This window comes from Lissotriton vulgaris, chromosome 2_1, assembly GCF_964263255.1.
Source record: "Lissotriton vulgaris chromosome 2_1, aLisVul1.2, whole genome shotgun sequence".
Classification (NCBI taxonomy): Eukaryota; Metazoa; Chordata; class Amphibia; order Caudata; family Salamandridae; genus Lissotriton; species Lissotriton vulgaris.
In genome coordinates, this window is record NC_141687.1 from 501,100,179 (window position 1) to 501,244,357 (window position 144,179).

Below are 144,179 nucleotides of genomic sequence, written 5' to 3' on the forward strand. Positions count from 1 at the left end.
AGGGCATGTATTTCTGTCACATGGCACAGGTGTAAATGCACATATTTGCATTTACACAGGAATTCCTTATTTACCACCAACCAATAGTTGGTGGTAAATAATGAATCCTTAAAGCACAAAAGCACTCTTTATATTGCTTCCTACATCTCATTTACCGATTCGGTAAATATACCACCTACATAGGAAAAGCCTATTACAGGTCCGTAACGGACGATTTCGGCCATTACCGACCGGTAATAGCCTACCTACATCTGGCCCTAGATCTTTTTAAGTTCTGGAATATTTTTTTGTTGATTGTAAACTCCTCAACAAAGATTACGGCAGCAGTCAGTAAAAGCAGTACAGACCTTTTCATAAGTGTGTGCACTCAACAATTCTTCATAACATGGTGATAAATGTAGTCCATACTTTATTCTTTTCATTTTCCTGTATGCACTCAAGCAATTATTGCTGACAGGGGCGGATTCTAATACAGATTTTCTTTTACCTAATCTCTATCATCCCTGGTCGGACGAATCGTTTTCTTTGGCTGCTAAGAAGTGTAAAGGGAAGAACACCAAAGACCATAACTTCATTAACTAAATCAATTTCAATTAAAGGACCATTGACTACAAAGCAAAGTTCAAAGATTTATTACAGAGTCAAAAATAACTCAACATACAAACACCTCAGCAAAAGGTTAAGTAAGTAAACAGGCACTAATACAGACATAATCCTACGCAAGAGTCTCAGACGACTCAATATAAAGATTAGCGTAAGTTCCAAAAGCATCAGGCAAACAATGACAGTCCCTGCTTGAAGCCTTGACTGCAGTTACCCAAAAAGGAAAGAAAAGTCAGTCTATCCCTACACTAACTCTAAGGTGACATCCCTACTTAGCATTCCCACCCGAGCAATAGGAAAAGAGGTGTCAGCAGTGAAGATTCCCTAAGAAGTACACTCACTTCCATGGGTAAGTAGCTTAAGCTACGGAGCTCATTTTAAGATGCTCCTTCTTGCTTCCCATCTGCTCCAAGACTACCCTAAGACTGTTCCCCACCCCCTGGGTAATGCCCTAATACAAAATCCCCAAAAAAGTAAACACGCCCCAAACACAACTCCTCAGGCAGGTCCTCCCTCCTGGGTTTCTCCATCAAAACATCAGCTTCATCCACAAACCGTTGGTGTGTCCTTGGGTCCCAGGCACCTTCTCAGCCAAATGTATCATTCCACATTCTTCTCACTCCCATTATTCTCGGCTCTACCATCCTAACTCCTAAAACAAAGAGTTATTCTACCTAACGAGGCATGTATCCTCGCACCTACAACAGAAAGCTTGTGAGAAAGTAACCTTGCACGCACACAAATCTGTAATTCAAACTTAGCTGAGAAAAGAAGCCTTACCAAGGAAAAATAAATTTCAGGCCTATAATATGCAGTCAGGCTAAGAAATCACGGTTAGGCCTCTACTGGCGTTCGACATTTCCAGGCCTTACACATTTAAATGAATTTCTATCCCTACACTATATGGCTGAGATACCCGCCACCCCCTCTCAACACAATCCCCAAGGATGGGAAACCGGAAACAGTTCTGAAGTCTTTGGAAGACGGGAGGGAGTAACCCTCCCGGCCGTATTTATTAAAATATGAAACAAAATTAAAACATTAAATAAACAGTTTCATATTATGTACAATTTCATTACCACAGTGCGATGTTTGGCTAACCTTAACAGATTCTCTAATACAAAGGTTCTCCTAGCCGAACTAACATCCTACAAAACATTTACTTGAAATTTTGAAATTGTACATCCTAACGTTTAAGGGCCAACGGCAAGGTCGTAACCGGTGTCAAGATCCCTAACCCAGAAATATCGCCCTCACTTGTGAGGGGCGGCCCAGAGGCGTACCTCAAGTGCAATTACCAATTTCCCTTGACTTGACGGGGGCCCCAATAAAACTCGACGCCACTTAGAGGTCGTACGAGGACTCGTGTGAGGTATCTAGAAGGTAGCGTAGACCCCCCCCAAACCCCACACAACTTACCACATCTGCCGTCGCAGACGTCCTGGCCCCGGGAAATTCCCCAGGAGGGGGCTGTAACCCCTCCTACCCAGGAAGGGGCCTTGACCGCCTTTCCTTTTCTTTCGGCGACCCATCCTTAGAAGGGACCGCCTCCCCGTTGAGGGGCCAATGGCCACCTCCCCCGAGCGCTCCCATCCGTGCTGGGTGACGCCCACTCATAGGGATCTTCCAATTAGTGCTCACCGATCATGACCTTACCGCCCGACCAAAATAAATACGACAATGCTAACTAAATGACTAAACTAAAAAGACAGTAGCAACTACACTTTTATTAAAAGCATGCTTACCAATGAACACTAAAGCAGAATTTCTTTATTTGCAAAACGTAACACAAATTGACCATTCTTTATTACATACTCAAAATCATCACGATAATACCACAACCTGTAAACGAAAATCAGCGTTATCCATCAAATTTATTCAAAAACCACTTGCTGTCCTCAGGGGCTGGTGGGTGGGTCAAAATTGGCTCTTCGTTCCGTCTCGAGCTCACGTGCAGCGAGGAGGTGCAGCTTCAGAGCACAGGAACAAGAGGATGCCTTCGGATCTTGCTTCTCCTTTTATCCGTCTTCAGGGCGGGCGTAAACCCGCCCCTGCCTGCCCCTAGGGCGTGGCCAGCCGCGTCAGTGTCTAGGCCAACCCACTCTAGGGCGGGAAAAGGCGCGCCCCGGCTACGCCGCTTTGGGCATACCAGCCGAGACTCGCCTCCCGCCCAAGATGGCTTCCCGGGGGGATCGTGGTACTCCGCCATACGTTCGGGGGGACCGAGTGGTCGCCCCTTTCCATATGGCTGAGATACCCGCCACCCCCTCTCAACACAATCCCCAAGGATGGGAAACCGGAAACAGTTCTGAAGTCTTTGGAAGACGGGAGGGAGTAACCCTCCCGGCCGTATTTATTAAAATATGAAACAAAATTAAAACATTAAATAAACAGTTTCATATTATGTACAATTTCATTACCACAGTGCGATGTTTGGCTAACCTTAACAGATTCTCTAATACAAAGGTTCTCCTAGCCGAACTAACATCCTACAAAACATTTACTTGAAATTTTGAAATTGTACATCCTAACGTTTAAGGGCCAACGGCAAGGTCGTAACCGGTGTCAAGATCCCTAACCCAGAAATATCGCCCTCACTTGTGAGGGGCGGCCCAGAGGCGTACCTCAAGTGCAATTACCAATTTCCCTTGACTTGACGGGGGCCCCAATAAAACTCGACGCCACTTAGAGGTCGTACGAGGACTCGTGTGAGGTATCTAGAAGGTAGCGTAGACCCCCCCCCAAACCCCACACAACTTACCACATCTGCCGTCGCAGACGTCCTGGCCCCGGGAAATTCCCCAGGAGGGGGCTGTAACCCCTCCTACCCAGGAAGGGGCCTTGACCGCCTTTCCTTTTCTTTCGGCGACCCATCCTTAGAAGGGACCGCCTCCCCGTTGAGGGGCCAATGGCCACCTCCCCCGAGCGCTCCCATCCGTGCTGGGTGACGCCCACTCATAGGGATCTTCCAATTAGTGCTCACCGATCATGACCTTACCGCCACAGGCCGGATAGTTGACCGGCTATCCGGACCCCCCACAACACTCCTACCTAAAGGTCATGGTGTAACGTTTTTAGGCATGCTAAGAAGTCTCCTATGAGTAACTCATTCCCCACCCGAGACAAATGCACTCCATCCCCCAAATACATACTGTCATCATTAATACACCCATGTGAAATAGAATGCAGTGTCTTGGAACGGAACAACCTACTCACTTTATTATTAAGCTTTCTGACAGAATGATTTAAAGCAGGAACCGAAATAGCCCCCCGCCACACTTTTCGTGGGATCATATGGGACCATGCAATTGTGCACCCTGGAACTCTCCTCGCTAACCAACTTACAGTGGAAAGCATCGCCTCAAGAAGAAGTCGTCTACCAGTGGTGACCAAATCATTACCCCCAAGATGTACTATGACTACAGACGGCGGTGACCTCGTCCGCCCTAGCAAACCCTCAAAAAATGACTGAAACTGGTCAATACAGAGACCGCCTCTTCCGTAGAAGGACACACTGTACCCGTATTCCCCAGCTACGTGAATCATATCACCTGCCTTGAATACGTCTGCGGCACGTCTCACGTATGAGTGGCCCACGACCCACACCTCCTTTTTCACAGCCGGTGATGTCTGACCGCTGGCCCGGTGTTGGGTCGACTGCAAAGTCCGCCCCGCCTCGTAGGCTTGCGCAACTGAAAAACCAAACAAAAACAAGAAGCGTGAGTACATTGTTACAGCTTCACAACATGTGCAACCGCACATACCTTTTATAACAATTGGAGGACCAACGCCCCACTCGTTAAACTTGTTCAACATCCAGACCCCTGGCTGTAGCTTCTGTAGCAGCCCCTATCCGAAAGGAATGGGTCCCAAACTCGCCCGGGTTCAAGCTCGCAGCGGCAATCGACATCGCAAGCACCCGCTGAAACTGAAACTTTGTCAGTGGGGTGGCGTCAGCGTGTCTCAACAAGGTCCCCCCCCATGATGCCACCCTTCATGCTAAATAATCTTCTAGACACCTTACCGGGCACATGGAGGACCCGGGAATCCTGCGTATGATTACGCAGTCACCCATCCCACTTTGATCGGTCTTGGACCTGATAAATGAGACCGTCATCGTCTCCCCTCTGATCTGGACGTGCTCCTGGCACAATCCTCCTGTCACATCCTGCTTGTTCCTCGCCACTAATTCGCTTACCCGCATAGCCCCATGGAATGCCAGCGTAAAAGCGGCTCGGAATAACACTGTCTCAAACTGAGATGAACACGTAGCAGGGAGTCTGGATAATAACTGGGCCAGCCTATCCAAACCTATCGGGCGCCTCTCGTCTACTCTGCGACCCTCAAGGCGTTGCCACCCCCGTAGCGCTTTCTGTACGACGAAAGACGCTGTTGGGTCATGGATCCCATGAGCCCTAGCAACAAAGGAAATGGCAGCCCGATGCCTCTGAGCCGTGGCCACCGATTTCCCGACCAGATGTAAGGACATCAGAAAATTCACCACCCACTCCTCCTGGCCCCAAAGCTCCTCTCTATCAGTCCCCAAAAAGGCCAAATAGGACCGGAACGCCCCTTCATATGCCTTCCTCGTCCTGGGTGCTAAACTCTCTCCCACGAGGTTACGAAGTTCGGGGCACCGAGAGACCAGAGAGCTTCGGGAAAGGGTGCCGGCTCCGGGTCCGCTGTGGGAAGGAAACCCCAGAAAGCCTGCATACGAAAACGAGACAGTGCATCAGCCGCCTGGTTCATCACCCCTGGGACATGTCTTGCTCTGAATAGCACATTCAATTGCATACACAGTAAAACAATTTCCTTGAGCAGTCTCAAAATCCATTTGCATCGTGCTGCCTGACTATTGATACACTCGACCACGGTCATATTGTCAGACCAAAATACCACAGAGTGATCTTTGAACCCTTCTGGCCAAGTTCTCAGGGCCACTAAAATGGGGAAAAGTTCCAGGAAAGCAATGTTACTTGTCAGTCCACTGTCATGCCACCATGTCGGCCACTTTTGTGCAGACCATCTTGTGCCGAGGATGGCACCGAAACCTTTGCTCCCTGCCGAATCTGTCCACAGCCCCAGCTCCTCAGAGGACACGGCCGGTTTGTTCCAGACGACTCGACCATTGAAATCCGCCAGAAATGCCAACCAAATGCGCATGTCCTGGCGGACCTCTGCCGAGAGCCTTGTGCGATGATGGCACTCCTTCAGGCCGACCATGGCTTGAGCAATCGAACGGGAAAAGGGGCGGGCCATCGGTATAACCCTCAGGGCAAAATTCAACTGGCCAACTAACTGCTGTAATTGATGCAGCTTAACCTTAGGTCCACTTATACACATTTGCAAGGATGTCCTGAACTTGGACACTTTGTCAGCTGGCAAACGAAAACAACCTTCCGCGGAGTCTAACTCGATCCCCAGAAACTCGAGGCAAGTGGAAGGCCCCACAGTCTTACCTGGTGCCAATGGCACGCCAAACTGGTTCATCAAAACACAAAACTGCGCCAAAGCCTGCCCACATTCCGGATCCCCGGCTGCCCCCAGGAACAAAAAATCATCAAGGTAATGCATCACATTTTGGAAACCCGTCTTCCTTGTGAAGACCCATTGTAGAAAACTACTGAATTTTTCGAAATAGGCACAAGATATAGAGCACCCCATCGGCATACACCTATCCATGTAATAATGACCCTGAAACATGAAACCTAAGAGACGCTGATCGTCTGGATGTACCGGGAGCAACCGGAACGCTGACTCGATATCAGATTTTGCCATCAGCGCCCCGGGCCCCGGGCCCCAGGCGATTCAAAATGGCTACGGCCTCATCGAAGGATGCGTACCGCACCGAACACACTTCCGGGTCTATCGCTTCGTTTACGGAAAGACCACGTGGGACTGATAAATTATGTATCAACCGAAACTCACCCGGGTCCTTCTTTGGGACCACACCTAAAGGGGAACAAACAAAGTTAGGAACCGGTGGTACACTAAACGGACCGGCGACTCGACCTCGAGTGACCTCCTTCCTGATCTTATCCTGTACCACGGTCGTATGCTGAAAGACCGATAGCTGGTTTTTACATTCCGCTGTACCTTGAAAGTCCCCCACTGGGATGCGGAAACCATAAGAAAACCCGTTCCGCAACACCCCAGCAGAAGTACGATCCGGGTATTCACTGAGCCAAGGAATCATTGCCAAGGTATCAATCGGGGTAGGTAAAGGCGCCCCTCGGACTATGTTAGACCTGTTTGGCGCCTCCTCTACCCCCGTTATCACCCGTTTTGGCTCTGCACGTGGACTCAGGATGGGATGATTGCCCACACCCACTACATTCGTGCCTAAATTTGCACGATCCATGGGGCCTAGTACATTTACCCCTGTTGAAGTTCCAACAAACCCCCCTTTTTCCTGTATTGCCGGCAGGCTTCGAGTAATTGTCGGTACCCGCACCTGACCGAAAGGGCGTCCCCGCATACTGGCGGGAGGATTCGCCAACGATACTCCCTACTAATGGCAATTTTAACATACCAGTCTCCTTCATTTTGGACCATGACACAGAATCATAACAATCCCACGTTAAGTTTTTATCATGTTCTTTAGCCTTTCTAAACAGGTTATCATAGCAGAACCAATGATTACCCTCGTGTGATACCGAGTACCCCATGATTCGTGACTGATAAATCGGTAATTCGGGTAACAGATCGGGCCTTCGTTCCCCCAAGATCGATGTAAAAACCCCCCACGCTTGGCCCCAATTGCCAATGCTTTCATTTACCTTAAAGGCGGCCATTTTTGCGCGCCAAACACTCGGATGCATGAGCTCCTTCTGGCCCTTAACATGCTCCATCTCATAGTGATCAGTAAGCAACGAGAAGATGTTTACGTACTCCCCTGCCCATATTTTCTCTTTAATAGCCAAAGGAACACGCTGACCCAACTTTTCCCTACGAGAGGGTGCTGACTCATCCCTCGCAATCGGCAATGGCCGCTTACCTGCACCGGACGTTGCCTCTGCTACTGCACCCGTCCCCTGTGGCTTCTCTACAGCGGCAGCCGGCGTGGACACCTTCGCTGCTTCCCGTGACTCACGCAGTTGCTTCATTAGCTCCTGTGCGTCGACAGCCGTGGCGCCCTCGCTACCTTTTCCCAACCACGCTGCTAATTGTGCTGCCAGCTCGGGCGGCATATCTTCCCCGGACACTGGGGTGACCACAACGGGAATCGGATTCCCTTCCTCCGGCACGGGAGTTGGTGCCTCGAGCGGGGTACTGGGACCCGGGTTGTCTCCCCCAGCTGCTCCCCTCCTGGGCCTCTTGTTTTTCCCTCCCGGGGCTGCTCCCGCCAAAGGACGTTTCGGCCCCCCTTCCTCGTCTTTATCCATTCGCCTCTTTAGGTCGGTCACCTCCTTCATGAGAACGCGCAGCATCTGGTCAGTAGTCATGCGCTTTCCCGCCTTCTTCGGCATTCTCCAACAGAGTATCTGAAAAACAAACAAGAACGATTACAACGCTCAAAATTGGCTCTTCGTTCCGTCTCGAGCTCACGTGCAGCGAGGAGGTGCAGCTTCAGAGCACAGGAACAAGAGGATGCCTTCGGATCTTGCTTCTCCTTTTATCCGTCTTCAGGGCGGGCGTAAACCCGCCCCTGCCTGCCCCTAGGGCGTGGCCAGCCGCGTCAGTGTCTAGGCCAACCCACTCTAGGGCGGGAAAAGGCGCGCCCCGGCTACGCCGCTTTGGGCATACCAGCCGAGACTCGCCTCCCGCCCAAGATGGCTTCCCGGGGGGATCGTGGTACTCCGCCATACGTTCGGGGGGACCGAGTGGTCGCCCCTTTCCATAAGCATCACATTCAAAGTAATTCTAAAAGCAACCTACACGTGCTACCTTTAACATGGTGCACATTTAATCCTAGTGCACTATTTCAACGTGAAAGGTCATGAATTGCATTACATAAGGCATATTCTCGGTTAAACTCTACATTAGTCTGCAATTGGTATGAAAACTCCTAAATATTGTAACATACATTGATTAATCACTACATTTCTTTAATCACACATCAATACGGTCCTCTAAATATGGGGGTGCTGACTACCCATGATTATAATGCACCCCTACAATTTTTCAGAATAACATGGTGCTCTATCAGTCCCCCGCTTTGATGACCTGTGTCATGACCCACTACACCATCCTTGGGGAAAGAACCGATTTAAACAGAGCTTGTTGCCATTCTTCCTCGCCTAAACATCTCCAGGTTTCTAATATTCCATTATTGACTGTCCTGCAGTCTTTCCATTCGTCTCTCTTGCTCTCTCGATGACCTTTCAATCATGCTGGACTTATACCACTTGTAAGCCCTAAGCAAACCCCACAATCCGATCACACAAGCCATGGCTATAACAAGAGGTTTCAACACATAGCCAAGGAATCATTTTTCCAAGCTCGCAAACCAACCTCCCACTTTACCAAATCCTTTACCAACCTTCTCCCAAACACCGTCCTTAGTCAGATCCTCAATCTCATGATGAATTATAGTGATGTTACTTATATATTTCTCCAGATCTTTGCTGTTATCTGGTATATAAGTGCACCACTCTTGGACTGTCCCTCTTTTGCCAAAAGGACATCCAAAGCCAGACGATTTTGCAAAACATTTGTCCTTATCAACAACATCTCTCCTTCAACCAACACCAACGACTTAGCATTGACAATACATCAACAAGAGTCGCCAACCTTCTAATCTACACATTGTTCAGAATTACTCCCAAACTTGGTATCATTGATCCAAAAATATCTCCAACCACTGCTGCTGCACTTGCACCTCTTCTTACTCTTGCATGCTGTCCTCTTTCCAAAACCTCTAGGTCTGCTGCACGATAAATCCTAGGGAAAATTATTGCCCAATAGCATGTGTCATACCATTTCGCAGGCAATCTCACATAGACATTCCTCCCACAGACATAATACACAGTTGGTATCATTTGCGCCACACCTTGCAAAAAGTATTTCGCCAAATCTTCTATAGTGAAGACATGATCATATTGTGGTCTGTCCCACATTCTCATAATACGTCTGAGGAAGCCTTATGCATAACTTCCCCTTCTGCTGCTGAGCCAGTGCTATTGGACCATAACTCCCTTTCGATTTGTGCAACTTCTCTTCATCTGTCCAATATACTCTGCCTTCACCTGAATCACGTAACTGTTTCTATTTTATGTATCTATCTTCTACTTGTTCTGTGACCCTTTTCTCTACTTCTGACAGATAATTAGTCAGATTATGTAGATGTGCATAAGCTGTGACTAACTCTAAAGAAGGTATGAAGTGCTTTCTAAGTCTATCATCTGTTTTATAGTAAACATACTTGTTCAAATGTTTATAAGCTGGTACTTCAGGAAGCACTGTATCATAATTGGAAAATAAATACTCAAAATGGTTTCGTCCATAGAAAATGCTAAGCAACAAACTACATGTAATACCATACGTCAGTGGAAGGTGGTGATATCTAATATCCTCGTCCACTGAGGCAGGCAACTGCATACACACATAACAATCTTTCGTATTCATTGCATCAATGTATTCATACAACAACTTGACTTACGCTTTAAGCTTCTAGAAAGATCTATGTGAAGCCTACAACTCTCTTCTAGTAGCAAATCTCTTTTTCTCCTATTTTGATCTATTTCTTACTAGGAGTGGTAGGAGTAGATGTTCCCTGTACCTCCACTGCCTGCTCATGTCGGGCCAATTATGAAGCTATAACTGCTAGAATTATGAAAACTATCACTCCACCTACAAGTGTACCTACGATATGCCTAGACCTACAATTTAGAACTACAGCCTCCATGGTCTCAGGGATGTTTTCAATATCCTTTTTTCAGCAACAATGTTCAAGAGTCTCTTTTCTCCTCTTTCTGCTGCTTGCAAATCAACTTGAACAACACCACGGAAAGCTGGAAGTCCCCTGATTAGATTTCAGTTCCTTATTTACACCACACAAAAGGTTCCCTTAACCCTTCTCCAAAATCTACGGAAAGCCCCTAAATTTCTTCTTCTTCCACTCGGACCTAGGTAAATTTATTTACAACAAAAGTCTCTTTGGTCCAAAATGAGATTTTCTCCAACTGCTTCTAGAACATACTGCAAAAGTTGAAGACAAAGAACAATAGTTTCATGTGAGGGTACTACAATTGCAAATGTAGGAACTATCAGTCTATTCTGAATATGATCACAAATTTTGCTCAATATCTGAGGATTTGGAACTGTGATGGTCAGCACTCCTCCAAATTCAAGTCCTGGCACCAACAACCCCACATCCAATTTCACGTTAGGGCTGTTACTGACTACTGTCACCACCCTCACCCTTCCGGATCTCAGCACTCCTGGCATCAGTCACAACGTATGACCACTCTGGAGTTGCGTGTCTCTGGCAAGGCACTCTCGTTCGTCTTGACCTTCACAAACCTCCACAAGCTTGTCCTTCTTTGCTTTCATCTGATTCAGAATCTTCAGACACTGGAGTAGAATCCCGTTTGGGGACCAAACTCAGATTCAACTGCCTATGTCTCTCGGGCCACTGTTCCTCTGCTCTGCTGGTTCTCTTGCTCTCACTTTGCACACCCTGCTCACAACTTCCTTCTGCTGAGTCTGACTCTGTACCACTTTCACTGCAACTTCCCTTTTCTGATGCAGTTTCGGTGTCGCTGCTGTTGTGACCCTCCTCAGCTTGGTTTGGTGGGCAACTAGCTTCGTCAGCCACCCTCACAGCTTGGTTTGTCCCCTCCTGTGGGTCTGTTACCACAGCTGGATTTTCATTCAGGAGAGGAGCTGTTTCTGCCAAGGGTGCTGAAACTCGACGGGTGTGAGAAGCATGCACCCAGTTTGGCAGTCCTCCACACTTCACTGCAGAATTTGTCACCAAGATAATTTGGTAAGGGCCCCTCCAGCGAACATCCAAACAGCTTTTTCTCATGAGTTTCCAAACCAGCACCCAATCTCCAGGACTTAATTCGTGACAGAGATTACTTGAAGCTGAAACCACAGCAGTATGCACCTGCTGAGACAAAGAACGGATTACGTCAGCGGTCCCTTGCAATAATCATGGATCGGAACACCTGTGATGTTTATTAAGGCTGTGGATGGTTCTGCTGGTAGTCTCATAGCCCTTCCCATCAACACTTCATGAGGTGAAAGACCTGTTCTCCTATTTGGAGTACTACGAATACTCATCAACACCAAGGGCAGTGCGTCAGGCCATTTCAGAGATGTAGACGAACACAACTTCGCTATTCGAGATTTCAAAGTCCCATTTATCTGCTCCACTATCCCAGAAGCCTCTGTGCGGTAACTACAATTGAGTCTCTGGTAAAAATTCAGTGCTGTGCAAATCATCTTTATGATTTCACTGTGAAAGTGCGTTCCTCTATCTGATTCCAAAGAGGTCGGAATTCCAAACCTAGGAATAAGTTCCCTTAACAGTAACTTAGCTACAGTGGGTGTGTCACACTGTTGTGTCCGGTAAGCCTCTACCCACCTTGAGAACACACACACCACAACCAAATTGTACCTTAGGTTGTTACACATAGGCATCTCAATGAAGTCCAACTGCATCCTATTGAAATGTCCTCCTGACCTCCCAATATGACTCATCGTAACCACAGTCTTTTTCCCAACATTCATTTGTTGACAGGTAACACACCTCCGGCACACAGCCTCCGCCACTGCACAAAAGCTCGGATTGTACCACGTTTGCCTGAACACTCGCGCCATTGCATCTCTTCCCAGATGCACTTCACCATGAATTTGCCTTGCCATTGGGGTTTAACAACTCATCTGGTAGCACTGCTCTCCAATCACTTGAAACCCAAATGTCAACATCTCCTTTCACACATCCTGACTTGATCTACACACTTTTCTCCTGCTCTGAAACATGTTCCTGCAGGCACTTGAGTTCATCTCAAGTATCGGCCATTGCCAACATCATGTTGAACTCAGTTCTTTCTTGGCTCCCTTCTATGTGTCTCTAAGTAAAATTGCAACCTTGCCTGGCACAGAAACGTGCACCTTCATCAGCGTATCTGTTTCCAAGTGAGACAAAATCAGTTCCCTTTCCATGAGCTGGTCACTTGACAACAGCAACCTCCTTAGGCCGCTGCAAGGCTTCTAAAAGTAGCCTCATGAACTCCACATTTCTAATGGCCGATCCTGATGATGTCATATAACCTCTCTGTGACCATAGCTGTCCAAAGTCATGAACCCCACCAAACCTGTACTGGCTGTCAATATAAATGGTAATTCGAATTTGGTCAGCTGCCAATCAGGCACGGGTCAAAGCAATGATTTCAGCTACTTGGGCAGAGTATACTCCTTCCAGGCAAGCATCTTCAACCACCCCTGTGATGGTACATACAGCAAATGCTGCTCTCAACTGACCAACACTGTCTCCTATGCATGAACCATCAACAAAGAAAATTTCATCAGGGTCAGACAATGGTTCATCAACAATGTCAGGTCTCGGCTTGGTGCAAAGTTCAGTCACATCAAGACAGTTGTGATCTGCACAATCTTCATCAAGTGTGTTTGGTAACGGCATCAGAGTAGTAGGATTCAAAACAGAACACCTTGTAAGGGTCACATTCTCCGCAGCAAGAATAACTTGCTCGTAGCGCGTGAGCCTACTGTTGGTTAGGTGCTTTTGTCCTGGTCATCAACAACTCAACAGAATGCAGAACATACACAAACAGAGAATGACCCATGACAATACTTTCACATCTTTCAATGCTGACACCTGTTGCAGGAACGGATTTGAGACATCCAGGCAATGCAAAAGCTACTGGATCTAAAGTAGCTGAGAAATAGGCAACTGGTCTACGGACACCTCTTTGATCTTGAGTTAAGACTGATAATGCACAACCTTCTCGTTCACAACAGAAAAAGAAAATAGATCTGTTGTAGTCAGGCATCCCCAGTGCCGGAGCACGACAAAGGTCCTCTTGCAACTCCAGGAAGGCCTTCATACAATCATTGTCCCATGGTAGTGGATCACTCACATCCTTGTAAGTCAGTTTCTGTAAAGGCTTTGCCTTCAACGAGGAGTTGGGAATCCACTGGCGACAGTAACCAACCATCCCAAGGGACATCCTGACTCCCCTCTGAGCGTAGGGCACGGTCATATTCATGATTGCCATAATCTATAAGGTGACACCTCCCTTTTGCCTTTTTCTATCAGATGACCCAAATACTGCACCTCATTAAAGCAATATTGCAATTTATTTGGGGACACCTTGTGTCCGTTCTCTGCCAGGTGATTCAAAAAGGTGATGGTGTCAACCCTTCACGCATCTTCAGTTCTTGACGCAACAAGGAAATCGTCTATGTACTGCACCAGAACAGAGTTCTGTGTCATTACCAGACTCTCAAGGTTCTCTTTCAAGATGTGATTAAAGATTGATGGACTCTCTGTGTACCCCTGAGGAATACGACACCATGTTAACACACAGTTTTCCAATTTGAACGCAAAAAGATATTGGCTCTCTTCATGTAAAGGTATCGAAAATAATACTTGGCAAAGGTCAATCACAGTGAACCATTCTGCCTCACATGGGATCTGAAACAATATCACTGATGGATTCGGCACCACTGGACAACAAAGAACAACTATATTGTTTATTTTGCAAAGGTCTTGGACGATCCTAAATTTCCCACTCGGTTTCTGCAATCCCATAATAGGCGAGTTTCATGGACTGCCCATTATCTCTATCAGGATTGCCTGCTTAATCAAAGAGTCAATCACAGGTTTTATCCCTGCAATCGTTTCTGGTGTCAAGTTATACCTGGGTGTTCTGGGGAATTCAACATTTTCCTTGTCCTGAATTCTGACTTGCTCCACTCCCTTGATCAATCCAATGTTTTCCTCTGAAAAGTCCCACACCGTCTGTGCGACTGAAACTCTCAAATCCAGTGGAAGCTCTTCCACTGTCACCGCAGGATACAATTCAATGCACAATTGCTGATTTGCAACCTTAAAAGTAGCATCGTCGTCATTGGCTTAAAACTCCACTCCCTGAGGGGTGGAATAGATGGTACAATTGAGCTTGCACATAAGATCTCTTCCTAGCAAACAGACGGAACTAGAACCACACACTACAAATTGATGTCTATCCCTGAAGGTCCCTACCTTCACAGGGATCGGTTAAGTCAACGGATTTGTCATCTTCCTATTTGCAACACCTACAACTTTGATTGATTTTCCTGAGAGGGGTAGGTTGGGAGCTACTGCAGAACTCACAGTAGAATGGGTGCACCAGTGTCAACCAAAAAGGTGGTAGGGTGACCATCAATGTCAGCTTCTACAAAAGGTCCCATCTGGTCTACCTCCAAGACTGCCCCAAGAGTGCAGGCTTCCTCCCCCCTAAGGCACCGTCATGCCAACGGGTCCAGATAACATTCATCTCAACCTTCGAAAAGAGGAATCTTTTGATACGTCAGAGTCCCTTGCAAGATCCTCGGAGGCTGGTGAACCTGTACCTGTGGAGGTAGAGCCCCCTCCTTCCCCCTTTCATCGATCTTGGCTTAATCACAGTGTACTACTTCGGCACCTGTACTACTTCTCCTTTGGCTCCTGAACCATCCGATTTATCTTTACCCAATCAATATCCTGTGGGGATATCTTGGATTTCAGCCAGGTAATCACTTGCTCATATTTTTTCATTACAATCGGTGAAGGACCATTTGTGATAGCATCCCTGTCAAGTTCCGAAGTAGGCCACTCAATCACAACTTTACAAGCTGCCCACAGATCACTTGGAACCACAATGTCAAACAATGTATTCAGATCAATCCACAACACCTTCGAAATCTTCACAAACTGCTCAACCTGCTTGTACAATTCAACTGGGCTCTCCCTCAATTTAGGGAAGTCATTTGTAATTGCTGCCAAATCACCTCTACTCCAATGCACATGTACATACCCTCCACTAGACATCTCTCGTAAAGGGTAATTCCCTATTTCTGATGTTCCCCCTCCCGGAGGAGGTAACTCTGTCACACTCCTCTTGATGCTCTTTTTCTCTGACCATCTTTCTTCCCACTTGTCAAGTCTTTTCCATGCCCGTATCCTATAATCAGTTCTCGAATGTGAATCTTTAGCCCAATGACCCTCTTTTTGTCCAAATCTTGGTCAGTATACTGTAATCTGTGGTTACCTTGTCACATCTTCGATTTAGCCAGATCCACCTCATATCGGTTTGCCAATTCAGTTAGTTTCTCATGTGCCGACCTTGCTTTGCGAGTCACATCCTTTGCCACAAACAATAATTCTTCTGGGTCATAAAGTTCCACCCTCTCCAATGGTAAGTTTCCCTCAACAATCTCATCCACCTCTGCTTTTAACCGCATTACATCTAACCTCTTTGCCTTTATCACTGCTTTCAGTGTACCTCAGCTGGATGTGCCACTCGACTCCCTACAGTCGCTGTCCTGTTCTCGGCACCTATTCTGTTCAGATGTATCTCTAAAACTCATCCTGTTCTCAGCACTACCATGGTCCCAATCTTCCCTTGCCCTGTCACTCTGATTCCCTCCAGGTGAATCCCTAAGTCTGATCTTAACTCAGCAAAGGATTTCGGTCTCGGTCCTCTCAGATCGATAGGTCCCCTAGATGAGTCTGCTGTAGCTGCCAATGGCGTACTTGACTCCACGGGTCTCGGCATGTGAACCAATCCGCTCACCATACCACTCCCTCCCAGATTAGATCTCCCTGCTGTTCCTGACTGTTATGGGCCTCTACTTCTTGCCTGTTCTAGATCGTACACTGACACTATGGAACCAAGGGTAATAGGAACTGTAAGAGCGTCTGGTAGCCTCCGGGAGTCTACATTCTCTGGATTCAGTGCCACCATCCCTCCTGTCGAGAACTTCCCCACTACTCCTGCACTCGGTGAAATCTGAGATTCTCTGGCTTCCTCTGGGAAGGCTGATCTTTCCCTCTCTGACACTGGGTTGTATGGATGCGGTCTCTCAGACAGCAGTCTTTCTATCAAGATTTCATCTGTATCACTGTCGTCCTCCTCTTCTATTTTCCTCTGGGTATTCCCTTCCTTGACTAACAGTGGGTACAACTTATCCCCCTCAATCGTCTGTACTCTCCATCTTTTCTCCAATGCATCCCACCTCACATCTTTGAATACCCTAACCGATCTTTTCACTCTTTCCTGTCTCCTGTCTCTGTTCCTTTTGTGTACCGTCGTAATCCATGCATGCAATGCCTCAAACTGTGTGGGTCTAGGTAGAGGTCGCAAAGAAGCCATAATCGATTTCAACTGATATAGCACTTCCAATCTAAAAGTTTCATACCGGGGAAAGGTCAACTCCTCATTTCCTTCTGTCATTTTACACCAATTCTCAAGCCATAGTGTAGTGTGCAAACCCACATTTGTAGCCATATAATGAGCTGGTGTGTCCTTGGGTGGAGCCTCTTCTCCCCCATGGGTAGCCACGTTCTTCTCTCTTCTAAACAGATCTCGCAAACATTTAAAACATTTCATGATGAAACCAGCTTTCGCAGAGCTCTTCGCTTCCTGATGACAATCCACCAATACCAGTGCGGCTTCACACAAACCGTCCTTTCGCATTGTGGCACCTTCTGACATCACTTTCCTCCACTCGCAGCAGTTCCTCTCCTTTACAATTCGCCTCTCACCCACTCACGCGTCCCATTCATACACTAAAATAACTACTTTTGCGTCCAAGCAATTACTTCTTTGACTGTATGACCACAGTCTTGTGTAATTGTCTACCTCAACTGGCAATTGCCTGTCCATGAAACGACCGGACAATTACCTCAACTGATAGGTTACAATCGCTCGATGTTCCACATACAGCAACCCACGACCAGCGTCAGTTACTACTCACTCTCTCACACATTCGCTCCCCCTATCTCAGTCTAGGCAGGTGATGGTACCTCACAACTCCCTAAACAATCGTCGACTATTACTCTGGGTGTCTGCTACACCCCAACCGCTTAAGCTACTCGTTGAGCCTTAGACTTTCCCGGGCTGCGCGTGCTCATAGCCTGATCTCTGAAACACACAACAATCATTCCAACTCTGCAAGACATCACAACATCAAACACCGCAATCTAACAACACATAACCCTATTCATACTCACTCTCCCACGTACTGCTGCTTTCATCACCGTCACTCTCTGTCGGTTTCCATAAAATGTCGTCTTCTGCTAGCACTTGGCTGGACAATCATCACCTAAATTCTATGGGGCTCGGGAATTCTTATCCTAATCTAGATCTCCGGATTTTCTAAAGACAGTCTCCCCTTACTCTAGAGACAATCATCCTCTGCAGCTACAGACTGACAGGGTTGGATTCTAATACAGATTTTCTCTTACCAAATCGCTAGAATACCTGGTCGGATGAATCGTTTCTTTGTCTGCTAAGAAGTGTAAAGGGGAGAACACCCAAGACCATAACTTCATTAACTAAATCAATTTCAGTTAAAGGACCACTGACTATGAAACAAAGTTCAAAGATTTATTGCAGAGCCAAAAATAACTTGCATACAAACACCTCAGCAAGAGGTTAAGAAAGTAAACGAGCACTAATACAAAAATACTCCTACGCAAGAGTCTCAGACGACTCAATATGAAGATTAGCGTAAGTTCCAAAAGCATCAGGCAAACAATGACAGTTCCTGCTTGAAGCCTTGACTGCATTTACCCAAAAAGGAGAGAAAAGTTAGTCTGTCCCTACACTAACTCTAAGGTGACATCCCTACTTAGCATTCCCACCGAGCAAGAGGAAAAGAGGTGCCAACAGTGAAGACTTTCTAAGAAGTACACTTACTTCCATGGGTAGGTAGCCTAAGCTAGAGAGCTCGTTCTAAGATGCTCCTTCTTGCTTCCCATCTGCTCAAAGACTACCCTAAGACTGTTCTCCACCCCCGGGTACTGTCCCTAATACAAAATCCCCAAAACAGTAAACACGGCCCAAGCACATCCCTTCAGGCAGGTCCTCTCTCCTGGGTTTTTCCATCGAAACTTCAGCTTCATCCAAAAACCATTGGTGTGTCCTTGGGTCCAAGGCACCTTGTCCGCCAAATGAATCATTCCACATTCTTCTCACTCCACGATTCTCAACTTTACCATCCTAACTCCTAAAACAAAGAGTTATTCTACCTAACGAGGCATGTGTCCTTGCACCTGCAACAGAAACTTGTGAGAAAGTAACCTTGCACGCACACAAATCTGTAATTCAAACTTAGCTGAGAAAAGGAGCTTTCCCAAGGAAAAATACATTTCAGGCCTACAATATGCAGTCAAGCTAAGAAATCACGGTTAAGCCTCTACTGGCGTTTCACATTTCGAGGCCTTACACATTTAAATGCATTTCTATCCCTACACCATAAGCATCACATTCGAAGTCATTCTAAAAGCATTACATTCATTTCACTCTAAGCAATCTACACAGGCAACCTTTCACATGGTGCACATTTATTCCTAGTGCACTATTTCAACATGAAGCGTCATGAATTGCATTACATAAGGCATATTCTCGGTTAAACCCTACACTGGTCTGCAAACGATATGAAAACTCCTAAACATTGTAACACACATTGATTAATCACTAAATTTCTAATAATCACACATTAACACGGCCATCTAAATATGCGGGTGCTGACTACCCATGATTATAATGCACCCTGCCCGCTGGGGCACCTTCGGCCTACCTTAGGGGTAACTAATATGTAGAAAAGGCAAGGTTTAGGTCCTGTCAAGAGTGTGCACTTGCCAAGTCGACATGGCAGTCCCAGAGTGCACACAGGCTCTTCAGTGGCAGACCAGAGTTACATATTACAGGATGCTTCTGTGGGTAGCACAATCAATGCTCCAGCCCACAAGTAGCATTTGATTTTCAGGCCCTGGGCACACAAAGTGCACTACACTAGGGTTTTGCTTATGTTTCTGGCAGCGGGTAGTGCTGCTATGATCCAGAAGTTGACAATGACACAAACAAAAAGCCTCAGGATGCTGCAGCTGCACACTGGTAAGAGTCTAAATCAGAAAGAAGGAAAGACAAACTGCACAATGAGCAACATAGGAAACTGAGAAAGGAAGAGAAACTACAACTGTGGAGTGTTAGTCCTGGCACCATTGGTGTGGGTCTCCCTTCCATTATTTGCTGGTGTCTCCTGTGTTTTTGTTGTGTATTTGACTCCGTTTTGCTGGTCTAGATGCTTTGGGCACTTTGCTACTACTGTTCAGTGTCAAAGTGCAAGTGCTCCTTTTGTAAATTGTTGTTATGGATTAGTGATTCCATGATTGGCATATTTGATTTACTTGTCAGACCCTAGTATAGTACACTGTGTGTGCCCAGGGCCTGAAAATCAAATACTACTTGTGGGCTGGAGCATTGATTGTGCTACCCACAGAAGCATCCTGTAATATGTAACTCTGGTCTGCCACTGAAGAGCCTGTGTGCACTCTGGGACTGCCCTGTCGACTTGGCAAGTGCACACTCTTGACAGGACCTAAACCTTGCCTTTTCTACATATTAGTCACCCCTAAGGTAAGCCCAAGGTGCCCCAGCGGGCAGGGTGCATTGTATGTTAAAGGTAGGACATGTCCTGATATGTTTGGCATGTCCTGATAGTGAAATACTGCCAATTTAGTTTTTCACTATTGCAGGGCTACCTGTTCCTATAGGACAGAATGGGGAGTTTGACACAGCAGGTGGGGTTTTTAGAGTTTCAGAAAGGCTGGGCGCACTACCTAGTGTGAACGTTGTAGTGATAAAATTAAACTAGAATTGGGTAGTGATGCGTACAGGCGGGCGGAAAAGACCCCTTAACCGCTCAAATGTAGGTTAGAAATCCAACCTACAAGACAATAAAATGCTGCAATGCCCTCACAATACAGTAGGCAAAGTTTACAAAAACATTCTATGTGCAGAGCCAAACAGACTATTGCAATACAGTACAGTATCCATGGGAAATAGATGTAGATTTTATTGATTCCACAACCAGCCGACACGTGTTTCGTTGCATTGGAACAAATCGCTGTGACTTATCAGGGCTTAAGACGCGACCAAGCGTTCTAAAAGGTCAAGATCAATGTGTCTTTGTGGTCTGATTATGTATGAGTACAGGAATAGGTTTAGGTTCTCTAGGGTACTGGTGTTGCAGAAGTATAAGGAAGAAACGTTTCCATGCTGTAGGGAGGTTCCAGGTGTGTTAGTTCCTGCCTAAGGAAGATGTAAAAACACAGGGACCGTAGCTTGGAGTGGCAAAAAGAAGTACGTAGTCGTTTGTCTTGGAGAGGTGAGTGTCACATCAGATCTGTTATTCCGCACACTGTGGTAACCACAGTTAAGGCTGATGCTAATAGCCTGTGTGTCGGATACAGGGACCAGGTTTGTATTGACACTCTGACTCTGACTCTCGTTGTAGCCACGCCTTGCCCTGCTAAGCCTTGCCGAGTAGAATCGCGCAGGATTCTCGGAGGATTTTCGGAGGTGCGAGGAGTGATTCCCGGAGCCGCTGGGAGCCGTACGCAGCCCAGATAGCTGAACGCTGCACGTGGAGGACGCGGAGGACGCGTGCTGACAAACAAACAGCTCGGACCGGGCCGACCCGGGAAAGGGAACATCTAACGCATTAAACGCCGGACGCCGCGGATTGCACAACTTAAGAAGGAATATCGAAGGAAAAAGCTGATTAAGGCTTGCACGAGCCACTCGTGCGGTGAAGCCGGAAACGGCATGGAGAAGCAGTGGGTGAGTGGATTCAACCCACACTCACACCCCCGCGCCTCCTGCCGGTATAAGGACCGCGCCGCCTGTTAAAGCCCCAAAGTGCCCCAGGTTGGGGCTGAAAGTAAAAGTTAAAGTCACAGGGAGACTGAGAGGGGTGTGCACAGCGGCTTGACGCGACCCCAAGGGGGCGTCATGAGCAGGAACCCGAGTGCCCTAACAAGCCCGAGGGGGGCAGCCGGAAGGGAGCAGCCGATTTTGGGTGAGCACCAAATAGCAAATTGAACGGCTAATATTTAACTTAGCCCCCACAAAGAACATCAGGATACCCCCGCTCAGGGGCAAAAGCCGGAAAAGACAGCCAGAGGAGAAAAGAGAACATCATTCAACCCTCAGCAAGGCAGGCTGGCGGAAGCGCACAACAGAGGTAAGTGAGTAGGTGTGTGGAGAAGTGTATGCGTAAAGTTGAAGCATTCAAGTACTAGCTGGGTATCACTCACTCATATTGGAAAGCAAGAAGAATCCAGGTAACCCAGAAGGGATAAAGCAAATAACCCCCTTAGTATAATCCCAAAAAAGGATATGGGCCCCAAACTTAGGCAGAAAGCACGGAAGGAAACGCATGATAATAGCCCGGAGACGAGTGAGGTACCGGCAGGATCCAGGTCATGGGAAGAGAGCCAAGAGAGTCTGATTTCCCATGGGAACACTTCTGAAGGGAGACGTAAGAAAGGGAAATGCAAAAAAGGAGCAAAAAAAGCCCGCAAGCAAAAAAGGGGTGCACATTAACATCTACTAAAAAAATGATCACTGCGCCCACTAACCCCGTAAATGACTTTAGAGGTAAACATTATAAAGCCCAAAACCCAACTGCAATTAACGTGGACTCTGAAGAGGAGTCCTGTTCAGAGACAACAAATAGAGAAACTGAAGATGTGTTTCAAGTGGACCAAAGCAAGAGGGGAGCACTAGAAAAAGAACATGAAGATGAGCTAGAGGACCCTCTGTTAATAAATTTATCAGCCCACAGCCAGAACTCAAAATTTGATGGAACCACAGCTCTCTTCATCCCCAAAACTGTTTTCTCTCCAAACATCGGGGAATGAAGAGCATGTGAGAAGAGAAAGACTCGAGACTAGCTTTGTTTGGGGGGCAACCTCCAACCAAGTGATATTGAGTCAAGAAAGCAGAAACAACTCAAACCGGCAGAACCCTGGAAGAACCGTAAGCCAAGTAAACCCAGAGAGAAACAGCCTACAAGATCCTGACCTTTCAGCAGCCCCTACTACTTCAATGATGGACCTACTGCTAATGCTACAGAAAACACTGCAGGGAATTCTTGAAGTATCACTATTGAACAATTGGGTCTTGAATGCTCAAAAGCAATTCCTAAAGAAGATAGAAGCTGAGCTGACGGGAATTAAAGGACAGATGTCCAGCTTGTTAAGACCAGCAGAAACTGCCAATATTAGTGATCAAAGTTTAGGAAGTGAATTGGTAGAGCCTTCAGATGATGTGTATATATCTAGGCCTCCAATGCTGGTAAGAAGGAGGTGCGAACATGTAAGAGCCCGCACCAAGGGTAGGGCAGGTAAAAAACATGCCCCACAGGTAGCGCCAAGGGAAAAGAAGATGAAAAAGCAATCTGGAGGTACACTAAATGCCACGGCTCAGCCCTTTGTACCAACCAGACTCTTGGCAATAGAAGCCATAAGGAAGGCACAAAACATACAAACGAAGAGTCAGAACAGCAAGGACCCAAAAGAGAGAGTACAAATGAATAAACCCATAAAGCAGGGAATAACCTCATCATTAAAAAGCAAAATGCAGACCCTCCAGAAGAATCATATTTTGGAGGTAACCCAAGAGTCAGAAATGAGATCAATAGAGAGGAGAGAGTCAAGACAGATAATCATAGCGCCCCCAGAGAAAGGATATGAGCAGGGAACAACAAATGGGTCTACTTAGAACCAGCTGAAGAAGGCCAAAGGGGTAATAAATCAAGAAAAATAAAACCCTTAAATAGATCACAAATTCTGACGATTTTCTTTAAATGTACAAGCCTGAGTGGGATTGACACAAAAGATCTAAGACAGGTGGGCTTCATAGATAGCACGCCAGGTAGGGAAATAACAAAAGTATTGTTATACTCAGACCTGGTAAAAAGGGCAATTATGGGAGCAGCTAGCGAGATTCTCCAAGAGGGAGTAAGGGTGATAACTGAAAAAGATCTAAGGGGCAATGCTCTACAAGGAAGGAACTTCCTAAACTCCCATGCAGGACTAAGGAAGAGACAGGTGAGACTACACAAGGGTAACGAGGAAGGGGTCAGCCGACTGAAGGTAGTGATAAACAATACTGTGAAAGAGGATTGGTGGGGTAACTGGAGTCAATGCAGTTATCTAGGTGATTCAATTGAGTGCGATCTGGATGGAAGCGGGGTAGCTGGTGGTCTAAGCGAGATAGAATAGGAGAAAGGGGTGCCGCCTGTCCTAAGTCTCTTACCGTGGAATGTAAATGGGCTAGGCAATGATCTAAAAAAAGAACTTATAAAGAACTGTGTAAATGAAGTAGAAATTGCCTGCCTACAAGAGACATGGGCATGCGGCACAACCCCAATTTTCGAGGGCTACTACCAGTTAAATAGACTGGCGATGAGGCAAAGATTTGGTTGCCCCTCGGGGGGAATAATGACACTTATCTCAACGAGAATATTAAGAAATGTAACATTGCTAAAAGTAAAGTGTAAGTGGTTATTGGTTTGCAGGATAAATCATCTGTCCCAGGATAATACATGTGAAAAGTGAATTGTTATAAATGTATACATGCAGTGGGAAAATTTGGGTGACTATGCAATTGAGATGAAGAACTTCAAACAGGATATAGATGATATTCATGAAATGTATACCTCAGACATATTGATAATTTTAGGTGATTTTAACCATAAGTTACATCCAATGAAGGCCGACTGCTGGTATACTGAATTATTGGACACATATGGAATAAGATATGCTAGCTTCCCAATATGCGTTCCTTCGAAGCTGGACCGGGAACTGGTCAATTATTTGGGAGAAAAGTGCCTTTTTTGCTTAAACTACAGGTTTAAAACAGATTGCCCAGCAAAGAAGACCTTTAAAAAAGGATTACAAAACTCTCCAATTGACTATGTCTTTATGCCAGCTTCGAACTTCCCCTTAGTGCAGGATTTTAAAGTACTTCATAGTGAGGGTAGTGACCATAACCAGCACGCCGTGAGGTTAAGAGGGGGAAGGATGGAACCAAGGGAAAAGGTGATTCAACAAGAAATGGACTACCCAAAACGGGTAACAACAAGATTAACCGAAGAGTATTTGGAAAAAAAATCGTTCCAACATAAGACAGAATTAATAAATTACGAGAGATTAAATTTGGAATGGTACGAGGAGAAAATAGCCCAATTAGTCCAATGCCTCCAGATAGAACTAAAAAAGGATAAAAGAAAAGGGACAATAAACCGCGTTAGCCGACCGAAATGGTTCTCAATGGACTGCCAAATTAAAAAGGGAGATAAGGGTAGAAGCTAGAAAACAAAAGAGAAAATTCAACCAAGATAGGAAAAAACATATTATCTCTCTGAAAGTACAGTTTAAAAAAATGGTCCTCGATACAAAAAGGGAGTATAAAGAGAAATGCTGGGGCAAGCGGCTACAATCAATTGAAGATAAGAACTTGAGACAATTTTGGAAATTGATAAAATCAGCATCGTCTCCCCCAGCTGGAGATATGATTTGCGTAGTAAGTGAGGTAGCCTGGGACAAATAATTAAGGGAACTATATGAAGCCAGGTTACCTGTAGGAGCTAGAGTGTCCCCATGTTGGCAGGAAATTTCAGATGAATTTAAATTAAACTTTACAGAAGACTTGGTTGAAGGAATAATTAAGAAGCTGAATCTAACCAGGGCTGCAGGGCCGGATAATCTCCTAGCGATAATTCTTAAGTCCCAAATAAAATGGTAGGCAAAGTTATTTTCCCACCTCTTTCAATTAATATTAACAGAGGGAAAAGTACCATTAAACTGGAAGGGTGCAATAATTAGATCTATCCACAAAAAGGGTAGCCCCGGTGACCCGCTAAATTACAGACTGATAAACCTCCTTGATATAGGGGAAAGGTCTTCTCAAAACTAGTCCTAAATAGACTAAATGACTGGGTTGAGGAGAACTCAATAATACCTATTGAACAGGGAGGATTCAGAGAGGGACATTCAACGATAGATCACTGCTTCGCATTATGGGCAATGGCAAGGAAGTCGACGGAGCAGAATGGTAAACTCTGTTGCTGCTTCGTGGATTTCCGAGCCGCATTCGACTCTGTGGATAGGGACTGCCTCTGGGAAATATTAACAAAGAAAAATATTCCGCGAGACCTGCTGACGGTATTAAAAGAATTGCACCGGGACAACTGGGCTCAAGTGATTAAGGATACTGAGGGGTTATTGACGCCAAAAATTCCCATCGAAAATGGATTAAGACAAGGCTGCGTTCTGGCCCCCCAGCTATTCTCCATATTTTTATCAAAATTACCAGAATGTCTTGAAGTGAAGGGTAGTGCCAGCCCAAGAATGAATGGCAAAAAGGTGCTGTGTCTGTTATAAGCAGATGATCTCGTAATTGTAGATCAAACAGAAATTGTCCTTCAAAGGAAATTGAACTCTTTTATTGAATATTGTAAAAAGTTATTTTTAAAGGTAAATCTAGACAAGACGAAAATCCTGTGTTTTGGGAAAAAAGTGATCAAGTTTAATTGGTTTTTAGGGGATCTTAAATTAGAAACTGTAAATGAATACAGATATCTAGGTGTGTGGTTTGACAAAAGATTAAATTGGCAAACACACCTTGAAGCCCAAAAAGCGAAGGCCCACACCTCAATTGCTGGTCTAAAAATGTTCAACCGGGACTATGGGGATAAATCTCATCGACCAATATTAAAAGCTTTCAATGCAATGATCCCACCACAAGTACTCTATGGAGCAGAAATTCTTTATTTGAGCGGTAAGGGAGTCTGGGACCTAGAGGAAGGAAAATGCTTGAAAAATCTCTTATCCCTCCCCCCATCAGCAATGGTGCAAGCCATAAGAACTGAGATAGGGGCAACAGCTTGGGGGGTTCACGCACAAAGTGCAGTAATTAGATTTTGTAAAACGCCTTAAAAACGACCAAAAAGTTGCACATTGGTGTCGGAAAGAAATACAATACAGTAACTTAAAATGGGCAAAAATGTGTAGGAAGAAAATGATTCAGGCCTGCGAAAATATAAAAGTGGATATATGCCGTGATTCCCTAACAATAGAGTGCTCAAAATATGACCTAAAAATTAATGGACAAGTCGCTACCAGAAGCATGGATAGGGAATATCTTGGTAAGAAAAGATCAGTGGCATTTATGATGAATGCATGGGCAAAAGAAACCTGGTTCCCATACTTAGATCTCTAGCCAAACCTGTGGTTTAGACAAGAGATCTTAAGGCTACGCATTGAGATTAACCCATGGATATCAAATAAAGAAGTAAAAAACAAAATGTTAGACCTTAATGGACATTGTAAATGCAGGCTGGGTACAAAAGGAGATACCGTGCACGTTTTGTTGGATTGTATAAATATCTTAGATCAACGTAAACTTTGGCTGCGTCCAATCTTTATAAAATATGATATAAGAACTAGGAGACAAGCACTTGAGCTACTTACAGAACTCCCAAATATTGATATTGCAATTGCACTTGGAAAATTTATAAAGATTGTACAGAGTTTTATAATAAGTCAGAAATTGATTTTAGTGTTTTAAACAGAATCTTGTCTAGAGATAATTGTTTTTATTAATTTTAATAGGATAAACAATCATTTGGAGGAACCAATTATATGTGCACCCAGTTTTAAATGTCATATCTTGGGGAAGTACATTTATATTTATTAACTAAACAAAAGGAATGAGATTTTATCTACAAATTTGTATGAATTGCTGTTGTTGGGAAACATTTTAACTCAATTAAGTGTGATGTATTGGTTTAAAGATTACGATCTAAATAAACTTATCCTTTTGACTTGACTTGACTTGAAATCCATTGGTTAGTGCACAGGATATATCTAGAACCTCCACCTCCTCAAAACATTCCTGGCCCTGAAGAGCCTCCATCTGAAAAAGAAAGCCTTGCTGGATAAAGAATCCTGACTTCTGACTCCTGCCGGGAGTACAGGGCTTTCACAAGGACTCAAGTCCCCTGAAAGGGACAGAAACTGCTGTCAAAGAGTCAAGTGGTAGGCCATTTTTACTTCCTTCAGGAACACTAAAAGCAGAAGGACACCATAAGTGCACATGACTGTTTGGTCGGCTTTTCGGTCGGCTGTTTTAGGACGGCCAAATTGTCATGCGTGCTTAGGTGGAGAACAGTCCCCTGCTCCCAGGCAGTTTGAGCGGCAAACCACGCCACTCAGACCAACCACGAACTCTTTAGTCCTGCATCCGATTCACTTGGTGATTTTGGTTGGTTCAACAGCACATGTGCCCAGATGAAGTATGCGGGCCTTGACATTTTTAACAGGGCGGTCAACTGATTTTCCCATTAAATATAATGAGCAACTCATAACGAGGCAACTCGTAATGAGTCCCATATTTTTCTGTCTGAGCAGATCCCTGGAAAATGTGCCTAGCCATCAGCCTCTAGGCTTAGGTCACTGCAGCACGTTTTGGGGAGATGACCTTCCCAAATTCATTTCAGAGGAGACTCAACCTCCCTGACTGGCTGATCCCTTGAAATTATTAGGATCACTATAGCATGCATGGCAGTGAAGATCTCTTGAACTGCCTCGTATAGTGAATATTCTGGACATACCATACAGCTCATTGAACATCATTTGGACCTGCATGGACCGTTCTTCTGATGAAGGTACTTTATTCTCCATAGGACTTAACTTGAAGGTCCGGCTGAAGCTCGGCAGGCCAGCCATGCTACCGCTTCTACCATTGGTTGCATGTAAGCCCACAAACTGCCCAAGTAGATACGAGATCATGCCCAGTGTCGTTAAGTCTGCTGCACCCCTTGATGTAAGATTAGAGACAGGCTTCTAAAGAAACATCCTTTACCACTGTTAGTTTTCTGAATGACAACTGAAGCTCTCTACAGAGCTGGAGACTGACTGCTGAGCTATTGATTGCTACAATGTGAAGGTGAGACTGATGGTGACCCTGCCTAGTGAGAATACCCCTCACTGTGCCAACTTTAATACTTTTCATTTTGCTCCCTTCATCTTTCTGTGTCCAGTGGTCAAATGCCATGATTGACTATCTAGCTAGTCAAATAAAGATAAACTACTGGTGTTATGTGAACACTGTACACTTGGACTTGCTGCCCGGTTCTCACTACTTTCACTCTAAGGTTGGTGCGCATCACTGGGATCCATAAGGAACACCCATACAAAGATACCCACAAAAATTAACGTCAAGACACTATCCACCTATAACTGCTGTTTGTACGTTTTCTGTATTTGTACAGCTCTGTCTGGCATTCTGGGGTTCTGTGCTTTTTTCTTTGTTTGCGTGGTCGTAGCTTTACAAACTTTAGAACATTACTAACGCTATAGTAAGTGGTTAGACAGGGGCCTTAGTTTTATTGCTGTATAATGGTGTACGGCATATAGTACAAGTTTCTATAACAGATTTCCATGTTCATAGTGAGAAGGCCTGTTTCATTGTGTGGTCACCTTACAATTGTGTAGTGTGATTTATGTACTTTCTATTTGCTGAATTTCTGATCACAGTAGCAGTGATCAGAAACTGCAATTTTCTGAACTTTTTGCTTTAAGGCATAATATACTACTAGCATTATAATAAGTGTGGCAATTAAAAGTATAAACAAATACAATAAAACAATGGTGGGAAGAAGATAGGGGACTGTAGAAAGCATTCAATGCACTTAAGGAATGAGATGAGCTCATTCTGATGAGGCCATCAGAATCATTACTGTTTATACTACAAGTACATTTAATAGATGACATAATAATATTATTGACACACATCCTATATTGCTTTTGTGATAATTATGTTGACCTGGAATCACCCCCATTGAGTTAGACCTTGATTTCATGTCCAGACCTACCCAGAGTGGCAAGGAAGCCTTAGGTCTACTCTCCAATGCAAATCTTGTTTTTGGAGTATAGTGTAGAAAACTTTGAATAGTGCAAGAATACAAAAGTTATAAGATTTATTGTTGAGAGACACAGTACAGAAACTGCTCAGCTAAGAAAGCTTCACCATCTGTTACATGGAACTTAAAACTAGGCAAACCATAGCAACAGATCTGAATACAGAGTTCAAAGATAAACCTTTGCTAAACATACTTTAAAGTGACAGTATAATATAAGTTAATACAGGAATGCAACACATCTTATCCCTAAAACAAATAAATAAAATAACAAACAAAGGAAAATGTTTATTTCTTAAATCTAGCTGGAGTATTTATAACTCTTTAACTAGCTTTCACTCTTGAAGCTACGGTGTCTTTGTTAGACAAAATTTTGAGATGAAATGTTCCATCTCCTCTTGGAAATATGACAGGTTCAGGAACATTTTGACACTTAACAACTCGTCTAACATGCCATACCTTTCCATCATTAGTAACAATACTATTAAGATTGACCCTCCAACTTTCCGTATGGGTCCATATTTTGAAGAACCTTTAGCCAAAAACCCAGGCTTACGTAACTTGAAAAAATCCCCAACCAGGCCCGGACTGGCCGTTGAGGGCACCGGGCAATTCCCCGGTGGGCCGCATGGTTGGGGGCCGGTTTTGGGCCCCTGGGGCCGTTTTTGTTACAGGGCCGTTATGCTGCAAAAACGGCCCTGTAACAAAAACGGCCGAAAACCGGCCCTGTCACAGAGCGCGGTCGCACCTCTCCCCCTCCCCTCTCCTCCCGGAGGGGGCGAGGGGGGCCGGCCGAGCACTTTGCCAGGGCCGGTTCTGGTTCCCAGTCCGGCCCTGTCCCCAACCATAACATTTTGAATCTTCACATTTTGTCTCGCCTCATGATACATCTTCATTTTGGGGGGGGCGTGGCTTGGCACCGATGTAAGCAGCTGCAGACCTTGGGGTCCTCCGCAGCCTCCCTTCCTTATAACTGATCCTGACACACCCTAAGGGCCCTTGGCACCACAAACAGAAGCGGAATATGGCATGCCCACACAGGAGAAGTCTCAGGGTGTGAGTGCGCAGTACAACCGAGATTTATGCAATTTGGTCTACCGGAGTCTTCCCACCGGCGCCTGACGTAAAATGGCGGCGGAGCGGAGTGACTGAGGCGGCAACTGATGTGAGGCGAGAGCAGCGCTGGGGATCTGCGCTTTGTGTTTTTAATATTCTCCTGGTTTGCCATATTTACGTTATCTTTCTTTATTTATCCCCTGCTTTTAGCCGGTCTAGGTTGGGCATCCCCCCTCCCTCTCACCGCATATAATTGAGATTACATCACCGCCGCTTTGGTGGGTCCGGGTCCCGAGGGTGGTCCTGCTTGGGCGCCATCTTGCTTTGTGCTCTGCCCATTCCGGCAGGCGCCATCTTAGAGCGTCCTTGCGCTTGCACTGTTGATCGGAGCGCCTATTTAAGGTGGACTCGCAAGCTGCTTGTTGCCTGAACAGGTACTTGCATTGCTGCGCTCGCGCTGCTGCTGGCGCTTTGTGTTTTTAACATTCTCCTGGTTTGCCATATTTACGTTATCTTTCTTTATTTATCCCCTGCTTTTAGCCGGTCTAGGCTGGGCATCCCCCCTCCCTCTCACCGCATATAATTGAGATTACATCACCGCCGCTTTGGTGGGTCCGGGTCCCGAGGGTGGTCCTGCTTGGGCGCCATCTTGCTTTGGGCTCTGCCCATCCCGGCGGGCGCCATCTTAGAGCGTCCTTGTGCTCGCACTGTTGATTGGAGCGCCTATATAAGGCGGACTCGCAAGCTGCTTGTTGCCTGAACAGGTACTTGCATTGCTGCGCTCGCGCTGCTGCTGGCGCTTTGTGTTTTTAATATTTTCCTGGTTTGCCATATTTACGTTATCTTTCTTTATTTATCCCCTGCTTTTAGCCGGTCTAGGTTGGGCATCCCCCCTCCCTCTCACCGCATATAATTGAGATTACATCACCACCGCTTTGGTGGGACCGGGTCCCGAGGGTGGTCCTGCTTGGGCGCCATCTTGCTTTGGGCTCTGCCCATCCCGGCGGGCGCCATCTTAGAGCGTCCTTGCGTTCGCACTGTTGATCGGAGCGCCTATTTAAAGTCGTCCTCTCCCGCGCATACGGGACGCGCAGTCGGGGCACCCTCGCGTAGCCTGAGTCGTGCCAGAGTCCTGCCCGTCTGCGCCCGTCAGCGACAAGGAAGCGCGAGTTGCAGCAGGGCTCTGGTCACAAAGCTCGATTACCAGCATGCAGGCATTGCCGATACTCAGGTATTCTCGGGTTGAGCTGTTGTCCATTGGTGGTAGGGTCGATGTTTGTCAGTGTCATCCGGTGGACCCCTTTTCCGGCCCATATATCTGTGCCTGTAAAGGTTGGTCCCTAGACAAGCCGGACAGGATTCGATCTTTGGAAGAGAGTGTCCCGACCGCGCGCAATAACACTGCGGGTCGTGTGCTTCGGATTTGGAACCTGAATGTGAGGTCATTGGTCAAGCATCACCAATCTGTACATGACCTCATTGAAAAGGATTCGCCCGACCTACTCTTCCTCACCGAAACATGGCTACAGGACTCGGATGCCGCTATCCTCAATCTTACCTTTTCATCGGAATATACGGTGTTTACACTGAATAGTTCCACGAGGGGAGGTGGCATCGCCATGGCAGTAAAATCGTGCTTCCCCTCGGAATGGAAATCTCTTGGTCTGCCAGCCTGTGAGAGTGCCCTTTTTAAAGTGGCCTTTAGTCATCATTTCACGCTTAGCGGTATCCTCATCTACCGCCCTCCAGGCAACGACACAGTTTTTAAGGCCGCTCTTGCCGACATGGTAAGTTCTCTTGCGCCTAGTTGTGCGAATTTTAACATCACGGGCGACCTCAATATTCATTTTGATTGTAGGGCGTCCACGGCCATAGACACACTGCTCGCGGACCTTGAAGCACTGCATCTTGTTCAACTCGTTACACTTCCCACTCATGCGGGGGGACATATCCTTGACCCCTTTTTCACCACCCTTGAGAGGGCGAAGGTGTCCAACCCGATTCCGGTGGGCTGGTCTGACCATCTGCTGGTGGAAGTTTTCCGTCCCATTGATGATTTGCCATTCAAAACGGTGGATAGGCTGATTTTTAAAAGGCAGTGGCACAAGCTTAAATTAGAGGAGTTTTACAGGTTACTGGAGAAGGAACCCCTGAGCTCTATTCTGAATGTGGAGCAAGGTTACAAACTGTTTTGCAAATGGATTTCGGGTGCCCTTGACTCCCTCATACCAATGCGCTGGTCAAAAGGTCATACTAAAGTTCTGAGCCCGTGGTATAACGACTCTCTTGCCGAGCTTAAAAAAACCTGCCGGAAAGCTGAGAGAGAATGGAGGAAGTCTTACGATCTTGGTCTGAAGTCCTCCTATTTTGCCAAACTTAAGACCTATCACAGGGCAATTTGCAGAACTCGTGCCGCATTCTACGCCCAGGAATTCCAAACCAGTACCAACCCCTCAAAACTAATTTTTGAGGTCCTCAAAGACCTTCTGAATAAAAGGGCCACTTCGGCAGAAATCTGCACCGACGCCCATTGTGAAAGTCTGGCATCCTTTTTCTTAGAGAAAGTGCAGACTATCTACCGAGGATTTGACCTGTCTCTGTTCGTTCCTGAGCCAGTTGGCTCTAGCTCCCTGGCTTGTGAGACTCTGACCTCCTTGCCGGACATGTCTACGGAGGCTTTTGACATGTTGAGCCTCAGGATTAAATCTGGCTCTCCTCTGGATCCGCTGAAGCCTGATCAAATCAGGTTACTCTCCCCCTGGTGTCGTGCTCCAATACTTTCCTTGGTTAACTTGTCGTTATCTTCTGGAACGGTCCCCTCCTCGTGGAAGCAGGCGGTAGTCACCCCTGTTCTGAAGAAGGCAAATTCAGACCCGCTCCTGCCTGAGAACTACCGCCCCATATCCCTTCTTCCCTGGATCGCCAAAGTCACTGAGGCTTATGTTAATTCCATCTTATCCGACCATCTTTCTCGTAACCATATTCTGGACCCGAGTCAGAATGGCTTCCGGTCGGGACACAGTACCGAGAACGCTTTGCTCTATATGAGCGAGCACCTACGTGGGGTGCTCGACTCTGGGCGAACGGCGGCGCTCCTTTTATTAGATCTGAGCGCCGCATTCAATACTGTGTCCCACCGTGTTTTAATTCGGTGCCTAGAGGAAGCTGGAATAGCGGGGACTGCTCTACAGTGGTTCTGCTCTTTCCTCTCCGGTCGGTCCTTTAAAGTGGCTATACCACCTGGCCAGTCCACCTTCCATCCTTTGGATCTGGGGGTTCCTCAGGGCTCCTCGTTGAGCCCGACCTTGTTCAACCTCTACGTGAAACCGCTAGCTGCGATCGTCAAACAATGGGGTTTGACAATGACCTCATATGCTGACGATACACAGCTGGCGGTGACACTGAGTGGAGACCCTGAGGTGGAGGCCCCCAGATTCCGAGCAGGACTTGTGGCAGTAGCAAATTGGTTAAGAACCAATTGCTTACAACTGAACGCCAAAAAAACAGAAGTTATGGTGTTGGGGAAACATGCAGAGCTTTGGGGTGATCAGTGGTTGGCCTCCCGAACTGGGCGTCACTCCCGTTCCAGTTTCTGAAGTAAAAAACTTAGGAGTTTGGCTGGATCCGGCACTTACTTTTACGAGCCATACGAAGAAGGTCGCAGCCACCTGCTACGGTATTTTGCGAGGCTTAAGACCGGTCCTTAAGTTTTTTGATCCCTCCACTCGGCAGCTCGTGGTCCAAGCCACGGTTTTATCCCGGCTGGATTACGGCAGCGCGCTGCTGTTGGGGATAAACCAGGCCGAGGCATCTAGGCTTCAAAGAGTACAAAATGCTGCGGCGCGGGCCATTGTTGGCTTTCTTAGACATTGTTCTGTGTCCAGCACTATTTCTGCCCTTCATTGGCTGCCGGTCAGGCAAAGAATTAAGTTCAAGTCGCTTTGCCTGGCCTTTAAAATCATGAAGCTTTCCTCGCCGCCTGCACTTGCTAACTTGCTTATCCCCTACATCCTTTCGAGGTCTTTGAGATCGGAGGCTCTTCATCTTGCGGTCTGCCCCCGCTTTAAACTCAGCAGAATGGGTGGCCGCTCCTACCGAGTGCTTGCCGCTGGTCTGTGGAATTCTCTCCCGGTGCACATCCGTGCTCTGAATAATCTGATCGTTTTTAGACGTGCTATTAAAACTTTTTTGTTTTCTGTACTTGATTAGTTGTTCTTTTCCTTTTTCTTCATGTTATGTTTCAGTACCTGTTCAAGCGCCAGGACGCCCCTTCGCTGGGGCAGCTGTGCGCTTTATAAAAATCAATAACATAACATAACATAACATAACATCTCCTGGTACACCCGGTGGAGACGGGAGGCGGTCTGCGACCTGGCGGAGCTGCACCTCGAGCGGAGCAGTGTAGGGGTAGGCAGAGGTGGCCGAGTATATTCCAGTGATCCGGCCCCTCCAGCCTGACTCTAAGATGGTGGCTTAAGTGATGAGAACCAGGCTGGGACGAGGCTGCTGGCACCTGAACTGCTTTCGCGCCGCTGGACATCCGTAGGTGAGGGCTGGCGGTTTCCTTGCGTCTGCCTGTGTACCCGAGAATGGATCCGAGCTGGGTGTCTGCCTGGCGTAAGGTGCTGGAGGTGAGAGGCTTTGTGACTCTGAGGGCGGGCGGACAACGGTGCCTGCCGAAGATTGATTGGGCATTGCAGGACCCTGTGGCGGAACAAAGCTGTTTGTGGCTCCCTGACGGCCAGCGGTGGTGATTCTTTGCACGGCACCCAGCGGCCCTGCGGATTGAGACTGATCGGGGAATACGGAGGGGCGCCTGACAGGAGGAGGCTGAGCTACATCTGGGCGTGAGGATGACCCCGGGGAGCAGGCCTCAGGAGGGCAACAAGGTCCCTGTGGTTGGTTGAACTTGCTGCAGGTGCAGTGGTGCAGGCTCAGGGAGAGCTGGAAGGCGGGGGCGAGAGGGGGTGAAGACGTCTAGTCCCCCCGGGAACACAAGGCACTGTTCTTAACAAGCACCCATCGGATCTGGGAGTGGCCGGAGACTGCTGTCTGGATGAGGGGCACTCGCCCCTGACCCAGTTGCCAAAGAGGTCCACACTAATAACGCTACAAACACAAAGTCCCGCGCACACAGATTCAGTATAAGAAGTAGAGTGCTACTATATATAATTAACAAAGACAAATGTCCAACGTTGGTTCCTGGAGATTTGATGTATATTTCCTTTTATTAAATCATCACACCAATGGTAATTTACAGCCAGCCGACACGTGTTTCGTTATAGGTCTGTACATACACAGATGCTATAACTCTTCAGTTCTCAATGGCTGGATCCTTATTTGTTAGGAACCTAGTCCGGTGATAATTCCAACCCGGCAGGGTGACCTATTAGTTAGGAGGTGACGATGTATTGATTCCGATATTTTTGAATCACAACGTTTGTAGATGACGCCAGTATTCCGCACCTCTGTGCCACAAGTATTTAAAGGTCCAAATCCCAATTCCTTCACAGAACACCACATGGATACGTGTGGTGTATGGGCTCCAGGGTCGAATCACCCTCGCTACACTGGCGTCCCGGACCCGGACTTCATTATTGGCCCCTACGCTATTACCTGATGCACACATAGACTCCTGAGGCCCTAGGGGCATTGGCCTGACTCACGCGCGATCTGGAACTTGATTGGCCCACATACTTCTTGTGGAAGCTCGCGCACAACAGGAGACTAGCGACATCGTGTCCCAGGGTGTGGGACCGCTGGCCCCATGGACCTGAGTGCCGCCTCACTTGCACACACTGATTATCCACCCTGACTCTGGCCTGTGAGCTGACAAGGGTACCTAGGAAGTCGGAGTGTGGTTCCCAGCGTCTTACCGTTCCTCTGTGGGGTGCTGCTGCGCACCCTTGGTTCCGTGCCGGCCTGAGTGGGCGCTTGTGGTGGAGACCCGTGGAGCAGCTCAAGAGGGACAACGGTGTCCTACTGGGGGTGTGTGGGCCTGCGGTCTTCCCCGTTACTGCTACTTTGGACTGCACCTATTCACTGAAATGGGCCGTGTGTCAGAGAAAAATAAGGGCTTTGAGGTGCTGTGGCTGGACGCGCCAGATCAACACACGAAGGATGAAGATGGCGAGGAGATAGGATGGAGAGCAGGACGGCCTGGGGACCCTACCCTGGGTGAAATCATGCAGGCCATTATGGCCTCCCGGGAAGCGCTTGAGAAACGGATGGAGACTATCCGTTCAGACCTTACCCTGCTGAAGGACGATCACCGGAAGCTCAAAGAGCGAGTGACGACACATGAAACCACCATGAAGAACGTTCCCGGAGAGGTGGCGGAGTTCCGTCACTCCCTAAATGAGGTAACCGACAGAGTCAAAATCCTTGAGATGCGAGCGGAAGACAGTGAAGGACGCTCCCGCCGCAACAATCTCCGCCTCGTGGGGGTTCCGGAACGCGAAGAGGGAGAGGTCGCGGTCCGGTTTTTGGAGGACTGGTTGCGGTCGGAGGTGGCGCTGGAGTGCCTTTCCCCCTTTTACTCGCTGGAGCGAGCGCATATGGTCCCGACTCGCCCACCAAAACCTGGAGCCCCCCACGCCCAATGGTGGTGAGACTCTTGCATTACCGCGACCGAGACTTCATCCTGCAGAGAGCCCAGGAACAACAGAACCTGCAGATCGGCAACAGTAAAGTGATGATATTCCCAGACTACACCAGGGAGGTACAGCGTCAACGGTCCTCCTTTCTAGCTGTCAAGAGGAAGCTACACCAGCTCAGCCTCCCGTATGCTATTCTGTTCCCGGCACGTCTGCGGGTGACAGCGGATGAAGAGACTCATTTCTTTCTCACCCCGCAAGCGACGTGGGACTGGTTGGAGAAGCGCAGGGCCACGGCTGGGAATGCCTCGCAGGCGGCTTCCCCTTGAGACCGACAGGCGGCTACCCCACCGAGGGGGCAGCCCACTTACCCGATGGTGCAGCAACTTGAGCGAGACAAGGCGGTGAGAGCGGTGGCAACCATCTCCAGAGGGGTACCTAGCCCGGCGAGTACAGACACTGATGCGGAGCAGAGTGGAACGGGGAGCCCGGGTTCTGGAAGTGCCCTGGGACTCTCCGACATGGTGTTGCCAAAAGTCACGCCACAGACAGCGGATGGGATGTTTGGCTGAGGGGGCCAGTGAAGATAAGTGGAGCGTTTGCTGCCAAGGCTGTTAAGAGGGCTGGTATTGAGGGCCGATTTGAGGTGGGGTAGTGCGTGGGATACTGATGATCCCTGGTTGCTGGGGCCCTTGCGAGATGGGTGGGGTCTTCTTTTGCTTTAGGAGGGGAGCCTGGGGGGAGCTGTAGGAGCATTGTGCGTGACGCTACGAGTTACCTCCTGGTTATGGTTTTAGATATGCTTAATTTGGTTTGGATGGGAACTGGTTTTGTGTGCCTGTCCTGGTGTGCGGTAGTTGGGGGAAGTTTGTGAGTTGGGTGGGAGCGGGGTGGGTCAGACATGTCGCTAGGGGGAGGCTAGGTAAGTGCTTGTATGAATGGATTCCATGGGTACCTCCATAGGTCTGAAAGTCATGACTTGGAACATCAGGGGGATGCATGTCATGTATCAGCGACACAAAATACACGCTTATTTAATCCGCAGGGGAGTGCAGATTGCACTTCTTCAGGAAACTCACTTGACAAAGGCGGAGGGGGTGGCCTTACAATGCCACTGGAGAGGGCAGGTCTTTCACACCGCCTACTCAGCTTATGCATGGGGGACCCTGATCTGGGTGCGGGCGGGTTTACCATTTCAGTTCGTGAGGGTAGATATACGGTGGTCACGGGGCGACTGGACGGGCGAGATATTACCCTAGGAAGCATATATGCCTCTAATACTGAACTGTCCACTTTCCTCACTCAGCTCTCACAGACACTGGCGGGGGTGCTGACGGGCCCTGTTCTACTAGGGGGTGACTTTAATTCTGTGATAGATGTGGACCTAGACCGTTCCCACCCTCCTCTCCTAGAAGCCCCTACTCGCAGGCTAGCGGAGACTAGATGGGACTGGCAGAGACGCTGGGGACTTACAGATTCTTGGAGGGCCCACCACCCTGGGGAGCGAGACTACTCTTTTTTCTCCGCGGTCCATGAATTACACGTCAGGCTGGAAGTGGTGTTGGGCTCCCCAGATGTCCACATACTGCTCACGCTGAGTGAATATTTGGCTAGGATGACGTCCGACCATAATCCCCTGTTGGTGACTCTGAACTGAGTTCGCATTAGAACGGCAATCCCCAGCTGGCGACTCTGCCCGGAGGTCTTGGAGGATCAGGTCTTCCGAACCACCATAGGTACTGCCATGGAGGACTATTTCCGGAGTAATGCGGGCAGTACATCCAGTCTGCACAATGAGTGGGACACATTCAACGCAGTAATAAGAGGGAGGTGCATTGGAGAGGTGGTGGGGGTGCGTAAGTCCCTGTTAAATGAAGTTCAGCAGGCAGAACAACGACTCTGGGAGAAAGAAAGGGAGAGACCGGGCTGGGATGAAATTCAGGAGGTGCTCTTGAAGGCAAAGAAGAGCTTGCAACCCAAATGGAACGGCTGCAGTGTTTTGATCACAGGGCCTACTTGGTGCGGGCGCACGAAGAGCGCGATAAATCCGGGGAACTCCTGGCATGGCTAGCGAATCCGGTGCGCAGGGGCACGCCGATCCTTGAACTCCGTGAGGAGGGGGGGATGACCCATTATGGGCAGAAGGCCATTATTGGGCAATTCCTGGATTACTACACCACCCTATACCGTAGCACAGTAGATCCCATGGAACTAGAAGAAGGAGACTTCCTTGATGTAGAATTACCACAGCTCGCTGCTGCGGAGGCGGAGAGCATGGGTCGGCCGATAGAACTGAGTGAGGTCAGGGGAGCCCTCAAACGCATGGCCAAAAAGAAAACCCCAGGTACGGATGGACTCCCCTCGGAGTTCTATGTCACCTACCTTGACGTGCTGGTACCACAGCTGGTGTCGCTATATAACTGATCACGACAGGTGGGCTCCTTACCCGCTTCGACTAGGGAGGCTATGATTATAACGCTCCTTAAACCGGGTAAGCTGGAGTGGGACAGAACCGTGTATCGTCCTCTGGCGATGTTGAACATCGATTATAAAATACTGAGTGGTATCTTAGCCAGTTGCTTGGTGGTAAACATGACGACCATGGTCCACAGAGACCAAGCTGGGCTCATCCCCACTCGAAACACGGCCTTGAACATCCGGAGGCTTTGTCAGTTATTGCATGAGGCGGGGGAAGGAAACAACAAGGCCTGTGTACTATCTAGAGACATCGAAAAGGCTTTTGATAGTCTAGAATGGCCATACCTGTTCCGAGTGCTGAGGGCCTTAGGCGTCGGGGAGGGGTTCGTGGCATGGACGAAGATTCTCTACTTTCGTTCGACGGCCAGAGTCTGATCGAGGGGTGTGATCTCGGCTGCTTGCGACATGGGCAAGGAAACGAGGCAGGGATGCCCTCTGTCTCCCCTCCTGTTTACTCTGGCAATTGAACCGCTGGCGGTTCGTGCACAGGCAGGGGGGCATTATAGAGGGCTAGAGGGGTTGGGCCGGATCCACCACATATCCCTATATGCCGGCGATTTACTGATGTTCCTCTCAAATGCCACTGATGAGCTTCGGGGGCCCGGGAGTTGTTGGCGAAGTTGGGATGAGTGGCGGGGCTTAAAGTCAACTGGTTCAAGACCTGTTTATTTCCGCTGCAGGTCGGGCGTGGTGATCCTCCCGAAGAGGTTGATGTTCGATGGGAGGGTAGGTTCCTACAGTATCTAGGGGTTTGAATTTACCATGAGCCAGAGGATTTATTTGATCGCAATATAGGGCGAGCCCTTCATGACACAAAGCGTAGCTTTGACTTCTGGGCTTCTCTGCCTTTATCGGTTGCGGGACTCGTGGCTTTGCTAAAGATGATCACCCTTCCTTGTTTACTTTATTACTTTGTCACATTACCACTCTGGATACCTAGAAAGTGCGTGCCCAACTCAACTCCATGGTTTCAAGTTTCTTGTGGGGAACGGGGAGACGGAGAGTTGCTCTGCCGACCATGATGCGCCCGCGTCGGGAGGGGGCTTCGCGGCGCCCGACTTTGAGGCCTATGACCACGCGGCTCAATTCCAATGGTTCACACAACGATTGGCAGGGAAGCTGGGATTGGAGGTAGACCAGAGAGGAGGAGACCTGGAGCTTCGCCGCTTGAGACGGATTTTGCTACAACTCCCGGTACGGGAAAATGAGGTGTCCAGGGACTTGTGGGTTTTAAGGCAATGTTGGTGTAGGGCTCTACGACTCAATAAGGGGGGCCTGCCATATGCCCCAGAGATCCCAATATGGTTCTGTGTGGAGCTCCCACACGGTGGGGACTGGCAGCGCCTTTATGACTGGGAGGAACTGGGGATCTCCACCATAGGAGATCTATACAAATATGGGGCGCTCCTACCAATCCACGATCTCATGCAGAGGCATGAATTACTGGTGCAGGACTTCCTCTTGCCCGCGGGTGTGGCGTCCCCTGTGCGCAGACACTGGAAGCATGGGTTGGAGGAACCACGGACCTTCCTCCCCTGCCACTATGTTGTCACCTCTGTCGGCAGAATCAAGGCGGTGACGTGTTTGTACAGGAGGCTGACGCAGGGCTTGAGGACTCCACTAGAGGCACTGCGCATTAAATGGGAAACCGACTTGGGAACGCCAATTGAGGAAAAACCCTGGGAATTGCTCATGGAACGGGCCTGGAAGTGCTCCCGAAATGCGAGATTCCAACTTACCCAATTCTATGTGTTTCACCGGGCATATCTTACACCGCACAAAATTAATGAGTTCTTTGGATCACACGCTGCCTGCCCACGGTGCAGACTGGAAGGGGCGGCTTTCATGCATTTGTTCTGGGACTGCCCATCCCTCCGGGGGTATTGGGGGGAGGCATTGGCCAAGTTGACAGAGGTGACGGAGAGGGATCTGCAGACTACCCCAGGGGTGTGCCTCCTACACCGGTTTCCCCACACTTCCTGCAACAAAATCACCAGTTGTCAGGTCCCAGATTCTTCGCAGAGGCAGAACTGATGCTGGCTCCCAATGCCCTATCCCCAGTGACGCCGCTTCACGAGCAACGGCACCAGAGACAGGGAAAGGGGAAGTGGACAGAAAAGAGAGACACTCCAACGACAACTGGCACCCACTAGTCCTTCTATATTCTATTGGTGATTAGGACTGCACTTGGGTTCCTAATGCACAGAGGAAAGAGAGAAAGACAATGCAGAAACTCCAACTACGCTTCCAGGACATATAATACTCAAATCCAGTTTATCCTACCAGTTGTCTTTAGAGCCTTGCCCCTCTCTGTATGTGGTTGCGAGTGGTTACCATGAAGGAGTGGACAATACTGAAAAAAGGAGAACACCCCGTTAGAACTAAATTGAGGAAATGTTCCCTGACACTAAACCCAGTATTCCCTCGCCTACCTTCTTCAATGATAACGTTGCTTTCAAAGTGGGAGTCTGTTCACAAGTACTTGGAATGAATCATGCAGTTCATGGAGACAGTCTTGAACACTTGGAAGATGCGCGCAAAAAGGAACCAGGATGGAGAGAGAGGGAGGGAAGAAAAGGGGCAGCGCAATGGGGGAGCTCTGGGGAAACTAGAATGTCTTCCAAGGAGATTGCAAAGGTCTTACTTGATCCTCCGGTGGAAGCCGGCTTGCTGTAACCGACGTTCGCAGCCTTGTCTACTCTGAAGAGATGGAACTGCCAAGTTGAGGATAATTCTCCTCAGGAAAATTCCAGAAAGTCTTTCTCACACAAGAACTCCTCAGACTCTTGCTAGAATTGCTGTCAAAGCGCAACCAGCTCTCGACGGTCTTTTCTTCAATGAAACGTCGAAAGACGAGAACCTTTCACAGTCTTGGTTCTCAAAGCTTACACCCAACTTCGACTCTGAACTAAGATGTTCGGGAACGGGACTATGAATTATTCTCACAGAAAACACTGAAACTCAAAATTCCTGTGAGCGCCTTGAATGACAGCCACTCACGGTAAAGTCTATTTTGAAGTGCGCAGTTCTCTGCGCTCACGCTCTTCAAGATTACTGGAGACTAGAACGTCGCCGATATGTCACCACGGCAATAGCGGCGACCATCTTGAATTCCCAAACTAATTCACATTTACCCAGAAGCTCACCATCCTAGGTTTCACCACAACCCTGCATGTCTTCTTGGAGCGGAAATGTCCTGTGTTGTATAGAGAACTGACTGAATGATTCCTGACAGTACCCCCTCTCAAAGACCGAGACAGCGGTCCTGGCTTGGATGGAAACTGAGAATGAAAGCGTTTGACTAACTGAGAAGCATGTACATCTTCAGCTTTTTCCCAGGAGCGATCTTCCGGACCATATCCTTTCCAATCGATCTGATAAAACAACTTATTGGAACGGATCTTGGAGTCCAGAATACCTTTGACCTCATATTCAGAATGTCCCTGAACGAGAAGTGGAGGAGGAGGCTTCTCTATTCTAACCTGAGGGGAAGTCTTCTTCGACAAGGAAACATGGAAGACGGGATGGATCTTCATGGTAGGAGGAAGCTTTAATTTCACAGTGACTGGACCCAGAACCTCCTCAATTAAATATGGACCCACAAACCGAGGCTGAAACTTCCTATTCCCCTTGAGATGCAAATGCTTAGTGGACAACCACACCCTATCACCTGCCTGATACTCTGGAGCTGGTTTACGGTATTGATCTGCATATTGCTTGTACTTCACTTTAGCCTGAATCAAATTCTCTTCTGCAGATTTGTGAAGGGAAGACATATCTTTCAACAACTCCCCTGCTGCTGGCACCCCCAATTCCTCCTGAACACAAAAAGGGTTAGGATGTCTACCATAATTGACATAGAAAGGAGAATAGCCTGTAGATGCACTTTTCGCATTAGTACATGCGAACTCAGCCATCCACAACTGATCAGCCCACTCTCCTCCCTGATCCATAAGAAACAGTCTTAAATATTGTTCAAGTTCCTGATTTTGACGCTCAGTTTGACCGTCAGTCTCTGGATAACTTGTAGAATACCTAGGCTCAACCCCTAACCCATGAAGAAAAGCCTTCCAGAAGTAAGAAACAAATTGAGCTCCCCGATCAGAAATCACTATCTTGGGAACTCCATGTAACCTCACTACGTATTCCCCAAATAATCTCGCCAACTCTTTTGCAGAAGGGAGTCCAGTCAGGGGGACAAGGTGACACATTTTAGAGAAGGTATCCACAAAAACCAAAATGGTATTAAACCCTTTGCTATGGGGCAGATCTACAATAAGGTCCATGGATACAGTATGCCACGGACAGGTAGGAGTTGGTAAGGGTTGCAACATATCCTGCGGAATTTGTCGTGTAGCTTTACTTCGGGCACATAAATCACAAGACAACACATACTGCTTGACAGAGGCAGACAGCTCAGGCCACCAAAAATAACGCTGAACCAGATCTAGAGTTTTCATAATGCCCTTATGTCCAGCTAATGGTTGATCATGGCACATCCTCAAGGCCTTTTCTTGTAAGGACAAGGTTGGGAGATATAACGCTTCTCGATAGAATGGCAATTGTTGGTGACACTTGCGTTCTGGATCTTGAGCTACCCAAGCCTTGATTTCTTCCGTAGACAGACTTTTCTTGACTTCTTCTTGAAACCCATCCAAGGTGACTGTGCAGATAACTTGAGTCTCCGGAATAATTGGTTCAACCTCCACCAAATGCTGCGTTTCTACAGTATCGATTCTCGACAATGCATCTGCCTTCCCATTCTTGCTGCCTGGTCGATAAGTAATAACAAAAAGAGAAAAGTCAGAAAAATAAAGAGACCAACGTAGCTGCCGGGGGGTTAAGGTCTTTGCCGTTTTCAAGAATTGCAGGTTCTTGTGATCCGTGAACACGGTTACTTTATGTCGAGCTCCCAAAAGGTAATGTCTCCAGTTTTCGAAGGCATCCTTCACTGCCAAAAGCTCTTTTTCAGCAACAGTGTAGTTGATTTCCGCCGCATTCAGTTTTCATGATCGAAAAGCTACGGGATGCAGTTGTCCTGTATCTGGATGTCTCTGCGATAAGACCCCTCCAATCGCCTGATCCGAAGCGTCTGCTTTCACAAAGAAAGGTTCAGCTGGATCAGCATGACGTAAAAGTGGAGCGGACGTGAAACTCTTCTTCAGGGTAACGAAAGCATTCTCTGCCTCACTGGACCACTGGAATTTCACCCCTTTCTTAAGGAGTCGAGTAATTGGGACAATCAATTGTGAGAAACCGGAGATGAATCGACTGTAAAAATTAGCAAAACCCAGAAATCTCTGAATTTCCTTCACATCCTTGGGCGACAGCCAATCCTCAACAGCTCGTACTTTTCCCGGATCCATCATCACTCCCTGTGGAGATAGCACAAATCCTAAAAACTCCACTCGATTGGAACTGAATGTACATTTTTCCAATTTTACAAATAGATGATGAGTTAGTAGACGATGCAGCACCGTTTTCACATGTTCTGGATGTTCTTGAGGAAAATCAAAATGTCATCTAAATAGATTACAGCAATCTTGTCAATCAGATCTCCCATAACATCGTTAATAAAATGCTGGAACACAGCAGGGGCATTGCAAAGGCCGAAAGGCATCACGCAATATTCGAACAAACCGAACTTCGTTCGGAATGCAGTCTTCCATTCGTGTCCCTCCTTTATCCGCACCAGATGGTAGGCCCCATGCAGATCCAGTTTAGTAAAGATCTGAGCATCTTTGATCTGATCCAACAAGACCGAAATTAAAGGCAAAGGATATCGATTCTTGATGGTGGCTCGGTTTAACGCTCGATAGTCAATACAGGTTCTTAAGGTTCCCTCTTCTTTCTTAGGAATGAAAAACAATGGCGAGGATACCGGGGATTGGGAGGGTCTAATGAATCCATTTGCCAAATAACGATCCAGATATTCCTTCAAATATTGATTCTCTTTTTCAGTAAGAGCATAGATTCTGCTACAAGGAAGCACCGCTCCCGGCTCCAAATCGATAGTACAATCATAAGAGCGATGTGGAGGTAATACTTCAGCTTCCCGCTCATTAAAGACTTCCTTGTATTCTTGGTACTCTGCTGGAATTTCCACAGACGTAATCACACTGATCGTCTGCCCCCCATGCGAAAGTATTTTTCGCATGGGGGTGATTCCTGACACCAGTAAGTTCTTAGACTTGGGATTAGTTCTAGCCAAGCGCTAAATAACTAGCCATTGGAAGGTGGTCACGGCCCCTAGCGCTGCATGCTGGCTTAGAGAATTTACTAAATGGGCGGAATGTGAGGGGACACTTAGGCTTCAATTAGCCCGAAGGACTGATAATGATAAGTTATGGGACTCTGCGAGAGCCTGGGTGGCGATGGTGAACTCGCTCAAAAATCCGGTAGAAGATGATGACTGATCTCTCAGGCCATGAGTGGTATTCCTTGCACATAGGGCTGTAACAGCCTGCAGTAAGTTGTGAGAAAGGGGGAGAGGCACATGGAGGTGGGTGTGTCACCCTAACGGAGGTATAGGCTCCTGACGATGGACTCGGATTTAGTATGTGGAACGTATGTTGAGCATGGAACGTGTGGCTAGGGACGGTGACATGTCTGAGGGGAGGAGGGTGGTTGGGCTCGGATGGGAGGGGAGGGCTCAGGAGAGGGTGGGGTGAGTTGAGGGGGGTGTTGTTCTGACTCAGTTTGATTGGTTTATACGATGTGATACAGAGGCAGACAATGCTTGTCGCAGCAAGGAACAACATGACTTAATTCTGCAGGGATACGCCACAGCTTGCCTGGGGGGGTCAATCTCAATGTTGGCAAAGACTAACTCCTGATATGGACAGACCTGCTAGACTGCACCAGTTTATGTGAGACGAGTTACAGCCATATTGGGAAAACACGTGTTGGTCGAGGGTTCTGGGGCTAACATATGGGAATGGAGAATGTATGAGATGTGATTATACATTGTTTGAAAGCTCAATAAAATCTGTTTAAAAAAAAATGATACATCTTCATTTTGTCTTGGTTACGTCTTACTTTCACAAAGTACTATGAGGATCAGCTGGAATAGAGTAATTCATTTTCTCCTTGATCCACCAAGGACACAATTTAGAAACTGGTTCTCTTCCTCTCAATAAACGGAACGGACTAAATTCTGTGGTAGAGTGAGGAGAAATCCTATACATCCACGTATATCTCATGCAGCACACGCTTCCTCGAAATAAGGACTCTTCCTGGCCCATTCAATACAATCCTTCAACACACGATTAAGTCTTTCCACCTGGCCATTCCCTTGTGGCTCATACAATGGAGTGGTGATGTGTTTAACACCACAAGAGCTAAGAAAATCCTCTAATTCTTTCCATTTCAATTGTACACCATTCTACGTTATGAGAACCTCTGGACTTCCTTCCTGAGAAAAAACTTCCCTGAAGAATTCCACAATTATTTGTGAAGTGGCATGTGAAACAAATCTAACTTCAGGCCACTTCGAATGATAGTCAATCAAGACTAAAGCAAACCGTGCATCTTGAGGTAAACAGTTAAAAGGACCAGAAATGTCAAAAGCTAATTTCCTCCAAGGATTTTCCGGCCATTCTATGGGTATCAAAGGAGCTGGGTGAGCTTTCAACATTTTGTCACTATTAATACAAACAGGACCAACTCTAACTACTCTATCAATCATCTTGTCCATGCCAGGCCACCAGAAGCTAGATCTTACCAATCTTTTCATAGACGATATACCCAAGTGGCTCTCATGAGCAAGCTTAATGATCTCATCTTGCATCTCCTCAGGAGGAACACATTTCCCTCCTTTGAAAATTATATCATTGTCTATCTCCAATTCATTCAATACTTGATGAAAAGACCTTAACTCAGGGGAAACCATATTGATTCTAGGCCATCCTTCCACAATATATTTCTTCAAAAGTTCCCAATTTTTGTCTCTACTTGTGCAATTTTTCCATGCAAGTTCTGAAATTGCAGAAAATTCACTGGCCACAAAGTCTTCCAAGGAAGCCACAATTTTCACATCATCCCCATCATCTTTCACTCGTTCAGACTCAGTATTGGAAGGTAACCTGGAAAGGCAATCTGCAGGTATATTCCTCCTCCCTGGAACATACTCAATAGCAAAACTGATTTTCTTGCAACCTGGACAACAATCTACTAATGTGTGCCGTGGCATTACAGCCACCACCTGGAGATAATATTGAAACCAACGGTTTGTGATCAGTCCTCAACAAAAACCGACTACCCCACAGAAAGTTACGAAAATGCTCTATTCCCCATACACATCCCAACAACTCTTTCTCTATAGCAGAGTATTTCCTCTCCGCCTCATTAAGGGTTCTAGAGGCAAACGCTACACACCATTCGTCCTTCCCACATTTCTGAGATAAGACACCTCCTAGTCCATACTCACTAGCGTCAACTGTTTGAAGGCTAGAAGTTTTTCTTTGTTATCAGGATGTGACAATTGCCTCAACAAGAGATTTCTTTGGAACAGCACCATCTCCAGACAGGGTATGTCCAAAATACTCCACTGATTCTCTAAACATTTTGCACTTGTTATCTTTCAGTGTGAGACCATGCAATTCCAACCGTTTACAAACTTCAACGATGTGATCTCTGTGAGCATTATCATCAGGGTAAAATACAAGAATATCATCTTGAAAACACTTAACAAACCCCTGAAGGTCTTTAAAAATACGATTTATAGCACGTTGAAAGCCAGATGCCGCAGAGGCTAGACCAAACGTCATTCTCTTATATTGAAAAAGACCCTCTGGAGTAAGAAAAGCAGTCAAATATCTCGAGTCTTCTGATAAAGCAATTTGATGATAGGCTGAACGTAAGTCGAAAGTGGAAAAAACGTTGGCCCCTTCCAACAAACATACAACCTCGTTAATATTCGGTAAAGGATGACAATCCACAATTAAATTAGCGTTAAGGGGTCTCAAATCCACACACAGCCTTAAACTTTGATCCAACTTGAGGGCCAAAATGATGGGTAAAACCCACTCCGAAGACTCAATCTCCTCAATAATGTCATCATCAATGAGATCCTTTAACAAAAGTTTAAGATCTTCTCTGATGTTAATTGGTACATTTCACATTTTTTGTTTCACCGGGACAGTTCCTTCTCTAAGTTTATTTTTGTGTTGGAAATTATGTAACCTTCCTAGATCTTTAGAGAAAACCTTAGGAAAAGTTTCAACAATGTTTTTAATACGATCACCAACATTGACCCTCTGGCATTCATCATGAGCAGTATCCATAACCATAACTGGATCACTACTTCTGGGATTGAGCATTATGTTTAGACCCCACTGGTCCCTCCATCCAAGCACATTCACACCCTTGGTAGCTACATATAATTTCACAAAAGCTACATGTGCCTTGAAATGCATGCCAACTCCTATATACCCTTCCATATAAATAATAGATCCATCAAATGCTTTTGCAATAATGTCTGATTTTTTAAGATCATTGAAAGTGACTACTCCCTTGAATACTTCACTAAAATACTTCTTAGTAATTATAGTCCAGGGTGACCCAGAGTCTGCCATAGGTTTAAGTGACACATCAAGAGTTTGTACATAGCACTCAGGTTGTTTAAGGGAGATGTGACAACCACATTGTTCCCCACAGTCAGTGATGGACACAACAATTCCTCTTTCAAACACAGTTTCATCACTTTCTGCATTGTTTATTCCACCATCCTCATTATTCAAATAAGAAACTCTACTTTTACTACTATTACTCGTGGAGGTATTCCCTGAAGAATAATTTTTGCATACATTACTAAAGCGTCCCCGCTTTCCACATTTTTTACATTCTCTACCTATAGCAGGACATTTTGGAAAAGAAGCAGCATGGTTAATACTACCACATCTAAAACAATGAAATTCCCTGTCATTCCTTTTAAACATGCGTTGAGAATTATTAAAATTACGTTGAGTACTATTGTTAGCTGAAGAGTTAAAAGCAGACTCTGATTTGACTGCACACACATCATCAGATTTAACTTTTGAACTTTGAGCTAAAGTTTTCATCCACTTCTATGATTGTTCCATAGCTTTTGCAGTAATTACAACATCTTTTAAATCCGGATCGCACATAATCCATAACTGCTCTTAAATTTTCTTGCTTTTTGTATGGACAATAATCTGGTCTCTAATCATTTCGTCGGTGATGGGACCAAAATTGCAATTTGTGGAGAGATAACGTAATCCAGTTAAGAAATCATCAAAAGTTTCTGATTCCTTTTGAGCTCTTGTATAGAATTTAAATCTATTTAAAGCAATACTGAACGTTAGTTTAAAACTGGTTTCCAAATGACACATAGCATCCTTATACACATTCCTGTCCTCTCCTCCTTCATGTTGTGGAAGTGTTCTAAATACAACCTGTCCTTCAGATCCCAATGAATGTAACAGCATGTTCTTCTTTCTTTCCACAGAAAATCTATCTCCATCAATAGCTTTAAGAAAAGTCATGAATTCCTCTTTCCTACGGTTCCAAGGTATTGGGGGATCTCCTTTACTTTGTAAAAATTTCGATGGAGGGTCAAATTGCATTTTTATATGGAGGAATGATTATAATTATATAACAATAATAATTCTAGATAAAAGATGCAATGTTAATGTGGCTAAAATAGTTATGCAGACAGAGAAAACAATTGACAATAGACAAAAAGAGTACCAGAAACCAATTGAGCCGATGAGAGGAACAAACAAAATCAATTGCGGAGTCTTTCAATAATCGTCAGCACTCGCAGTCTCTTAATACTTGTCAGCTCTCACAGACAGTGCCGCTTCGTACAGCTTCCCTCCGTGGTTGTTATAACAATCAAAAACAAAATGGCCTCCATGTATGCGCAATGACGTCATGCCCTGCGTGGAGCCATAGAGAAGAGCGGAGGAGCGGGGAGCAGTTGTTGCTCGCTAGAGCATGAAGGGTCTGAAGCTTCCTTTGTAAGCACGAGCGTGATGGCTCGGAGAAGAGCACTTCAAATCCAAACACTTTGGCTCCAATGAAGATGATAAGGTAACGTTAATAAAAAAAACTAAATAGAAGTTACCTTAAACAGTTGACATCTGGCTATGTAGGGAAGGTCTATCTGTCTTCTATTTTTTTTAAAAACATAAAAAGCAAATGGCAATAGGTTGACGCTAAAAATTGAAGACATTTTCCGAAAAATAACGTTGAAAAACATAAAATAATCCGGAAAGTAGCACTGAAATATTCCCTTCAAAGGAAATAAAGAGATGCAATCCAAATACATGGGAAGAAATATCATCCAAAATTAGGTCAATTTTAAATCCAACGTCGGTTCCGTTTTCTGGTTGCTCCTGTGTCTCATGATGTAGCAGACCAGGAAAAATCCTTGCCAATTTTGTAGAAAACTTTAAGTAGTCCAAGAATACAAAAGTTATAAGATTTATTGTTGAGAGACACAGTACAGCAACTGCTCAGCTCAGAAAGCCTCACCATCTGTTACATGGAACTTAGAACTAGGCAAACCATAGCAACAGATCTGAATACAGAGTTCAAAGATAAACCTTTGCTAAACATACTTTAAAGTGTCAGTATAAAATAATTTAATATAGGAATGCAACATATGGGTTCTCAAGATTATCTCTTTTGGTGTACATAGTGATCCACGCATATTTACGGACCAGGTAGCGATCCTGACAGTATGTAGTATGTAGCTGATAATATGTAAACCTAATTTCCTTAGGGTAATCACTTTACATGACATCATTTGCTTTCATATTTTAATGCGCTGTATATTGTTTCCATGAGAATGAAATGCTGGGGAATAAAATGTGCTAAAGGACATCAGCATACATTAGACCAATGTAAACAAGTAGGCAGATGTTTAAAAAGATCCTAAACAAATTAATGAAGACCTTTTTTAAAACACTGCAGAAAATAACAATTTGTGTTTTTACCGATTTATGGCAAATTCTCATTGGAGTGTTCAACAGCACCTGATAATTATCATTACCTCCTGGTCAGCCTTCATCCTCTCAGTCTTCACTGGTTGAGCGCTTCCTACTGCCCCCCCTCCCCCCATGTAGTGTGTAAAACCAACATTACTCATCATCTAGGAACACTCTGAAAAAGATTTGTGCACAGTGCTTTTCAAAAAAAGTCTAAAAGGAAAAGGATTAAGCGGGTGGGAAAATCTCTTGGCATTCTTTTTTTGTGATACAGTCCGTTAGGGCTCAAAGATACCACTGACACTTTTTAGTGTGGAAACGGGTGCTTTCTTGAGGTACGTGCACATCACAATAACAATACCCAAACCTAGACTGCAATGCCTTGCAAAAGTAAGCTTCACTATACATTAAATATCTACTGCCTTCTCCTACCTCCACCCCTAAATGTGCCCCCACCACTTTCCCGTGAAGTTTAGCATCTTTTCTGCACACTTTACAACAGGAACATGACTAAACAACTTTGTCTCTTCCAACTCACATAAGTTTCAACTTCCTGCGTCTCCAAGAAAAATAACGCTCCCCTTATTAACTTTTTTTGTCCCTTTTCTCCCACCCCAACACAATACAAACCTCTTGAACTACTGTAAAGCATCCCTCCAAATGACTAACAAACACCTGACCCAAGTGACAACATATAAAACAACACATTCCAGTGCACCAGTTCAACAATAGAACCTCCAACTCAGCAGGAGGTCCCTTAAGGACAACCCTCCTCCCGCTTTCCATGCACAAATCCACCTATTTCTCAGGTGAATGTGAAAATTATTTCCACCCTACTCCTCCCCTTTACCAGCCACAGTGTTCACCTTAAAATGGTGCCTTCTAGCCCAGTAAACACCCCTATATTTATCAGGCCTCCTCCCCTCAGCCCAAACATAGCCCAAGGCCAGTAGCGGCTGGTGACATTTGAAAGCAGTGGGGCGTACATTTTTTTGCCGTACTGCACTATGGCAAGGGAAGGTTTTTAGATACTAAACCAGAGCTGAAAGTGTACATGCCAGTAGCATAATTTTACCATGGGCTTTAGGATGGTGAGTTCTGACCTATTTTTATCAAAATATTATATCCAGTGTTGGGCAGACCACACTTCTGTTTTTTTCAAGCAGTGTCAATAAGAGGCGTTAGGGTCTCTCTGTTGAAAGCCGTCCAATCCAAGAACCTCAGAAGAGCCGAAGCCCTAACCATACCTTGATGGGATGTGAAAGAGTGCCTCTGCAATCACAAAAGCTGTCTGTGGCTTCCATTTAACCCCCTAAATCTCTAGCCAGATTTAAAGGCGAGCAGCCACGTATTGTTTGAGCATGAGTAAGAAGGAGTATGTGTGAGTACAGCTGTGTGTGTACATAACATGCAGAACACAAAGTATGTGTACAATAAGCCCATGGAGGGTCAAAGAGTAGAAAACATGGGCATGCTCAGGGAAAGGTCAAAGAAGCGGACAAGAAAATACATGGCAGATACAGTTCTCATCCACAAAGGAACTACCTGTGTCTGCCCTGTAAGAATGAGTCCAGTTTTCACAGGATATGTGCGTTAGATTGATTTAACTATATGAAATGATGCATTCAAACGCTTAACTTCACAATTGTCCTAAACTTTTTTATGCTTTAAGGGCATATTTAGCACATGCCACACGACAAGTCAACCATACATTTAAAGGCACCGATCATGGCACACTCGTGCTTATTAACTAAAAGGGAATGCTTGTGAAAAACCAATACATAGTAAATTACACACGTGTAAGTGTAACATATACAAAGCTATTGCCTCAGCTAATCTGCCGCGTGTCAGCTTTCCCCACCTGACCTTCATGCACCGTTCGGTCACCTTTGCCCCCACCCCCATTGCAAGAATTCTGTTATTGTATTGCTGTCTTCCAATGCTTCTTGCTGCCATTGCCAAGTTCATGGCGACACGCTACTCAAGCAAATCGTCAATTGTATTAGTTTGTACATTAGTCATAATATCTCCACCCTCTATGTTGGGCCCCTCCATTTACTGCCTAGTCAGTGATTGAGCATTTGAGGACGTCTTTTTCAGGGTACTCAGTCAAGACTACTTTCTGAGACGCTAGCAGGATACAAAATACCATTGAATATTTTTTCTATAACGTTGCAATGATGTGCAAACTTAACTTACCTTCCTTCCCGCCTTCAAGTTCAACTTCCGACTCCCCGACTCCGACTCCCGCCGTCCTGTTCTTGAATTGATTCCCATGGTGCTCGTCGTCGTCACGCTCAAGCAGGAAGGCTACAGGCAGCCTCACTCCCCTCCCACTGCACAGTGCTGTGATTGGTTCGGCCGGCTACCCCAACACCATGTCATTTCTCTGTATGCTGCAGCATACAGAGAACAGGGAGAGTGGGAGGGGTTACTCGAGGGCAGGGGGGAGCGGCTTGCCCGCTGTTATTAATACAGTTTATACTGTCTGTTTAGACGGCCTCTCAGGGTGCCCAAACAGACAGTATTAACAACAGTGGGAAAGCCACTTCCCCTGCCCTCGAGTAACGCCGCCCACTCTCTCAACCAGGAACTTCTGCTTTCTCGCCGTGCCAGAAGGCAGAAACAAATGGTAGCTATTCTACTATTTGCTTCTGCCTTCTCGCACGGCGAGAAAGCATTGGGGCGGCGCCCAAACGCCCCCATGAAGGATCCACCACTGCCCAAGGCTGTGTCTGTTAGTTTTGGACCGAACCACTCACTCAAATTCCCCTGAGGGGCATAACTTGTCATATGCCCCCCAGCTCCCATTGGGCTAGAGAGCTCAAAGACACCAGCTATATTAAAGGAGGTGCATGTAACAAAACAATACCCAAACATAGACTGCAATGCCCTACAAAACGAAACCTCACTATACCTTAAATATCTGTCTTCTCCTACCCCACCCCTAAATGTACCTCCTAACACTTCCCCATGAAGTTTACCATCTTTCCTGCACATTAACAACATGAACTTGACCAACCATTTTGTCTCTTCCAACTAACAAAACTTTCAACTTCCTGCATCCCCAAGATAAATGACTCTCCCCTTTTTAACCTTTTGTCCCCTCACCCCAACCCCCACACAATACAAACCTCTTGGATTACTGAAAAGCTTCTTTTCAAATGCCACACAGAAAAGCTCCCAGGAGATGTTTTGCTCCACCCCACGCAGCCTCACAAACTAATATTCAACCCTATGGCCACCACTGAATGCTCAGTGACACACCCACAGCCTCTCTCAACTGCAACAGATAGAGATCCATCCCCATGGCAGACAAGTGAACTCAATCATTGATTAAAAAAATGTGCCACCTTCACCGCTTTTCGCCCCAGTAGCTCCGATACCCAGAAAACTCTAAAGAACATGGCACACATTAGGCAAGTGACTGAGACATTGTCCCCCATACTGGAACAAAAAGACAGCAATGCATCAATCACTTGGCAAAAAACTGGCCAGTCCAAAAGTATCTGCCTCCTACCCTTGTTGTCATTCTCCCTTGCCCAACTTTTCAATAGCCACAAATCAAATTCCTGCTGAAGGTGCATAGCCCCACAACATCTTCCCCGCAAATGCAGTGCCAGACAGCTTCCCGGTGATGGTCACCCTCATCCAACACTTCTCCACCATCAACATGAAAGCCTGTTCCTCCTTCACGCTCCTGACACCAGAAATTAATTCCAAGCTTGTGTGTATGCCCGCCAAGTACAAATGGATAATTAACCCATTACCAATTGAAGTATCCTCCATCTCCTACTTTCCACAAAGCAACTGGCATCACCGTCCTGTACCTGACTGCTCCTGATGCAAGACCCTGCAACCTTTGCCACTGAAAACAAGACAGTGCATCACCAATGTTATTATACTTGCCCAACACATGCAGTGCTTTGAAACAAGTTTTCAGATGTAAAAACGTCAGGACAAACACCCTCATCAATTTCAAACCATGTGCACCACGCACAGACTGTCCGTTTACCACCTGCACCCCAGCCATATTATCCATATTGGGCAACACTTTTTTGTTCGCAAACTCACTCCTCCACAAGGCAAGTGCCATCAACAACAGAAACAACTGCAGGAAAGCAATGCTCCTCCTTTCCCCTCTTAACAATTCCGGCCATATTCAACACACCAGTGTCCTTGCCAGTAAAGACAAAAGCCCACTTCGCCTGCGGCATCTGAAAAAACCTGCTTTTCCTATTTCGCTTCTTCACCAAGATCTTCCAACAACACACCGTTTAAATCGTTCAAGTATGTCTGCCACCTCCACAAGTCCTCCTTAAACCCTGCCTTCAGATGCAGTTGATGGTGGGGAAAAGACAACCCCAGCAATGACAATCCCAGATGTCGACAAAAAGTCCTGCCCGCCCGCACCACTGTGCATGTAGAATTCAAATCCCCCAACAGGACCTGCACTTCCTTAACCTGTAGTTTCATTTTGATTAGCATTTCAGCAATGAGCTGTAACATTGGTGCTTTTTTGTGATCTGGAAGTCTAGCTTCCATCTTTTCAGTGTCAATTTCGATGCCCAAAAAAGTCAAAACCATAGCTGGATCCACTGTCTTTCCTTCCGCCAGGGGTACCACCACATCTGCCATGAGCTTTCTCAAACTTACCAGCAAAAGCTGACAGTCCGTAGAACCACGACCCCCTGTTGTATGCCCAACATGCTCTTCTGGAAGTTTGCCGTCGTTTTGCTACTGCCCCCACCACACCATAGGTGGGCTGCTCTTGAAAGGGCTGACATGTCAATGGCAAACCACTGGCCATCAAGACTGATGACTTTGGCTGAACAAGACCCATGGTGTGTAACCAGAAATCATTGTCTAACTCCCTCCATTTCCCGCCTGCATTCTTTGCAAAGCGCGCTCTGAATTCCTCATCATATCTGACCCACACGTACCCCCCAAATGTGATGTGAGCCTTTCTTATCACATCCATGTACTTAAACAGCGCAACACAACACTCAAGAGTGTTTTCCACAGTACACATTGACATGCATCATAAACAGTGCCTTTCAATTTTCATTAATTCCTGGCACTGTGGGTCTATTGGCAAGCTGAAACCCTCTCATTGAACCCCTCTTTTTCCTCGATTTCCCTGTGTAACACTTTCAAAATCTTTACATAATCCCCTTTCCATATCCATTCCTTCATTGTCTTCATCAGATGAGACTTCATCAGATGAGACCTCAAAGGATTTGTGATACCCATAAAGGGCAATTTCTTCACCCTAAGTTGCTTACTTTCCTTCTTACTACCTTCTGTGGCACTATTCCTCACATACCTACTCTTCCGCAACCTAACACCCTTGTGCCCCTCTCCCTGACTAGCCCCCACCCATTTCAAAACCATTTATGGCCCATCTCTCTCCTGTTCATGCTTACCTGAGCACAGTGAGCAAACCTGACTACTATTAGAGGGCTTGGAGGTTTCTCCCCACAAGAAAATGTGGGGAAAATGGTGCATTCTACAACACATTTTTCATCAAATAGATGCAAGTGTTTAAAGCATAGAAAATGATGACCTACAGTGTGCGAGGTGACAACAATCTTTAATTGGGCACTTCAATGATTCCCTCACTATCATCCTCCCACAGCACTTCTCATCTCTCTATAGCCCCTCTCTCACATGTATTTGATTGCTAAATAAGACAAAGGGAACTACAAGGTGTCGGATTCACATGTTAACCACACTGGAAGGAATTTTGCGAAAGTCCTTGGTCTGAGGAAGCACAAACTCAGGATTCAAAAGGTAACACTGTGGTTAGGGTTGACTAGACTAATAAGAATTAATTTCTACACAACAATCTATTTTTAGCACAAAGTTAGGATAATGAAAGGAAATAAACTTGACTTACTTTCTAACCTAGATTCTGATTGTAAATCATGAACTGCACAGTGACAAAAGGATCTCTGTGACAAAAGCAGTAACCCACTGAGCTATGCACATAAAATATTGTTCTGTGATCTGCATAATACATGCTCTTTGCAGCATTCACATTAACCCTCAGCGTTACCGTAGATGAGTCAAAACTGCCACTAGACAAAACTCTAATCTCACTCTAGCAGGTACATTAATCACCAGAGTTTTCTTGTTACTTTTGTTGCTGCCTGAAAACTGTTGTATATACAAGGAACTCTGCAGTGCTTTTAAAACGACTGCTCTGCTACAAAACTGGCCCGGTAATAAAAGCGGCTCCCCACCTTTCCAGTCTCACTGGGAAACGCACAATGTCTGGTATGGCCAGCCAGGCCTTGTTACCTTCTATGCAATCCAGCAATGCATTACCACCGGTGCCTGGCAGGGCATCCATCACATTTTCAAACCACCATGAATTTTTGAGGGTCGGAGTTCTCTCTTCTTGGAGGTGCCACACTAGATACACCCACACTGATCCAGGCAGAGACTCCAGCAGACCTTCCACCACTGTTGCCACTTTTATCCCACAAAGCTTTCAGGCCGGATGCCCTAGACAATGCCATCTATCATCTCAGGGAATAAAAACCACACCGACTATCCTGAGTCTGCTCCACTGTCACTGCCGCTAAACTGGAGGGCATTAAGGTCCAGTGAATTTGCATTCCCTACGCTCACTCTACCCCCCACATCTCCTGGTACCCAGACTCATGTACCTGTACCTGGAAATGCGTTGCCTGCCATGCTGTGCCTGATCGACCCCTCGTTGCTGCCAGCAGGCCCCTGCTTCCATCATCCTCTCCAGATGGAATGGAGGTAGAAAACTTGACCCCAGACAATCCAAAGACATCAAGGTCACCACTGCTCAACTCTTTCTAGGTCCTGGTCTCACCCCCTCATTCCTCCTCGCTGTCGCTCTACATCAGGTTGTACCTGGCAATGGCAGATCTCAGGGTCTCCACTACGCCTGCCATGGCTTAACCTGACACAGCCCCACCAACCTCTACACCGACATCATCCACTATCCTCATGTGCCCCCCCATGCTCAGATACCCCATGGTGCTCATCCCGTGAGTGATCCAGGCCCACTGGACACATGTGCTCCAGTGCTGGCAGTGGTTCCAGTCTCCAACGGCTCCTTGCAGCCCTGGGGCCCCATCTAAGGGACCAGGCCCCCACTCTCTACGTGCAACGCATGTTCCCCTGCTGTTCCCTGCCCAACCTGCCCAGCCAATTGTTTCTTGGCTACCTCACAGGCCCCGAGGCTCACCGCTGAACCAGATGTCCCCATTGTTCCACCCGTGCCCCTCGCACAATACTTCAATAAAGTAGCCTTTCCCATATGGCTCCCTTTCATCGGGGCCTGCGCTTCCAACCCTGCAGAACCCTCCCACACCCCTGCGCTCCTGGAAAGCATCAACCTGGCCATTTTTGGCCTGGTGGTGAGCAGGCCAAAACTCACACTGTCACACCCTCCCCACTACAAGCCACCGCTTTCACCTTAAAATTGTGACTAGAAGCCTAATAAGCACCCCATTTATATCATGTCCCCTTCTCTCAGCCTAAACATAGCCCAAGGCGGTGTCCGTCCATTTTGTGCCAAACCACTTGCCCAAATGTCATATGCCCTCTAAGCTAAAGAATGAGCGCTTGGATTCATCTAATAATGCAAGTGAAAAAATTTAAAAATAACTTGGCAACAAACTGCACTGCCTTCATTATTTTTAATTCATTTTTTTTGTACCTATTGCATTATAGTTTCCCCTCCATTCTCAAAGGAAGAGAGTTCTGAATTTAAATTAGTCACACATTTGTGACACATGTAACCCAAAGATAAATTGCTAAACATTTTAATAGGCTTACATTTTATGTTGCCTTCTTATATGTGCAGATATGAAAATGTGCTTTCTTCTCCAATTGCGGTCTTGCATAGCACAGTAATTAAATGTGGCATGCTGATGTTCCCAGTAATACATGCATATTGAGTCAGTCATGGTGGTTGGTAGCAATAAGTGATCAACACCACCAATGCTTAAATTAATCTCATCTTAATCCATTGTTATTTTGCGCACAATGCCACCCCAGTTTGGACCCAGTTATATTCAAATCAGGACCGGTTACATCCTAGTTATTTCCTCACCAGCAGGGCACAACTTGATCCCAGTGACACAGTGTGCACGGGTGAGCGGGACCCATGTCTGGACATACTGGGCCCAGTTAGGTTGCCACACTAAAGTATACAAAAAAGTGATGGATGGAATGCTTGAGTTAATCTCAGCTACACTGTACTCCTGTTTTTCTTGAGTTCCAGTTCAGGGAGGACCTGGTTTGTCAGTTTGGGCAGGACTGTTTCAAATGAAACAGGGTCAACTATAACTTCCAAACAGCTTGGTCCAAACTGAGGTGGCATGGTGTGTAAAATAACAATGGATTGGGATTCGGCCACAGTAATTATCAGTGGCTGAGATTAATTGAAGCATTCCATACATCACAGTTTGTACACACTAGTGGACTTCAGCACCTATTGTGCCACTGATAAAATGGCAATTCAAAGCATCACTTTAGTAGGCAGTTTCTAAAAATGGCAATTCATCCTGGCAAAACACTTCTTTTGCCAGGCTTAAACCTTCCTTTTTAATACTTATAAGTCATCCCACAATTGGGCCGTACATGACCGGAGGGCAGAGGGCTTGATATTTAAAAAGAAGTGCATATGATCTTATGTTATACATGTGCTGCATTGAAAAGTGTTCAAAGGTAATTTTTCACTGTGGTAAAGCTGGCTCTCCAATAGAAAAACATTGGGTTACTGTTGCAAGTCATCCTGTGTGCCCATTACCCCCCCTTTTGGCTGATTGGTACTGGTGGTAACTGACTCTGACTACTCCTGGGCTGTGTCCAAGCAGGCCCAGGGGCCAGTGGTGTTACAAAACATGAGACCCTGTGCTATGGTGCTATGAGTACTGTAGGGTGAGGATCCAAATCATGTTTATACATTCTTTCCACCAAGGTCTGCCCTAGGTGTCCCAGGGGTGGGGCTCATGTAACTATATGCAGGGCTTCTATAAAAGATGCTTTGTATGCCCTGATGATGGAGAAATTCCCTTTTGTAGATACATAGCCACATAGGATCACATTGCAATAGATTATGGATGAATAAATATTACTAGGGATTGAATAAATATCATTCTTAGGGCGGCCCGAGAGAAAGGTGCCCTTCATGTGGAAGACAAGCTCGTCATGCTGTTCCCGGACTATTCACGAGCTGTCCAGCAACAGAGAGCCACATTCCTGGAGGTCAAGCGAGCCCTACAAACAGGTGCAATCCTCTTTCCAGCCCGTTTAAAGATTATCCATAAAGGCTCTACACATTTTTTCACCGACCCATTGGAGGCACGTAACTGGATAGACCAGCAGATACCCGGGACAGCAGATACCTGGGCCCGACACCAACGAGGATACGCAAGGCCACCGGCAGTCGATCCGCCCCAGACGACATCAGAAAAAGGTTACCCTTACACAGTTCAACTCCCACCCAGAGCCACTCACGCATCGCTCCCCCAATCTTGAACAAATTATAGCAGAGCGCAGGAAAGCTCTGCAGGCAGCAGTGGCGAGCAGGGTAGTCGAGACCAACTCTGATATTGAAGACCCTGCCAACATCTTCACGTCGGACGACGAAGCCAGTGATACCAATACATCTCGCGACGGATCGGGCACACCGCCCCTAGTTACCCCGCAAACAGCAGACACGCTGATATAGATGGCGATACGAAGAAAGGATCATGCTCCACCGTGGCGCCGCAGCCGTTGTTCGTCCCCTGGACTACTAGAGTACACACAGCACAAATGGTCGGCGAGGCTGCAACAACCCCGAGGGCGACCAGCCTGGGCCTGTCACAGCCCGAAATGAAGCACAAACTACGCCAGAAGAGAATGTTACCACAGCAACATGAACTGGTCATTATGAAGCGGGCGGCCGGACATGCAGAGACGTCCATAGCCGTGCAACCACCCCCCTTTCATAGAACGATTTAAAGACAGTACATGAAGTACAGTTTGGATAACACGTTTCCGACGCTATGTCCCTCTAGTTGGGAAGTTTTCTGGAAATCCAAGTTTTGTTCCCCCGGTTTGCAGGCTTACCATCCACCTTCTGCGGATCAATCTAGTGGGACGATATGCACCCAGTGGGAATAGGGTACAGAAGGGAGGTACAGGGATGACGTACAAGAGCGGCAGGCCCGAGCTCTAGACCTACCATGCCACATAGAGTCCCCAACATGGATATAAAGATCATTACCATAAATGTTAGAGGTATGCACACGGCTAGCAAGTGTTATGCTGTCTACACCTACATCAAAAGACAAAAGGCGCAAATAGCGTTTTTGCAAGAGACTCACTTGTCCGTACAGGAAGTAGCCCGGCTACATAGGAAATGTTGGGGTATAGTATGCGCTACTACCTACTAAGCATATGCCAGGGGCGCACTCATTTGGCACAGGCCAGGAGTCCCGTTTAAAGAACACACACGAGTCGCGGATAAGGAAGGTCGATACGCCCTCTTAGAGGGCTTGCTAGAATGTCAGGCGCTCCTGCTGGGAAGTGTGTACGCCCCAAACATAGAGCAACACCACTACTGGACACACCTCATGGGTGTCCTTATCCAATACACCTCAGTCCCATGGCTCTTGGGTGGGAATTATAAGTGCGCATCTGAACTTCAGCTAGATAGGTCCCACCCCCCCCCCCCACTACACTCTCCAGCACATAAACAGACTACCCAATTTCACACATGGGTCCGGCACTGGAACCTGATAGATCTGTGGCGGGAACACAACCCAAACGCTAAACTATACTCCTTTCATTCCATACCACACAACCTACGCGTCCGTCTCAATAGATTCCTCTGCTCCACGACGGTATTCCCACATGTACAACACTCTGATTACCTCGGTAGAGTTCTCTCAGATTAGGATGTCCATGTACTAACGCTCAGATGTAGACCCCCACATCCCCAAGTGCCCACCTGGAAACTGCAGAGGGATTGTCTTTCCGATCAGGCGTTCAAACAAACACATGGTTCTTATATTCAAGAACATTTCGCGTTCAACTCAGGCACAGCAGAGTCTCGCCTAATAGAACGGGACGCATTTAAAGTAGCAGCCAGGGGTCACTGCATACAACAAATACTGTGGGTGTGCAAAATGCTTGATAGAATGCTGCAAGCAGTGGAGATGACATTAGCTACAATCACGAAACAAACAGACGCTACTGACGCTACTCCTGAGCGGCTAGCAGAAGCAAAAACTACCTATGCAGAAGCACTACGAGACCTACGTAAATACAACTTTAGAGCCTTTGCTGCCAGAATACACAGGGAGGGCAATAGGGTAGGTACACTATTGGCATGGCTAGCCAGACAGGAAGTGACCACAAGCCTGGTAACGGAACTACTAGACCACACAGGCACCCTCAGACAATCACAAATTTATATTTTACACATCTTCCGAGATTACTACTCTGCAATCTACCGAGCCCTTACGCTAACGAATCAACAGGACATACAGCACTTATTTCACCCCCTGCCTCCCCCACATCCCCAGAACCACCAGGAAAGACCTGGATTCCAAGATCAAACCCCCAGAAGTCACTCACGCCATTTGACAGCTAGCACTACATAAAGCCCCCGGGTTGGATGGTTTCCCACTTGAATACTACAGCACCTTCTCGACGCATCTTGTTCCCAAGATAGTGACTGTACTCGATGAGGCACTGGTCGGAGGAGAGCTCCCGGGGTAACTCAGAGAGTCCATCACCGTAACTCTCCCCAATCCACATAGAGACCCCGTCCTTCCTGCCTCCTACAGACCGATAACACTACTAAATGTGGACTGTAAACTATTAGGAAAGATGTTAGCAAACAGATACACCCAAATCCTGGCAGTATTAGTACACCCGGACCAAAACGGTTTCGTCCCAGGGCGAAACACCTCACAAAACATACGTAGGTTATTCCATATCCAGGATAGAGTGAGAGAATGCTTCCCAAATGCAGCCTGCTTAATCCTCGATCTAGAAAAGGCTTTTGACACTCTACTCTGGCCATATTTATTTGCGGTTCTGCGCAGAGTCCGGGTCGAACCGATTCTGTTAAAATGCACTAAACTACTTTACAAGGGCCTCACGTCTCGTGTGCGGATAGGAAAATATTTATCAGCCCCATTTCAGATAGGGAATGGGACAAGACAAGGGTGTCCCCTGTCCCCCCTCCCGTTGGCTCTAGCAGTTGAACCACTTGCAATTAAACTATGCCAGGAGGGACAGGCATGGGGAATACCTATAGCTGACATAACGCAGTGTGTCACTTTATGCGGATGATCTCCTTATCTATGTCAGGGATCTTACAAGTGATCTCTCCACAATCTGGTCATTGCTACAGGACTTTGTGGCAGTCTCAGGTCTTAACGTCAACTGGACCAAGTTCACAATATTCCCTTTGAGCCCGCATCTAGCTCCGCACGACCTACAGGCAGGCCCCCACACGCTCACTTGGAATACAGTGGCGCCCAGATACCTGGGGGTACAATTATTCCACACCCCCACCGATTTATACAATGGAAATCACTGCAAGGTCTTGGTGGGATTAAGAGCGTCAGTACAATTCTGGAAAACTCTACCCCTAGCCTCCATAGGCCGCATCGCACTTGCAAAGATGATAATGGTCCCGTGGCTCCTGTACCATTTCGCCAACCTCCCGGTGATACCACCACGCTCCTTCTTTAAAGAACTAAACACACTCCTCACAACCCTGATTGGGGAGGGGAGGCAGAGAGTAGCCCTGACCACGCTTTACCTGCCAACGACTCAGGGAGGACTCGGCGCCCCATCCTTTGAATCATACTTTTTGGCGGCGCAACTCCAGTGGTTGTTGTACGGCGGAACGCCATACTGGGGAAACACTTACAGAACACGGGTGGATCCCCCTTTCTGCTATACGCTGGCTATTACTTCCAGGCACGAAGCCCTTACGCACATACCCCTTGCAGGTAACAGTGGCACGCGCATGCATGCTAAGGATCAACTGACTGTCCAAAGGGAAACCCCCATACTCACCACTGCTTCCTTTGGTAGGTTCTTCCGTAATGACCACTACTATACCACCCGCGCCCTACAGGTGTGGATGGGCCACTCTATCACGGACATGTCGTCCCTCTTTGAGGACGGACAGTTAATGACATACGCCCAATTGACCGATATCTACGACCTCCCTCGAGGGCAATTCTTAATCTACCGACAGCTCATGGACAGTTGCCGCCCGTTCTGGAACGCACAGGAGGGTGAACCCCCAACACATCCGGTAATACACACCATCATACATATGGGAGTGGGTAGGCACCTGGTCACATGGTTATATAGGGCAATCTGAGAGCTCCTTTTCCGCCCCCTGGACACATTGCGACAAACATAGGAAGACGAAGTCGGCCGGGTTTTTAATGACAAGAAATGGGAGAAAGCCCTGGAATATCCCAAAAAAGTCTCTAGAAATGCCAGTTTTGGAAACATTCAATTCAATATACTCCATAGGGCGTACCTCACCCCACAGCACCTCCCCCGGTTTTATCCCAAAACACACTTCAAGTACATGTTTTGGGATTGCCCCATCATTAAACAATATTGGGACCACATAGACCATACACTTCAGGAGGTGACTAATAACTCGACCCGGTCCTCATGGGAAGCCAGTGCCCTAGGGTTGTTCCGTAAAAGGAAAACCGAGAAAGTGCCCTGCCTATTCGTCTCATTGGCCGTTCTACTTCCCAATCGGGGGATAGCCATGCACAGGCGAGCCCCGGATGGACCCCCAGAGACAGCAGGGATAGGAGCAGTGAAGAAATGGGGGCGGCGGAAGAGGAGACGCTACGGGATGAGGATGTGAAGGGCATGCGCAAATACCCAATCTCCCTTGAATGGGCGCAACTGATGCACCTATTTACCTGCGTAACAACACAGCCACCATCCCAACCCAACTCTCAGGCACAATCCCCAGTAGGTACCCCACAGAGACAGGTAGGAGATAACCCAAGAGCGTGTATAGATCCCTAGATCATAAGACCACATGCCGCCAGCCTCACCTCCCCCACCTGCTACATAGCCATTGCCTTCAGCAATTATCACACATGATGCACCAACTACAGTCCACGCCACTTACTCAGCTTCGAATTCTTTCCTTTATCTTCCCCCACTTGCATATTCGCAGCACCATCCCCCAGTTCATTCCCCCCAAAGTTCACAGTTCTTCTCAATATCGGAAGTTCCGATTCCGATGCACAGTTCCTGAGAGCACAAACACCAAAGACCAGGTGAGAGGCATTACAAGGATATTTAGAGGCAACACACAGAGTCCCGGGCCGCCCCAGACAACATTGACCAAATGACCCATATTCTTCATACCGTGTTTCAAAGGGTTGGCTCGGGATCTATCCACAATGGGTAACTGTTACAGACATTCAAGAGGACTAAGGGTCGGAGGACAATTCCATCTGTCCAATAGCTATCCTATCAATGTTAGCTGTATACCCCCTCGCCATGAATTATTGAACCATTATGTTATACTAAAGATGTATGCGCTCACAAAGATCCTTGATGTAATGTAATATGAAATCTCAATAAAAACTTTAAAAAACTAAAAAGCTTCAAAGGAGGACCATGTCAGGCTGGGAATACCAGGTAAACCTATCCCCATCCCCTCTGACCCAGCCAGATAGCAGGCTTAAGGAAGGACTCTGCAGATGGTAGGGGGAGGAGAGCTATGTAAATGATCCTAACTGGAGGTTGGTTTAGCTAGTTCTTGCTCCTCTGTTGAGATTTCACCATCCTGTAATTTGGAAGAATGGTGCTTTCTGGGACAAGAATATGCCACACTTTGGAGGACGTTTCCATGCTCTTGGGTGTTGCTTGCACTTCATTGAATAGGAGTGATATCCTGCTAGACCCCAGCGAATACTGAATAAATATGTGAGAGGTGTAGAGAGAAGAAGGATTACCATGCTGGGACCTTAATTTGCACCACCAGGCCCTGCAATCTGACTGACTGCGCCTGCTGCACTATCTGAAACTACAGCCCTGTGGATGTACTTTAATTCAAAAGGTTTACTGAGTAGACTCTCTGCAAGCTACAGGTTACAAGAGCTCAGCTGCACCATCTGCGCCAAGAGGCCCTAGCCTGGAGTGCATCCAGTGGAGTTTTAATGATTTAACCAGGTGCATTGCTGCACACTACAAAGTGGGACAAATTAGGAGAAATTAAAGAATTACACCTTGTTACATCTGCATCAAGGAGGCATAGAATTTTTGCACCAATTCCTGTCAACAATTCTTTATAAATAGGGATTTGCATCAAAACGAATGGGTGGTTGAATAGGAATGCCCAAACGCAAAGTAACAGATGGCAGTGCATTGTGCAATTTTGTGTTACTTTGAGTTACTATTCAAAGTAATGACATTTTTCGTTGTATAGTAAATCCCACCCTAACACTTTGCATCAGGATTGCGCTCGAAAATGAACGCAATCCCAACGCAAAGAGTTTGTAAATCTAGGCCTCTGAGGCAGGCATGATAAAATGTTTTTATTTGTCCTTATCTTTCCAACTTAGTATATGTGCTGCATTGTGCAGCAAACATATGAAGTGGGAAAAACTTTAAAGCATAAATGATGTATGGAACAGATGCCTTCAAGTACTAAACCTATGCTTCAAAGAATGCGCGCACCAGCCTACTACAGTTCAAGTGTGTGCATTGGTTCATGACTTCTGAAAGTGCGCTTGTGCTGCGGGAAAGAATAAATGCACCATTTCTCAGCAAATATTGTGCATTTTTTTTCTTTTCCTTTGACTCAGGGGCGGGTAGCCCAGCAACATAGGCGCAGCGTGGCCTTGCGGTAAAGAATAGTAAATCGGGGTCTATGTCTTCTTTTTCTTTCATAGGTCAATGCAAAGTCAGCCGTGGCCATGATGCCCTCTCCTACATCAAACAGACAGGAGAGAGCTGTCCACATTCTATAGTTGAAAAGTTTCTAAAGATACAGCGGTAATGTTTGATTACAAATACAATTTCCGTATCATTGACTATAGGGTAAGTCAGTGCTTTAAATAATGATTCAGTCTAATTTGCGATAAAATTATAGAAAATGTAACCAAACTTTAGCAAAAGATACATATGCTGCAAACCTATCTGACATTAAAGAAGCAAAAAAGAAATTTTGAAACAAGAGAGCAATTCAACCTCAATGGGGACCAAAGTTTCCCAGGATTTGCCTTCAGTATGTGGAGCAGAACAGCCGCCGGCAGATGTGGGGATCCCAGCATGTGCGCCTCAGTGTGAAGGGCATGTCCTGCAGCGCCAACACACGTCAACTCACCAAAGCAATCTGCTTTGAAGACTTCAAATATAGCATTAGTATATAAAGGAGCAATGTTTGTGCCGATAGTGTCTCGTGGCTGTCTGAATCGAAGTTCAGTAAATTGTCCTGTCCAAGACAGCTTGTATTTTGTATATAAATGTATTGTTGAGAATGCATGTAGCCCAGGCCATTTTTACACCTTTGCTATTTCTTACATCATTAATGCTAGCATTCTGAATGGCACAGTAATACCGATTTGGGCAGAAACTGAAGTTTCTATCAGTAAAAAAATGGTGTCATTCAGTACTGTGTATTACCGAACCCTGGTTTTCTAAGGTCATCTTTCATCAGGTAATACATGCCAGAATTTGCCCACTTGAAATCAGGAACTACGTAGAGAAATCAGTGTGTATAGTGCCAGTTTTCCAAGGAATTCCCAATTCCTTACTAAAACTGCAAATATCCGATCCCGCCGTATCGGGATCTCCGGGTCTTACTGCATCGGAGGTCAGCAGCCACGGACATGCTTCTCAAGTGGCATCTGGTGATCCACGCACATTTGTCAGTCAGTCAAAAGAAGGTTTATTCGATTACATTTAAAATCATAAAAGCGACAGGACAACATGTAATTAAAAAAAATTGATTACACGCACATTTAATTAATTCATAAAATTATCACAAGGTAAAATACTGGAGTTAAATAATTACAAATATATCGTCCATTATAGTCCTAACCAGTCTGCTGCTAACGTATCAACAATGGATGAATGTATTTACATTGCTGAATGAATGATAATGCAGTTCTTGGCCAGCAACTAGGGAAGCAGTCATTCCTTTTCCCGGACTCAGCTTACCACCCTGCTCACACTTATCTCGCTGAAATGCCAGAATTTACATTCAAATACCTCGTCAATTATTAAGATCACAGAATTACTGTCTAGCATCCTAGTGCAGCCATCCCATTACCATAGATTGAAGGAGCACTGGTGTATTATTAATATAGGTACGAGTGACAATAACATTCACATTCATCAACTCATAATAAGGATATACAATTGAACTCAAATGCAAGACAAAGATGAAAGGATCAGCATTTCAAATGTACATATCATTAGCGGAGTCTCGACAGGCAAGAGAAAACGAGAAACAAAAATGAAAAAATAAACATTATTATGAGTTTGAGCTTTATTTGAAGTTATCATAATGACATATTTATGATATTTGTGTTGCTCCATCACTTTGGAGCCAGCAGCATACTGCTTATTAAAATGCTTCTATCTCCAAATAAAACGGAATAAACATGTGACATCGTTGTAGAGTCCAATACACCAGAGCAAATATAGCATTCGACATGCTGGCACTAACAGCTCAGAAGAAGAAATGTACACTTTCAAAATGTGTACTTCATGATTCTGTCGCGGATAGCTACATGCTGCTATACTTCCCAATGCAAAAAGCAACATTTTAAAAATGAATGAAAGTGTGTTTGCCCGTCTCAAGTTGGAACTTAATTTGCACTTGAATGTGAATGAATCTTTTTCAGTGTATGACTTAATTTGTTTCTTTGTGGAAAGTGTAACATGGGCACTCAAATTCGGGTCAAAAGGTTGGACAGTTTATTCCAACTTTTTTCAGTTCAATTAAACTTTTTGTAGAATGCATTTAGCTCCCATAAGTTATTCTGCCATACCTTTACAGGTGTGCCAAAGATGCCCAAAAACGCTTTCGGCGTAACAGAGCGGGTGGAGGGAGACGTCCCTCAGCAGGTGGTGGAGCATGTGGAATGTTAGACCTAAGCCCGGATGCCTGCTGATTGTCTATCCTCGTGGTTTGCCATTGAGAGAGCCCACCGATTCCTAACCCCTAGGCCTCCACCGGAGGCTTCATCCCGCCCCATAAAAGCCTGAACTCTTAACTACCGGGGCAGGGACGCCATTCTCCGAGAGGTTCAACAACATCCTGACCTCCGACACAGGGGCACCAAAGTGCTCCTTTTTCAGTATATTACCTGTGAGGATCAGCAATGCCGGTGCTCATACACAGAGGTTAAACAAAAGCTTAGAGCTATGGGACTTCAATACCGTCTGCTCTTCGTGGCAGGTCTCTGTGTTATCAATCTCAATAAGTCAAATTTCTTCGACTTTCCTGACTCCACGTGGCTCGTGGAGGAACGCCTGCTGCATGACACTGTCACCGCCCCCTCACAGGACTGGGAGGTGCCCGGCACCCTGAGAGCTCAGGTACCGCCTAAGCCATGTAGACATGGCTCCCCATCGGGTAAAGGGCACAGAGTTGGCCAGTCGCTCTTACCCATGAGGTCTCCCCAGGAGGATGGGAGGATGGAGATCCTCCTTCGGGAGACAGGCCATTGACAGGCCTCAAATGCTGCCACGGGGCGAGGATGAGGATGTGGTCACCGATAGGCAGGTGGCTTCACTCCAGGACTCAACAACCCTCCACACTGATTCCAATTTGTATTGCAGCTCCACCATTTGACGTCCTTTGAACTCTATCAGCTGCACATCCTTCTGACCTGGGTCCTATCCTGTTTGCTTATTCGCTACAGCCTAAGGACATTCTGGCAGCCCTGATACTGTGACTGTTATCCTCGGATGCCTTGGTCCACTTTGGGCTTGGCATCGGCAGCTGGATATGACAATGCAGAGCGTAGGGGTTGAGCAGCCTCCCCTTTTTCTTTACTCTCACTGAATAGCGTGTTGGGTTAGCCATACCCCAAAGCTCTGCTACAAGATGAAGCCTGACTCTAGTGGCTATGCACCCCCTTCCTCTGAATGTTGCCTTACTCCCTTATTTAACATGCTGTTCAGTTTTCTCTCTCTTTGCCTCCCGGGTTCACCTAATTCCTAACGGTCCCTTATCCACCTGCATGATGGCGGCTGGGGTATTGGGGTATTGTCTTATCATCTTCTTATGCAATGTTGGGGGTTTTCTCCCCTCAAGATGCACATGATGTTGTGTTTATTGGTTTCTTTAACATAACTTTTTTACAAAGCAACAGATGCTTCTAGGGTAGAAATGTGGAGAGGGGTGGGGTTCAAATTGCACACTGTTGTTTGCTGTCTTTAGTAACTTCCCTTTTTTTCTCCGTAGGTTTTGGCACACACATTGGCTTTACTCCTTCGCACAGTCCAGGGGTGAAAACCTTTGCAACATGCTACTGGCACACTCATTAATGTTTAACTGGCCAAAACAAGTCCCACTTTCGGGGTTGACTGACACCCATCCTACACAATGCTCTCTACATCACACCCATATGACATTTCGAGTCCGGTCTTGTAACATTACTAGTCTGCTGGACCAAGTGAAACGAGTGGGGGTTATTACCTTCTCTCATCAACACTTCACTGAGGTCCGGTTGCTGCAAGAAACCAACCTCATGGGGCAACATTGCCCCTTCCTAGACCGTGAGGGCTATGATCGAGTCTTCCATGTGGGGTGCTCCTGGGGGTACACGGGGGTTACCATCCCTTTGCGATGATCCTTTCCTCTTGTTGTCAAATGCATAGCACGTGACCCACAGGGACGCTTTATGGCCTTGGAGTGCATCTTGGAAGAGCAAGTTGTCCTGCTAGTGTATGTCTATGTGTCTACATGCCACCCACCTGGCTGTCCCCTCATCTTCAAGACCTCTGCTGTTTTCTCACCTACCTTCCACGAGGGCTCACGTTAATAGGGCTCTGATTGGACCGCGACTCTGGGTCTCCGTGATGCAAGGCGACTCTGGCATCCCTGACATCAGCAAATCACACATACCTCAGCAGCTCATCACACTCACTCTCGGAGAGACCTTCCCTACTTACCCCCCCTTGACTGATAGTTACTGACTCGGATCCGGATTCTCCCCCCACATTATTTTGGACCATTCCCCTTTACTCCCCCATCTTGTGCACCCCACTGTGGGCCAGCGCCCTATGGTGCACTAAGACATGGCTGGTACCACCAAGATCAGGAGTTCACCCACTCCCTCTGGTCTGAACTCTGAACTTACATTAACAATAATGAAGGTTCCATCGCCTGTGTGGGAACCCTATTGTCCATGATTAAAGCACAAATGCGAAGCTCTGCTGAGATATTTTTTAAGGGCTCAGGAACAAGATCGTTCTGCTCTTGTTGCTCAGCTGGATGCATGTGCCCTTTGCCTGGAGGAGCAGTTGGAGTCTAACTCCCAGCCGGATACCTCTCGCCAGTTAGGCCTCATCTGTGAAGACATTAGTCTGCACTTCCGGGAAGCACCCAAACAAATCTGATGGGCCACAGCAGCTAGGGTTTATGGCTGGAGGGATAAGAACTAAAAACAAGTTTATTGGCAGTTCTTCTGTCAACAGGCCAACAGGACCATTCATGCGATCCTAGACGACACTGGCCTGCATCAGCAGTCCCTCCCTGCGATAGCACAAACTTTCGCCCATTACTACTGAACACTATACTTCAAGCCAGTATACAGGGAAATTACTGATCACCACTGGGTATGGGTTCCCAAGCAGTAAGGCCAAACCCTGCCTTAAATAGTATCACAAAACAAATGCCAGTACTGCCAAATAATTCTGAGATCATTCTATACATATGAACAAAACATTATGCAAGAGAAATTCTAATCATAGAGTCAATCACTTCGAATTTGCATTTTATTTACACTTTTCTTCTTTCATATATTTTTTTAACATTTCTATATTTCAACAAAACTTTTTTTAGTGAAGCACATTACAAAAACAAACATGAAAGTACTTTTCTCCTTAAGTCTCATTCATACTCATTCATACTGAAAGACATTTCATTCATACTCAAAACATTCATTCAACTAACAGTCTAAAACGACATACACTTTTTTACAATTTATATACAATTTATGAATAAGAAACCATAGAATCTCATTTGTAAGTATAAATCCCTGTAGTCAAAGATTTGTTCAATTTTCCTATGGTTTCAACGTGAAAACGTTATCTGAGAAGGTCTACGCGTTTCGAACTCCTTGAATATAGAGTTCTCGTCAGGACCATAGACTGTAAATGAGAAACAGGGGAACCTCTATTAGTACGTGGTGTTAAATTACATAAGCTGCTTTGGGCTCAACACCCACTTCTCTGCTTCTTACCTCTCTAAATGTCAGTAGGATGTGCCTCATAAATTCGTCACCGTCCGCGGAGCGGGACCACCTATATAACAAATGTGCACGCTATTTAAATTTGTCGAAATGACAGCACTCACTCTCAGACATGCTTGAAGGCATACTCACTTGAAGGTGTTTGCCTTTCTCTTTTAGTTCTATAAAAAGAAAATGGTGGAGAATGTATAAGCGACCTATTATCTATTTTGGTTCACCACGCATTTAGTGTTTGGGGAGTTGCGGGTCTTACCGATTAGTTGATCGCAGACGCTGTTATTTGGAATCTGTTCGGTTTGATTGATGGTTCACGGCGCGCCTAAAGGAACCAGGGGAGAGAGCATCTCTGAGTTGGCTTTCTATTTTATGTGACCAAAGACATCAGTTGCGGTATCTTTGAGCTCCCTGATGGATCGTACCTTTCGTTCGCGGTGTATTCAGGCTGGGTCCCGTCTCATGGTCGGGGACGCATTACTCTGTGGCGCTATTAGTTCCTGATTCTGAAGTCACATGACTTCATCGTGTGTTGCGGGCGCCATCTTTGTCTAGTCATTTTCTCTTTCTATTGCAATTAGCATGTGTACAGTTAGAGCTTTTGTTTTCAACTTACAAATCCTTATAATGCGATGTGCCCAGTTGGGGGGTGGTCGCGCAGCTGGTTCCAAATTATTTGACATGATTATAAGAGTTTATCATGTTGTTCCTTATACAGGGGCCATCTTGGATAGGGGACCTGTTCATGAATCATGTGCTGGATTCTGATGTATAGTGTTTGTTGCACCTATAAGGTTATATTTATAACTTAAACATCTCAGAGAGTTCATTTAGTCCGTTTGTAGCTGTATTAAACCTTACAATCATTGTTGCTTCTTTTTTTGACAGTTTAGCATCCAAGTCTCCTCCTCTCGGATCTTGTTCCACTTTTGTTATTACTGTCCATCGTAGTTCATTATCTCCGTGATTTTTCATTTGCCAGTGGTTAACCAGTGGGGCATTAGGTACCTCACGTTTTATCCTTGATTTATGTTGCTGGATTCTTAGACGGACCTCCTGGTTAGTTTTCCCAATGTATAGGAGGTTGCATGGGCACCTAATTCCATAGATCACATATCGTGTTTTACAATTTGTAAACATCTCATGTTTCCATGTTATTCCGTTGTACTTGAACGTTGATCCTTCTTCGGTAGACTCACAACAATTGCACCCTCCACATTTATGGTGTCCCATAACTGGGGGTAAGCCCATCATGCTTCTCAAATTTGTGAGTGGTTTCATTGGTAGTGCAGCTCTCACCAATTTATTGGCCAGGCTCGATTCTTTTTTAAATGCGAAAAGTGGGGGTTTGTTCAATTCCTCACTCAGATTTTTTACCAAATGCCGGTTGTTATTCACCACTTTTTTTAGCATGTTTGAATTTGGGCAATATGTGGTGACCAAGACTATTCGTTCCAATTTCTTTTTCGCTTTTTTCTCCAACAGATGCTCTCGTGGAGTCCACCATGCCCGTTTTTTAGAACGGCGTAGAAGTTTTTTGGGGTACCCGCGATCGATAAGATTGTTGGTTAATTTTTCAGCATGTTTTTCATATTCTTGCTTGTCTTGGCAATTTCTCCGGATCCTAAGGTATTGCCCATTTGGCAAGTTTTCTTTTAGACTTCGGGGATGGTTACTAGTAAAGTGTAACAATCTATTCCGGTCGGTTTCTTTTTTGTGTAGGGTTGTTAGCAAATCTCCTTCATCCGAAGGGTATACCTCTACATCCAAGAATGGGATTTTGTTTTTTGAGTATATGAGACTAAATTTGATCTCTTGTGTTCTATTATTGAGCCACTGATTGAAAAGCTTTAATTCCTCTTCAGAGCCAGACCACACAAAGAAAACGTCGTCAAGGAAACGACTCCAATGACTGATTGAATGTCCAAAGGGGTTGTCTTGGTAAATGAATTTATCCTTGTAGATTGACATGAAGAGGACGGCTAATTCCGGGGCGAATGGACAGCCCATCGCCACTCCACCTATCTGAACATAGAAATCTCCATCAAAGTAAAAGTAGTTGTGTTTGAGTGCAAACTGAGCCAGCTGTATGATGAATTCTGTCGGGACCTGTTCTGGTTTTTCTCTGGTTTACAAAAAATATTTCAGAACCTGTAGCCCTTCATCTTGCGGTATTTGGGTATATAACGATGTTATATCCATTGTAACCAACCAATCACATCTTTTGTCAAATTTCACATCCTGTAATTTATTAATGAAATCGGTTGTGTCCCTAATGTAAGATTTTACATAAGGGATAAATGGCTTCAAGAAGAAGTCTACAAATTTAGAAATTGGTTCCATGAGATACTCGCAGTCGAACACTATGGGTCGTCCGGGTGGAGAGTTGGCATTTTTATGTACTTTCAGTAGTACGTAAAAGAGTGGAATTCTCGGATGTTTTATTTTCAGATATTCAACTTCTTTTTTTCCAAGGAATCCTTTTTGAAAAGCTTCATCAATGATGGAATGCAATTGATGTTTTAATTCCATTGTCGGGTCTTTACTCAGCTTGTGATAGCAATTGGTGTCGTTCAGTTGTTTCTTGATTTCGTTGGTGTATAATTGACGGTCCCATATCACAATTGATACACCTTTGTCTGCTTGTTTGATTATTACAGATGTGTCTTTTGATAGGTGTGTTAATGCTACTGACTCAGATTTCGTAATGTTGTATTTGACCCACTTGGTCTTTTTCTCCATTTCACCAATTGCTGAAAGGACGGTTCTCTCAAACGTTAGTAATTCCTTTGGTATTTTATGGTTTGGAGGACAGAAAGTAGATTTATTGTGGAGTCCAGTAGTTTCCATGTTAGTATTAATAGGGTTTTCTGAGAAAAATGTTTTTAACCTGATTTTGCGGAAAAATTCTATAGTTTCCGTTTTGAGTTTCACAAAATCTGTCCTTTTGGAGGGAACAAAAGTAAGACCCTTTTGAAGTATGCTCTCTTCGTCCTTTGTTAAAACTTTATTGGAAATATTGAAAATTAGTGAAGGCGTCAGTTTTTGTAGTTCTGACGTCTGAATCCAGCAACATAAATCAAGGATAAAATGTAAGGTACCTAAAGCCCCACTGGTTAACCACTGGCAAATGAAAAATCACGGAGATAATGAACTACGATGGACAGTAATAACAAAAGTGGAACAAGATCCAAGAGGAGGAGACTTGGATGCTAAACTGTCAAAAAAAGAAGCAACAATGATTGTAAGGTTTAATACAGCTACAAACGGACTAAATGAACTCTCTGAGATGTTTAAGTTATAAATATAACCTTATAGGTGCAACAAACACTAAACATCAGAATCCAGCACATGATTCATGAACAGGTCCCCTATCCAAGATGGCGCCCGTATAAGGAACAACATGATAAACTCTTATAATCATGTCAAATAATTCGGAACCAGCTGCGCGACCACCCCCCAACCGGGCACATCGCATTATAAGGATTTGTAAGTTGAAAACAAAAGCTCTAACTGTACACATGCTAATTGCAATACAAAGAGAAAATGACTAGACAAAGATGGCGCCCGCAACACACGATGAAGTCATGTGACTTCAGAATCAGGAACTAATAGCGCCACAGAGTAATGCGTCCCCGACCCTGAGACGGGACCCAGCCTGAATACACCGCGAACGAAAGGTACGATCCATCAGGGAGCTCAAAGATACCGCAACTGATGTCTTTGGTCACATAAAATAGAAAGCCAACTCAGAGATGCTCTCTCCCCTGGTTCCTTTAGGCGCGCCGTGAACCATCAATCAAACCGAACAGATTCCAAATAACAGCGTCTGCGATCAACTAATCGGTAAGACCCGCAACTCCCCAAACACTAAATGCGTGGTGAACCAAAATAGATAATAGGTCGCTTATACATTCTCCACCATTTTCTTCTTATAGAACTAAAAGAGAAAGGCAAACACCTTCAAGTGAGTATGCCTTCAAGCATGTCTGAGAGTGAGTGCTGTCATTTCGACATATTTAAATAGCGTGCACATTTGTTATATAGGTGGTCCCGCTCCGCGGACGGTGACGAATTTATGAGGCACATCCTACTGACATTTAGAGAGGTAAGAAGCAGAGAAGTGGGTGTTGAGCCCAAAGCAGCTTATGTAATTTAACACCACGTACTAATAGAGGTTCCCCTGTTTCTCATTTACAGTCTATGGTCCTGACGAGAACTCTATATTCAAGGAGTTCGAAACGCGTAGACCTTCTCAGATAACGTTTTCACGTTGAAACCATAAGAAAATTGAACAAATCTTTGACTACAGGGATTTATACTTACAAATGAGATTCTATGGTTTCTTATTCATAAATTGTATATAAATTGTAAAAAAGTGTATGTCGTTTTAGACTGTTAGTTGAATGAATGTTTTGAGTATGAATGAAATGTCTTTCAGTATGAATGAGTATGAATGAGACTTAAGGAGAAAAGTACTTTCATGTTTGTTTTTGTAATGTGCTTCACTAAAAAAAGTTTTGTTGAAATATAGAAATGTTAAAAAAATATATGAAAGAAGAAAAGTGTAAATAAAATGCACATTCGAAGTGATTGACTCTATGATTAGAATTTCTCTTGCATAATGTTTTGTTCATATGTGTAGAATGAAATAAGATCTCAGAATTATTTGGCAGTACTGGCATTTGTTTTGTGATACTACAGAAACAGGGAAAGCCATGTTCTACAGGTCCACGGTCTCCATCTTGATGCCGCTGGTAACCAAAGGGGTGTTTCCTTGGTGGAAGGTGCCCCTTCGACATGTATCAATCAATCAATCAATCAGGAGTTTGTTAAAGCGCGACTACTCACCCGTGAGGGTCTCAAGGCGCTAGGGGTGGGGGGGCAGACGGGGTGCAGGTTCCATTCCATCAAGGAGGGGGTCTGTCGATGAGCCAGGTTTTGAGGTTTCTTGCGAAGATGGGGAGCGATGTTGTCTGTCTGAGGTAGAGCGGAAGGGCGTTCCATGCTTTGGCCGCGAGGAAGGAGAAGGAACGGCCTCCCGATCTTTCTGGTCTTTCTGGTGCGAGGGGCCACGGTGTAGGAAAGCTGGGCTGATCGTAGGGTCCTTTGGGGTGCGTGGAATTTGAGTCGGCTGTTCAGGTATGCTGGTCCGGTGCCGTGGAGGGCCTTGGTGCGTGGGTGAGCATCTTAAAGGTGATTCTCGCCTCGACGGGGAGCCAGTGGAGTGTGCGCAGGTGCTGGGAGATGTGGCAGTGTTTTGGCAGGTTGAGGACCAGTCTTGCGGCGGCGTTCTGAATGTTCTGTAGCTGCGGATGAGGTTTTTGTTTATTTCGGCGTAGAGTGCGTTGCCGTAGTCGAGTCAGCTGGTGACCAGGGCGTGAGTGACTGTCTTTCGGTGTTTGAGGGGGATCCATTTGAAGGTCTTACGAAGGAGGCGGAGGGTGTGGAAGCAGGAAGATGAGACAGAGTTGATCTGGCGGTCCATTTTGAGCTCGGAGTCCAGGATGATTCCCAGGTTGCGTGCGTGGTCTGTGGGGCTTGGTGGGTTTCCGAGGGCGGTGGGCCACCAGGTGTCGCTCCAGGCGTCGGGGTTTGGGCCCATGATGAGTACTTCTGTTTTGTTGGTGTTTAGTTGTAGGCAGCTGTTTTTCATCCATTTGGCGAAGGCTTTCATGCCTTCTCGAAAGTTGCGTCTGGCGGTGTTGGGCTCGTTGGATAGGGAGAGGATGAGCTGGGTGTCATCTGCGTATGACACGATGTTGAGTCCGTAGGTTCTGACGATGGGGGCAAGTGGAGCCATGTAGACGTTGAAGAGCATCGGGCTGAGGGAGGAGCCCTGGGGGACTCCGCAGGTGGTAGGTGTGGGGTCCGAGAGGAAAGGGGGGAGTCTGACCCGCTGCGTCCTGCTGGAGAGGAAGGAGCAGATCCAGTCGAGGGCCTTGTCCTGGATTCCTGCATCGTAGAGTCTGCGTATTAGGGTGCGGTGGGAGACTGTGTCGAACGCCGCTGATAGGTGGAGGAGGATGAGGGTTACTGTTTCTCCTTTGTCCAGTAAGGTGCGGATGTCGTCTGTTGCGGCGAGGAGGGCGGTTTCCGTACTGTGGTTTTTTCTGAAGCCGGATTGGGAGGAGTCGAGGATGTTGTCTTCTTCAATGAAAGTGGCGAGTTGGCTGTTGATGGCTTTCTCGATGACTTTTGCTGGGAACGGGACCAGGGAGATGGGTCTGTAGTTTTTGAGGTCGGTGGGGTCCGCTGAGGGTTTCTTCAGAAGGGGGTTGACCTCGGCGTGTTTCCTGTCGTCGGGGAACGAGGCGGTCGCTGGTTGATGGTGTGGCAGAGCATGGTTGCAATGGTGTTGGTGGCTCTGTTGAAGATGTGGTGGGACAGGGGTCCGTGGGGGCCCCTGAGTGGATTGACTTCATTTTCTTCAGTGTGTCTTCGGTGGTGAGGGCTGTCCAGTCATCAATCGCTGGTTTCCGGGTGTCGAGGGGTGGTTGGTGAGGGTTCAGTGTGTTGGTTGTCTTCGTCGAAGTTGTCGTAGATGCTTTGTGGTGGAAAAAGATGCTGAGTTTGTCGCAGACGTCTTGTGAGGGAGGGATGTCGGTAGACTCGCTGGTGGGTTGGGCGAACTCCTTGATGATGCTGAAGAGTTCCTTGCTGTTGTGTGCGTGGGTGGAGATTCTGTCTTCAATCGCTTTTTTCCTCATTTCTCTGATGAGTTGATGGTGGGCGTTGGTGGCGGCTCTGAAGTTGTTGTGGGCTTCTGTGGATTTGGTGTTTCTCCAGGTCTTTTCGAGGCGGCTGCGTGTGCGCCTGAACTCTCGAAGTTCGGTGGTGAACCATCTGGCTTTCTTGGCACGGATATTGTTGTTTTTCTTGAGGGGGGCTATGGTGTTGGTGCTGTCCGAGATCCATCTATGCAGGGTTCGAGCTGAGGTGTTGGGGTCGTCGTTTTCCACGATGGTTGGGGTGGAGTTGTTGAGTGAGGAGGTGAGCTGGTCATCGGTGATTTTGGTCCAGTTTCTTTGTGGAAGCAGGTGGTGGTGTCTGTGGATGGTGGGGGTTCTGAAGGTGAAGTGGACGCAACGATGGTCGGTCCATGGGAGTTCAGTGGTGTGGCTGAAGGTGATGGAGTTTCCTGTAGTGAAGAGGGGGTCGAGGGTGTGTCCTGCTGAGTGTGTGGGCTCGGTCACGATCTGGCAGAGTCCAATGTTGTGGAGGTTGTCCAGGAGGCATGTGGTGTTGGGGTCCAGTTGATTGTCGAGGTGGAAGTTGAGGTCTCCCAGCAGGGTGTAGTTGGTGGATGCGATGGCCTGCGGGGAGATAATGTCCGTGATGGAGTTGGTGAAGGGTCCGCGGGGTCCAGGGGGTCGGTAGATGAGGGTTCCTCGGAGGGCGGCGGTGGGGCTGGCCAGTATCTTGAAGTGTACAGTGGGAGGCCACACATGCGAGGTAGACGCCACTCTGGAATGGCATCTGGTTATAGAACGGGCTGCTCTCACCGGTTTCAACTCCTGGGACCTAACTGGTATTGCACGACTGGGCTATGTATGGTCGGAGACGCACCTCCATTCCTTTCAAGACTTTAGACAGGCATACAGCCACATCAAATTTTAGAAATACGTCCAACTCAGACACGCCCTCTGTGCTCATTCCCTTCCAGACGACACTCTCCCAGAGTTCATTCCCTTGAGGCAAAGCTACTTATGGGACAATTGGACCATGGCAGTATTTCTCAGATCTATCGCACACTCATTATCAACACCCCCAGTTCGCTGCACCATCTTAGGACTCGTTGGGAGGGTTGGATCTGCACCATAGAAGACGAGGAATGGCGAGATGCCCTGATGGCCCCATGTGAGCTTACAAACTCCTCCAAACTACGAATCATTCAGGCCAACTATCTTTGCTCATATATCGCTCCACACTTCGCCTGTAATGGGCGGGGTTATGTCACACTTCTGCTTAGCCTCGATGTGGAACCAATCAAGCTGATTTCTCTCATATGGTATGGACGTGCACAGTGTGCTCCAGTACAGGACAAGGGTGACCAGTTCTGGGATGGGAGGTTCCCCTTTCGCCCTTGTTGGTTCTTCTTGGAGTGTTTGAAGGTTTTGGGGCACGAGGTCTGAGAAGGCTTACTTGGGCATGGCCCTCCTGCAAGCTGGATGTCTCCTGGATTTCTGGATCCCTGGATCACCTACCCTAATGGGTGCAGTCAGGGTGTAGATTGGTTTGCCAACAGGAGCTCCTGGTCTTTGAAGTATGCAGCTGTCCTCAGAGACATGGACGGATGTGGGGGAAATGGCTGGAGCAATTTGCTTAACTAGATGTGGATTTGTGCCCGGGGTATATTCTGTTTGGTCACTGCCCTATAACTACCCGACGTTCTGCCTTGTATGGACTGTTTAACTCTTTCAGCAAGATAGCACATGTGTGCCATGTACTCTATTTTAGCTGGTCTAAAATTCGATAAAGTTCATTTATAAAAAAAAAGTTATTCTGTTATTCGTATTTAAGTAATGTTCGAGCATAGAGAATATATACTTTACAATGGTACAATGAAATCGGCACCAACATTAGCAATGAGGACTAGTGAAAACAAGCACCTAAAGTCAATAGGTCTTACTTGCATTTGAAGTCCTGACTAAAACATGTTAACAAAAAGGTCTGCTGCAGAGAAAAAAACACAAAATCTATACCTTTCTATACGCAACGCAAACATACGAAAAAAACGCTGATGTGTGATGATTCAGTATACACACACAGACCCATACACACACATGCACACCACACACACACACATGAGATGTACTAAAGACCCTCATGCAGTGCAATGCAAGCACTCTGTATTCAGTGGTACACCAGAGTGCCAATGAGACCGATGCATGAGAAGAATACTCCTTTGGGTGAAGACAGATCTCAATCTATGCTTATTTTAAAGAGTTGTTAGCAATAGTTTTCCAGAAAATTGCACTGTCAAGACAGAATTAAAAATGCAACTTTCACATACATCAGTGTTTTATCCCCGCCATTAAGGGTAATTACGGGCAGAGACGGGTTGCGGTGTTTGAACCTTGCTTTATTCTTTTCCCCGTACCTCCTTACTGAACTGCCTCTTTCTCCCCGAGGATTCTCCCTTTCCTGCCCCTAGGTATGCCTGACTCCGGGACAATCGGAAGACAGGCATAGCAATGCAACATCTCCCCTTTTGTATTTTGAATGTTCAGTGTCTCTTTCAGAGCTCTTCAATGAGTCGGATAGGCCTTCGAGTATTCCATCGCGGATGGCTGGGTTGTGGTTGACTGTGAGGATGTTCTCCTCTCATATCATGGGTCTCCGATATCTGTGTGGGTTCCTCAGAATTGTTCTCTTCTTGACTTGACACGTCCGTGCGTCGGGCTCCCGAGTTCTAGTGTAAGCTGGCGGGTTGCATCTTTTGAAATGCGACATGTTTCTGGTCGTTCTTTTGCTTCCAGACTCAGCAGTAACCATGGTCCCACTCCTGCTTGTTACTTGTAGCGGGTGATCATGGTAATGGCTTTCTGCCTTGGATTTCCTTTCTCGTCTAACCAGAAACCAGTGTCCTTCTCGGATATCAGATGTCTTGGCGTGTCTGCAGTGGTCTGCATATTCCTTCATTTTCGCCTTCTTGGTCCGATCTACTTCAACCAATGTCTTGTGGTCTGACGTTGTGATTCTGGGCTGGGTGGCAACATCTGCGGCTGGTATCTGGGTGTGAGGGGTGCAGCCGAGCATCAGAGTGGCAGGACATTGGTTCGTGGAGCCGTGTGACATGGTCCTGTATGCCCGCAGTACTTCATTTAGTGCTGGTTGAATATCACGGTGAGTTAGCTCAGCTTGTTGGACTGTCTTTTTGATAGTGGCCATTAATCGCTCCACCATCCCATTTGCCTGAGGCCACAGGGGAGTCATTTTCCAATGCTTGAAGTTTAGGTGTCTCGCATATTCTGCAAACTCTTGTCCATTAAACGGTGGTCCTTTGTCGGACTTCACTACTGTGGGGATTCCAAATGCAGCCAATGCTTCATCAATCACTGGTATGACAGTGGTCGCTTTAGTGGAAGAAATCTGGTGAGCAATGGGAAATCGGGAATATTCATCCATGATGACGAGGATGTACTTTCCCGACTTCAGTGGACCAAAGAAGTCGATGGCTACATGTTGCCAGATACTATCTAGTAAGTCCGACATCTGCAGGGGAGCGGGTGGTTCTTCTCGCCCTACTAGCTGACAGTGTGGGCAGTCTTGTAGTGTGGTCTCCACCATTTGATCAAGGGAAGGGAACCAAACACGCTCTTGCAGCTTTTTCTTCATGGCTATTACTCCACGATGACCTTCATGTGCTAAATTTACAACTCCTTGTCGCAGCTGACTGGGAATGAAGATTCTCCGATCTCTTAGTAATTGTCCATTGTCACTGATGGAGAGTTCGTCTTTGACATGTTTGAATGCCCTGAGTTCCAGTGTGTAAATGGCCCCACTTATTTTCGGATCTTCTATGTGTCGCCAGGAGTCCGTGCGAACGCGATGCATGATGTTTTGGATCATGGCATTGTTAGAAGATGCGTCAATGATGGCTTCTAATGGAGCAGCCGGTGGGTAGGTTTGATCAACGACGAAATGGAGGTGTTCCTCCGCTACCGAGTGTCGCGTTTGTGTCAGGGCTTGGGGATGCCGTGAAATGTAGTCTGCTGGATTTTCCGCCTTCCCTGGTTTATGAATGATGGTGTAAGTGTAGTCTTGTAGGCAGATGCCCCACTGTTTAATTCGCGGAGGCATCTTCACCCTGGGGTTCCCAAAAATGGTTATCGGTGCTTGGTGGTTGGTGATGAGTGTAAAATGCTTGCCGTATACGAAAAGGTGAAAATATTCACATGCCCAGACAACTGCTAGGCTTTCTTTTTCCGGTTGGGAGTATGCCTTTTCGGTGTTGGTGAGACTGCGACTGGCGTAAGCAACAATGTGGCGTTGGTCGGCCTCATCATCATACTGAGCCAGAATCACTCCTAACCCAATGGGGCTGGCGTCTACAGTGATTTCTGTTTTCCGCTTGGGGTTGAAATATGCCAGGTTGATGGCTCAGCTCACCGCTGCCTTGATTTTGTTGAATGCTCGATCACACGTGGCTGACCATTGAAACTTTTGTCCTTGTCGGGTAAGTTCCCTCAGGGGGTAACTGATGGTGGCATAGTCTTTGATGTAGTGGGCACAGTAACTGGCCATACCCAAAAACGAGCGGTTGTCGCTGACATCTTGTGTCCGATAGGGCTGACACTTTTTCGGGGTCAGGTTTCATGCCCTCTTGTGAGAATATGTGACCGCAGAATTTGAAAGACGATTTGTGGAACTCACACTTGTCCTAATTGAGTGTTAGGTTTGCGTTGAGAAGGGCATGGCACACTCGATCCAGCGCTTTGTCATGATCTTTTTGGGTTTCTTCAAACACCAAAATGTCATCGCTGTAATTGAAAGAGTTGGGGATATCTTGTATTACCCACCGAACAGCCTCCTGGAAAATCTCAGCAGCTGATGAGAGCCTGAAATTGAGGCGTTTGTACCTGAAAAGTCCTTGATATGGGGTGAAGGTGGTGATGTATCGTGATCGTACTTGCAGTTCAAGCTGGTGAAACCCCTTATTGAGGTCTAACTTTGAGAAGACTGTAGCCACATTCAAGCGTGTAATCATGTTGCTGATGTGCGGGCCTGGGTATCTCTCCCTTTCAATGGCTGTGTTTGGGGCTCGCATGTCTACACACAGGCGTACTTTGTTGTCCTGGCCTTTCTTGGGCACAACCATGACTGGTGATACCCATGGAGTGGGTCCTGTTGATCTTTCTATTATGTCTGCCTTTAGTAAATCTTGGAGTTCGTCATCTACCACTTGTTGCAGGTGAAATGGCACTTTCCTGTGATGTTGTGCCACTGGTGTCACCTGCTCGTTGATGTGTAACTTGACCTTGAAATGAACTAAGGCGTTGAATAGCTTCGGAAATCTTTTGACAATGGCTGGTGAGCCATCCATTTTGTATATGATTTTGACTAGCTTCAGGTGTTCTGCCATTAGTAGGCTGAGGAGACAGTCCGCCGCTTCAGGGCCTTCAATCACGTGAATGTGTGCTTGAATTTTTCTGTCCTTGAAAGTCAGTGTAGTACGAAATTGTCCTAGGTTAGGTAGTGGTTCTTTAGACATTCACATGTTTACTCGTACTGCGGCAGGCTCTAATTTTGGTTTTGGGTTATTGCTTTGGTATTCCGTGGTGCAAATGTAGTTGAGTGATGCGCCTGTGTCGAGAACAAACTTGGCAGAGTGACATCCTATTCGGATGTCTAGTCGCGGGTACTTCTTCAGTGTATCTGGATCCTCCACCATGCAAACTTATTCATCGCTGTCTTGTGAAATAGGTGTAGGAGAGGATGATTCCCTGGCTGTTGACCGCGTCGATCGATATGAGCTGTGGGACTGTGTACTGGATTTTGATGAGTTTGTCGAGTGGTCTCTCTGTCCTTGCACAGCCCTTGCGTGATGGCGTGCTCCTGTGTTTTGCTTGGTCTGTCTCGTTTCTGTGCGCCTGGCTAGGCAAGCGGCTTCAAAGTGGTTTTCTTTCCCACATCGGTGGCAATGTTGCACAATGGCTGAACTCTGACCCGTGTGCGGGTAGTCTTGGACACACCGGTAACACTGTGAGGGATGCCTACGAGAATGACTGTTCTTTGTCGCTCGGCGGGGTGACTTTGTACGAGATGATCTTGGAAGTCTTCCTGAATTGGGACGGTCTGGACAGTGTCTCGGTTCCATGTGAGATTTCACACGCAGAGCCTGTTCTTTTTTCCAATTTTGCTGGCCTCCATTTTCTTTGCGTGTTTTTCCGCTTGATCGTTGATGTGAGTAAGTTCCTCTATTTCGTCTAACTTGTAGTGCTTCTTCAGTAGTCTGCGGTGTAGTGAATCAGATTTACATCCATCAATGGTTTGCAGCCATAACGCGTCTTCTGTAGTGAAATTTTAGAATTCACAATAACGAGCCAGTCGTTTTAGACGGGAAATGAAGTATCTCTGTAGGTTGCTCTACTAACCAAATAAAACCCTTGCTTTTTCGAATCTAGCATTTCTACTCTAGCTGACACTGTTTGTGAGCTAGAGGAACAATTGTGAATCCAATTTTAGCTTTCTTTTGCCTCAGCATGTGGGAAAGAGCTTCCCCAACCTTCAGAGATATATTGTTTTCAATAAAATGATGATCACGAGCATGCCACGCTGACGTCATTATTTTAAAACTGAAACTGAAATGAGTCGATCGACTCATTTAAGTTTCACTGTTTCAGTACTTGTGAGGCTATTTCAGTGCCCGAGCACTGAAACACATGGGAGAGGTATCATTGAAAAGGGGATATTGTCCTTTTTTGAGGTTTGAAGTTTTTTTTTATTGACTGTACAATTAATTAAAATCTTTACAGTAAAAAGGAGAATGCTAAAAAGCAGTAATTCTAAAAAATAAAAAAAAATTCAAAAACTACTTTGCTTGTTTAAAAGGAAAAGAAAGAATACGCCTGTGCTAATTAAAAACCAAAAGAAAATGAAGAAAAGAGAAAGAAGAAAACTGAAAAAGGAAAAGGATGCATCTCTCCCAGTCTTAGTCCCATTAATTGGCCTTTCCCAGCCATTGTATGCGTTGGAATGAGACTTAACTTTCTTTCATAGGTGGGAGTGCATGTGGCGCTGTCAGTGAGACTGCGTGACTAATTCAGTTCGGCTTTAAACCGTTGCTTTTGAGGTGAACTTCCTAGGTGATGAAATGCTCTCATTGTGGGCTTTTAATGCTAAACTTATTTGCTGAACGAATTTCGCTGATCTCGCTAGGAACATAGTGTTTGTGGTTGACAAACACAGGGCTGATGCTTCGGAGCATGTTGTTATACTCTGGTTGAGGCAGATCGGGCGCAGCAGTCGCCGGCGTTTGTTCTTGAAATAAGGACAGCAGCAGAGGAGGTGCAGCCAGGATTCCCTTTTGTATGCACATAGCCTGCAGGATATGGAGTCACCTTTTTGGGCCCTGGCAGGGTTAAAGTCTGCTATCTCAAGCGTGATCAGCCTCATGGATAGAATTTTGCTTCGGGCCTGTGTTGGGATGGCCTCAGATAGATATGGTTGTGCTTTGCCCACAGTGTATGAGTTGTTTAGGGGTTCCAAAAGTGGAGCTTTGGCGAAGGGATTTATAATCAAGTTCAAAGGAGGTTTCATTCACTTGTTTGTTGATGGCTCTCTTCCAAACATTCAGCGGGTTGTCCTGCCGCACAAGGTTTTCTTCCACTAACTTAAGAGCTTTAGTTGCATTTCCCAGCCTAGTGTGCCATGTCGATGCTGGGTCTTCGAAGATGAATCTCAGGTGATGTTTTAGGGAGTTAGCCGGGGCCTTTAATATCCTTAGAAACAGTTTCATAAGGTCCCCCTGGCCGATCACATCTGGCCTGGCTAGGCCAAGCTCCAGTCTCAATCTGGTTCTTCTTGCCGACCTTGATATGTGTAACACTGACTTGTAAGCCTTAACCTGGGCAGAGTTGAGAAGTACGTCCAGCTTCCGAGGGAATGCCAGATGTCCATAGGAGATTGCAGGAAGAATCTTTGCTCTTAAGGCTATCAGAATTGGGCTGGCGGAAGGGTAATTGTAAGAGGTCACACAGTGTATTTGAGCATCTCCCAACTGCCATTGTGCTTGCCGTTTCTGATGGTAGGATCCGAAGATAATGACCTTAGTTTTCCCTTTGTTGACTGTCAGGCTATTGGCGATGTTAAAGCTGTTTAGGGCTGTTAAAGCTCTTTGTAGGCCTACTTTTCGTGTGATCCATGTTGGCTGTGTCATCAGCGTACTGTAGAAGTGGTAGGCTCACTCTTCCTAGACTAGGGACTACTAGACTGGTGCTTGTTAGCGCCTCACCCAAGTCTGCAGTATATAAGTTAAATAGGATGGGGGCCAGCACGCACCCTTGCTTCAGCCCGTTTGTTGTAGCTATTTTACGAGTGACAGTGTGAGTGCTTGTTTTGACCCCACCCAGGTGGACTCATATAGTGACGTAATAACCTTCAGAAGTTTCGGTGGAATCCCCCATTTTTCTAATTTCCACCATAAGCGTTTTCTGTCCATTTTGTCAAATGCTGTGCTGTAATCCACAAAGCAGCAGAATAGTGGGGGATGATTCTTCAAGGTTGCCTTAGCTGAGAGATGGGCTAGTGCCAGGACGTTGTCCATTGTAGATGCCTTGGCCCTGAAGCCGGTCTGATACGTTGGTATTATATTTTCCTCTTCAGCCCATTTTTCTAGGTCACTGAGTAATAGGTGTGCATATGCCTTTGCCTCCAAGTCGAGCAGGGCTATGAGCCTGTAGTTGGAAGGCTCTGCGCGGTCACCTTTTTTGAAGATGGGAAACAGTATGGATCCCCTCCACGAGTCAGGGATTATAGCAGTCAGGTAGGTGTGGTTGAAGAGCCGAGTGTCGCCCAAAACTCTGACGCCTGTTTAAAGACCGGCGCTGGAATCCCATTGGGCCCCGGCACACCGTCGTTCCTCATCCGCTTGATTGTATTGATAACCTATCTGGAGTTTGGTTGTGACAACGTCGGCCGGGGAGTTGCTACTTCTTTTGTTGTTAGCTGGGCTTGAGATAGCTGCTTCTGGCTGGGGGCTGGACTGTGGGACATTCTCAGTTGGCTCCGCCTTGACCGTTGTCGGAGGTTCTTGACTGGGGGCTATTTCATACAGGTGTTTCACATGACGGATCCAGTCTTTTTTAGCTACCCCGTTTTCTCTCGTTGGCCCTCGGTTGCTCAGCAGATTGATGAATCTCCAGAGTTGTGCGTGGTTCTTTTGTTTGAGAAGGAAGAAAACTTTTAGCCATTTGCTTTCCATGTCTGTTTTTTAAGTTTACGTTTTTTAAGTTCCCATTGTGTGGAGAAGTGTGGCTCAGGGGTTAGAGGCGGCAGACCCGGAAGCTGAGATCGGTCCTGGACCAGGGTTCAATTCCCCGCCTCGGTGGGTCTTGGGCTAAAAATTCCACGGACTCGATAATTCTCGCTCCGGTGCCTTCTCGACTCAAGGGTTCACACTCTGCGACTCTGGGCAATAGCTTGCTTAATCTCCACAATGGCCCCTCGCGGCGGGATGCCTGACTTTCACCTTGTGGACACCCGCTGGGGCTATCACACAGGGGAATATCAGGACGGGTTCCCTAAGCAAGCACCGGGACACCCACTGCGGGTAGCTGTGCGCTATATAAGCTCAACTACATTTACATTTACATTTACATTGCTTCTTCCTTAGGGAGGCCCTGAGTTCCGATATTGAAGGCCCTACTGTCTGGCGGCCCCCTTTTTTCTTTGCTGTGCGGGCCTTCCGCAGGAGTCGTTTAGGTTCCCCTATGTCTTGGGGGCAGGTGTTCCGGTTCTTGAGAGGTGCTTTAGTCATTGAGTTGTGTGGTTTGGGGTTTCCAAGATTGTTTTGTAAATCCACAATGATTTGCTCCCATCCTGCTGTGGGGGGATCAAATACGAGCGGACTACCTTGCTGTAGCTCACCCAACCATGATTGAAATGTTCCCTCTGTTTTGACTGTCCACTTGATTCTCCGCAGGATGGTGTGTGTCTCCTCCCCACTTGGCTCCCCAATGGGTTGGTAGGGGGTAGCGGCCGGTAAGACCAACTGGAATGTTGCTCTTAGTGGCCTGTGGTCGCTATCCTGCCGGTTCACTACTTCGAAATCGGTCATTCTATCCGCAAGTACTTCACTTGTCAAGATATAGTCTATTCTGGACACATTCCGAGAAGTGGGCTGTGGCTGTCGTTGGCTTGAACCAACTGTTTTCTGTGCGTGAGTTGATGTCAGTTTGTGGCTGAGGAAAAGGTCGCACAGGAGAGCCGCCCTTCCTGAGCCTTTTGGAGGAGTTTCCAGATTGTCTAGATCTTTTAGGTTAAAGTCCCCTGCTAGTATAACCTAGTGTGTTCTATATTTAGTTAACAAGTCCTCCAGATTTACTGTCAGTGCCTCCAGATGGTCTTTCATTAGCGTCTGTGCGGGGTTAATGTAGCAGTTTAATACTAAGAGATGGATTGGATGCTTGGTGATATTTGGACCCCTTATCTGTAGTGCTTGTAGACGGGGCATATTTGCGTTGATGGTGGCAGCATCAAGGGCACAATCGTGTTTTAGGAAAATTGATAGTCCGCCTGCTGGACGGCCGAAAATGTTCCTTTTCATTGCTGGTGCTTGGAATTGGTAGTACCCAGCCAGGGGGGTAGAAGTCAAGGCCCAAGTTTCTTGGAGACAGATTAAGTCTCCACATTCCAAGAACTGCTTCAGGTTTTCATTGGTGCGAATTTTATTAACCCCTGCAATGTTCCAGGAGATTACTGTTAGTTGTGACTTCACAGTGGTACCGAGCCTGATGTTCTCGCGGGAGGGCAGACTTTTGTGGCGGTTAGGAGTGCTGTGTCCTCCTGCTTCCAAGTCCCTTTTGCTCAGGGAAGGGCGAGATGTTGTGTATGACTCGTTGATTATTTTCACATAGGATTCTAATTCCTGTGGGTGCCCTATTGCCCGACTGACTTCTGTTTGGAGGGCCCAAACTAGCTGTCCCTTTTAGAACAGATCGGGTGTCCTTTCTCACCAGATCGGGTGCCCTTTCTCTCTCTGTCTGGGACCAGGACGAGTGGATATTTTGGAGGCGATAATATCTGGACTTCGATGCCCCACTCCGCAAGTAGAGCAGAGTTTTGCTTGATGGCTTGCTGTGTTTCTTTATTCTTCAATCCCACCACGGTAGAGTCGCCATGTGTGTCATCTTTCAAACTCGCAAATTTCACCCATTCTATGTCCCCTGATTGTGTCTTATCCAGGGTGTCCAGGTGTTTGAAAAGACGTAGGAGGTTGCCCCGGTTCAGGATGTCATGGTGACCTGCGCTGGAATATCTTGGGGTAAGAAACACCTCAAAGGCGGCTGTGAGAGCGTTCAAATTTTGGGCCCCACCTCCCTTTTTTGTGGCTGGTTCTACTGGAGGGGGCGCTGACATGTGACAGCCTTGGAGGGTTGTGGGCGAGCCTCCATGCAGCATCTTGTTTTGGTCGTCATTGATCCTAGTTGAGAGATGGGGGCTTGTTTGACGTTGATGCAAAGTAGCTCCTTGTGGCACAGATGTTGGTGGAGTTGGCAGCCAGGGCTGGATTGACACTGGTAGGCTTGTTCCGACCATTGACTGATTTGCCATGGAGGTGGTTTGCATTACTGGTGGTTTTTCACCCTATGACCTAGGGGAGCTTGATGATATGGTTTGTATGTATTGCTCTCCCTTTGGTGGGGAGACCTGGAGAGTCCTTTTGGCCCAGTTTTATCTGTAAATAGTGGATACAGCTGAATTGCTTTTGCGTTTGTCCCCTTGTTCAAAGGTGGGTACTTGAGCTTCAGTAGCTGCGGTTGTCTCACTTTGAGCTTTAATTTTCTCTGTTGCTTTTTTAGCTTCTTTTTTGCTCTTCTTGTCAGTGGGGGATTCTGCGTGTCTGTTATACCAGACGAATCTTCCGGACTAGCTGTTCCGATGTCTTCAGTATCCTTGTGGTTGGTGCTTTCGGCGGTTGTGGGTTCTGGTGAGCTACTGACTAACTTTGTGGTCGTGTGTTCTACACCTTTGCCGCCGTCAGCACTGTCAATCTTCCCCGTTAAGGCCCATGGTATCTGTGTCACATTCAAAGTGTGCCTGTTGTGCTTAGCCCACTCTTCTTTGTCATTTGACGTTGGTGCCGCAGTACTCCCTTTCGCCATTTTCACCATTTCAGCCAGTGCCTCAGGCAGAGAAGCCCACTTCTCGATGAGGTCTGAGCAGCGGCAAGCGCAGGCCCCCCGGTTGGAGGCCTCATGCTGGGAGATCCTTTTAGCCAGGGCCTCCACCTTGAAGCTTATGTCTGCTAATCGCCCAGCTATTGCCTGTAGGAGGTCTATCTGTAGTTCCATCTTAGTGGATTGCCACAGGAGAGCTTTGTTAGTGGCACTGTTTGACTCCAGCTGAGATAGGTTATCTGTAGTCGTGCCTAAACTACTGTTGCGGGCTGGATTCTCAGTTTTCATTTTTGTGGGACCCATGAAGTTCTTGGGGCCACGACGGAATAGGAGTTAGATCGAGTGTCCTTTCGATCTGTGAGCTCCCCAGCGGCTGGCTGAACTGGAACAGGGGAGTCCAATTGGAGGAACGTTAGATTAGGACTCTTAGGTTTGTGTTCATAATCATGCTGGAAAATGCTTGATCCCGGGCTCTGTTGACTTGGCCCTAGGGTTTTTAACTGGTGGATTTGCACTTTTGTAGTTGCGGTGGGGCCGCTTTTGGTCTGAGCTATGCTTGTGATCTTGCCGGTTGTAGTGTCCTGTATCTCATCTATGGGCTGAGGGGGAGAAGTAATCCAATGTTGTCCTAATGTTAGCTTTGGGTTTGGGTGTGGTTGACGGTAGATTGTACTGGCCTGAATGCTGGCCAGTTCCTGGGCGGCCCTGGATTCCTCACAGAAAGACCTCGCAACTTTAGGAGTGCAGTTAAGGTTGGCTGGACTTCCACTATAAGTGGATATGCTGTTTTCTTGAACGGGGTCTGGAGTGCCAGAGGAAGTGGTCTGGCTGGAGCCGTGGTTGCTGTTCTGGGGATCCCTTTTCTTGAAAAAGTTTGTCATCGACCCTCTTAGAACTGCCTCCTGTGGCCTTTCGTTAGGACTGACAGTTAGTGATTTACTTCTTGTCATCCGCGTTGTCTTGCTGGTTGGTGGTTGAGTCGTGGAGCTTTTTTCCGGGACGTCGCCTGCTGGCCCTTCCTTTTGGCCCCCATGACCAAAAGGCCTCCTGGTATTTGCCTTACCGCTTGACACCTGCGTTGCTCCGGGGCTTTGCCTTCGCTGATGTGGCCTTGTCTTGCCGCGATGGGAGAGCAAATGAGGCACCGTGTGGGCGTAAAGGTGGGAGCGACTGCTGCTGCTACTGCTGCTGCTTTGGCCGCCAAGGCTTGGCGGCGGCTACTGATGTTACTGGTAGCAGGTGCGTAGTGGCGTCCTTTTGTTCCCCTTTGGGATTTGAACAGACTTTGAGCAGTCTTTAAATGTGACCAATTCTGTTTGTTGTCTTTTAGTGTTCATCTGTTAAAAGCTGTTAAAAGCTGTTGTACTAGAGTTGTGGCAATAGTAGCAATTGTCTCACCTGCCGAGCTGGATGCAGGTGCGGGACGAGACGATCTCTGGTCTCTCCTGATCTCTCTTGCGCCGTCCTCATTCACTCTTGCGCTTCTTTGTACTTGAGCATGGGAGGGGTGGCAGCTTCGTCTGTCTACAGTCCCCCTCGGTGCGCCAGTACCTCGTGAAACTATCTGCAGAATAGGCTGAGAAGTGGGCTGAGATGGGGGCGATGCGCGGAGGGGTGCGGCAGCCTTCTGCCCCCGGACTCTTCCAGGCCGTTCCTGTGGCTCCCGCTGCGACTGACACTGCGGCTGCTCTCACCCCCTGCTGGGCTAACGAGTCTAGCGGCTCTCCGCACCCCGCTGTGCTTTTTATTGCTGCTCTTAAAAGACATGAGGTGAGATGGGGAGGCGAAGGGGGATCACCTCCATGGCAATGAAACGCTGGGCTCCAATTTCACCCCCACCTTAGCTCCCGCGGCTGCTCTCACCTCCTGCTCCGGCTCTCAGCTGCGGGTCTGGCGGGGCAGGTGGGGCTGGCGGGTCCGGCGGCTCTCCGTGCTCGCCGCACTCTTGCCGCGCACACCGCACGCACCGCACTTTTGCCACCGTGATGTGAGGTGAGGTGGGGGGGCGGAGAGGGATCACCACTGAAAACGCCAAAACGCCAAAACACTGCTGAAACTCCGCACCGCCGAGACTCGACACTCTGGTTTCCCTCTGTTTCCAATGGTGTCCCTCCCTGGTGGATCCTTGGTTGGACATAGTGAGCTCTGGATACCAGCCGTTTGGATTTGTCAATGACTGTCATGTTCTTACATTGATATAACAGACCAGTGGATGACGAAAGCGGGTTGGAAGCCCCTATAAGTGAAATATTGTTTTAGTAAATTCAAAAGGTCTTGACTAATACCAGATCTAAAATGGATCATAAAAAGTTAATAAAAATCTGGAGCACCTTTAGAGATGGGGTTTCAAAGAGGGAGCGAGCGTTATGGGAAGGCGAGATGACTGTGAATGCCAACTGTTGTTTTTGATGGACATTTAGAACTCACCAGGCACAGTGGCCTCCTGCCTCCTGGCCCCACATTTTGCTGAAAAGGCAGAAGATCAAAGCTAACCTCCTTAAAACACACTGGAACTGGGGACGATAGCAGTAACAGTAACAAAATCAATAGTATAGCAGAGCATTTTCATAGTGCCAAAAAAACAAACTGAACAGCGCTTTAATATTAGCTTAAGTTACTCAGTTCAAGAAATAAAAATTTAAGCTGGAGAATCTTGGTTTGATTATAAATTTCCATGATGAGGTTTCTGGTCCAGACTCCCCAAAGTGAATATTCCTTCAAATACAACAAATCTGCATGACATAAAAGACAATATTTAAAAGCTATGACTTCTGAACTTCTGGGTTTCATAGTAAGAGGGTAAAATCTGGTTTTGAATCATAACTACACAACTAACTCTTCCACTTCCCCTGCCCCTACCACCACACCCACAAGTTGCGGAGATTTGTTTTTATAACATTAGGGGCATATTCACAAGAACTTAGGCCGTCGTACCTTACATTTTTTTGATGTAACGGTGGCTTAATTGTATCACCTTATTTACAAAGTGCTGCTAACTGCAGGACTTAACGAAAAGAAGATGCAAGGTAGGTGTTCCTGTGAAAAAATTACAGCTAACCACACTTTGTGATATTTACAATGAAATTCCCGTATGTCAATAACCTCCAAAACTGCCACTAAGTCCAGTTAACAGCAGTTTTTTAAAACCAAAAATGAGCTGGTCTTCAAAATGATGCAAATACACCTGTATATAAAGAAGACCATCCCAGACCCTTATTGGCAATCTCAACGACGCCTTGGAGGACCTACTCTTGCAGCTTGGAGCCCCAAGAAGAGCACCACCACAGAGGCAGCACCGCAGAGAGCGGGTCTACCGCTAAAGGATCACCCTCATACACCTCTGGCCAGAGGAGGTGATAGCACATTGCAGGCTAAAAACTAAAGGTCCTCCATCCTGGGCATACTCTATCAGATAGCGCTAAGGCTGCAGGCCCCATCCCAGCGCAACACTAACACCCCTCTGCAGACCAAATTACTTCCTTACTGCACATGTTGGCCTCAGGCACCGTTAAACCAACAACTGCCAGAGTGGCAAGAATCTCCCAGGCATACTTCTCAAGGATCCTCCACACTGTCTTGGATGAGATCATAAGCCTGAAGCCACAACCCCTACGCTTCCCCAACACTGCGCACAAACTAATTTCCAACAAGCAAGGTTTCTCTGCCATTGCTGGTTTTCCACATGTGTTGGGGCAATTGACTGCACCCATGTGTACCTTGTACCTCCTGTGGACACTTCTCACATATGCTGCAACAGAAAGCACACATACTGAATGAATGTGCAGCAAATTGAGGACCATCTTGGCCTGTTCATTAATGCCATTGCCAAGTTTCCAGGCAGTGTGAATGACTCATACATCTTCCGCCAATCTGTCATCAATCAGCGATTCCAGAATAGCATCTATGGAAATGAACTGCTCGTTGGTGAGTAAAAACTGAACACGCCACACATCTAAAGTCACCAATTATGTAGCTCAAGTATGTGAGAATGCAGATTAAGCTAATGTAATTCTGCATACATTGCAACTGGGCCAAGTACTTTACACAAACACCTAATGCCAAATAACAACACATATGTAAGTAGGCCAAACAAGGGAGTAGACTAGAAATATTCTCACAAACCACTAAGTTACTCTAGGAATACAGATCTTGCATTCCTATTTAATCAAAGACATATGCCATATGTACAACAAGATGACACATCACTCTGCTATCCCCTGCACTGGTGCACAATTAGCTGACATGCACAAACACAAGCACCCATGCATCATGGTGCAAGGGTACCTGCATCATGGGGTGATACGTTTTTCTCCATGAAGGGACACCTAATTGCACACACTCAGTAAAGTGGTATTATCTTTACTCTGGGTCATTACGGAATGTAGCATGCATAGAAAGAGCACACAAACAAGAGAAATGAAATCTCACTCCATGTAGCACATCCCTATGCCTCCCTGGTGAGTTGTATCAATCTGATGCATTTCCAGGTGGAAAATTAATGCCAGCTGCACAAATATAGCCAAATAAATGTGTGTTGAGTGCGAACACACACAACAATATCCATGGCCTGACCCCAAAACGTATACAAGCAGATTCAAAGTTACCATATGCCCAAGGGAACAAATAGACATGTGTGTTGTCTCGACATATCCCAGTAAATCGAGTGCACCAGGTAGCAGTGCTACTGCATCTCAAACAGTGACCCACCTAGGCTGCAAGGGGGATGTAACTAACCCACAATGAGTACAACATTTAGCATCTTGCTGATGCATATACATAGCAATGTGACAAAAGTGAAGGGGGCTTCTTCACAAGCCCCATGCTCCACCAGTGCCTCATTTACAATATGTGCAAACGTAACGTACTGGTGGGGCAAGGGGCTTGTGAATAACCCCACAGGTGTTAAGAGGTACCCCAACATCCTGACAGTTACATCATGAAGTTAATACAAAGGACCTGGCCAATGGTATCATGGTGATGTGTAGGTGGTAACGTATAGGCAATTCAGTGATGCAGGCAATTGTATGAACCATGACATGATGAAGTAAAAAGTACAAAGCTGCACAATGGACCCAAAATAAAAAAAGACCACTCTACAAGCACATTAGACTTAAATACTAATGGACATTTCTCTCCATTTTCTGTTTCAGGGGATCAAGGATATGTACTATCTCCATGGCTGATGACCCCCATCAAAGTGACCAACACACAGGCCGAGAGAGACTACAATGTGTCACTGGTACGCTCAAGGGCCATCATGCAACACACCTGCAGAGTCTTGAAATCAAGGTTCCGGTGTCTTGACATTTCAGGGGAAAGACTCCTGTACAGGCCTGAACTGAACTGGTCTGCAAAATCATCTTGGTGTGTTGCATTTTGCATAACATCTGTGCACAGACCAACACACCACTGCCAGGAGGAACAGGAGAATCTGGAGGATGGGCAGGACAAAGAAGGTGATGAAAGACACAACACAGCATCTGCACCTGGAACAGCGAGGAGGGATTCCGTAATTCACAACTTTTTTTCATAATCCCTTCTAACAAATGTCTTGTAACAAAGCCCGGAAGAAATGTGCCGTGCCTCCCTCCACTACAACTGGGAAAACCCATGGTGGAACGGAGAGTATGCGGTCTAAGAAGGGCATCAGAAGTGGATCAGGTAGGCGATTTGGAATGGCTGATTATTAAAAACAAAGTCAGTGCAGCTTTAAAGTACAATAAGTTTGGTCAGAATGGCCAAAAACAGGTTAAAACACAGAATACAGGAGTGCTGCAGTTAGTAATGAGCAGTCCTTCCCAGCGTGCATCTGCTGCGCGAAGCGCGTTGCATGAGATTTAAAGCCCAGGTCAGGTGACTGGCAGCCGGTGATTCCCCGCCTCCCCTCACCTCTAGCCCGGAAGAAATGTGCCGCGCCTCACTCCACTACAACCGGGAAAACCTGTGGTGGAACGGAGAGTATGTGATCTAAGAATAGCATCAGAAGTGGATCGGGTAGGCGATTTGGATCGGCTTATTATTAAAAACAAGCAGTCAGTGCAAGCTTTAAAATAAAATAAGTTTGGTCGAAATTGCCAAAAACAGGTTAAAACACAGAATACAGGAGTGCTGCAGTTAGCAATGAGCATTCCTTCCCAGCGCGCGTCTGCTGCGCGAAGCGCATTACATGAGATTTAAAGCCCAGGTCAGGTGACCGGCAGCCGGTGATCCCCCGCCTCCCCTCACCTCTAGCCCGGAAGAAATGTGCAGCGCCTCCCTCTACTACAACAGGGAAAACCCTGTGGTGGAACGGGGAGTATGCGGTCTAAGAAGGGCATCAGAAGTGGATCAGGTAGGCGATTTGGATCAGCTTATTATTAAAAGCAAATAGTCAGTGTGAGCTTTAAAATAAAATAAGTTTGGTCAGAATGTTAAAAAACAGGTTAAACACAGAATACAGGAGTGCTGCAGTTAGCAATGAAACCATTATAATAATGGGGTAACCCTAAAGGTACTGGACCTGGGTAATTACTAATATAAACAAACAATGGTCCGAGACCCAAATTTTTGAAAGCGAAAGATCAAAGTTTAAACAGTTCACGGTGTGTATTAAATTCACAGACCTAAACACAATTAATGAAAGACATAAAGAATAGGCAACAGCAACAACCTCAGACTCTTTTATAGCATTTAATCCATTCTCTGAATCAAAGTTCAATCTACAGTTTTTTGTACATTTTATATACAGTGCCCCGTATCAAGAGCGTGCAGTAAAGAAAAAAGAAGGTGTCAAAGGTCGTGATCGTGAAAAGGTGAAAAGGAAAAGGAATCACACAGAGTATATAAAAATTATTCTGTATTATTCAAGGAAAAACCAGTCAACAAAGAACTGGAACAATAAATCCTGGCCACTTTGGTAAATCAATGTACAGTCCTTATGGTTATTCAAGAGACATAAGATGTATGAATGTCTGCACTAGGGGGGAATTAACATTAGTGGTCCAGGTATTATTAGATGTCGACGTTTCGACTCGTCTTGCGGCCTTCCGGTTGGTTATGCCTGGGCCATGCGAGTCTTCCTCAGGACAGGTACGACGGGGCAAGGGATCTGGCAGATGACCCTATAGAAAATACAAATAACCATGAGGGTTGGGGCTGTTGCCTATTTAACTTAAAACTATGGGAAGGGTTCCAAGATTGCTTACCCTTCACAGGACGGAGTAGGCGTAATGTCTTCCAAGGTAACTTGGTCCATATAAATCGAATGGGGGTATTGTACAGGTCCTCTGAAAGAATCAATGAGGAACCTGTATATTACAATAATGTATACTTTGTAGGATTCATACCAGAATAGACAGTATAAAATTATTACATTATCTGTACGTGGGGGGTTCCTATCTTAATCCTGAGACCATATATCAATATATGTCTCTTCAATCACAATCCATTGCTAATTGTGCTGCTTGAAAAAGTCTTCACATTTTTAATTAGCCTGAAAAATTAAGGACCAAACTATGGTGAGTATCAGCACAATAGTGTACCATATGCACTTAGACTGATGGCCAAAAAAGAGAAGCAAAAAGCCATTTACCTGAATTAGGCTGACTGTAAGCGCTTCAAGTGAAGGATAATTCCCTCGCCGATTGGAAACCTGAACCGGCAGCTAAAGACAGAAAAACGAGGATGAGTCTCCTTATCTAAGTCACTCCGCGTAAATATTCCCAGAGTTTACAAATTTACTTACATTTGTAAGATAGGCTGCGTGCTTCCAAGTAGACACGCGTCAATTGTAGAACCCCTGGACAGAGCAGTCCGACACCTTGTGTGGCGACTCTGTTGTAGCGCGTTCAGGGAGTAGAACGCGATGACGGACTCCCCCGTGCCCAAACACTTCCGGGTGGGAGAGGGCGAGAAAGGACCCTTCGCCTGTGTCCGTATTATAGTTGAATACATTCATTTAGAGGACATTAAATAGGAGGGGGGCAACCAAGTCCCTTTTAATATCAAGCGCTGCGGATTCTAATGCGACCAATTAAAAAATGTATTGTTCCAAACCTTAAAGCGATACATGTTCGGAATTGTTTACAATTAGCGTATTAACAGGCTTAGAACGTTCACCATAGGTGTGGTACATATAGGCCAGTTCTAAGTGCATTGGTCATAAGAGAATCAGTTTAAGGGTAAAAAACCATGGCGGCCATTTTGAGTTGGGGAGACCGAGATCGGGCCCCATTGGTCATCATGATACACAAGTTAAAAAACATATTTACAAGTGAAAAAATGGACAATTGACAAACATTATTTACAAATTACACACAAACAGCGCATAGTAGACATATTAATAGTCATTCACACTGAATATACAAGATCTGGATGTCATAACTGATTTACCACTTAGAACAAAAGGGGGAATAAATGGTTAGAGGATTCCCACTTGTCTATTAATCTCCTCCAATTCATTTAACCCTTTGTGTGCCGTGTCAAGGAGATGTATCCAACGGCCTTCTCTCCTGCTTAGGATACTCTGTACATCGCCTCCTCGTGGGTTAGCTTGTACTTTTTCCACAACCCACCATTTGATACTCTCCGGGGGATGTGAAAAGGTGGTAAAATGCTGTACAAGTGGAGCCCCTGTTGTTTTGCATCGTATCCGGCTGACATGCTGGAGGATCCTACACTTCACTCTTTGGATGGTTTGACCCACATAGATAAAGCCACAGGGGCAAAGGATGGCATAAATCACCCCTGTGGTGTTACAGTTACTGTGGACTTTTAATGTATGTGTTTGGTCATTATGAGTAAAAGTGGTACATTCCACAGACATGGGGCAGGCTTTACAATTCCCGCATTTCTTATGCCCAATTACCGGTGGTAAACCCCATAGTGTGGTTTGAGAAGGGGCTGATGGTGTTGGGAGGAGTGATTTAATGAGATGATCTCGAATGCTTTTCCCTTTTCTAAAAGCATGTAAGGGGGTCGAGAGTCCCCCTACTTCATCCTGTACCAAATGCCAATGTCGGTTGATGGCTTTTTTTATCTGGTTGCTTTTTGTGTTGTACGTAGTCACACAGACTAGCTTTTCCTCATTCTTATCCTTCTCTTGTATCATGAGCAATTGGTCCCTGTGATTATGCCAAGCTCGTTTTCGTGCCCTCTTGAGTAGGCGGATGGGATAGCCTCTCTCACTGAGTCTGGCAATCAAGAGAGAAGACTCGTCGAAGAAATCTTCCTTCTTGGTACAATTCCTTCGGAGCCTCAGGAACTGACCAAAGGGAAGGTTGTCCCTGAGGTTCCGAGGGTGGTGACTTGAGTACCTAAGTAGTGTGTTACGTTCACTGCTCTTCCTATATAGGATTGCCAGACTCAGAAGGATAAGAATGAGGAAAGGCTAGTCTGTGTGACTACGTACAACACAAAAAGCAACCAGATAAAAAAAGCCATCAACCGACATTGGCATTTGGTACAGGATGAAGTAGGGGGACTCTCGACCCCCTTACATGCTTTTAGAAAAGGGAAAAGCATTCGAGATCATCTCATTAAATCACTCCTCCCAACACCATCAGCCCCTTCTCAAACCACACTATGGGCATTACCACCGGTAATTGGGCATAAGAAATGCGGGAATTGTAAAGCCTGCCCCATGTCTGTGGAATGTACCACTTTTACTCATAATGACCAAACACATACATTAAAAGTCCACAGTAACTGTAACACCACAGGGGTGATTTATGCCATCCTTTGCCCCTGTGGCTTTATGTATGTGGGTCAAACCATCTAAAGAGTGAAGTGTAGGATCCTCCAGCATGTCAGCCGGATACGATGCAAAACAACAGGGGCTCCACTTGTACAGCATTTTACCACCTTTTCACATCCCCCGGAGAGTAGCAAATGGTGGGTTGTGGAAAAAGTACAAGCTAACCCACGAGGAGGCGATGTACAGAGTATCCTAAGCAGGAGAGAATGCCGTTGGATACATCTCCTTGACACGGCACACAAAGGGTTAAATGAATTGGAGGAGATTAATAGACAAGTGGGAATCCTCTAACCATTTATTCCCCCTTTTGTTCTAAGTGGTAAATCAGTTATGACATCCAGATCTTGTATATTCAGTGTGAATGACTATTAATATGTCTACTATGCGCTGTTTGTGTGTAATTTGTAAATAATGTTTGTCAATTGTCCATTTTTTCACTTGTAAATATGTTTTTTAACTTGTGTATCATGATGACCAATGGGGCCCGATCTCTGTCTCCCCAACTCAAAATGGCCGCCATGGTTTTTTACCCTTAAACTGATTCTCTTATGACCAATGCACTTAGAACTGGCCTATATGTACCACACCTATGGTGAACGTTCTAAGCCTGTTAATACGCTAATTGTAAACAATTCCGAACATGTATCGCTTTAAGGTTTGGAACAATACATTTTTTAATTGGTCGCATTAGAATCCGCAGCGCTTGATATTAAAAGGGACTTGGTTGCCCCCCTCCTATTTAATGTCCTCTAAATGAATTTATTCAACTATAATACGGACACAGGCGAAGGGTCCTTTCTCGCCCTCTCCCACCCGGAAGTGTTTGGGCACGGGGGAGTCCGTCATCGCGTTCTACTCCCTGAACGCGCTACAACAGAGTCGCCACACAAGGTGTCGGACTACTCTGTCCAGGGGTTCTACAATTGACGCGTGTCTACTTGGAAGCACGCAGCCTATCTTACAAATGTAAGTAAATTTGTAAACTCTGGGAATATTTACGCGGAGTGACTTAGATAAGGAGACTCATCCTCGTTTTTCTGTCTTTAGCTGCCGGTTCAGGTTTCCAATCGGCGAGGGAATTATCCTTCACTTGAAGCGCTTACAGTCAGCCTAATTCAGGTAAATGGCTTTTTGCTTCTCTTTTTTGGCCATCAGTCTAAGTGCATATGGTACACTATTGTGCTGATACTCACCATAGTTTGGTCCTTAATTTTTCAGGCTAATTAAAAATGTGAAGACTTTTTCAAGCAGCACAATTAGCAATGGATTGTGATTGAAGAGACATATATTGATATATGGTCTCAGGATTAAGATAGGAACCCCCCACGTACAGATAAGGTAATAATTTTATACTGTCTATTCTGGTATGAATCCTACAAAGTATACATTATTGTAATATACAGGTTCCTCATTGATTCTTTCAGAGGACCTGTACAATACCCCCATTCGATTTATATGGACCAAGTTACCTTGGAAGACATTACGCCTACTCCGTCCTGTGAAGGGTAAGCAATCTTGGAACCCTTCCCATAGTTTTAAGTTAAATAGGCAACAGCCCCAACCCTCATGGTTATTTGTATTTTCTATAGGGTCATCTGCCAGATCCCTTGCCCCGTCGTACCTGTCCTGAGGAAGACTCGCATGGCCCAGGCATAACCAACCAGAAGGCCGCAAGACGAGTCGAAACGTCGACATCTAAATACCTGGACCACTAATGTTAATTCCCCCCTAGTGCAGACATTCATACATCTTATGTCTCTTGAATAACCATAAGGACTGTACATTGATTTACCAAAGTGGCCAGGATTTATTGTTCCAGTTCTTTGTTGACTGGTTTTTCCTTGAATAATACAGAATAATTTTTATATACTCTGTGTGATTCCTTTTCCTTTTCACCTTTTCACGATCACGACCTTTGACACCTTCTTTTTTCTTTACTGCACGCTCTTGATACGGGGCACTGTATATAAAATGTACAAAAAACTGTAGATTGAACTTTGATTCAGAGAATGGATTAAATGCTATAAAAGAGTCTGAGGTTGTTGCTGTTGCCTATTCTTTATGTCTTTCATTAATTGTGTTTAGGTCTGTGAATTTAATACACACCGTGAACTGTTTAAACTTTGATCTTTCGCTTTCAAAAATTTGGGTCTCGGACCATTGTTTGTTTATATTAGCAGTTAGCAATGAGCATTCCCTCCCAGCGCGCGTCCCACCTTACTCCTTGGAAGCTCAAAAACTCATATTCGGAGTCGCCCAAGGTTCAACGCTCAGCCCCACCCTTTTCAACACATACATGATCCCTCTGGCTAATGTCATCCAACATCAATATCCTCTCATATGCAGAAGACACACAACTCATACTCTACGTCTTGGACAAGACTCCCAATTCAAGAAACAAGTTCACTGCCTGAATGACTGAAGTCGCTAACTGGAAGAAAGCCAACTGTCTCAAGTGCAACGCTGACAAGACAGACGCTTTACTTCAGCAAGAGCACCTCACCATTTACTTCAACTGGTGGCCAGTTGAACTAGGACCTACACCAGGTACCAAAACCAGAAATCTTGGAATATTCATCAGTAGCAAACTGTTCATGACTACACAAGTCCAGGCCATCACTGCATCTTGCTTCAACACCTTGAAGACGCTGAGGAAGATCTTCAAATGCCTCCCAAGCAACACAAGGAAAACTGTCACCCAGCAAGTTGGAATATGGGAAAACCCTCTAAACCGGGATCACCAAGCAACTCACAAGAAGAATACAGATCGTCCAGAACTCGCCAGTAGGACTCATCTTCAACCTCCCACACAGAACTCACAATACACATCAGGGAACTACAATGGCGTCCAATACACAAACGTGCTTAATTGAAACTCCACAGGACTAGTACTCGCCAACACCTCATGTAGACTCAGTACCAGATCAGGAGGATGAGCTTTCTCTTACATCACTCCTAAAGCCCAGAACATACTCCCTCTCCACATCAGAGTCTCCTCCTCTCCTTTTGAATTCTACAAGAAACTGAAGACCTGGCTTTTCAATGAACCTGTCTACCATAGATAGGGCTTGACACAAACACCTGATCAGCACCAAAATACCCTTGCGGGTGATATCCTCTTTACAAATACACATAACATTACATTACATAACATAACATAGCATGATAAACCTTTGTCTTTAAATAACAGCACCAACCTTTCAAGCAGATGGGGCAAAAAACATATTTTCTATGCAAAATCATGTGGTCATTGTGCTTTCCACGTTTATGTGTGAAATGAGGTACAGTGTCAGTTTTGAAACTAGACTACAGCAGCAACCTGCCCAGTCTACTCTCTGCCATGTATTTGTGCCACTACAGTAGTGTACATGATATGATATCAATAATGTACACATACATCAACAACAAGCTTTTATCATGGGTGTACCCTAGTACACTTCTTTACAATTAGAGGCTCATGTACAGCTATGCCGGCAGCCCACCATGACGGCAGAGACCCTCTGCTTCGCCTCCCTTGCAGAAACCTGCTCACCACATATAGAGGTCTCACCCTGCCTCATCTCATCTCTGCAATGAAAGTGCAACCACATTGCGGAAACTGCAATTTCAGTGCTGGTGAATAAAATGATCTAACTTTGAGGGCAAAAAATGCAGCTTTGCAAAAATACATCTCAGTATACTTGTATGTCTCGAGCAAAAACGAACATTTAAATAAAGCATCTACCTCTGTGTCAAGGGCTTACTAAAATCATAATTATTGCAGCAAAATCCACTGGTGTTGTACATTACAACTCTTTCTAGATGGATGAGAAGACTTTTCCAGGAAATATCACCATTACTACACCAGAAAGCTCAAAGTTTCATTTCAGTCAATGCTTCTGGCTTTTGCTGTAATCATACTTCAGGAAACAGGATCTGAGTTCCACCCTTTCTCTAGATCAGGGATCTTCAAACTGTGGGGCACGACCCCCAGGGATGGGGGGGCCTGGAGGGATAGAAAGGGGGTCGCGCATTCCCGGTCACACTTCTCCTTATTATTATTATTTACATTTGTATTGCGCCGCTATTACCAAAAGGTGTCCTGGGGCTAATAGCCATCTGCTGCATGAAATGGCAAATGAGAAACACACAGAAAGGGAAGGAGAATCAGCCGAATGGGGTAACCTACAGAGCGTAGAGTCAGGTTTTTCTATCTTCCTAAAGCACAATAGATTCTTGGTGGAGCAAACCAAAGGAGGGTGCAAGTTCCATAACTGTGCGGCCTGCACCAAAAAAATTAGACTGACAATTCGTGCCTATCTGAATTAGGGAACAAACATCAGATTGGCACAGGAGCATACGCGTCAGTTTATACTATAAGTCGACTCATATGCTCAGTGAGGAGAGATGAGAGGATGAGAGAGGACAGCAAGGAAGTGAGAGAATTTGATTGAAGTGGTCAGGAATGAGGAGAAATGTGAAGTGCTAAAGGGAAGTGCGGAAATGCAAGAAGAGAGTGTGTGAGAAAATAGCTGAGAGATGATCAGTGACCTAAAAATAGAATTTGATGCCACATGGGTGGGGGACAGCAGCGACAGGAGAAGAGAGGGAGTACTGTGGTGGGTATCTGAGCAGTGCTTAGTTTGTAATAAAACATGTGCCAGGGCCCTCACTAGTATGTCACTGCAACTTTAACCACACAGCCATTGCCTTGCCTGCACGGCCAATGACAATACTTATGCAACTACCAATCATAACAATCAAACAAGTGTGACTATTCAGACTAGTTCAAGCCCACAAAGCTATAGGAATGGCATGGGTGTCAGGAGTTTATCATTTTTAATGTATATTGAATTTATAAACAGCTGTTGTTCTGCTCATCTCTAAATTAGAAACACAGAGCCACCATGTGGCAGACAGTCATAGTGCCAGTGTGCACAATTAGGTGCCATGGAAGAGCACTGGAAACCACCTGCTACATTAAGCACTGGTGTCGAGGTAACAGGGGAGAGGAATGTTGGTTCAAGAAGGTGTGGAAGAACAAAGTGGTGATGTGGAAAGATGAACGGGGGACTGGAGAGGTGTAAGATACAAATAGACAGAAATTTGAAGGGAGAGACTTGAGGTGAATGAGAAGTGCTGAGGGGCAAAAGAAGCTAAGGGGCCAAAGACACCATCAGATAAATGGGAGAGGCTGTTAGAGATGAGGGTAGTGAAAAGACAGAATGGCAAGAGCGATTAAAGGTGAAGTGAGAGGTTGAATGGGGAGAGTTCAGAAGTTGTAAAAAGAGGCGAACAAAAATGGCCTGCAAAGTGAGACAGGGATCCAGAGTTGAGAGAGGGATGGAAGAGAGGGAGTAAGAGGAAAGCGGCATGGGTACACTGCTTAACTCTGCACAAGACTGCCAGGGTTTTAAGGAACCCCTGTTGCTCCCGGCCTGGGCCAGGTGAACTTCTAATGTGGTAGCATGTATTCCTGCAGAGTGGAAGACCCTTCACAAAGGTTGACTAAACATCTTTCTGATGGCAATTGCTGTATTTTTGGTTGTAAACTGGTAATGATGAAGTGAAACCTTTCCTCTGTGTTACTGTGTGTAAAAAATGTCAAAATATTGAAGCAATGCTATCCCAAAATATGTGACATCACATAGCATTATTTACCTTTTCTTACTAGACAATTTACTCGAACCTGACACGTAGTTTGGTCCTCACCTGCCTCATAATTCCAGTAGCCCTGCCTACAGGTTTCAAAATTTTTGTAAGGAGGGGTTCTTACGCCTGAGAATGTTGACAAGGGGGTCTCAGCATCCAAATGTTTGAAGACCTCTGCTCAAGTTTCACTGACCATGTCCACAACTGAATGTGCTTGTAATCCTGGGAAGCCAAGACTAGCATAACAGAAGTCCTGTAACATAGTCTCATTACAAAACTGGCTGCATGAAATTAAGAATATACCATAATCACAGCCATATACAGATATGCCGGCAGCCCACCATGACCAAGACCCTCAGATGTGGAGTTCCGCAAGGGTCGGCCCTCAGCCCCCTTTTATTCAACATCTACCTTGCTCCTCTCTTTATGCTAATTGCCACCTGGGGTGTCAAGGCAATTTCGTATGCCGACGACACCCAGTTGGTATTTCCGTACTCGGAGATGACGCAAGAGTCCTTTTCAAACTTCAAAGGCTGCCTCCAAGATATAGCACATTGGATGAACACAAATAAATTAAAACTAAATGCCAATAAGACCGAAGTTATCTTTTTTGGCAAGGGTCCCACCCCGCCTCAGAACTTTGGTGGCCGACGGAGATGGGCCCTGCCCCCTCACCCAGTCACACGGCAAAAAATCTTGGAGTGAGATGGGATGATAGCATGTCCTTTACCTCCCATATCCAACAAGTTGCCGGCTGCTGCCTGAGCAAGCTGAGAAATCTCCGAAAAATCCTGAGACTCCTCCCGGAGAGCTGCCGAAAAATGGTTATCCATGCTTCTGTTACCTCACGGCTGGATTATGCCAACGGACTTTACCTAGGCCTACCAAAATACCTAACACAAAAGCTTCAGGTAGTTCAAAATGCGGCTGCGAGACTGTTACTGCGAATCCCACTCAAGCAGTCAGTCTCTCCGCATCTTCGATCCCTGGACTGGCTGCCAGCTGCCAGCAGAATAAAATTTAAAGCACTGACGCTGGCGTTTAGATCTCTGCATGGCTCCTGTCCAGAATACCTGAAAAACCGCCTCCCCAGATACTCCCAAACCCGCGCATTGCGGTCCAATGGCCGTGTCCAATTGGCAGTCCCACGCACGAAAAAGGCTCGACTTGGCGGTCGGACTTTCTCGGCAAACGTCTCCGCTCTGTGGAACACCCTGCCACAAGAAATTCAACAGGCTCCTTCTGAACCCTGCTTCAAGAAACTGCTGAAAACTTGGCTTTTCACCCAACCCCGCTAGATTTCCTATCTTTAGCCCCAGGTCATCTGTGTTCTACTAGCGCCGGGACACCTCCTAGCGAGGTAGCTGTTCGCGCTTTACAAAATCCAGTAATCCAATATTCCCTTGAATTGCTAACATTCTAACTGGGGCATCCTGGAGCAGACAATGGCATGGTCATTGTGTCACAGGTGGTGTGGCATGGGTAACTAAGGAAATGGGCCCTCTGGCTGCTCTTTGACCTGTGAAATACAGCAATAATCAGGGTTCGGTGAGTCCCTCGAGTCTCTGGGCCTCAGGAAACAGCCTTTACAATGAAGCCAGAACCTAGCATAGCTTTACCATGATGGCTTCACCATGCATGCAACACTGCTAGGCACGTATTTAACAATCAGGATTTTACAACAAATATGCCTTTACCAAGCATTCCTTTACAATGAATTTCGATGTAAAGGCATGAATGGTAAAGGCATATTTGTAGTAAAAGTTGTAAAGATAAGTATATTTAAGTATTGATTGTTTTTAGTAAACTAATTAGGGTCTCATTACGATGCCGGCTGAAAAGTCCTCCCACAGCACATCAGTGGCGCTCTACCAGACATCTGAGGCATCTTTCCAACTGCTGTACTAGGATAAAGGTGGCCCAACAGATGCCTGTGGGGGGAATCCGCTCCCCCTCCGATAGGGGCAATGAGCCAATCAGGCAGATCGTAATCCCCAAAATGGAGGCGGTGCTAGATCAGGCATCACCATGGGGATTACGGTACACCTTTTAATGTTGGTTCTCCCGCCATGAAAAGGCTAGTGGAAAGGGGTTTTGTCCCTTGTGGCGCTCCCCTATGGGCCATAGGGTGCACCTGTGGTGCCCCCTAAACATCCATTGTGTGGCAGACACCACATGGTGCCTGCCACTCGATGCATGAATGTTTCAAAAGTGTGCTGTTTCCATTGAAGGTTGTGCTGCAGCCCACATCAAAAGCCACAATAGGAAAAATACATTTTGCGACCACCCTGAAGGCGGTCGTATCCTAAACCACCGACTCCTTATCGAGCAGTCCCGTTTCCAATATAATGCCAGACGGATGCTCATCCGCTCGGTATCGTTATATGGCCCCAAGTGTTTTTTACATACATCTTTATATTAAATGCTGGCGGTCACCAGTAGGTAGTTATAATTAGGACCAAGGTTTCCATAGGAAAAGTGTTTTTTTGTTTTTCCAATAACTTTGGCACTGCTTGATGGATCTTCATGACATTTTTTTTTTTAATTGCATTTTTGGTTCAGCTGATGTGTTAAATGTTTCAGGGTAATCCACTAGGTAGAGGCAGAGAAAAAAAGGCAGTCCCAAAATGCATTTTCCTCATGTTATGCTTATGGGGATTTGTCATTTTTTTTTCCACAACTACAGTCTAAACTGCTCAACAGAATTATACCAAATTTGTCAGAAAGCCAGATGTTGGTGCAGAAAGTGTGCATTTTGTAATTTGGTGATTCAGAGATATTTAGGTTTAAAAAATATCTGGGGATGCGAGTCCCAGCAATGGACTTGCGGATCATACTAAAACTTGATTGACTGCCAGGAAGTGTTGGCAGCCATCTAGTTTGGACTCGGCTTGAAGCTGAGACCCAAAAAAAAAGGATTAACAAATAAAAGGGGGCAGGGTAGCAATATCCTAAACCCTCAGATATGTCGGGGGTCCCACAGGGACCCTGTTAGGGGTTAAAAGTATTTTTTTTATTTAATGTTGCCACAAATTTGCAGGTGGGCCTGAAGATCTGCAGTAAAAAAAAATTAAATGTCAAGCAGTCTTGCACTTCTCTATTTTATGAAGCCCTTGGGTGGGCCAAATCACAGGGGTAGTGTTTGTTAATTATGTAAGTGAGCCCATGCAGCATCACCAGGGCCCTGGGGACTCCCACCTTACTGGGTCAAACAATATAATGATGCAGGAGCCCACACGGCTCCGCAGCCCCGGGGACGCCTCTTCCCTGGGGCTATATGTAAATTAGTGTTGGGAGGCCGTTATGTCCTCCCCCACAGCCCCAAAGACTGGAACCTCCCCATGCCCAGATGACCACCACCTCCCCAGGGTAGATGTATTAATGCCGGGGCCTGCTAGGCCCCCCTGCAGCCCCAGTGTCTGCCACCTCTCCGGGGCAATGAATAACAAATGTGGGGGGCATGCAAGGGCTGTCCCGCAAACCCAGGGACGCAACCTCCCAGGGGCAACGAATAATAGAAATGTGGGGCTGCTAAGCCCCCTGCATTCCCAGGGACAGCCACCTACCTGGGGCAGATAATAATAGAAATGCGGGGATTGTGCATGGCCCCTGCCTTCTCGGGTCCGGCACCTCCCCAGGGCAATGAATAATAGAAATACAGGGGATGTTAGGTGCCCTGCAGCCCTGGAGACCACCACCTCCCCCGGGCTCAAATATTATAGTGCAGGGAGTCTGTTATGGAGCCCCAGCCCATGGGACCACCACCTCTCCGTGGCTAAGTGAAGATTGGAGGAGCGCAGTGCGACCCCCCCTCAAGAAGCCAAAAATGTCCCTGGGGACTGCCACACACCATGGTCAGCTCCTGCTATTTTCCAGGGTGCCCACCCCCGGGACATAGCTGTTTGTTATGGCTTGGCAGCAGCTTTACTGCTACCATCAAGCCATAGCAAACTGTGCTCACTTTCAGCAAGCACTAGCAGTGAGATGCTCTCACTTGCTTTAAGTGAGCACAAGTGCTTTGACACAGAGTGAGCTGCATGTTAGCAGCTCCCATTGTGTCAAAGCAATGCTCCCTCCTGCAGGAAGCGGGGAGCTGGCAGGGACCGCGGGAGCCTTGAGGCTCCCCTGCCGTCCCACAATGAGTGGTGGGCCCAGGACACCCACAGGCCAAGCCCCCAAGGCTGAGGTCTCTGGGGCTCAAATAGGCCCGGGAAGGGGGCCACATGGCCTCCCCCCTTACTATTTTTTAAATATTATTTTTTTTTAAAGGCTGGGCTCCGGGGATGGGGTCCCCATGGCCTGAATTGGCCTGGGAGAGGGCCACAAGACCCCTCTCCCCAAAAATAGAAAAGATTTTTTTTTAATTTTCATGTCGCTGGAGGCCCTAACCCCTTTCTTCACCACTCTGCAAACACAACTCCTGGTGCACTTTTTTGGGGGGGATGAAGTCCCCTTATGTTCAGAGGCTCCTTGGAGACCAACAAGCCCTTCTGTTACCTCCAGTAATTCCCACACAGTTAGATTGCTGAGAGGTCTCCAGTGGCCACGACCCCTACTCGCCCACTCTGCAAATGCACCTCCCGGTGCACTGCTGGTTTAGGGAAGAGGTCATCTTGGATACTGAGGGACCTTGGGGGCGAACAAGCCCTCCTGTGACCTCAACTAAGTCCCACATATCCTAATGGCACCCTTTCTCCACCACACTGCAAGCACACCAACTGACCCACTGCTGATCGGGGGATTAAGTCCCCTAGCCCCAGAGCATCCTTGGGGGCCAAAAAGTGATCTGTTACCTCCAATAAGTCCCACACTGTGGGATTGCTGAGAGTTGCTACCACTCTGCATCGCGCCTTCTGGCATAATACTGATGGGGATGAAGTCCCCTTAGGTCCGGTGGCTCCTTGGGGGCCAACTACCCCTCCTGTTATCTCCAGTAAGCCCCACACAGTGAGATTGCTGAGAGGTTGTTGGAAGCCATGCCCCCTTTCTCCACCACTCTGCAAATGCGCCTACTGGCACACTCCAGATTGGGAGATGAAGTCCCCTTGGCTCCAGAGCATCCTTGGGGGTCAACAAGGTGTTCTGTTACCTCCAGTAAGTACCACACTGTGGGATTTCTGAGAGGTTGCTTCCACTCTGCATCATAACTCCTGGTGCAATGCAGATGGGGGATGAAGTTCCCTTAGGCACAGAGGCTCCTTCAGGGCCAACTACCCCTCCTGTTACCTCCATTAGGTCTCACACAGTAAGATTGCTGAAAGGTTGTTGGAAGCCATTCCCCCTTTCTCCACCACTCTGCAAACACCCCTCCTAGCCCACTGCTGGTTGTGGGATGAAGTTCTTTTGCCTCCAGAGGGCCCTTGGGGGCCAACTACCCTCCCTATTACCTCCAGTAATTTCCACAAAGCGGTGTGAGGACTTTGGAGGCATGCCCACTTCATCACCAACTCTGCAAATGCACTTCCTGGTGCAATACTGGTTGGGGATGAAGTCCTCTTGTACGCGTAGGGACCAAGGGGGCCAAGAGCCCTCCTGTTGTCTCCAATAAGTTGCTTACAGCAGATTCGTGAGAGGTGGTCAGAGGCCCTGCCCTCTTTCTCCACCGTTCTGCAAATGTAATGTAAATGTAAATGTAAAGTATTTGTAGAGCGCACTGCTACCAAGCGGTTTCGTGGCGCTATTACTCATACCGCTGTGGAACCCTTCCTGGCTTTCCCTGTGAAGTGTCCACTCCTGGGCACCCCTAGGGTGAAGCCAGGCATCCTAGCGCTGTTGGGGCCGTTGTGGAGATTAAGCAAGCTATTGCCCAGAGTTGCAGCGTGGGACCCATGATTGGAATAGGCACTGAGGCGAGAATATCAGGTCCGAGGAATTTTTGAGCCCGAGACCCGCCGAGGTGGGAATCGAACCCTGGTCCCGGGCCAGAGCTCTGCATCAAGGTCTGCCACTCTAACCATTGAGCCACACTTCTCCGACTACTCTCCGACTACTAGTTAAGAAAAACCTTGAAAAATATTTTAAAAAACAAAGGTTATAGGGATGTAATAGTTAGGAAATAGAGTCTGAGTGTCGTAAGAAGAGAAGTAAAACATTCACATGTAGGGGGGACACGGTCTCTAGGGTATCTACATTTCCCTACTTAGGCGTACTGTTTGACCAGAAAGGGACCTGGGGTCCGCAGGTAAGAGCCAAGAGCCTGGCTGTCATTAGATCATCATCAGCACTCTTGGGCTTTGCTGGTAGGCTAGGGGCTAGGCCTATGGAAGCCCTGTTAAAAATCTATAAGAGTAAATCCGTGGCTATCGCACTATACGGTTCCGCATTGTGGGGCTAAGTAAATGTGGAACCAATTCAGAGAGCAGAGAATAGATTCATCAGAACCCTGCTTTCTGTACCCCAGTCGACCCCAACCTATTCCATTCATAAAGAAGTGGGCCTACATTTTTTGTCTGACATGCTGAGTATGGCCCCCTTGATTTTTTGGCTAAAAATGTGGATGAATGAAGAACTCCCATTAAATCATAAGATCATGTCTGACGTTCTGTCCTTGGATAAATTCAATAAGATTCCTTGGCTGGCTTATTTGGCCAAGGCATTTTTAGACCTAGGACGCCCGGAGCTTTTTTCCTCCCCTGAGAACATTAGGATCCAAGACATTGACTTTGTGAAAAAGTCCTTTATAGGAAGGAAGGAAGCATGCCGCGAAGAACGCGAACTGGCAAAACCGGCAGTGAGGGATCATTGTTTACTTGTTAACTCATTATCACTAGCACCTTATCTTGGTTTTGTCACAATCCCCTTCCATAGGTTTCTTTTAACCAAATTCAGATTTAATTTGTTACATTTTTATTTAGGCTCTTTTAATAACTGGCAGAAGCCATAACTAGCCCTGCCCTGTAGCTGCGACCAGTTTTCTGTACAAGACACAATGCATTTTGTCATGTTTTGCGGGTTGTACTCAGAGCCAAGAAAAAAATATCTGTTGCCTATTCTTAAAGAGGCCGGCTTCACTCAAGTGAGACCGGCTCTGCTCTTTCTACAATTACTGCCCAATCCCCACATTACTTTTTGCATAGCTAATTTTCTGGTAGCCGCCTCAAGGGTGAAAGCTGTCTGTCAAGATCCGCCTTAGAGCAAATGTTTTATTATTTATGCTATGTTTGAACGTGATACTTTTTAATTGTCTGTAACATTTTTTAAACTCGTCGTTTATATCTAATGTTTTTTGTGTAAAAAGGAAAAACCTTGTATAAAATGTTTTTATCTTTTTCTCCTCTTTGTATGGCTTTTAAATAAGCCAAATAAAGATATTCTGACTGACTGAGTCTGAAAAACCTTATATATTCACTGAAAAAAACAAACTTTACAGGGACATTATAGTTAGGAAATAACAATTTTAAAACCTTAGAAGATTCTTAGAAAAATTCACGCTTTTTGGTGATTACTCTGAAAAAATCAAGGTTACAGAAATGTTCTAGTTAGGCTCAGATTTCCCTCGTACAAAACCAGTGAAATTCAGCAGTTATAGTTACCTGAGCTAACTATAATTTATGCCCTGGCAATGCACTGCTTATGACCTGACACATTACATCACTCATGACATGGTCAGTGACATCACTGATGACATCTCAAATGACATCAATGATGAAATCACTGTTGACATCATCTACAGAACCACTTACATACCCACTCACACCTCTCCATACCAGTACACACATAACCACTCACTTCTCCACAGAGGCACCCACTCACTCACTCATTCATGCAGCTATTTACATAACAATACACTCACCCATACAGCCGCTCAAACAGCCACATACTCATCCATACAGCTATTCACACACACACTTATTTACCTACCAAATCACTCACACACCCACTCACTCACTCACCCATGCAGCCTTTCAACACAGCCACTCACTCACCCATAGAAGCACTTACACACTCACACACCTGTTCAACCATTTACACACCCATTCTCACATCCACACAGGCACTCATAGTTCCACTCACTCACCTATACAGCCATTCACTCAGAAACGCACTTTCTAATACAGCCAGTCACACATCAACTTACTTAACCCAAACACCCACTAAAACAGCCAGCCGCTCACACAACATCTCACTCACCCACACAGGTACTCATACATCCATTTATACACCCATACAGCCACTTACACACCCATACACACAAGGATACATTCACACAGCCACACACATAACATATTTTAGAAATAGTATCATGCACTTAGTATACTAATTTAACTGGTGTAGTAGGTTACTATATATTTACTTTATAGACCCATGAACTTTTAAAAACACTTACACTCACTGGATGATGTCATTAGTGATGTAATTTGAGATGTCATCAGTGATATCATTGGTGATGTCATCCTTGATGTCACTGAATATGTCATGAGTGATGTAATATGTGAGGTCATAAACAGTACATTGAGGGGGCATTAGTTATAGTTAGCTCAGCAGGTGCGATTCCTGCATGAGGGCATATGGGGCGGAGCACCACCAGCCTCAGAAGAAGGAGAAAGAGATTGAAAGGAGACTGTTGGTCTGAGGCAGCTGCAGCACTTTGGTAGCCGTGCAGCACGGCAGTATACAAACACACCCTGTGAATGTGTGTTGGGCATCCGTTTTTGATATCGCCCAAGTCATGGATGTGCAGAGTGTGTCTGTGAAGCAGTGGTGAGGGCAAGCAGGCGCTACCTGAAGCAGAGGGTTATCATGGACTTCGGTCGGATTTTCAGCTCGCCCGGAGCTAAGCTCAGAACATTTTTCTAGTTCTAGAATCTCGCCTCCTCCTCAGACAGGATGACCGTTGATACAATCACCCTATGAGAATAGGAGGTGGGATTTCAGGTACTGCTTCCTTTGCTGGTTTTGTATTTCCCTCCTTCCTTGAACCAGCTGCAACCCTGTCCGAGAGAAACCCTGTGATCAAACTGAAAACAGTGAGTACATAATGTGCTTTTGTTAACAGTGTACTCAGAGCAGAGTGTACAGTGTACTTACCCTTCAAAGTGTGGATTGCAAAGGTTTGCTCTCCCCCCACCGCACAATCACAAAAATGTAGTCAAAACAAAAGCAGCGCTGACAACGCACTCACCCCACATCAGGAGGATTGGAACCTATAACCTATTCCTTCCAATTCAGCAAGGTGACACGTACATATAGAATGTCCCTCGATCACCTCTGCCTTTCAAATTTCAGCATGTCCTTCTTTCCAAAATTATTTCACTTTTAAGTGCTGCACCTGCCTCACCATTTTCAAAAGTCACCAGCCGCTTCTGTAGCTCAGGTAACTATAACTACTGAATTTCACTGGTTTTGCATGAGGGAAATCTGTGCTTAACTAGAACATAAAATACATATTTAAATAACGAAGCAAACCACATTCACTGGATGATGTCATTAGTGATGTCATTTGAGATGTCATCAGTGATGTCACTGACCATGTCATGAATGAAGTAATATGTGACATCATCAGCAGTGGATTCCGGGCGCGCGAGATATTGTTAGTACAACTAACTATATCGGAGGAATTTCAATGGTTTTGTACAAGTGAAATGTGCAGCTAACTATAACACCCCTAAAACCTACAGTTTTTTCAGTGTATTTCTAAGGTTTTTAAATGCTAATTCCTAATTATATCAGGCCTGAAACCTATGTTTTTTCAGTGAATTTCAAAGGTTTTTTAAATGCTAATTCCTAACTATATCAGGCCTGAAACCTATGGTTTCCATAGGGACCTTTAAGCGCGCTACAGCCGACCTGCTGAACGGAATTACACCAAATATGGCAAAAAGGTAGAGTTTGGTTCACAGATCACGCTTTTTGTTAAATGGTGTAAATTCGTGCAGTAGTTTCTGAGAAAATCAAAAGTAAAATCATAGATTTATCTATTGGCGCGTAAGGTACGCATATCCTTATGAGCACGAGCTGCATGCTAATTGGCTGTCAACACTCCAAACCAGGAAGTGTTAGCAGCCATCTTGTGTCTCGGTAGAACCGAGGCACCAGAAACCTAAAATAAAACCTTGCAAAACGCGAGAAGGGGGCAGGGTAGAAACACCCTTACCCCCTAGGCCTGCTCAGGGGGTCCAACAAGGACCCCCAAGGCCCCCCACAAATGTTTTTTTAAAGAAAAAAACGGAAGGATGCACGCATCCTGTCGATAAAAAATATTTATATATATTTTTTTAAGCCCCCGGTGGGGCCAAATCCCTGGGGCAATGAATAAATGATATTGGGTGGCCCAAAGGGGCCCCTCAGCCCCGGGGACCTCCACCCCCAGGGCTTTGCATAATTTTGTAAGGGGGGCTCTGAGGCCTCCCCGCCCCAGGGACCACCACCCCCAGGGCTTGAAATTGATGTGGAAGGGGGGCCGTCTCCTGCAGTGTCCTGAGGTGCCCACCCCCGGGACACTGCCATTTGCAATGACAGGGTGGGTGCCTCGCAGCTCCCGCCCTGTCATTACAAACTGCTTTCCTATTTAGAAGAGAAAGCAGGTGGCCGTATTGATGGCCGAGTGAGCTGTCCTTCTGCTCCCTTCACCACTGACCTGTCCACCTGTGATGAAGATCTGCGCTAACCTTCTTACCTGAACCGGCAGAGTGAAGTGCAGAACAGGGCTCCTCCGATGATTTGGCGATCCTTGGTGTGGACTCGGAACATCCCTCTCCTTTGCTATCTGGCTCCCTGCAGTCAACGGACTTTTGAAGCTGCTGCATTCTTCCCTCTAGGTGTGGCTCACTCCACGGCATGGATCCTGGTAGGAGCTGCCATGCCGCCTAAGACTATCGGCAAAAGCGCTAAGGGCCTCAGCTGCATGCCTGCTCCTGGCAGCCAAGCGAAGACTCCCCTGATGCTGCTAATGCCGGTAAAGCCGTGAACAGTGTGCTCGGCGATCCTGTTACCGAAACTGAAGCGGTTCATTAATCAAACGTCTCCAGTCAGGGGAAACAGACCGTACCCGAGCTTTTCAAAATTCAATCCCAGAAGACTAAAACATCACGCAATGCGGGGCTCAGGGTGTCCGTTCAACCAAATTCAGCGGTGTTTGTTTAAGAAAGCAGTCCAGGCGTGCCTCCCTCTCAGGTCAGTGGGGATGTTTCTCCTTCACCTATTTTAGTGAAAGACTTGCCTTCTTTAATCCCAAATACATTAGCAGTTGCCCAAGTTGTATCAGGCGAGGTCTCCGGTAGTACTCAGATTGTTCATCAGGCCAGTTTAGAGACTGTTTTACCGACCTAACTCTTGATCAGCAGGCACAAGGCATTCTGGTAAATGTAGTCGCCCCGCGGGCTCTGCAGCCCTAGAATCAGAGCACTTTGAGCAATCAAACATTGCAACAGCTGCAGCAGGCCGGTGCATTCAACCGGAAAGTAGTGACCCCAACAGGGAGGATGACAACGCTGAATAATTCTTTTCCTTGTCTGATGTTTCCAACCCCTCAGATGATGATGATAACTTTCAGAAAAAGGATTGGGTTGATGATGGGAGCGACACCAGCAGCTTTCAATGGGAGGGTGATGGTGAGCGCTCTCAATCGAACACAGATAAAGTTAAAAAAGTTAATAACAGCTCTACTGGCCCTACATTGGAGGAGGAGACTAGAGAAGCCATGGCTTAGGACTATTCATTCTCATCTTTACTGACAGATAAAAATGGTATAATGGATGGAACGGCTACAGCCGCTCCCTGTAACGAAGAGATTACACTTTCTACAATTTATCAGTTGATGATGACACACAGAGAGGAGGCAAGAGCTGAGAGTTCTTGAACACAAGGAGCATGTAGAAAGTTGCAAAATTCGATTTGCCGCATAGCCAAGACATGCTCATACTTCAGCACAAGGATTAGCGAAGCAGAATCGAGAATCTCCCAACTGGAAGACGAAATGGTCGTACAGAAGTCTAAAACTGAACTTATGCAATCAGCTAAGGATGATACAGTGTATAAGCTGACCGACTTGGACAATCACTCAAGGAGGAATAACCTCAGAATTCTTGGTATCCCGGAGGGCTAGGAAGGCTCTAAAACCCGCCAATTTGTAATTGAGCTTTTCAAGGAAGCCTTCCCAGATCTCCCCCAATGGGATTGGAAGACCCAGATACAAAGGGCGCGCCGTTTCCCATTTAACCAGCGCAGCTCAGCGGGTCACCCGGCTAACCATCCAAGGGCTATTTTTATATCTCTCAAGAACTTCCTGGCCCGGGATTCCCTATATGATTTGGCAAGGCCTGATCGAAAAAGAGCTGGGAAAGGTTGTAACTTTTTCGTGCGCCCAGACTTTTGTCAAAAGACTGTTGAACTGCGCTGGCATCTTCGCCAACTGATCCCCGAGTTTCAGGCAATGGGGGCCCAGATCTTTCTATTGAATCCAGCTAAATTAAAAGTGATTTTTAAAGGCCAAACTCATTTTTTCCAGTCGTAGGCCCAGGCTAAAGAGTTTCCGGTCTCTATAAAGCTAGGACAAAACTCTTGATTTCTTTTTTTTTTTTTATTGCTAAGGGATAGCTGTTCACTCACTCGATTGATTGAGCCCTGTTTGATTCTCATGTTCTGGCCTATTTTTGAAATAATTTTGCTTACTTGAGGAATGCTGATTTAGCTTTTGATCTATTTGCCCACTTTTTGTCCTATCTCTGCCGGTGCCAGTCTTTCTCTTTTTTTCTCTGCTCAGCCTAGTCTGCAGCTCTTTATTGGCAATGTTTCATTTATATATTTATACACTTATAGGGCAGTGGTGAGAGGGTGGGTGCCCTCAGCTCAGAATCACCAGAGACCACTCGGTCCCATGCCTCTGATGTGGTCGGGTGGGATGCCTCTGAAGTGGTCCAGGGGAAGCAAGGGTAAGGGGGGTAAGGGCTGGGGGGTTTCAGGGGGATCTTTGGGAGGGTGGGGGTGGTGGTGGGGGGAAGGAAATAACTTTACTAAAAAATAGTTATGGCAAGCAACATAAAATGTGGATTTGATGTGACAGTGTAACTAGTAGTTTTGGGCTGATGTGCTTATGTTATACTGGGCTGGTTTAGACAGAACTTAGCTTTAATGGGTAGGCAGAATTATATACGTATTTGCTCTTTGAATTGTTGCGGGTTGGACGATAGTAAAAAGAGGGGCATTTTTTCCAAACTTATCAGGCATCTGGATGTGGACTTACTTTGCTTGCAGGAGACTCATGTCTCCTGGAGCAACAGGGGTTGGTGGAAAGAGCTGGGCCTTCATCTCATCGCCTGCTCCCGACAAGCCACAACAACCAGGGGGGTAGCCATATTGTCCAGGCGAGAGGTGTCTACTGTCAAGCAAGTAAAGGTGGATAATTTAGGCCGTTGGGTGATTGCTGATTTACTAATTAAAGGGTCACCCTATACTATTTGTTCCTTGTCGGCTCTAATCTTGACGACCCCTTCCTTTTAGACTTCTTGAGCATTGAGCTTGGTTTATGGACCTCTTCCAAAGTGGTTTGTGGGGATTTCAATATACATCTGAACTCCAACCTTGACCTATATGGTTATACCCCATACTCTGGTATGAAAAGCAAGACATTCCATGCAGGGGTTTATTCGCGAACATGCCTCAGCTCCCCACAACAAATGTTTGCAATTAGAATATTTTTTTGTCTCAGATCCTATTGAGGAAGGCCGTAGTATTCACCGCAGGTTAATTTCAGACCATAACCCGTTAATAATACAAATACCATCGAACAGCCCTAGACAAGCAGTGGCAACTTGGACATTCAAACGTAAATTATTGTTAGATCAGGATTATTGTAGACATATGTCAAATTTGATAACTGACTTTTTTTAGTAGAAATCAGGGTCAACCTCGGATTTAATTGTCTGAGATACTTTTAAGGCTGCTGTGAGGGGGGTGACCCTCAGTTTTTCACTCCATCGTCAGAAAGTAATTAAAGAGAGAGTCAATGGCTGGGTTAACCAGCTCCGAGAAGCTGAAGAGGAGTTTATTCGAGTAATTGCATATATTAGGGTAAAAGGGAGGAATGCCAGCGACTGATAGCTATTGGTAAAAATAAGATATTTCAATATTATGGGGAGGAACTTGCTGCTCAATTTATCCAGTATAAAACGGACATTTATGAGTTTGGCGAAAATACTGGTAGATTGCTGGCCACAAGTCTACAAAATAAGGCTGCCGCAAATCGGATTTGTCAAATAATGGACAATAGAGGCTAGATTCAGGGTCAACCGGGCAAGGTGTTGGAGGTATTCCAAGAGTTTTATAAAACACTCTATGCCCCTGATGGGGTTGAGGAAGTAATATCTGGTGAGGAATTTCTGGGTGATTATGTAACACCTAGGGTTACACAAGAACAGAGTGCCCTACTCTCTGCACCGATAACCAGGGAGGAGATGGAACAAGCAATAACCTCACTGGCTACAGGAAAGGCTGCTGGCTCTGACGCATTTCCCCTTGAATTTTACCATACATTTAGACATATCCTTTTTCCAGAGCTTGAGTCTTTGTTCCTACTAGCTCATAAGGGTCAGACACCCGATTCTTGGCACAAGACCACTATAAAAGTTTTTAAGAAGAAGGATAAACCAGAACCAGAACTTAGCCCCTCCTCCTATCGCCCAATTTCCTAATTTGTGCCGATAGTAGCATTTATGCTAAAAATTATGGCACTTAGATTAGGGAAGGTTATTGCCCCACTGTGTCCATCCATCAGCACAGGTTTATACCCCGTCAAGACACTTAAGATCACATTAGGCGTGCAATCGCATTATTTGATTGGGCTCGGACCCATGAGCAACCTCTGGCAATGATCCTGTTGGATGCCGAGAAGGCTTTCGACAGGGTCTCTTGGGACGTCTTGTGGCTGTTACTGAAAACTAAGGGTTTCCCACTGGAGTGCATCACAGCCATACAGGCACTCTATCTGTTCCCAGTAGCCTCTGTTCGAATTGCTGGTCAAGAGTCTTTCCCTTTTTATATCAGCAGAGGAACTCGCCAGGGCTGCCCTTGTTCCCCGCTTTTATTCTCAATCTATATTGACCCCTTCCTAAATAAATTGGATAATAACCAATGGATAAAGCTTGCGTTAGTTAATGGCGTGCCTTATAAAACCTTAGCTTATGCCGGCGATGTGGCCATTTTTACTAAGGACATCAGCTCTGCCCTCCCAGCAGTCTACGATCTTTCTAAACAATTTGGGGCAGTCTTGGTTATCGTTGACAAAACCCAAATTTTACATTCGGATTTTTCTAAGCCAGTAGGGCTTCCAACAACCCCTGTTGCTACTTATTTGGGTGTGAAGATCACCCCATTTGTAGAGCAAATACCTGAAATCAACATGTCTCCTGTTATCAAAGATGCAAACCAGACCCTAGAAAGGCTAGACCATCTGCACCTTTCACTTCATGGCCGCTCAAATGTTATTAAAATGTCCATATTTCCCAAATTCCTCTACCTATTTAGGACTATTCCCATAGAATTTCCAGCGCATTGTATTTCTCGTGCAGAAAGGACCTGTATAAGATTTTTGTGGGGCTATCACAAAGCCAGAAGGGCGGTCAAATGGCTGATTCTTCCTAGAGAAGGGGTGGCTGGTGTTTACCTTCCCTTTTGTTTTATCATTGGGCGGCACTACTATAACATATGGGCATATTATTGGTTGGTACTAAGGCAGTGGTGCCAGAATATTCTATGCCTACAATCTTTGAAGCTCTACTTGGGGAAGACGCTCGGGAGTGCCTAGTAAGAAATCTTGAACCAAGCTACTATAAAAAAGTTAAATTTAAAGTCATTCAATCTGCCTACTTTGTCTGGAAGAAAGCTCGCTGCCGCTTTTGCATATCAAATATTAATGCCCACACTCCTTTGCTGTCATATGGTTTGCTCCCCCCAATCTTTCAGGACCTGATTCCTATCAGGTGGAGTAACCTAGGAATTACCATACTGGGCGATTTCTTTGCAGAAGGCCAAGTTGTTACTTTTTCCGACCTTCAAGCTAAATATGGGCTTCCTACCTGGCACTTTTTCAAGTTCTTACAAATTAGAAGCTACTTGGTTAAACTAGGCACATCCGGACAGGACATGTTTGTTAAAATTCCCTTAGTGGGCATTATAGAAAAGAAGTCTTGGATTGGTTTAATTTACCAAGCTCTGATTTCAGGGTTACCCGATGACCTAATAACACGCAATGAGAGGTGGGATAGAAAATTTGGACATGTGGGTACAGAATTAGTAACCTTCTTAGAACTGGCCAACCAGACCTTAATAACTGGTAGTCTGATGGCTCAGCATTATATGTCAGTTTTTGGCCTATATTATGCTCCTGGAAAAGTCTCAAGATGGTCTAGTAGACGTGGGAATTTGTGTAGTAGATGTGGTTTGCTTGCAGCCAACACAATCCATATGTTCTTTTCCTGCCCCAAATTGCTCAATTACATTAACGACATTGACGTTTTTTTAGCCCAGATCACTGGCAAAGAAGTGCTTCTAACACCTACTTCAGTTATTTTGGGGGTCGACCAAACACAAAGATCAGCAGGGAGGAATAAAGCCGAAGAAAGTCTCCTATTTATAGCTATGTCTATCCTCGGAGCTGTTATAACCTCCCAATAAATCAGTCCTGACCCCCCCAACATTTGTTCAACGGAGGGCCCGTCTATTGGCCATGCACAATATGGAACTATCTGCCTATAAACTAAAAGGTTACAGAAGGTGTGATATGGGCCCGAAAATCTGGGGCCCAATTATGGAATGGATAGGATGACAACTTTTGGGTTGCTCCTTTTTTCTTGTTTTAAAATAGCCCTGTCAGAATATAACCTCACTCTTTTGTCCTTTCTCCTCCTTTCTCTTTTCTTTTCAGGACTCTTAGCATTGCTGTTATGATATGTGTATTCCTTTGCTTTGCCATAACTAATGTCTGTATTTGAATTTCAAGTAATAAAAGAAGTTAAGAGGAAAAAAAAAGAAAAAATGGAAGAGAGAGCAGGAAACCTGCTTTCTCTTTGAAATAGGCAAGCAGATTGGGTTTCCACATAGGGAGCAGCAGGTTAGCTGATCCCCATGTGGAAAAGCAATGCCGGCTCCTGCAGGATGCGGGGAGCTGGCTAGGATTGTGGGGGGATTGAAGGTCCCCCAACGAGGAGGGCCCGCCTCGAGGAATGGGGTCCCCCTTCTTAAAAGTAAATAAAAAAAATTAGATCAGGGAGGAGGCCACGCCCCCTCATTGCACCTCTCTGCAAACGCGCCCCCTTACCTGTAACTTGTATTTCCCTCCATAGGAATCTATTGTGTGGTTTTCACCAGAAAAGTTTCTAAGTGTCTATTTTTGAAACGTACAAATATTCCTCCAAAATCAGCCGAATTACGAATTCCGATTTAGTCACCTGTTATCAGGAGAGACCTCAGTGCTGCATCTTTGAGCCCAGTACAGATTCTGAAAAGTAATTCTAACTGTATTTACAGTAACTTGAATTTCCTTCCATAGGCTAACATGGAAATTCTTTTAAGTGCAGAGTTTTGGAACTTAAAAAAATTCCTCTGAAATCAGCCACACTACGAATTCCGATTTACTCACCTGTTATCAGGAGAAACCTCAGTGCTGCATCTTTCAGCCCACTACTGATCCTGAAAAGTAATTCTAACCGTACTTACAGTAACTTGAATTTCCTTCCATAGACTGGTTTCACTTGGAAATTCTTCTAATAGGATATCATTGCCTGCTATATAATATATATATGAATAAAAAAAATATATAAAATAAAATAAACACATTTTACAATTTCAATATTTTAAAAAACATTTTTTTTCAATTTATATAAAAAATATGTAATGTAATTTAAAAAATAAAATATCTAAAAATAAATAGTTTAAAACAATGTAGTAAATCAGTATAAAAAAATATAACAAATAATACATTTAAAAATTATCATTTACAAAATCTTTGAAATTCACTGAAAAAAACATAGGTTTCAGCCACGTTATAGTTCTGAATTCGCATTTAAAAAACGTTAGAAATTCACTGAAAAAACCATAGGTTTCAGCCACGTTATAGTTAGGAATTAGCATTTAAAGAACCTTAGAAATTCACTGAAAAGAACCATAGGTTTCACACATGTTATAGTTAGCTGGACATTTCACTAATACAAAACCATTGAAATTTCCCCGTTAAAGTTAGTTCAGCTAACTATAACTCGCGCGCGCGAAATGCACTGCTAATGACGTCACATATTACATCGCTCATGACATGGTGAGTGACATCACTCATGACATCACTGATGACATCTTATGACTCAGTTGAACTGAGTCACAAGCAAAAAGGTAAGAAAACAATTTAAAAAAAGAAAAGGTGGCAGGGTAGAAACACACTGACCCTCTAGACCTGCTCAGGGGTCCCAAGGGGCCAAAAAAACAATTTTGTTTTTATATTTTCATCAGGATTCGCGCTGGTTGCGTACATCTGGGCCAAAAAATATATAAAAACAAAATGCGGGCTCCGGCGCTTCTTTTTAATAGGCCCCTGGGTGGGCCAAGTCCTGGGGGCAATGTATAATTATCAGGCCAGGCTCCGCAGGGAAACCAGCAGCTTCATGGACCACCACCTCCCTGGGGCTTTGTAGTTAATGTGCAGGGACACCCCCCAGGGACATTACTGTAAGTATGTAGGGGGGCCTCGCAGGTCCCCTAAGCCCTGGGGACAGCCACCTCCATTCCATCCAACTTCAGTACAAATAAATAAGTGTATAGGATCCTGGACCCCCACACTACCACAGGGGACTGCCACCTCCCCAAGCACACTGTAATTAAGGGTGGGTGGGCCTCACACCTCCCAAGCCCCGGATGCCATCATCTCCCAGGGCCTCGAATACAATTAAAGAGGTTTGGGGGCTCCTGCCCCCCCACTCTGCCCTGGGGACCATCACCTACCTGGGGCACACTGAAATTAAGCGCAGGGGACCTTGCAGGTCCCCACAAGCCCAGAGGACATCCACCTCCCTGTGGCTCCAATACAACTAAAGAAGTGTGGGGGACCACCACCTCCTGGGGCTACATACATGTTGCAAGGAGAGCCATACAGTCTCCATCCTGGAGCCCTCCAAGGTCGTGGGGACTGCCACCCCTCAGGGCCAGCTCCAGCAATGTCCCAGGGTGCCTACCCCTGGACATTGCAGTTTGCAATGACAGGGCGAGAGAGTGTTCCCGCCCTGTCATTGCAAACTTGTGCTTCGCTTCATGGAAGAAAGAGCAGGAAACCTGCTCTTCCATGAATCAGTGCAAATTGCTTTTGGACGAGGAGAGCTGCATGTTTGAAGCTCCCCTTGTCCAAAAGCAATGCCTGCTCCTGCAGGAGGCTGGGAGCCAGCTTGGACTGCAGGGGCATTGGGGCTTCCCCACGGTCCCCAAATTAATGCCAGGCCACAGGGGATGGGATCCATGGGGTCAAAAGTGGCCAAGGGAAGAGGGGGCCACGCGGCCCTCCTACTATAATAAATACATTTTTAAAAAATGGGATGAGGTCCCGGGGCCAGAAAAGACTTCAGGAGTCAGGCCCCCTCCTTTAAATTTTTTTTTAAAACAGATGGCCATGTCCCGGGGTTATGGGGCCTCTGGGGCCGAAATTGGCCTCGGGACAGGGGGCGCAAGGCCCCTTCACATTTTGTTAATTATTTTAATAAAAAATAGGTCAGGCCCTGGGAGATGGGTTTCCTGAGGGCCCAATACCTATTAAGAGAAGGGAGCGACACAGACCCACTTCTAAAAAAAAAAAAGAATGGAGAAGACGGCATCTCTCTGTAAGCCCCGCCCCCTCCCTGCATCACTCTGCTAACACGCCTCCTGGTGCATTCTAGGTTGGGGCATTACCCTTGAATCCTACGGGTTCTTAGGGGCCAACTAGCCCTCAGGTACCTCCAGTAAGCCCCACACAGTGGAATTGTTGAGCGGTGGTCTGAGGCCATGCCCCTTTGTACACCACTCTGCAAACGCACTTCTTGGGGCACTGCTGGTGGGGCGATGAGGTCATCTTATGTCTTGAGGACCTCAAGACTAAAGTGGACTTCATCCCTTATGCAGCACTGCACCAAGATGCGCGTTTGCAGAGTGATGGCGAAAGGGCATGTGGCTGTATCCTCCTCTCAGCAATCCTACTATCTGGGGCTTACTGGAAGTACCAGGTAGGCTAGTTGACCCCCAGCAGTGAAAGGGACTTTAATCCCCATCGAAGAGCGCATCAGGAGGTACATTTGCAGAATGGTGGGAAAAGGGGGCGTGGCCTGCTATGAAACTTAGTAATCCTGCTGTGTGTGGGACTTACTGGAGGCAGTAGGAAGGGTAGTTGGCCTCTAGAGATATCCTTGGGGGCAAACCTCCCCTCCTGTTACCTCCAGTAAGTCCCATACAGTTGGATTGCTAAGAGGTCTTCGGAGGCCATGCCCCCTTTCTCCACCACTCTGCAAACCGCCTCCTGGCACACTATGGGTTGGGGGATGAAGGCCAATTTACTCCTGAGGGACTTTGGGGGCCAAGCTGCCCTCCTGGAACGTCCTGTAAGTCCTACACAGAAGAATTCCTGAGCTCTGGTCGGAGGCCCAGCACCCTTTCTCCACGACTCTGCAAATGTGACTACTAGTTAAAGAAGCATTTGCAATGTAATAGGTTTCACATTTACACGAGTTACAGCTAATGGTGTTGTAAATGTAAAAGATTTTTACTAATGCTTTTGGAGTGGAGTGGATGTTTTGTTGTGTGTAGTGGAATTATGTGGTATGTTGTGCAGTGACATTATGTGGATAGAAAGTATGTGGTATTAAGTATATAGGAATTATGTAGAGTGGGATTATGTGTTATGGAGAATAATTATGTGGTATGGTAGTCTGAGTTGTGGAGTGGTAACTTCAGGTTTTGTCTTCCTCGTTTCCATAGAAGCTAAACTGTAAACTCTTTTTTTATTTTTTTATTTATTTTTGGTAAATACATGAATCGGTTGGTATGAGTCATTCTGATACAATACAGATTATCACTTAATAGGTCATAACATATTAGCATATTGCACAAATAAAAACAAAGCATTTTAAACCAAACGGAATTTACAAAATATATTATGAGTATTATGAGCAATCCAAAAAGAAATAAAGAGAAAAGGAAAAAAAAAGAAGCAATGGATAAAACTAACCACATTAGTCTATTGAATACTAAGAACTCAGACATTAGCTTAATTCTATTAGCAGGCTCTAATAGGAAGATATAACCCAATTTTATGACTCCAGATACTGTGTGACTAAACCCCGTATTTGTTCTCCAAGTTTCTTTTTACATGTGCCCTTGAGCGCATACAGACTATATTCCATATTGTGAGTTACAAAGAATCTAGACCGCCATTCCACGAATGAGGGTGGTTCCTGTTGTAGCCAATACGAAGCAATACACAGTCTGTAAACGGCAGTCACAACAAATATTAGTTTAGCATGCTGCTTCGCAGTTCCAGTATCCTTTGATCCCATTTCTACCCCAAAAAAAATCTGTGTAGCAGATAATTGGATTTGGCTACCTACAATTTCCGACAGACATTTTTCTATCTGCAATAGGAGGGGAGCCAGTGATGGGCACGTGAAAAAGATATGTACATCATTTGCAGAAATGTGAGCACACCGAAAGCATTTCCCTATCGCATCCCCAGGCCATTTAGACACCTTATCAGGTGTATAATATAAATTAAAGAGTGATTTAAAATGTTGAGCAAAAAGCTTTGCAGTTAGAAATAAGTCTTTCGCCATACCCAAAGAGTTTTCAATTTTCAATATTAACAAAACCAAATGTATGGCATTAAACCCTAGCAGACCGGACAGAGGGAATTTGACCCTGAATGGACAAACTCTTGGAACTGTTGATAACTTTTCTTATTTGGGGGTGGTACTTGACTCAAAGTTAACATGGAAGGCCCAAATTGAGAAAAGTAAGGTGTCATATGCTCAAAATGTTAAACCTATAATGAGCAAACTGAATGCTAGTACAAGCAAGAGTGTAACACCTGTTCTTGAACTCTTTATGAAATATGGGGTCCTTGGGCCAGAGAGAGCTTCCAAGGATTGGATAACATATTTATGAGATCAATCGTAAGGGTCCCCACTAGCACCCCCTTAATTCCCCTCCAATTTGATTTAAATTTTAAACGAACAGATTATTTTACAATTATAATGTTCTGGATTAGGATTTGGTCTACTCCAGAATTGCTAGACTACAGGAACAGCCTTCAAGAGGTATTAAACCTTGACTCTTTTAACTCTATCCTATGGTTTGGGCATATCCAAAAATGGTTTAGAATACTGGGCCTGTATTTACTATGGGAACACCCAGAGAACCTACCACCCTCTGCTAAAACCATGGTGAAGAGAGCTTTTTGGTCCTATATGAACAATAAGTTTGTACATGAGAGCAGAATTGGGACCTTCACCAAAGACTTTTTATTGTTCAAAGGCGAACCCTGTTTTGAATCATTTCTGGATGAAATTGAGCCCCCTGCTGCTAAGACCTCTACCTGAAATTCAGGTATGGGAATCTTATGTTAAACTCTAATCTAGAACGCTGGTCAAAGAAAAATGGGGCATGTACAATTGACAGTAATAGAACAATTGACAGTAATAGAAGATGTCCTATGTGTTTAGCTTCCTGTATGGAGAACGAAGTCCACATGCTGTTCGTATGCAAAGCGTACCCGAAAGCCCGGAAAAAATGGCTAAAACCTATGTGTGTTCTCCTAGGAACTAGAACTTGACTTACAGCATATAGGATTGTTAAAACTAATACTGCCCAGTTTATCGTATTTAGTATCAGAAGATTCCTTCATTCAGTGTTTTTTATTCGAAAGAAATTGGGTCAAATGCTTTGAGAAATTGGGTCAGATGTATTAAGGAGGTCTGTTTTATATTACACTCCTGCTGCCAAATGAATTATGCCAAATGAATTATGTTAAATGAACCATGCTATAAGGAGACTGATGAATTTTGACTTTTGCACTTTATTTTTAAAAAAAACCAAAGAAATGTTTTATGAACTGATGTGCGTAATTGATTGTTCCTTGTTTTATGTATGTATACATATGTGTCTTTTATGGCTATTCTGCCGAAATAAAGATTTTTAAATAAATAAATAAATTTGAATATTTTGTCTGTCTGATTTAATCCCCCATTTAAGATTCTGCTGTTCAATATCATTAACTTTTGTGTTTAACATCAAGTTATATAAAATACCAATCTTTGCTCTTCTTGTATTAGCCTCTATCAGGGGGTTTAGTTGAAAGGAGATACCACTATTCTCTAAAAACTCCCTAATCTGGAGATATTTAGAGGAATTCTCTCTGGGGAGCTGATATTGTGTCCGTAACTGTTCAAAAGATTTGAAAGAACCATCAGAATACAAATCTCCCACCACTCTTATTCCTTTCCCCCTCCAATTATACACCACTCTATCCTATATGTCAACTGGTAGAAATATTGGCGATACCAACGGTGTGTAATATGAAATTTTCTCAAAACCAAACATATCTCTAACTGCTCGCCACACCTTATACGCCGCTTCTAAAGTCTGGAACCGTGTTCTTTTGTAATAGCTCCATTCGAGACAAAGGAATAAGGAGTTTTTTGCTTTTACACCCAGTAGCATTTGATATATCGAGGGGCGCTCTGCCAACTGCTCCGGTGCTGCTCCAGTCAGCAACAAACCCATCCCTTGTAGCCTACATGCATAATAATATAATAGAAAGTCTGGTACCGAGAATCCTCCTAGCTCTTTCGGGAGTATTATAAAATGCCTGGCCCGTCGTGCTTTTCGCCCTGACCACATAAAACTCATACAGGTTGCTTGTAATTGTGCCAAGCTAGCTTTAGGGACCTCCAAGGGTATACAGCGGGAAAAATATAAAATTTGAGGAAGTATCAACATTTTTAATAGATTACATCGCCCCACTAGGTAGAGATGTAAACATTCGGCACGGTCTAGTTGTTTCTTTGCACCGACCAATAGCTGATCCCAGTTTGCTTTAACCAGAGTGGTTGTGCATGTTCGTAATTTAACCCCCAAGTATACAACTTCTTGACAAAGCCTTGGATTAGTAAAATTCGGAATATTTATACTTAGTAACTGAGTCTTGGCAGAATTCAACTTATAGCCAGATGTCCTACCAAAAGTTGTGGCCAGTTGTTCAATTGCTGGCATCGCTACCACTGGATTCGGCGGGACCACAGCCACGTCATCAGCATATGCTAATACTTTAAATTGATAGGACTGTATGAGTAAGGGAGGTTTATACGCGCTAGATTCTAGCATCTTTAGAAAAGGTTAGATATATAAAGAAAATAACAGAGGAGAGCAAGGGCAACCTTGCCTAGTACCTCTGTTAATTTCTACCTCAGCCGACTCGAGTCCCATAGTATTAATACGTGCAACTGGTCAGTCATACAATGTCTGCAGTGATTTTATGAACTGTGGCCCAAAGCCTCGACTCCTCATCACATCCCATAAAAAACGCCATGTGACGCGGTCAAAAGCCTTCTCGGCATCCAGCAAGATTAAACAAAATGGTTCCCAAGTGACTTTCACATAATCAAGAAAGGAAATCACACGATGAACGTGGTTTGTTGTGCCACGTTGAGGGATAAACCCATGCTGTGTTAGTGATACTAATCCTGATATAACTACAGAGAGTCTGTTGGCTAAAATCTTTAAATATATTTTCCCATCCGCATTTAAAAGCGAGATAGGCCTATATGATCCAGGAATATTCGCCGGCTTACCCTTTTTATGAAACACTACTATAGACGCCTCGTTCCATGTTTTAGGGGGTACGCCCTTCTATGCCTATAACATTGTTAACAAAAGATCAGTCTTCAGAACAGGAAAGAAGGTTTTATATATTTCCAACGGCAACTTATCCGGCCTGCCGCCTTCCCTAACGCTAACCCATTTGCTGCCTTTTCAAGTTCTTCTAATGAGATAGAAGCCTCCATTGATTCCATCTCATCCAACGAAAGATCTCGGGTACAGTATTGAGTGATCAGAGTAGTAGCAGCTGCCTCATCATATACATCGTTTTGATATAAAATCTCAAAAAACTGTCTAAATACCTCCAGAATACCTGGTCATCCTTAAGAGAGTCCCCATTCATATCTAGTACTTCATCTATACGCTGAGCAGTCTCCCTTGGTCTCATTTTTTGGGGGAGGCATCTGCCACTTGCCTCACCGTACTCATAATGAATTTGTTTCTTATAAAAAACTTTTTTGCTGCCTCCTTAGCCCAAGTCAAGTTTAACCTTGCTTTTAACCCTGCTACTGCTGTGACCTGATCCAATGGGTCTGTCCCAGCCTGTATACTTTGCATAAGAATTTCCTCAGCTGTGATCAAGTCCTGATATAATTTTTTAGTATTGGCTGTCTGCTTTTTTTGATTATATAGACCAAAACTGAGTACCTCTCCACGGAAAGCGGCTTTAAAACAGTCCCACACTCCTCCCACACTACTGCTCCCTCGATTAATATTGAAAAAGAATATTATCCATTGTTTCATATGTTCAGTGAATTGCTGTTCCACTAATAATTTACGATCAAAAGAAAAGGCTCTTGGACGGATCGTTGATATTATACTAGCAATAGAGAGAACTACTGGCCCATGATCTGAAGTGATTCTTGGATATACTTGTAGTGTTGCCTGATTTAACAGTGATTGAGTAGTAAAAAAATAATCTAATCGGACAAGCATCCGGTGAGGAAAAGAAAAAAAAGTATACCCAGGTGCACCCCCCCTTAAGAAAGCCCACGCGTCCACTAACCCATGATCACCCGTTAATGCCTGTAATGCTTTAAGCGCGCATGGCTTCCTGCCAACATACCTTGCCTGTTCATTGTTTAGAATATTTGGTGCTAAGTTTATGTTAAAGTCCCCACATAAAATCAATGGTGTGGGCCACCCTGCTAATTCAACGTTCAAAAACTCCAGAGTCATTGCTTCATCTAGATTTGCGCCATAAACTACACAGATCGTAAATTTAATATGACCCAGAAGACATTCTGCGATTGCCCATCGACCTAACCCGTCTGATAAAATCCTACCCGTGTTGGCTACATGTTTTTTAGCAAGAATTGCTACACCTCTTGCAGCACCAGAATATTTTGTACAAGTAATTAAAATAAATCCTAGTTCTTCTAATAATTGTCTCTTTGACCATACTATATGTGCCTCTTGCAGACATATTATATCACATTGAAGAGCTCGTAATTCCTGTGCAACCCGCCGTCGTTTCTCCAATGAATTCAGCCCCCTGACATTCAACGTGCCTGACATTCAACGTGCCTACCCTAATCCCCCTGCCTGCCATCTAGTCTAATCTGTTTTCTTTTTTTTTCCCATTTTTTCCATTTATCCCCAATTTAAGCAAAACAAAATTACTGACTGCTCTATCAAAAAGACTCTTTCCCAACCTTACTTCATGTATTATTTTCTTTTTTCTACCCAATTCCCTCCCACAACACCCAATTCACAAACCCCCCCTACCCTTCACCTTCCCACCACCCCTCCACCACCCACAACGAGGCTTAAGGACTATGTCCTCTGCGATGTGGACGTGCCTAGTCCCGTGCCCCTGTATTTGACCCCCCAAACCACAACCCTCTGACTCCCTCCCCTCTCCTCCCATTCGTAAGCCTTACATCAGGCATTCTAAAATTAGAGACTCTGTTCCACTTTTGCATAATTTTGTATATCTTTATACTTCAATATATGTCTCGCCAATAACTATTCTCCCTGAAGCAAAAAGCGTTCCAAAAAAACCCAAAGAAAAACATTTTTGAGAGAATAGAGGAATAAATCTATGGGAGAGGGACGCTCCTATGGTATGTCTATATCATCACCTTACTTTCCCGTTGTATATACAACCCAGCAATCCGTCAATACAATTCCGAAATTGCTACATCCAACTCAGTTTTAACACAAATTCCCATTTAACTATTTTTTTGTATTACTCAAATCTGGATTTTTTGGATGTTCAACCGTTTCGTTTAAATAAAGCTGTGCCTCTGGGCAAGAAGTAAAATATCGAGTTTGGCCTTTACAGATCGTCTTCAATTTTGCCGGATTAAGCAAAAAGCATTGAGCACCCTTTGATTGAAAGGGAGAAATAACTTCCGCAGCTCCCATCGCTCATGCACTGTCGAGGGGCAGAAATCCGGGCGAACAAAGAATTCCCATCCAGCACCTTTCCGTTTTCGCTCAGGGCGAGCAAAGTCATATGATGCCTCTCTCAATAGATAGTTATTGAGGCAAATTAAGATTGCCCTAGGATATGCATTTTGATTATTACGACGTTGCCTGATCACAAATGGGAACTTATGTGCCCCGATGATTTTGGTGTCCCAGTTCGAAGTATTAAGTTCAGGGAAAGCGTCTTTAAATAGCTGGATGATAAATTTACGTGGGTCTGAGCCCTCCTTTCCTTCCGCAATACCTAGTACGCGCAGATTGTTATGCCTTGCCCGGTTCTCTAAATCTGTAAGTTTCCAGTCCACATCTGACTTGGATTTTTGCAAATTCTCGATATCTGACTGTTGTTTAACCAAAGTATCTTCTGCTGAGATAATGCGTTCTTCGACTTCTACCACCCATGTGGTGACCTCCGCACATGTTTTCACCAAACGTCTAACTGTGTTCTGGAGCTTTCTCACTGCTCCTTGTGTGCGCAAGCCCTCAGCTCTGGTTTCAATCAGATGCGCCATTATACTCTTGTAAACCATTCCTTATGTGATTGATTCCTCCTCAAAATCCTTCTGATCCAAGTTAAGCTGAGCCACTGATGAGTCCTGTTCAAGCCCTACAATCGCTTCAGTCTCTACAACTCTCCTTACAGTTCCATGAGAAAATGTATATTCAAGTTCTTCCTGAACTTCCCGGTTTTCTTCAACAGGGGTGTCCCCCCAATCACCCGGATTATCAAGACATTCATCTTCGTTTTCCGTATCAGATGCCATTGTCAAATCTGTCATGGAGTAGAACTTGCCATCTGAGCCAGCATATTCAGACTCACTACCCAGGTCGGTTGCTGGACAATAAGTAGCATTTGTAGCATCTGTATTGCCTAGTTCTCTCATTATAGCTCCGACATCATTATCCAGTAGTTGTTGGTCTAGCGGATTCTCTCCCGGTACTCCGCCTACTTGATCCACTGAAATCATTTGCCTTGGGTGTTTAACAGAGGGGCTCACACTCAGTGGCACATGCTGATCGACCATCATCGCTTGAGTGTTTTGCGTATTTTGAGCATTCTGAGGCTCCACATTTACAATGGACTTGGCTTTAGTCCCTTTTTTATTAAATATTGCCGGTACTATTCGCTGTTTCAGTATAGTATCTTGGGGTGGGAGATTTTGACCACCCTTCTGAGCCTCATACTCGTTCTGCCCTTTAAAGCTCGGCATATCAGGTAATTGCGCTACTTTGCGGCTCCTGTCCCCAGTTATAGTATTGTCCGGGGGATGTTCCCAGACCTTCACCACCCCCAGTAGCTAATAAGCCTCGGGAGAAAGCTTTATACGATTCCCAGACAATTTGTTTATTTGCTGACCCTGTATTGACCCTGAAAAATTCTTCAGACTGGGTAACTAAATCCTGTCGCACTCCTTCTTCCAGCAGCAGCGTCCGATCCAGTGTCCATCTCCTATGATGTTTTTTCTGTATCATGTTGACTACCATTTCCACCATTGAGTGGTCTGACAGAATTGCAGGGACATAAGATACAGAGTCGACTGCCGATAAGAGGTTCTTGTCTACCAGGAAAAAATCTATCCTCGAATGGTGCCCATATCTTCTACTGTAGAAAGAGTAATCTCTTCCCCCTGGGTTTTTGAATCTCCAAATGTCCATCAAATTAAAATCCCTCATGATGTTCTTAAGTTCTAGGCTATTTTTTTTTGGGGGGGGAAACTTCACTCTCGATGTTCTATCAAGATCTCTATCAAAAATAAGATTAAAATCTCCCCCTACAATTATCGGGCCTGTTGTCTCTATTAAGTTAGTTTTAAGTTTTATCAGAGCCCCCGGGGCATCTAGATTCGGGCCATAGTATACTGCGCAGACCAAAGGGGCACTTCCCACCATCAGAGAAGCTATCAACCATCTGCCTGAAATGTCCGTGTCGTGTTTTAACAACCTAATCCCTGAGCCTGCTCTAATAATCACAGCCACCCCCCGTGTACTGCCGCTCTGTCCCGAGGAGATAATATCCTGGACCCATCCACATCTCCCGAATATTTGACTACATTCTTCCCTCTCTACATGCGTCTCCTCTAATAAACAAATATGTGCCCCTGATCTGAACAAAAAATCTATAACCCTTCTTGCTTTAGACCTGTCCCTTAACCCATTAACATTCCAGCTTATAATTTTTATGCTATTTATGGTATCGGCCATAATTCTCTATGATCCCTTTAAGCATTTTGAGCCAAGTCCCTACCTGAACATGAACTATTTTCAAACCAATATGAGGATTTATTTTACTTTTTTCCCCTGCTCTACTCCCTCCTCCCCCCCTCCCCTGAGGAACCCCCCCCTTTACTCCTATGGCGATCTTGTCGCCAGTCGGGAGCTCACCAGACTTCCGGGTGGAAACCCTTATGCGATTATTTTTCTATATACATGCGACAAAGGCTAGATAGATTAATCAATTCATCCCCTCTTCCCCTCTGTTCCCCACTATCTCCAAGTTGAACACGTTAAACACCCCTTATCTTGAAAGAGAATTCTTTTTTTTTATTTTTTATATTCATTTATTTATATATATATATTTTTTTTTTCCTCTTTTACATTATAACCCTCTTTTTATTTTTCCTTCTTTTCTAACTTCCTAATTTACTTTGCCATTTATTTCCTTATTTTTGGAATCTACTCGCACCCTGAGACCCAATGACCCTGCACACACCATTTATCACCTTGAAACACGTGTTGCTTAGATTCTAAGCTAATGATCTAACTAAATTTACTCTCCACACCCCAGGGGCTTTTCAGAGGCTTATATATCTTCCTCAAATGTACTTTCGCGCATCAAGATGAGGAAGGAGTCGACCTCTTGTACTGAATTAAAGTTATGAGTTTTGTTTTTCCAAACCACTCTCAAAAAGGCGGGGAACTTCATCTGCACCTGAGCCCCTAAACTCCTCAGATCAGGCATTCGACTCCCCAGCTCCCACTGCCTTTGTGCTGTTATCTTCCCCACATCAGAACGAATCAGGTAGTTAGCTGAACCTAATTGTAGAGATTTTTCCTTCAGAGCTTTACTCAAAATCAATTCTTTAACCGAAAAGGATAAAAAATTCACCAAAATTTTTCGAGGCTCTGACCTCCCTGTGCGCTGCCTAAAAGGATCTCTGTGGGCTCTTTGTATCTCTCTTTCAAGATCTATTTCTGGACTGTCTTTTAGGACGCCCTCTCTGAGGATTTTACATATAAAGGCTTTGACATCCCCATTTTCCAGCCCTTCCGAAATTTTTAAAAATTTCAGGTTGTTCCTTCTTGAGTGGATTTCTAATCTTTCCACATCCATCTGAAGGTCTCTATTTCGCGCTCTTAGTGTCTCAATGTCTCTTTGATGTCTCTGTGAGGCTCCTTTTAAGAAACTAACATCTTCCTCCAGCACCTCAGTGCGTTTGCTGACATCCACCAATTTTTGCTCCAGACTGGCGCACTGATCATGAATGATTTTCTGGTTGGCCTCGGATGTGTCAAATTTCTGATCAAGTTTTGTCAACAAATCCTCTCTAAGACTTAGAAGAAGAGCTCCCACCTTTGACAAGCCTGCGTCCGGGGTTGTCTCTAACGATCTTGCAGAAGATAGGGGGCTGGCCTGGGTGGCCTGTGCCGACGTCTGACCAGAAGGTCCACCCTCTATTCTGATTTCATCCTCTTGCACTAGCTCTTCCTCTGACCTCTCCTGACTCTCTTGATTTGTCGCGTCCTCTAACTGTCCCAGAACCGTGTAGCTGTTTTTTAGAGTCACTGCGAAAGAAACACCTGGTATGTCAGGAGAAGTATGATCCGATACATCTCTGACACTTTGAGGGTCTGTGGCTTTTAGGCCCTTTGATGAAGAGTCATTAGACGGGCCCGATGATCCTGATGAACTGGAGCAGGGGGCATTCCCTCCCCCTAATGGGGTGTCAACCACCTTCTCCATTATTTTAAAGTAGGCCTTTAAAGAGGGGGCGGGCTTAGGGACAGTCCCGCAGGTCTTTAGTGGCTTCAGCTTCTGCTTCTGCCTTTGCTTTTGCTTAGTCACTTCCCCCACGTTATTACTCCTACTACTCCTCTTTCTTCTTCCTATCGGGGAGATTGGGATGACACCTGTAGAGACGGGTACCTCAGCTCCTAACTTCTGTATCGTGGACCTTAACTGATACCTATTCCGAACTGGTGGTTTGGAAGGGGGAAGAGGTGGGGGGGAGGGGGGGGGGAGAGGAAAGAACTTTGAAGGATACGTTTGAGGATATATGGGAGGGCACCTTACTCTTTCCCTTATCTTTGATGGCAGTCTTATTCTTATTCTTACCGACCTCCCCCACCAAATTCTCTGGAAATGTAACTACCTCCTCGTCTTGCCTGAGGTATGTAGGCTGATTCACTGGTATTGTGCTAACTTCCGAGTCCATGCCCTTATCCTGTAGCAAACGCTGGAGCTTACATACTGCCCCTCCACTGCTGAGTTTCAGCACAACAGTGCTCCTCTGGTGCCTAGGTGTCCGTCCCCCCCTCACTTCACCCCCCTGCACCTCACCCTCCTCCTTTAAGGTGGCACAATACACAAAGTTGTTGATTAGCGGCGAGCCGAGGCTTACTCTTGCCAACAGCCGCCTAGCTTGCCTCAATGCAAAAGCCCAATCCCTTGAACCCTGCGCTATTCCGCCGAAATACCTCCTCTCCTTTCGCGCTGAAGAATAAATACGGGGACCTCCGACTTCGCCGCCCGTTGGTCCAGAATCAAATTCTGGAAAACGCCTGATCAAGCTCATTACACACCGCCGGCCGGCCGCCTTCACTTCCTGGTCCCGTCTCCGTCTCCGTCCTCGTTCTCACCGCCCCTCTGCTCCCCTGGGTCCTAGTGCCGGACGCTCTCCTGGGCTGGTGTAAACGCCGCCGCCTCTTCTTACTTGATTACTTTTCCGTATAGCGGGGAAAAACAAAGATAAACGCCTTCAGAAAGCCGCTCACCTTTATCAGTACATAATCCGCTCTGCTCTCACCGTTTTTAAGCCTCTGTCGCTGCCTTTTCCACGGGGAAACCACCTCCGGACCGGAGCTCCCTCAGCAGACGTCAGCCTGCCGCCATGTTCCTCGTATAAAGCTTTCTCCCGAGGCTTATTAACAACTCTGATGATCAGGAGGAATAGACTGAGGAAAGAGAGAAGGGAAGCAAGGATTTCTAGAATCAAGCTTAAGGAACTGGAGTTACAGAGGGCATCGGCAGAGGAGTCGGACAACAGGCAAACACTTCAGAGAGAGCTCGATTGTCTGCGAGCAGAATTTCAAGCAGGGTTGGACAAGGACCTAAAGGAAAAGTGGGACATTAGTAATTTACAACAGTTTGCTTACGGTGAGAAGTGTGGACGTCTCTTGGCATGGAAGGCCCGTGCCGACAGAACTAGAAACCAGATAGACAGCTTGGTTTTATCAGGTACAGGGGAAAAAACTAACAAGGATGACTGTATCAGAGAAGAAGCAAAGAGATACATGCAGTCTCTTTATGGACCTAACTCCTCTGGGGATAAGCAACAAGCAGAATCCTGGTTTGCAAATGTCCAGCTCCCTAAGTTATCTGAGATTGATTGTGCTTATCTTAGTTCAGAAATCCAAGAAGGGGAAGTCAGGGCTCAGGTGTCAAAAATGGCTAAGGGTAAAGCCGCAGGCCCAGACGGGCTCCCAGTGGAGCTGTTTAAGACCGTTTTAGAGCAGATCATAGGGGTTCTGACCCTATTATTTAACGAAGTCTTACTCAGGGGAGGACAGGTCCCCAGGTCATGGGCGGAGGCAACGGTCACATTATTGTTGAAGCCAAATAAAGATCCGAGTAGGATTGAGTCCTACAGGTCCATTTCACTTCTAAATGTTGACTATAAAATATTCGCGGGGGTATTGGCTACGAGATTAGCAAAGGTAGTAAAATCTGTAGTACATTGCGACCAAAGGGGCTTCATCCCGGACAGGCAGCTCAATGAGCTGACCTTTCAAGTGGTGGCTGCAATTGATGTAGCTCAAGAAAAGAAACTGCCTTTGACCATAGTAGCAGTAGACGCTGCGAAGGCATTTGACCAAGTAGACTGGAACTATTTGTGGTTGGCGATGGAAAAATTTGGCTTTCCGACGAACTATATAACAGCCATTAAGCTTTTATACTCAGAACCAACAGCAAAGGTTCTAGTAAATGGTTTTTTGACAGAGCAGTTTCATATCTCCCGAGGCACTCGTCAGGGATGTCCCCTATCCCCTCTTTTGTTCGACTTGTATATAGAGCCCTTCGTTTGTTTATTAAGAGCCGATCCTATAATTAAACCCTTTAAGATTGCGGAAGTGAAGTTTAAGTTGGCTTTGTACGCAGATGACCTGTTAATGTATACTATAAATCCGGATGAGGCAATCCCTAGACTATTAGATCTTGCAATGGGGTTTGGTAACATTTCGGGGTACGCAATTAATGCTGAAAAGACGGAAATAATGGAATGGAACCAGCAGTCTAGCTCGTTAGGGAAGAAGAACAAAATGAGGTACCAGGGAATTCACTTGGTTAATGAGATAGATGAAATCCCCAAAATTAATCTAGAAAGGATCATTAAAGATACAATTGCTTTATTGCAACGTTGGTCCTCTCTGCCTCTAAACATATACGGGAGAGTGAATCTCCTGAAAATGATAGTGCTCCCTAAGGTCACTTTTTTATTTAATGCCATCCCATTATCCTTTCCAGCACCCTTAATTAAAAAACTACAAGGAAAACTGTGCTCATTCATTTGGAATGCCAAAGGCCCTCGCATAGCGTGGAAGAAATTAAGAAGGGGTCTCAAGACGGGAGGACTCGCTTTTCCAGATTTAATGCTGTATTGCCACGCTTTTCATTTTAAGCATTTTAGAATTATGGCGGGTCATATGGACCAATCATCAATGGGGCTGCTATTCTCTGTGCTATTAAAGGAGGTTCCTCAGGGTTCCAGTTTTTTTCTTTATAAGTTTGGGGACCCAAAATTCTTTAAAAAAGTAAGGTTGAAGATCTTAAGGTCAGCCTTGAAAAATTGGGTATTTGTAAGGACTAAACTAAACATTACCTATTACGCACCACAGGCACCCATATGGGACTCACCAGGCCTCCCAGCCTGCCTTAATGACCAACTGTCACTACCTTTGAAACAGGCAGGGCTGCAGAGGTGGGGAGATCTGCAGGGAGATGGCCAACTCTTAAGCTGGGACGCATTGTCCAATCTAACTAGGGGGGCCCTGACGCGGTTTAAATACTACCAATTGTCAGGCTGGTGGACAACGAGATCTGGGACACCTAATGATAATAACCCCCCTAACCCTAAATTTGATGCGGTAGCTAGAAGGGGTAAGTGGAAAAGCCAAATATCTTTTTGGTACTCGGCAATGTTAGAAGGGGAGGATGTGACGGAGGTTGAAATCAGTAAATTATGGTGTAACGCCCTCACCCCGACTAATGAGCCTCTTTTGGATTCTTGGCGCGACTCCTTCAGGGTGTTGAATGCCGTAATTAAGCCGGCTGCCTTGAAAAGGAATCACTTATACACTATGTATAGGGTCTATATAACTCCGAAGAAATTGGCAAAATTCTCAAATATGGACTACAATTGCCCAAGGTGTGGCCTCTTGAAGGCTGACGATGTTCATATGTTTATGGATTGTCCTGATTTAGCGGAATATTGGGGGAAGATAAAGGAATTTCTGGAAGAAGTCCTCTTAATGCCTATAGCACTCCCAAGGTTTACAGTCATGTTTGGGCTTGTGATGAACTATCAAGTTAATGACTTTTCTACCAAATTTGTATTTTTTATCATCCTCTTAGCAAGGCGCGAGATTTGCAGGGCATGGAAAGATCCAACTCCTCCAACCTTTGCTAATTGCCTGAGGCAGATTATGTTAACCTGTAAATCAGATGTGGCATGAGATCCCAGAAGCTTGACGAATGTGTGGGCAGCCTTGGCGGCATGGCAAGCTCGATGATTGGTTTTCCAATGATTTGTCTGGAGCCCTGCTGGTTCCCCGTACTCCTAAGTAGCAAAGGGCGTACACGGATCGGTGAAAGAAAAGGAGTTTGGAGGGGAAGGTAGTGGCTACTTGAGGGTGCGGGCAAACCAACTTGCATCAGGCCAAAACCAACGAGGGTCAGTGCAGAACGGCCAGCAGTGCATGGAGGAGCCAGTGTCCCATCAAGAGTTCCATCTGTGATATATGAGGATTACCACAAAAAAAAAAAAAAAAAAAAAAAAACCCCCAGTAGCCTCCTGTTCCGCTGCCACAGTTATTACACCCCCATCAGCAGGAGGACTCACGGGTGTGGGGCCAATTATTCCTCCACGATTTCTTGCAGCTCCTCTGCCCCTTGCCATTGTCAAGTGTTCCGATTCTGGGTACGGGAATACGAGCTGCTGATAACAGTCGCCGCGAGGCGAGACAGCTCACAGGCTCTTAATCTCTCCTCAAACACTCCGTAAACACCCAGTAACAGAGTTCCAATGTTGCTCGGTGTGCTGAGCCGGACTCTCTCCGTGTAGAACAGCAGGCGTCCCGATAGACCGATAGGCGGAGCCGCCGCCGCTACAACCCGCAACAGCTGCAACCCGTTATTGGTTTTCCAATGAGCCGATCAGTAACCGTCGTAGAATGCCAGTGTGGGAAGCCTTCGAATCTCAAATTTCACGGTAAATGCCCGTACTTCCCCAGCTATGGATTGCTATTGCGTCGGGAACGTTCCGGAACACGTACGGGGGAAGTCAGAGGAAAGTAGAGGTTTTACTGAGGGGTCAAGCGGAGCATCGGTCCAAGCACCTCACTCGGCCACTGCTGCTGCCGCCATCTTGCCTCCGTCCCAGCTAAACTGTAAACTCAATGAGACAAAAAAAGAAGGAAACACTGAGGAGCACTTCTGGACCTAGTCAGAGTTATGAGCAGGGCAACTGGAATTATGCAACTGTTTGGCTGCACCGACTTTTGAACAATCATACATTGTCTGCATTTGCCACATAATCCATCATCTGCTACATATTCTGCAGATTTCAACAAAAAAACTTGCTTTTAGTTCAAACAGCTAAAACGTTACCAAAACTTCAGCGACAAGTGTTACAGCATGATGGAATGCCCTTTGAAAACCTAAAATGGTAACCTGTTACTTATTGCTAAATGTTGGTGTTAAATTGGTACTAATGGTGTGGAAACCACTCTTGATTCTTTCTGTACCTCTCTTGCCTCTTTCTGCATTTCTGTTGCTTCTTTCTGCACCTCTCTTTCTTTTTCTGCACTTCACTTGCTTCTTTATGCACCTCTCTTACCTCTTTCTGCACCCCTGTTCCCTCTTACTGCATCTCTCCTGCCTGTTTCTGCCCTACTCTTGCCTCTTTCTGCACTTCTGTTGCCTCTTTATGCACCTCTGTTGCTGCTTTCTGTAGTTTTCTTGCCTCTTTCTACACCCCTCTTGCCTCTTTCTGCATCTCTGTTGCTTCTTTTTGTGTTTCTCTTGATTCTTTCTGTACCTCTCTTCTTCTTTCTGCACCCGTCTTCCCTCTTTATGCAACTCGCTTGCCTCTTTCTGCATCTCTCTTCCCTGGATGTACGTTGTTACAACGCATGCT

The 144,179-nt window shown here is 45.8% G+C and overlaps 1 long non-coding RNA gene across 1 annotated transcript; it reads right to left on the minus strand.

Annotated features, from left to right (window-relative positions):
• Positions 1 to 98,598: 98,598 nt before the first annotated feature.
• LOC147730641 (uncharacterized) lies at positions 98,599 to 99,207 on the minus strand. Its single transcript, XR_015308593.1, has 2 exons — positions 99,125 to 99,207; positions 98,599 to 99,040 (listed from the first exon to the last, which is right to left on the minus strand). It is a non-coding gene; the product is annotated as an uncharacterized LOC147730641 (long non-coding RNA).
• Positions 99,208 to 144,179: the final 44,972 nt, after the last annotated feature.